Below are 144179 nucleotides of genomic sequence, written 5' to 3'. Positions count from 1 at the left end.
CATTAAAGCGAATTTGATGCGTTTTGAACTGTTTCAGTCCGGTTCAGGTGCAATTTCAAGTAAAAAAAATCTGTATCCTGGAACTGTTTGACCGTGGATGCCAATGATGAGGTTGTCTACTCTACATCAGTGATATGATGATGGAATGACTTTAGGTTCTCCCGAAGTTCTGTCATGTCCTGCTTATGGTGTGCCTACAGGTGTTTTCTATGTCCCTCCCGTTAGGCAATACATCAAAATTTCCTTAAGAATCTTACCATTGGCAGGCTCACCTTTTTCCAGTATAAGAACAAAAGATGATCAGGACAGCCGCAATCCAATCCAACGTAACTTTATTGTAAAAAAATGGAAACAGGCACTACAAGTCACAGCAATGGAACCTAGGACAGCTGACGCGTTTCACACTAACTTCAGTGTTTACTCATAGCTGATTCCTGTATATGATTGGTTAAACTTCCCCAATCAGGCATTGCTCGGAGTCCACTTGTTCAGTTGGTGGTGAAGAAGATGCCTTAGAAGCAGAGGATCCGGTCGCCATCTTAGGAGAGTGCATGGTAAGGGTGATCTGATAGAGCTGCTGATCTTCCAAGATGTGAAAGAGTGAGGCAGATTGGGTGTCTGGAATTCCCGGTGAGTGCTCAGTACCATTTCATAGAGTGTGGAAGTGATGTAGATCATATTGTTTGGCAGTGTCTTAGGATCGGTTCTAAGGCCCCATACACACGGGAGGATTTATCCGTGGATACGGTCCAGCGGACCGTTTCCACGGATAAATCCTCTCGAGGATTTCCGCGGATTTCTATGCGATGGAGTGTACACACCATCGCATTGAAATCCGCGCCGAAATCCTCTGGCGATGACGTGTCGCGCCGTCGCCGCGATTATGACGCGGCGACGTGCGCGACGCTGTCATATAAGGAATTCCACGCATGCGTCGAATCATTACGACGCATGCGGGGGATCCCTTCGGTACGGATGGATTCGGTGAGTCTATACAGACCAGCGGATCCATCCGTTGGGATGGATTCCAGCGGATAGATTTGTTTAGCATGTCAGCGAATATTCGATCTGCTGGAATCCATCCCAGGGGAGAAATATCCGCGGAAACAGATCCGCTGGAGTGTACACACCATAGGATCTATCCGCTGAAACCCATTTGCTGGGATTTTTCAGCGGATGGATTCTATCGTGTGTATGGGGCCTGAGGCTCACATTACACACATCCGCTCCTGGCCATGAACAAGCCACGCCCTCCATATAAAAACTTTTTTAAGCACATTTTGCCCAAGCAGCAAAATCTGTTTCACCAAAATCACTCACCAAATGTTCATGTTTAGTTGTTACTTTAAGTTTCCCACATCAAATCTTTACAGTCCCAGCTACACTGAGGTCTCACAGGGCTTATGTCTTATTTAGCCAAAAAATAAAAGTTTGGCAACAGCACATAGCACACTTATCCCCCGTACACACGATTGGATTTTCCATCAGAAAAACCTTGGATGTTTTTTGCGACGGAATTCCGCTGAAGCTTAGGTCACACAAAAGTTCTCGGAACGTTCGACCATTAAGAACGCAGTGACGTACAACACTACGACGAGCCGAGAAAATTAAAAATGCTTCTGAGCATGCTTCTGAGAATGCGTCAAATTGTTTCAGAGCATTTGCGCGTCAGAAATGCTACAGACGATCAGATTTTCCGATAGGAATTTTCTCCGTCGGAAAATTTGAGAACCAGCTCTCAATCTTTTGCTGGCAGAAATTCCGCCAGCAAAAGTCCGATGGAGCATACACACGGTCAGAATTTCCATTCAAAAGCTCACATCGAACTTTTGCTGTCAGAATTTCCGATCATGTGTACTGGGTATAAGCCCCACCCCCATCTGATACAGTCCAATTTTTCAAACTAAAAAGCTTCAGTTACTTTTATAAATATTTTCAGTCTATAACATTTCTTCATACATATCCCCAAAAAGTAATACTTGGTTCCATGATCTTTAAAAGGGAGTGGTGCCAGGAGGTGGGTGTGGTTAAGACAAGAGGCGGTGAAATGGGTAGGGGTGCAGACAAGTGTGACCTAGGGGTGGGGAGTGAGTTACTGCACCTATTCTTTGAGAAAAATAAAATCCATATATATATAATGATTTGGATAGAAAATAATACAATTTTATGGGTGTTGTTTCATTGTAAACATACAATTCCTCAGCGTTTTATTTAACATACTAAATAAGTACAATCCTGATAATCTCGGACCGGAGGGTCTGCTGAGTGATGGCATGGAGCTTGCAAAATAAGAAACCTGTCATAACATACAATCCTATTTGTTATGATTATCACCATGTTTATTTTTTATTAAACTTGTCTACAACCTGTTTATTGTTAGCATACAATTTTTACATTCAATATATGCTTTAAATGTGACAACAACAAAAAAGTTATATTTTAAAGAGCAATTTCAGGTAGAATTAAAACCAATGAGGGAGCTACTAATGCTCTCCAGCAGACACTATAGTCCAGTGTTAATGTTGTCAACTAAAACGACTAAAACATTTTAGTCAACTAAATGAAAATTATTTTAGTTGACTAAAATACGACTAAAACTAAAATAGCATTTTAGTCAAAAGACTAAAATGGGACACATAGCTAGATTCATATAGAGCGCCGCAACTTTAAGGCGGCGTAGCGTATCGTATTTACGCTACGCCGCCTTAAGTCAGAGAGGCAAGTACTGTATTCACAAAGTACTTGCCTCCTAACTTACGGCGGCGTAGCGTAAATGCGGCCGGCGTAAGCGCGCCTAATTCAAATGAGGATGGGGGGCGTGTTTTATGTTAATGGGGGGTGACCTGACGTGATTGACGTTTTTTACGATCGGCGCATGCGCCGTCCGTGTACATTTCCCAGTGTGCATTGCGCCTAAGTACGCCGGAAGGACGTATTGGTTTCGACGTGAACGTAAATTACGTCCAGCCCTATTCACGGACGACTTACGCAAATGACGTAAAATTTTCAAATTTCGACGCGGGAACGATGGCCATACTTAACATTGACTAGTCCAGCTATTTGATGGAATAACTTTACGCCTGAAAATGCCTTACGTAAACAGCGTATCTTTACTGCGATGGGCGCACGTACGTTCGTGAATAGGCGTATCTAGTCATTTACATATTCTACGCCAAACTCAACGGAAGCGCCACCTAGCGGCCAGCCTAAATATTGCACCCTAAGATACGACGGCGCAAGCCGTCGTATCTTAGATAGGTTTAAGTGTATCTCAGTTTGAGAATACACTTAAACTTAGGACGGCGCAGATTCCGAGTTAGGTCGGTGTATCTACTGATACGCCGGCCTAACTCTCTCTGAATCTAGCTATAAAACTGAAATGGCATTTTAGTCAAAAGACTAAGGCCTCGTACATACGATAGGATAGCCAGAGGACAACGGTCTGAAGGACTGTTTTCATCGGTCCAAACCGATCGTGTGTGGGCCCCATACAGTAGGTTAGTTAACCTTCGGTTAAAAAAATAGGAACTTGCTTTAAAATGTAACCGATGGACGCCTAACCGATAGGTCAAAACCGATCGTTAGTATGCAAAAGCATCGGTTAAAAACCCGTGCATGCTCAGAATCAAGTCGACGCATTGTTGGAAGCATTGAGCTTCGTTTTTTTCAGCATGTCGTTGTGTTTTACGTCACTGCGTTCTGACATGATCAGTTATTTAACCTATGGTCAGTCAGCTTCATCGGTTAACCTAAGACAACGGTCCTTCAAACCATTGTCCTCTGGCTATCCTATCGTGTGTACGAGGCCTAAGACTAAAACTAAAGTAAAATTTGACTTCAAAATGAACACTGGTCTGTAGTGCATGTTCATACCTCAATACCATAAATAATAACATATGAGATTTTTCACTCCAGCTGTATGTGAGTTTGGAAACTGTAGAGAAATGTTCACTAATGCATTACAATTTAAATACACCCGTTAGATTTTATATCGTAGTAAATAAAAACATATTTTTTTTATACTATTCTATGTAGTGTCAAAACTTTTTTATTATTTTCTTCCCATAATTTTTATTGTTTTCTGTATAATTTGTACAAACAAGAGGTTATAATACAGAATGTGTCAAATAACGCTTATATTGGAAGAATATGTGCGTTGATGCGTTTGTGTCAGTCCTCTGGCAACCAATCGCAATCACTGCCTGATCTGATACAGTAAACTGATTTTAAGTCTAGCTGATATTTATTGTATGTCTCAGAGCAAGTGGAGAGGGGGGGGGGGCTTCCAAGAAAATTTTTGCCCAGGGTCCAGTCAACATTAACCACTTCCCGCCCGGCCTATAGCCGATTTACGTCCGGGAAGTGGCTATGAAATCCTGACAGAACGTCCTGCAGGATTTCATGCCGCGCGCGCCCGTGGGGGCGCGCATCGCGGCGATCGTTGTTGCAGGGTGTCAGTCTGACACCCTGCATCTCCGATCTCGGTAAAGAGCCTCCGACGAAGACTCTTTACCACGTGATCAGCCGTGTCCAACCACGGCTGATCACGATGTAAACAGGAAGAGCCGTTGATGGCTCTTCCTCACTCGCGTCTGACAGACGCGAGTAGAGGAGAGCCGATCGGCGGCTCTCCTGACAGGGGGGGTTCGCGCTGATTATTTATCAGCACAGCCCCCCCCTCAGCCCCCCCTCAGATCGCCACACTGGACCACCAGGGATGCCCACCCCGGACCACCAGGATGGGCAAAAAAAAAAAAAAGCCTGCAAAAAAAAAAAAAAAAAGAATTCAAAAAAAGAAAAAAGATGCCAATCAGTGCCCACAAATGGGCACTGACTGGCAACCTGGCAAAATCAGTGCTGCCCCACAGTGTCCATCAGTGCCACCCCACAGTGTCCATCAGTGCCACCCCACAGTGCCCATCCATGCCCAGTGCCCACCTATCAGTGCCCATCTGTGCCACCCATAAGTATCCATCAGTGCCACCCATAAGTGCCGCCCATGAGTGCCCATCTGTGCCGCCTATGAGTGCCCAGTGCCGCCCATGAGTGCCCATCAGTGCCGCCTATGTGTGCCCATCAGTGCCACCTATGTGTGCCCATCAGTGCCGCCTATGAGTGCCCATCAGTGTCGCATACCAGCGCCGCCAATCAGTGCCACCTCATCTGTGCCCATCAGTACTACCTCATCGATGTCCATCAGTGCCATCTCATCGGTGCCCATTAGTGCCGCCATATCAGTGCCCGTAATTGAAAGAGAAAACTTATTTACAAAAAAATTAACAGAAAAAAATAAAAACGTAATTTTTTTTCCAAATTTTCAGTCTTTTTTTAGTTGTTGCGCAAAAGGTGATCAAATACCACCAAAAGAAAGATCTATTTGTGGGGAAAAAAGGACGTCATTTTTGTTTGGGTACAGTGTAGCACGACCGCACAATTGCCATTCAAAGTGCGACAGTGCTGAAAGCTGAAAATTGGCTTGGGCGGGAAGCTGCGTAAGTGCCTGGTATGGAAGTGGTTAAAGACGGCCCTGAGGCCCCGTACACACGACAGAGTTTCTCGGCAGAATTCAGCGAGAAACTCGGTCAGAGCCGGATTCTGCCGAGAAACTCTGTCGTGTGTACACTTTCGGCCCGATGGAGCCGCCGAGGAACTCGTCGAGAAAATAGAGAACATGTTCTCTATTTTCTCGTTGTTCTATGGGAGAACTCGGCCCGCCGAGCTCCTCGGCGGCTTCAGGGCTGAACTCGCCGAGGAACTCGATGTGTTTGGCACGTCGAGTTCCTCGGCCGTGTGTACGGGCCCTGACTGTGTCACATATGTAGGTGTGTGCAGCGTGGTGCTGATGCAATAATTCACACAGACGGGTGCAATAAAGAACTTGTATTGAAGTATGTATTTTTTTAATTTATTTTTTCCTCAGGCACAGGTTTCGTTACACAGGTCCTTTAGAGAATTCTGATTCTAGTATTCTAGATGCTATAACACATAACACATAAACACATAGGCCCGGATTGAGAAACATTTTCGTATCTTTCGGCGGGCGTAGCGTATCTCAGATACACTACGCTGCCGTAACTTAGGGCGCAAGTTCCGTATTCAGAAAGAACTTGCGCCCTAAGTTACGGCGGCGTAGTGTATATGTTCAGGAGCAAGCCCGCCTAATTCAAATGTGAATGATGTGGGCGTGTTTTATTTAAATTACTTGTAACCCCACGTAATTGACGTTTCTTACGAACGGCGCATGCGCCGTCCGTGAACGTTTCCAAGTGCGCATGCTCCAAATTACGCAGCAAACTGTCAATGCTTTCGACGTGAACGTAACTTACGTACAGCCCTATTCGCGAACGACTTACGCAAACAACGTAAAATACGACGCTGTTCGTACTTTTCTGACGTCCATACCTAACATGACTTACCCCTGCTTTATGAGGGGTAACTTTACGCCGGAAAAAGCCTTACGTAAACGATGTAAAAAAATGCGCCGGGCGGACGTAAGTTTCTGAATCTGCGTATCTACCTAATTTACATATTCTACGCGTAAATATACGGAAGCGCCACCTAGCGTCCAGCGTAAATATGCAACTAAGATACGACGGCGTAAGAGGCTTACGCCAGTCGGATCTTAGCAAAATTCCGGCGTATCTTGTTTTCTGAATACAGAAAAAAGATACGCCGGCGCATCCTAGAAGTTACGCGGCGTATCAATAGATACGTCAGCGTAACTTCTTTCTGAATCCGGGCCATAATATATAAATTTATCCCCCTCCCCCTTTTTTTTTTCTCTCTTTCTCCTTTCTCTCCTTTATCCCATGCCTCTTCAGTGTCTTCTACCTCTCTAGTTAGGGAAATAGAACATGGGGAGCTAAATCTCTAGATAAGTCAACTATAGGAGGAGTAGACCATATAGTAAATCAATGGTATGAGCCCTTTTTTTTATATAGGGAGTATATTGAGACTGTTTATGTTTGTCTATGTATTTGTATGTATGAATATTTAAAGTATTTATATACTAAGGGCTAGATTCAGGTACAGCGGCGTACCTTTTAGCCGGCGTAGCGCATCTCATATGCGCTACGCCAACGTAAATCAGGGAGCCCAGAACAGTATTCTGATAGATACCGCGCCGTACATTGCGCCGGCGTAGTGTAATTAGGCCGGCGTAAGCCCGCCTAATTCAAAATAGGCAGGAAGGGGGCGTGCCTCATTTAAATTAGCCGTGACCCCATGTAAATGAATGTCCGTTCTTACGGCGCATGCATGCTCAGAATCACGTCGCAAATACTCCCTAAGAAACGTTGGCTCAATGCTTTCAACGTGAACGTAACCTACGCACAGTCCCATTCACGTACCACTTACGTAAACGACGTAAAATTTGACGGCTGTTCCGACGTCCATACCTTAACATTGGCAGCGCCTCATATAGCAGGGATAACTTAACGCCGGACGTAAGCCTTACGTAAACGGCGTAGCGGGCGCAAGTACGTTCGTGAATCGGCATATCTAGGTCATTTACATATTCTATGCGTAAATCTACGGAAGCGCCCCTAGCAGCCAGCGTAAATATGCACCCTAGATACGACGGCGTACTAACACTTACGTCGGTCGGAGGAAGCTGAAATTCAGGCGTATCTAGCTCCCAGAATAGCATGCATAGATACGACGGCGCATCTTCTAACTTACGCAGCGTATCAATAGATACGCCGACGTAAAGGCTACGTGAATCTAGCCCTATTTGTATGAAATGTACTGTAATGGAAAAGATTAATAAAGAAAATTTTAAACTGAAGTATGCAGAAACAGTTCACAAAAGAAACCTGGTGCACTGACGGTTTTTAGCATAATGCATGGAGCGATAGTCAGCTGGACAGACAGCGCCTGTAAAGGCGACAGAATGTGTCCTGGCCGTCTTGAGCTCAATCGGGTAGATGTCCAGAGGAGTGTCAGACCCTACGCTTTCGCTCCTTATCAGGAGCCTTTGCTTTCTGCTAACACTGGGCCATATTCTTAAATAATTTACGCAGGCGTATCAGCAGATACGCCGACGTAAGTCTGATCCTATGTTTAAGTGTATTCTCAAAATGAGATACACTTAAACATGCCTAAGATACGACGGCCTGCGCCGTTGTATCTTAGGCTGCAATATTTACGCTGACCGCTAGGTGGCGGTCATCGTAGAATATGCAAATGACTAGTCACGCCGATTCTCTAACCTACGCTTGCCCGCCGTAGTGTTTTAACGTTGTTTCCGTAAGCGATACGCGGCGTAAATATAAAGATGCCCTCTAGGTGGCGTACTCAATGTTAAGTATGGCCGTCGATCCCGACGTCATTTAGCGCAATGCACGTCGGGTAATTTACCCGACGGAGCATGCGCATTACGATCGGCACGGGAGCGTGCCTAATTTAAATGATCCACGCCCCCTACCAGGATCATTTGAATTAGGAGGGCTTGCGCGGGTGGACTTTACGCGACGCCGCCGCAAGTTTACAGGTAAGTGGTTTGGGAATCAGGCACTTGCCACTTAAACTTGCGGCGGCGTAACGTAAAGGACATACGTTCCACCGCCTCAGATCTATAAGAATATGCCCCACTGTGTCTCTACACTGCCCACTCATGAAATGCGTGCCAAATCCAGGGTCTTAAATAGGCTCTGCCTGACCCAAGATGGCTGCCAGAGACACGGTGGCAGCATCCAATAGAATAGCTTCCCCAGTCACCCAGAAAACCATAGAGAAACCCTGTGACCCTTGACTTCCGCTCCAACAGCAGTGCCACTGTGGAGAGCGCCACCTGCAGTGGACAAAATAGACTGCACCTGTCTACACACTGGCTTCCAATTGAAGTGGGTGTCAAAACTCACATTACGCAGGCACAGTCCACTATTATCACTATTGATATACCGTATTTATCGGGGTATAGCGCGCTCCCGCGTATAGCGCGCACCCCTAAAGTTGCCCAAATTCCTGTGGAAAAAAGATGTTTTGTACTTACAGTTTTGGTGTCTTGCGCGGCGGCCTCGTCGGGTCCGGCGTCCGTCTGCGGCTTCGGGTGTCCTCTTCGTCGGGTCCGGCGTCCTTCTGCGGCATCCTCGCGTCCTTCCCGCTCGTTTCCCGCGCCGAGTTTGAATACTGCGCCGACATATACCGAGCGCAGTACACTCGTGTATCGTCGGGCAGGCTCGCCAACTCTCGCGCTGACGTCCTGTACGCTCAGGACGTCAGTGCGAGAGGCGCCGAGACTGCCCGAAGATACACGAGTGTACTGCGCTCGGTATATGCCGGCGCAGTATTCAAATTTGTGGCGGGAAAGCGGGTATCGGCGTTTACCGCGCACCCACGATTTTGCCCTGATTTTCAGGGCAAAATAGTGCGCGGTATACGCCGATAAATACGGTACCTGCCCGTGTTATGTGGTCATCCTTTGAGTGCATGTAGAGAGCAAGTGGCTGAAAAGAGACTCCAAGGGCCCAGCAACACTGAGATGCAACAAAGGATAAAAAAAGGTTGACACAATTATTTCATTTAAAATAAATACCAATTGTTTATAATACACAATGCTTTAGGCAATTAAATGTCATTCAGTTAGGGTTTGAGATATGTGAGGGAGATAGACCATCAATCCAATTGCTGTTTGATTTTACTGTATTTAGCCACATGCACTTTACAACATAAACACGCGATGGAGCATTATTATTGTCCCATGTCTCCACTCTGCGCCATCAATACTTTGACCTGAGGGCCTAAATGTGATGGAAGCTACTGACCTTGTAATAACTGCTGACATATCGATCAATGATGTATGCTTTTCCCTTTGATGGACTGCGCCCTGAGGAAGTGTCACCAGCATCCCTTGACATGACATTCTGCGGGTATTCTTCCACATATGGCTGACCGGGAAATTGTTCTGTTTTCCCTGGAGAGGTGAACATGACACAAGCTGTAGGTATCTGGCATGCAATCAGTCAATTGCTTTCCACTTAGCCTGTGTGCTAGTAGGGGCCAGCGGATTACTGCGCTTGATTGCTTGGTTCCAGCAGCAGACTTTGCCTAGGCCTGCAGAGTACTGAGAAAAAATACCGTCAACTCATCTATTCATCTATGACCACACTCCTCTGGCACAGTGGCATATCCTAAAATATTTGATTTACTGTATATATATATATATATATATATAGAGAGAGAGAGAATATATATATGTACAATTTACTTTATTCATCTATGACCACACTCCTCTGGCATATCCTAAAATATTTTATTTACTGTATATATATATAGATAGATAGATATATAGATATATAGATAGATAGATAGATAGATAGATAGATAGATAGATAGATAGATAGATACATAGAGTATATGGGCCAGATCCACGAAGCGTGGCGCTTCTATCTGTCCGGCGTAGCGTATCTCTGATACACTACGCCGCCGTAACTTACAGCTTTTTTTTGGTATCCTGAAAGAATTTGCGCCGTAAGTTATGGCGGCGTAGTGTAACTTTGACGGCGCAAGGGCACGCAATTCAAATGTATGTGATGGGAGCGTGTTTTATGTTAATACGTCTTGACCCAACGTAAATGCCGTTTTTTTTTAAATGCGCATGCGCCGTCCGTGGGGGTATCCCAGTGCGCATGCTCGAAATTAACCCGCAACAAGCCAATGCTTACGACGTGAACGTCATTCTACGCAAAGCCCTATTCGCGAACGACTTACGCAAACGACGTAAAATTTTCAAATTTCGACGCGGGAACGATGTCCATACTTAACATAGGATACGCCTCATATAGCAGGGGTAACTATACGCCGAAAAAAGCCTTACTGAAACTACGTAAAAAAATGTGCCGGCCGCACGTACCTTTGTGGATTCGTGTATCTTGCTAATTTGCATACTCGACGCGGAAATCGACGGAAACGCCACCTAGCAGCCAGCGTAAAAATGCACCTTAGATCCGACGGCGTACTAAGACGTACGCCAGTCGGATCTAGCCCAGCTTCAGGCGTATCTTGTTTTGTGGATACAAAACAAAGATACACCGGAGCAAAATAGAAGTTATGCGGCGTATCAATAGATACACCAGCGTAACTTCTTTGAGGATCTGGCCCCAAATATATATAATTTTTATTAATTTTTTTTATAAATAAAAATATAAATAGCTCCTTACAATTACAGTGGATGAAGTTTGTAGTTTCTGTGTGGCAAATTATGACCACTGACAGGTGAAGAAGTGAAGAACATTGACGATCTCTAGACAAAGTCGACAGGATATATTAGGCAGCAAGTGAACCAGTGGCGGCTGGTGCTCCAAATTATATATATATATTTTTTGGGGGGGGGGGGGGGCACAAACAAATGAAAAAAAAAAAACATAAATTACAGCCTCACTGTGCCCATCAAACGCAGACACTGTGCCTATCAATTACAGCCTCACTGTGCCCATCAAACGCAGCCACTGTGCCCATCAAACGCAGCCACTATGCCCATCAATTGCCGCCACTGTGCCCATCAAACACAGCCACTGTGCCCATCAATTGTCGCCACTGTGCCATCAAACGCAGCCACTGTGCCCAATAAATGTCACCAGTTTGCCCCCTCAAATGCCGCCAGTTTGCCCCCTCAATTGCAGCCAGTTTGCCCCCCCCCCACCCGGCACGTACCTTTCTCTGGTCAGTCGTCCTCCTCCACGCTCCCTCGACATCATCTCATCGCCTGTCGCTTCAGCCAATCAAGTGACCGGTAACCAGACCCGGTGCACCTGACTGGCTGAGAGGCGGTCAGTGTTAGGGAAGCGATTTCCTAACACGACACCGTTTAACCAGGGAACGTACTGCCTGTGCGCCCTCTGTTTAACCATTTGGAAGCCGATTAGAGCCCACAGGCTCTAATCGGGAAGCCCATTAGAGCATCTGGCTCTAATCAGGCACTTCCAAAACACATCCGCCACCGCTGTTATTCAGATGGCCGGCGCTTAACAGGGGGCCTGACACCAGAATAGCGGCGAGCCAGCGACAATACACAGATTCATGCAATGCATGAATCTATGTATTGTTGATTGATTGGCATGGGCGTCCGCTCCATAGGGCAAGGGGGGGGGCAATTGCCCCCCCCTCGTACCGAGAAGGTGTTGAAGAGTGAAAACACCCCTCCGCAACTGAAGCAGTGACAGCGCAGCGGTGACAGGCAGGTTAGAACAGGGAGAGAGAGGCGAGCTGCTGCCCGTGGCGTTGCAAGGGGGGGCGGGGGGTAGTCTGGTGCGGAGTGACCAACCATCCCCTTCTCTCGTGGCTGCGGGCTGTCTGAGCAGTCCCAGGCCGGATGTCACACAGGCACAGAGAACAGTGTTTGTGTACACAGGGGGAGGGAACCTGCTGTGCTGATCTGAGGTACTGAATGGGATGGGGGAGGGGGGTCCGTCTGTGCTGAATGGGGGTCCACCTGTGCTGAAGGGGGTCTGTGCTGAATGGAGGGCTCTGTGCAGAATGGAAGGGTCTATGCTAAAGGGGGGGTCCATTTGTGCTGAATAGAGGGGTCTGTGCAGAATGGGGAGGTCCATCTGTGCTGAAGAAGGGTCCACATGTACTGAAGGGGGTCTGTACATTCTCTAGGCTATATTTATATGGGCATTGAGTGAAGCTGAATTATCTCAATAGCTATTTCACACTGCCAGCTGGCCGCGTTATTGGTAAAGTCGCCGCTTTACCATCGTTTTAGGTGTGCTATTTGGCTGCTAGCAGGGAGCTTTTAACCCCCAATAGTGTTTGAAGAAAGGGTTAAATGCGACTGTGTATAGTCGCTGCCAATGCGCCCCCCCCTGAAAAAAAAATTAGCGGACGCCCATGTTGATGGGTGCAGGAGAGAGGGGGCGGCACTCCTGCGCCCACTATGGACGCACTGCCACTGAAGTGAACATGTTGTCTCTGAAGGAGCTCTCTTGGGATGTTCCCAGTCTGCAGTGGTCAGGACCTATCAAAAAAGGTCCAAGGAACAAAAAACGGTGAATAATATGTTTGTTATTTGTCTGGAGGAGACCATTTAACGCCTAAATCCAATATACTTTCCTCTTCCCACGATTTTTAAATATAATTGCACACAAGTCTATATAATTGGCACAATTCTGAGTTATGTTATTTGGTATTTTCTTTCAAAATGTTTATTTGGTTTTTAAAAGACATGACAGAGAAAATAAGATAAACAATGTAATTCAACATTAAATTACACAATGCGTATTAGTAACAAAATGTTGAGGGCTATCAGCCCACGCACAAAAACGTAGATAGCTTGTCTGTGAGCCTATCCACCCAAATAATTTTATTTGGTATTTTATGTTAATTTTTTTTTTTTGTATATGAATTAGCGCCGCAGATTTTTTTATACACATAGAACATAAGATTGTCTGAACAGAATTTTAAATCCCATGGCAGAGAAGAAAGATTGTCCATTGGTATTCTAATTACATTTGCAGCTCTTTGCCTTGAGTTCAGCTTAGCTGGCTACTGGATGTTTCAAATAAATGCAGCATTACTTCAACATGCAATACAAAAACTTCACACTAAAGTAAAATCTGCAACTAACATTATTATTCCAGCAGATGGCAGCAGAGTACATGTAACACATTTTACAATACAGAAAAAACTTTGTTTGCGAGCATAATTTGTTCCATAATTTGTTCCATTTTGTTTATAAAAGAGAAGAGAGGTGCCTCGAAGTGTAGCAATACGTTGTTAAATGTTGAACCTTCATTAAATGTAACCATATTGCTACACTTAGGCTGCATTCACACCTGAGCGTAGGGCGTTCGGTCGTTTTTTTTGGGCGTTTTTTTTCGCGCGTATTCATGCTTATTTGCTCGTTTGCATACAGCGTCGTGCGACGTTTTTGTACTTCGGCGTTTCTTATTTTAGCCAATAGGAAAAATTATCATCTTTTCATCACTTGTTGCTATGTTGGTAGATTTTTTTTAATCTTCTGCATGGGCGACAAGTTCTATTGATTAAAGCGACGAAACGCCCATAGCAAACGCCCGTTGTCGCGCGATACGCTCAATACGCGCGTTTTCCATTACTTTCTATGGGGAAAAAAAACGCTCAAACGCCGCTGTCGCGCGGTTCGCGCGACAAAAAAAGGTCCGGGACTTGTTTGAGCTTCGCGCGACAGGCGTTTGGGCGTTCAGGCGTTCAGGTGTGAACAGTCACCATAGGGAATAATGTTAATTCTCCCCTCTGGCGTTTGTGAGCAGTGCGCTTCAGGCGTAAAAACGCCTAGGTGTGAATGGGGCCTTAGAGGCTCCTCTCTTCTTTTTTATAATCAGTAGCCCCCCACTACTCTGGCAAGCTCATCACAGCTGACAAGGCTTAGCTGGATAATCAGTCAGTGTCAGTTCTGTGAGGGAGTAGGACGCTTCCCGACGAGTCTGCTCTCTCCAGGGACCAGACAGATAGCCAGCTAGACACCGCAGACAGGCAGGCTCCTACAATCTTTGCTGCATGAATCAACTTGCAGCCCATAGGACCGGCTCCTTCCTTCCTCTCTTCAGGTAAGACCCTGTCTTTCAGGGCCATCTTTCCACCCCCAGGAATCGCTAGTGACCGTCCTTTTCAGGACAGCCACTCCAGCGATCCAAATTGCGGCTGTTTACCTTCTCTTAGAGCCGCATGCACCCCAATCAGTCACCCATAATCACCCAGGCCACCCGCCGCGCATAGCAGCGCTTTTTTCTGGCGATCTGCGGCTTTTTCCCGCATCCGCGCCAGACCAGGCCTTATTCGCAGCCGCCGCAATTAGGAAAGACCGCGGCTTCAGCCGCGGCCTAGCGGTGCGCCGCAAAAAGGAGCACTGACAGCCTCGAAATTTTCCTGGAATTGTCAGGGATCATCCCCCTATCCCTGGAGGATCCCATCCTCCCCTGGATTAACAACCAGCTCATACCCACCAAGCCAAACAGCCCCCAAACCTGAGGCCTGTGGCCCGATCGGCGGCCATCTTGGTACTCCTCAGCTACAGTGACACCCTTCCCCCCATTCCAAACAGTACTTGATCCAGGGTTTCGTCCGATCGCCTTTCAGGGATCAGGAAGGAATTTTTTTCCCTGCGGCAGCAAATTGGCTTAGCACTGCCAGGGTTTTTTGCCTTCCTCTGGACCAAGGCCAAGCGAGAGGATTCAGCGAATCTTCCCTCTATTGCAATTAATCCCCCCCCCCCCCCCGGTGACTGGCAACAATGGTTAAACTGCGATACTCTGCAGAAACGATTTGGGGTCTGAGACAATTCGCAACAGTATTACCAGCCGTCACCAAAAAGGCCTTAAAAATAGACCAACTTTTGAGATTCGATCAACGATCGACCATCAAAAATTTCAACCATTTAACCCAGCTCAAGCACATATCATGTGCTTTGATCAACACAAGATCGGCAGTAAAACACCGATCAGAAATCCACGATTTCTTACTACAAAACGATCTAGACTGCCTCTTTATCACAGAAAGCTGGCTTTCAGACGACTGCAACACCATTCTTGGAGAATTGGTGCCAGAAAATTATCGAATTATAACGGAAAACAGAATAGGGCAAAGAGGAGGAGGCCTGGCGGTGATCCATAAGTTTCATATTGCAATCACTAAGCCAGCCCTTCAAAATCCTCTTCCATTTATGGAAACCCTTACTCTTCAACTTCAAACTAACCCCCAGGAGACTGTTCACATTCTCCTCTGCTATAGGCCACCTGGGCCAAAATCGCAGCTTCTACCATCATTAACGGAGTTCATATCCACTTATACCCTTAACAGCAAACATCTTTTGCTGCTCGGGGACTTCAATCTGTGGGCCAACTCCTCACAGGATCCCATTGCGGATGCCTGCATCGATCACCTGGAAGGATTAGGACTACAGCAACTTATATGCGGTCCCACGCATGCTTCAGGTCACACACTCGACCTAATTTTCAGACAAAATCTGAAAATAAACATTTTGGGAAATGAACCTTTGCCATGGACAGACCACCATGCAATTAGTTTCATAATTTCCAAAATTCCACCAGTTATAAAAGCACCCAAGCCGGTGACAATACACTGGGCTAGATCTCAGAAGAAGCTCCATTCAGAACTCTTCAAATCTACCTTGGGAAACCGAATCGAAACTATTCATCCTCAGTTAACAGCCTCAGATACACTGGATGCCATAAATGCAGCTCTGCTACAATCAGCCGACTTAGTAGCACCAAAACGCGAAGTCCGCATCCGGAAAAAAAAGTCCGGCTGGTTCAACAACCAGCTGTCCCTACTGAAGCAAGAGCGCAGAAGGGCGGAAGCCGCCTGGAAAAGAAGCCCTTCAGAAGATCACCTCATCATCTACAAGGCAATAACAACACAATATCATAAAGAAATCTTCAAAGCAAAGAAACATCATTTTTCTATGGCGATTAACAGCGCCATGAACCGCCCCCGAGAACTATTCAAGATGGTCACCCAGACCATGAATCCGGGATGTCTTGAAGTCCCCAATTCAGACACCCAAGAGTTCTGTAATGAACTATCGGATTTCTTCATCGACAAAATCGAAAGAATCCGGGTAAGTATTCTGCAAAATAATACCCCCCTCACCCCCCTCTTCAATCAACTACAAAACACCAACAGAAACCTTCTACAATCAACTAAGTTCACTCTGGAACCCATCTCCATCGATACCACCAAAAATATCATTGGTGCGTTGCGGAACAGCACAGCACCCAATGACATCATTCCCACCAAGCTGCTGAAGGAATGCGCCGACATTCTGGCGCCTCCCATCACACAGCTTATAAATCAGTCATTTAAGGAAGGCATAGTGCCATCCCTGCTGAAAGAGGGCACAATCCAGCCCATCCTGAAAAAACCTAACTTGGATCCCAAGGACCCAACTCACCGCCGCCCCATAACAGGCCTAAATATTCTCTCCAAGATAATGGAGAAAATAGTGGTACAACAGCTGCAACAGCATCTGGATACCCACAATCTACTCGATCCATTTCAATCAGGTTTCCGTCCCGGACACGGGACAGAAACGGCCTTACTCAAAATATGGGACGATGCCCTCGAGGCCGCAGACGAGGGAGAATCCTGTCTCCTGGTTCTGCTGGACCTAAGCGCAGCCTTTGACACAGTAGACCACAAAATGTTACTGATGCGACTGGCCGAGGTAGCCAGAATCGCAGAAGGTGATTTACCATGGTTTTCCTCCTTTCTTGAAAACCGATCACAAACAGTGAAACTGGGATCTTTCACGTCGGAAAAACGCACGGTGCCATGTGGAGTCCCCCAAGGATCCCCCCTGTCACCGGTACTGTTCAACATCTATCTTCGCCCTCTCTTTGATATTATCAGTAGCCAAGAACTACTTTATCACTCTTATGCAGACGATACGCAATTGTATTTTCGCATCTGCAACAAAAAGGATCATCATCTCAGTTTAGAGAAATGTCTCTCTTCGATAGAAAATTGGATGACTAAGAGTTATCTTAAACTCAACAGTTCCAAAACAGAACTTCTTATGTTTCACGCCAGCCGCAAGAGTCAACTGGCAACAACCTGGACACCGCCGCCCATTCTGGGCCAAAGCATCACCCCTAGCTCCAAAGTCAAAAGTCTAGGAGTCATTTTTGACACCTTCATGACAATGGACGCACAAATAGGGTCAGTAGTCAGCGGATCGCACCATTTGTTGCGCCTACTACGCAGACTTATTCCATTTATCCCCAAAGAAGATGTAGCAGTCGTGGTGGGAACAATCGTGAATTCCAGACTGGACTATGCTAACGCCCTGTACCTCGGACTCCCAAAGTACCAAATCGCTCGTCTACAAGTCGTACAGAATACGGCCGCCAGACTGGTGACTGGGAAAAGGACATGGGAATCAATCTCACCTTCGCTGAGAACCCTTCACTGGTTGCCAGTAAAAGACAGAATTGCATTTAAAGCACTCTGCCTGACACATAAGTGCATCCATGGGAAGGCTCCGCAATATCTTTGCGACAAGATAGAACCTCACAATTCTAATCGCGTTCTGCGATCCAGCGACCAAAATCTGGTCAAGGTGCCAAAAACCAAATACAAGTCCAAAGGAGAAAGAAGGTTTGCTTTTCAAGGTCCGAGACTATGGAACGCTTTACCAACCAGCGTTCGGTTGGAGGAAAACCACCTGACTTTCAGAAGACAGATTAAAACTCTGCTCTTTTGATGTCATGAGACACGAAACATCAAGCGCCCAGAGGCGATTCAGTTCGCATGTGCCGCGCTATATAAGTTTTTCATTCATTCATTCATTCAGTAGTGACATGACGCTACTCTTATATCAAGACATCGCTTGTATATCAAGGCAAAATGTATTAAAACATTTTGCTTGTCTTGAAAAACGCTCTCAAACCAAGTTACTCTCAAACCAAGGTTTTAGTGTATATTGGTTTCAGAATTTGTAATGAAAAATGTCTATATATTATACAGAAATTAGAATTTTCCTAATTTATAACAAAAATTTGCGCTACTGTGTCCATTTTCGTTCACTGTTGGTGGATCCCTTGTGTTTTTTCATGTGTACTTCAACCTCTGAGAGCCTTGCTAGAGCAGGTAGAGGATTCTAGGTCCATCCTAGAAAATATAAAGGAATGCAAATTCAATCATCAACATCAGAAGACTTTTTTATTTTTTTAAACCTGAACTGAAAAAGTATTGGTACAATGTGACTGCTAACTGTAGTATATGTGTAGTTCAAGTATAACTAAAGGCAAACTTTTTTTCAGTTTTGGATAGTTTATTGCTGTCTTTTTGTCCTTGTTAGGGAGATTTTCCCGCTCGATTTTGTCCTGTTTAGGTCTGGTTCACACTTGTACGCCATGCACTCCGACCTTGAAAGCACAAGTCACATGAAATGTAAAAAACAATAATTCCCTATTAGAGTCGTCTGAGAGTGACTTGTGTAGGTCCGACTTTGGAAAAGGTTCCTGCACTACTTTAGTCCAACTTGGGTGAGACTTCACCCCATAGAATTGAATGGCAGTCGCATTCAAGTCAGTTCACCATCTTAACTGATCTGACTTGTGGCGTGCAAAATGTTGTCCAAAGTCAAGTGTGTGCAATGTTATCAATGCAAAATAAAAAAAAAAAAAGGCATGGGGTCCCCCCAAAAATCAATACCATGCCCCCCACCCCAAAGCACCCTGTCCCCATGTTGATGGAGACATGGGCCTCTTCCCCACAACCCTGGGCTGTGGTTGTGTGCAGACAGGGGGCGTATCGGAATTTGGAAGCCCACTGGTTTCCACCAGTCCAGGATTCACCCAGACAGTCGGGTTTTAAATCGTGTGTCTGGGTTCCAGGCAGACTAAAACCCGGACATATTATTCAGATCGGACTGTGGCTCCCCAAGTAACCAAGATAGTCACACACAAATCTGTTGCCATCCGGGAGCTGCGAGCAGCTGTCTGGGGGCAGGTTTGGCATTACTGTGGGGCAGGGCAATGATGTCAGCATGAGCAATAATTTGACCACACCCACTGCGCTGTGGCACGCTATGCGCACCACATCACTACTCTCCTTGTTAAAGGGGAGGTTCACCCTAAAAACGACTTTCTAGTATTACCTCCCCTTTAAGGTTTGGCTTTAAGAAAAGGTGGCAACTCTAATCCCCCCCCCCCCCCCCCCCCCCCCCCCATGTGAATGAGTATGGGATATATTGTACCCCTACCCATTCACTCCCAAAAAAACAGTAAAAAAAAAACATGTCTTTTTTGGTTGTAAAACATTGATAAAAGAATAAGGATATTGATATTAAAAAATAAAAAAAATCTCCTTCCTTTATCAACGTTCAACATTCCTCATAATGGTAATTATTATATCATTATTTCATTCATCCACCCATCCTCCAATCAAAGATCGTTTTTCCATCAGTACAAGGGACGCATCACATTGATAATAGGTAATGTCCCTTCTGCCGATTTTATTTATTTATTTGTTTATTTATTTATTAGCTAAAATTAGGCTTTAACCTGGAACAATGGATAGGGATATAAGGCAGATGGAAGACGCTGTTTTTCTTGTTCAATGAGAGATTAGAGTAAACATACAAAGGTAGAATTATTCGAAAGAAGGGGCCAAAAGAGGGTGCACAATGATGCAATACAATGACAGGGACGCAGCCTGTACAAGTAATAGGGTAATCAGAGAGGTACACACATGTAAACTGTTATACCGCATACACACGAGAATTTTTTCAGATGAAAAAGTCTGATGGACTTTTTTCATCGGAAAAAACGATTGTGTGTGGGCCTCGATCTTTTTTCCATCGGTGTAAAAAAATAGAACACGTTTTAAATGTTTCCGAAGAAAAAGAGCCGATAGGAAATTCCGATTGTCTGTGTGAAACTCCTTTGGAGAAAAATCCACGCATGCTCAGAATCAACTCGACGCATGCTCGGAAGCATTGAACTTAATTTTTCTCGGCTTGTAGTAGTGTTTTACGTCACCGCGTTTTGGACGGTCTGAATTTAGTCTGATAGGGGCAGATCCACAGAGATCTGCACCCGCGCAGCGTATCAGAGATACGCTACGCCGTCGTACCTTACCTGGCGGAATTTCGAATCCTCAAAGATTTTGCGCCGTAAGTTACGGTGGCGTAGTGTATCTCTGGCGGCGGAATTCAAATTGGCGATTAGGGGGCGGGTTTCATTTAAATGAAGCGCGTCCCCACGCCGAATGAACTGTGCATGCGTCGTTCCGAAATTTCCCGTCGTGCATTGCTCTAAATGACGTCGCTAGGACGTCATTTTTTTTTAACTTAGACGTGAGTTACGTCCATCCCAATTCACGGACGACTTACGCGGAAAAAAAAAAAGAATTAAAAAAAATTCAAATTAAAAGCGGGAACGACGGCCATACTTAACATGGCAATTCTATCTATACGCCGCAAAATAGCAGCTTTAACTATACGCCGGAAAAAGCCGACTACAGACGACGTAAGAAAATGCGACGGCCGCGCGTACGTTCGTGGATCGACGGAAATAGCTAATTTGCATACCCGACGTGGAAAACGACGAGAACTCCACCCAGTGGGCGCCAAAGTATTGCATCTACGATCCGAAGCCGTACGCCTGTTGGATCGAACCCAGATGCCGTCGTATCTTGGTTTGAGGATTCAAACTAAAGATACGACGCGGGTAATTTGAAAGTACGCCGGCGTATCAGTAGATACGCCGGCGTACTCGCTCTGAGGATCTGGCCCATAGTGTGTAGGCAAGACTGATAAAAGTCAGCTTCATAGGAATTATGACGAAAAATTCCATCGGATTCCATCAGAAATCCGATCGTGTGTACGCGGCAAGAAACAACACGATATGTATACCGTATTTATCGGCGTATACCGCGCACTATTTTGCCCTGAAAATCAGGGCAAAATCGTGGGTGCGCGATATACGCCGATACCCGCTTTCCCGCCACGAGTTTGAATACTGCGCCCGCATATAGCGAGCGCAGTACACTCGTGAATCTTCGGGCAGTCTCGGCGCCTCTCGTACTGACGTCCTGACGTCCTGAGCGTACAGGACGTCAGTGCGAGAGGCGCCCGAGCCTGCCCGAAGATTCACGAGTGTACTGCGCTCGCTATATGCGGGCGCAGTATTCAAAGTCGTGGCGGGAAATGAGCGGGAGGACGCCGCAGAAGGACGCCGGACCCGCCGAAGATGGACACCGGACCCGCCGAAGATGGACACCGGACCCGCCGAAGATGGACGCCCGACCCGCCGAAGACGGACGCCGGACACGCCGAAGAGGACACCCGAAGCCGCAGAAGGACGCCGGACCCGACGAGGCCGCAGATGGACGCCGCGCAAGACACCAAAACTGTAAGTACAAAAAAACAAAAAATCTTTTTTTCCCACAGGATTGGGGGCCACTTTGGGGGTGCGCGGTATACGCCAGAGCGCGTTATACCGCGATAAATACGGTAATTGAAAAAAAGACAGCATGAGTTCCCAACACAAAATGAAAAAAAAAAAAAAGCTTATTCAGTACACCTCAGCAATTCATGCAAAGTTCCTCATGTTTCATCCCTTTATAAACACTGTGGCCTAGATTCACGTAGGGCGGCATAACGTTATGCGGGCGTAGCGTATCTTATTTACACTACGCCGCCGCTACTTAGAGAGGCAAGTGCTATATTCACAAAGCACTTGTGTCCTAAGTTACGGCGGCATATCGTAAATCGGCCGGCGTAAGCGTGCGTAATTCAAAGTAGGCAGGTCGTGGGCGTGTTGTATTTAAATTAAGCGTGACCCCATGTCGATGCATGGCTGAACGAATGGCGCATGTGCGCGCATGCTCAGTATCACGTCGTATTTACGCCCAAAGAAACTCCGGCTCAATGCCTGTGACGTGAACGTAACCTACGCACAGCCCCCTCCACTTACGACTTACGTAAACGACGTAAAAAGATACGCTTGTTCCAACGTCCATACCTTGCATGGGCTGCGCCACCTAGAGACCAGCTTTATCTTTACGCCGGCGTATGTCTTACGTAAACGGCGTAACTAATTGCGACCGGCGTACGTACGTTTGTGAATCGGCGTATCTTGCTCATTTACATATTAGGCGCGGAAATCAACGGAAGCACCACCTAGCGGCCAGCGTAAATATGCACCCCAAGATACGACGGCGTAGGAGACTTACGCCGCACGTATCTTGGCCAAATCTATGCGTAACTGATTCTATGAATCAGGCGCATAGATACAACGGCGGCCATTCGGACTTATGGCGGCGTATCTGGAGATACGCCGTCGTAAGTCTTTGAGGTTCTGGGCCTGTGACTGCAAAATACCTGCTGATCTGACAGAAATCCAGTGAGTCCTAAACGGGTTCACAACAGGGGCTGACTGGCAATTTTTGGCCCAGGGGGCATTAGAACCCAGAGGCCCATGGTGCAGCGACCCCCCCCCCCTCCCGCTCTCCCTCTTCCCTGACTCATCCTGACCTCCATCCCAGGCTGAAGCTCTGCTCCAGGTACTCTCTGCTCACCGGGCAGGTTTGGCTGGATAGCACCTGCTGCACCGACTCCAGGTTCCCAAACTGGTTAGCCAGGGGCTGCAGGGGGAGAGCCGGGGAAGCTTGGTCAGGGATGGCCAGGGAAAGACAGCCTCCAGTGGGGCACTGAGCCGGCCTCTGGTTGGACACAATGTAACTATCCATTCTGGGGACAGCAGTGGGGACTTTTTACTTCTCTTCACCAAGAAGCCTTTAGGCATGTCTGCGGTGGAAGCAGTGTGGCCTTTTTACAGGGCATTAGCGTAGCCAGGGGGGGGGTGGCAATTGCCCCCCGGCCTAGTTCGCCCTTGGTTCACAAGACAGCTGGCCTACAGTCCCAAGCAGGGTTGTCAGCTCTGCCTGCTGGACTACATATATCTGCCAATTCCCCCACCCCACTCCACACGTATACACTGATTTCTTTCCCAGGAAAAGATTGCCTTATCATCCAAGACCATGTCCACACACTGTGGGATTTATAAAAAATGTACATAGCAATTCGTCCAGCAACACTGCACGCATATTCATTCTGTTCGCCAGCCTTTGGGAGAATGGGGCAACTTGCTTACCGGACACTTAAACCCCCTTCCTGCCCAGGCCAATTTTCAGCTTTCAGAGCTGTCGCAATTTGAATGACAATTGCGCGGTTATGCAACACTGTACCCAAATGAAACTTTTATCAATCTTTTTACACAAATAAAGCTTTTTTTTGGTGGTATTTAATTACTACTGGGTTTTTTTATGTTTTGCAAAAAAAAATTTAAAAAGACCAAAAATGTGGAAAAAAATAAAAAAAACAGTTTAATCGTTTCTTATAAAATTTTGAAAACAGGCAATTTTTCTCCTTCACTTATGTGTGCTGATAAGGCAGCACTGATGGGCATTGATAGATAGCACTGGTGGGCACAGATAAGTGTCACTGGTGGGCACTGGTTGGCACATATAGGCGGAACTTTTAGGTGGTACTGATGGGTGGCACCGATGGGCGGCACTGATATGTGGGACTGATCGGCAGCACTGAGAGGTGGCACTGATAATGAGGCACCGATGATGAGGCACTGGTTTGCAGCACTGATGGGCACTGATAGGGGGCACTGCTGGGCATTGATAGGTGGCACTGGTGGGCACTCGTAGGTGGCACTGGTGGGCACCTGTAGGTGACACTGGTGGGCACTGGCAGTTGGCACTGGAGTGCATTGCATAGAAGCAGTGCCTCTTCCTGTTCGGGACCGATGTCCCTCTGTCAGAAGCCGGTGATCGATCTTTTGTTTACACCATTGGCTGACAGCTGATCAAGTGGGAAGGGGCTGGGACCAGCCCCTTACTCCGATCTGTGATCAGCCGAGTCTCATTGACTCAATGATACAGAGTGCGCCGCATGTGCCCACAAGGGGCATGCAGGCAGCTCATGCATGGGAGGACGTCTATTGATGCCCTCCCAGAATCTAAGGCCCGTGCTGTAGTCGTCATTTGGCTATAACGTGGTGGGCAGAAGGAGGTCAAAGTGGTTCTAAAAGCTGAGGGGGCATGAAGATAAAAAACCTTCTGTGTGCAGTCCCCCCCCCCCCCTTCCTTACCTGAGTCCCCTCCGATGTTCATGATTGCCTCAGCTGTATGGGGACTCTCCCTCCTCATTGGCTGAGACAGCAGCAAGAGCCTATTGTGAACCAATGAGGAGAGAGCAGGGGAATGGGGCCAAGCAGCTTCCTCTGGGGGCACTGCTTGAGGGGTAGGTGCCAGGGACGCCGGCAGGGGAAGAAGTGGATCGGGGCTGCTCTGTGTAAAACCACTGCACAGAACAGGTAAGTATGATATGTTTGTTATAAAAAAAACTAAGCTTAAATATCACTTTAAAGTAAAACTTTTCTATTTTAATTTTGGATAGAGTATCCTGTCAGGCCATCTGTGTCCCATTGGGGAGATTTCCCTTCACCTCCTGTCCCATAGACACACAAATAAATGAAATCCTTCCAAAGTGAGGAAATCTCTGGTTGTCACCAGAACTAGTGTCCCCATTGCAAGATTTCTCCTCCGGTCCTGTTCTGGGGACAACCCAACATGTGGGATTTACTTTGACTGTGATAGCAGTAAACAGGACAAATAGGGTGAATCTCCCTAACGGACGCACAGACAGCAATAAAAACTGACAGCTGTTCTAATCTCTCTCCAATATATCCAAAATTCAAAAAAATAAGTTTACCTTTAATTCTACTAGGAATATAAATGACATCCATTTTCTGGCTCTCACTGGCAGATAAAACAAGTGCTGTGTATTATGAATAGTCATTCCAATTCTGATAACACCGGGTATTGTGCTGCAAGTAGATACATTAGCCAGAAGTGTTATAAATAAATAATTTGCATATGATGATTGCATGTGGCAGATAGAAACAATGTTGCAAAACATAAATAGTAAATATAGTCACTGCTCTGCTGATCCATGGAAACTTGGTTCACATCTCTATGGGGAATGTATGCAGGGCCGCTATCAGGAATTTTGGGGCCCCCACAGCTTCAGGCATGGGCCCCCTGGAGCAGAGAACCCGGGGGGGGGGGGGGGTGCTGCCGCCTGAAATTGAGAAGGGGGGGGGGGCCTTTACAAAAAAAAAGAAGAAATGAAGAAAAATATATATGTATAAAACAAATTATAAAAAAAAGGGGGGTAGCCATCTGGGGCCCTTTAATAAAAAGAAAAAAGAAACCTCTGGGCCCTTTAATAAAAAATTAATAAAAAAAATATAAACAAAAAAAATTAAATAAACATTTATATAAAAAAAGGGGGGGTTGCCACATGGGGCTCTGGGGACCTCTGAGCCCTTTAATAAAAAAAATATATATATAAAAAAAAAGGGGGGGTGCCATCCCTGGGGACCTCTGGGCCCTTTATAAAAAAATATATATATATAAATATATATATATATATATAAATATATTTTAATTTTATAAATAAATAAATAAAGGGGTGTTGCCATCCGGGGCCCTGGGGACCCCTATAAAAAAAATTTAAAAGGGGGTTGCCATCTGGGCCCCTGGGGACCTCCGGGCCCCTTACAGGTGTACTGCCTGTACCCCCCTGATGGCGGCCCTGAATGTATGCAAAATCACAAGCATTCCCGACCGCAGAGAAACACCCCGCACTTTTAGCCCATGTACAGAGTGCCATGCATCGGCAGCCATGGCGCTAATCTGCATGTCCTGAATCACATGTTGCCACAGCACAATGCGATTCAGTGCAGTGCAATTTCTAAAAAAGGGTCAGGGACTTTCCCTGTATATCTCGCAGATAGGACAGCCTATTGAAATGAATAGGCTGCTGTGCCTGTGACATTCATGTACATCCACATGAATGGATTGGTAATGGTACTGCCCATCAAATGCGACATGGGGATAAAAGTTTTGGCCACGGAATATGTGCTTCCCATCCAGCTGCCTTTGCAACTTAAGAGGGGGTGGTTTAGGGGGGGCAGTAAAAACGCATCTCAACTGCTTACTTTTACCATCCGCCCCCTCTGAGCGCAAATGTAAATAAGCCTGAGGCTCTATTCACGTTAATGCGTTTTTTGATGTATTTTGCATTTTGAAGAAATGCAGAGAATTTTTTTTAACATGGGTTCCTATGGAACATGTTCACATCAATGCACATCAAACCGCTTCCTTAACAACCGATGGGTCATCAGCTGTCAGCTGACTTCCTGCTGAATGTAAAAAAAAAAAGAACTGCCGGCTTAAAAACAAATTGTGAAAAAAAAAACAGTGTGGGGTCCCCCCCACGGTCCATACCAGGCCCTTGGGTCTAGTATGGATTCGGAGGGGACCCCCCATGCCAAAATTTCAAAAAAATGGTGTGGGGGTCCCCCCAAAATCCATACCCGACCCTTATCCGAGCACGCAGCCCGGCAGGTCATGAAAGGGATGGGACGAACATGCCCCCCCCCTCCTGATATATACCAGGCCACATGCCCTCAACATGGGGGGGTGGGTGCAGGGCCGTCTTAATGGCATCATGGGCCCCTGGGCAAAGTAATGCTCTGGGGACCCTACAATGATAAGGGAGTAGTCGCTCCAGGTGGGAACCCAGATGAATATTCTCCGCTGCAGACAACTCAGGTGCAGGCAATGCATTTAGCAAAGCAGGAACAAAAATTGTCTCTTGACAGCCGCACTCTGAACAAATTGTAGCCTTTATTAAAAGAAGGACAGCACTACAAGTCACAGCAAAATAACACTGACGCGTTTCGCACTGAAACTAGTGCTTAGTCACTAAGCACTAGTTTCAGTGCGAAACGTGTTAGCAGTCGGGTTTTATTTTATTTTGCTGTGACTTGTAGCGCTGTCCTTCTTTTAATAAAGGCTACAATTTGTTCAGAGTGCGGCTGTCAAGAGACAATTTTTGTTACTGCCCCTACAATGATGACAGTGCAGGTAAACAGACATCAAGTAGGTAGGAGGCAGACTGCCTCCCCTGTGTATCTATCACTCTCAGTGCCATCATGGCACTTTTTGGGGCAGCGTGTGCTCAAGGACCAGCTGCTTTGGGGAAAGTGCAGGGGCCCCCCATGCAGCTGGGGCCCCTGGACAGTGCCCAGGTGTGCCCTCTCATTAAGAAAGCCCTGGGTGGGTGCTTTGGGGTGGGGGGGCTCTGCGCCCCCCCACCCCAAAGCACCTTGCCCGGTGGTTGTCGGGGTCTGCGGGCGGGGGCTTATCGGAATCTGGAACCCCCTTTTAATAAGAGGGGCCCCAGATCCCACCCCCCCATGTGAATGAGTATGGGGTACATTGTACCCCTAACCATTCACTCAAAAAAAAAGTAGTGGCATGTTAAAAAATACAGTTTTTGACAAGTCTTTTATTAAAAATATCTTCTTCTTCTCCACTTCTTCCTCCATCTTCTCCCACATCTTTATCCTTCGGTCTTCTCCTTTTTCCCCTGCTTCTTCTTCCACTCTTCTTCTTCTTTCTTCTGTCTTCTTTGTCCGGTGTTCTTCTTTCTCTGCTGCCACTCCCGCCGATGACCCTCCTCCGATGCTGCTTCCCGCTGATCTGTCTGCGCCGATGTCAAGCATTACTTAAAACGGAGTTCCGCCACCCAAAAAAAATATTAAAAGCCAGCAGCTACAAATACTGCAGCTGCTGACTTTTAATATATGGGCACTTACCTGTCCAGTGCGCCCACGGTGTCGGCAGCCAAAGCCGATCTGTGTGTCGGCTCTTGCCTGCTGCCGCTATCCTCGGTAAGGGAATCAGGAACTGAAGCCGCGTGGCTTCACTTCCTGGTTCCCTACTGCGCATGCGCGAGTCGCACTGCGCGTCCTCACTGGTCCCTGCTGTCTTCTGGGACCTGTGTGTCTCCAAGAAGACAGCAGGGTAGGACAGTTTAGGCGCCGGAAGTGGCGTAGATCACTGCGATGATCTATGCCAGGAAGTGGGAGAAACACCTGTATTACACAGGTATCTGCTCCCTCCTCCCCCCTGAAAGGTGCCAAATGTGACCATGGAGGGGGGAGGATTCCAAAAAGTAGAAGTTCCCTTTTTGGGCACGAATATGAAGAAATGAAAGTCATTTATCTCTCATACACATTTCTATCACTGAGTGTGAAAATAAAACGTCATCAAAATTGGGGGCTGAGGGCTCTGATGTGAAATAGGAGGGAACTGAGCACTCTGCTGTGAAATAAGAATTAACTGAGGACCCTGCTGTGAAAAAAAGAAGATGAGCTGAGGACTCTGACGTGAAAAAGGAAGGACGGAGGACTCTGATGTGAAAAGGAAAGGGGAAAAAGGGCCTGAGGACTGATGTGAAATAGGTAGAAACTGAGAACTCTGGTGTGAAAAAGAGAAGAGGAGCTGAGGGCTCTGATGTGAAAGAGGGAGGACTGAGGACTCTGATGTGAAAGAGGGAGGACTGAGGACTCTGATGTGAAAGAGGGAGGACTGAGGGCTCTGATGTGAAAGAGGGAGGGCTGAGGGCTCTGGTGTGAAAGAGGGAGGGCTGAGGGCTCTGATGTGAAAGAGGGAAGATTGGGGGCTCTGATGTGAAAGAGGGAGGACTGAGGGCTCTGATGTGAAAGAGGGGGGACTGAGGGCTCTGATGTGAAAGAGGGAGGACTGAGGGCTCTGATGTGAAAGAGGGAGGACTGAGGGCTCTGATGTAAAAGAGGGGGGACTGAGGGCTCTGATGTGAAAGAGGGAGGACTGAGGGATCTGATGTGAAAGAGGGGGGATTGAGGACTCTGATGTGAAAGAGGGAGGACTGAGGACTCTGATGTGAAAGAGGGAGGATTGAGGACTCTGATGTGAAAGAGGGAGGACTGAGGACTCTGATGTAAAAGAGGGAGGATTGAGGACTCTGATGTGAAAGAGGGAGGACTGAGGGCTCTGATGTGAAAGAGGGAGGATTGAGGACTCTGATGTGAAAGAGGGAGGACTGAGGGCTCTGATGTGAAAGAGGGAGGACTGAGGGCTCTGATGTGAAAGAGGGGGGACTGAGGGCTCTGGTGTGAAAGAGGGGGGACTGAGGACTCTGATGTGAAAGAGGGGGGACTCAGGACTCTGATGTGAAAGAAGGAGGACTGAGGGCTCTGATGTGAAACAGGGAGGACTGAGGACTCTGATGTGAAAGAGGGAGGGCTGAGGGCTCTGGTGTGAAAGAGGGAGGGCTGAGGGCTCTGGTGTGAAAGAGGGAGGGCTGAGGGCTCTGATGTGAAAGAGGGAGGACTGAGGGCTCTGATGTGAAAGAGGGAGGACTGGGGACTCTGATGTGAAAGAGGGAGGACTGAGGGCTCTGATGTGAAAGAGGGAGGGCTGAGGGCTCTGGTGTGAAAGAGGGGGGACTGAGGACTCTGATGTGAAAGAGGGAGGGCTGAGGGCTCTGATGTGAAAGAGGGAAGATTGGGGGCTCTGATGTGAAAGAGGGAGGACTGAGGGCTCTGATGTGAAAGAGGGGGGACTGAGGGCTCTGATGTGAAAGAGGGAGGACTGAGGGCTCTGATGTGAAAGAGGGAGGACTGAGGGCTCTGATGTAAAAGAGGGGGGACTGAGGGCTCTGATGTGAAAGAGGGGGGATTGAGGACTCTGATGTGAAAGAGGGAGGACTGAGGGCTCTGGTGTGAAAGAGGGGGCACTGAGGGCTCTGGTGTGAAAGAGAGAGGACTGAGGGCTCTGATGTGAAAGAGGGAGGACTGAGGACTCTGATGGGAAAAGGAGGGAGAAATGGGGCTGATGACTCTGATGTGAAAATGGGGGGTAAACAACGAAGGGAGAAGGGGGGGGTAAGCGCTCTGATGTGAAAGGGGGGCTGATGACTCTGATGTGAAAATGGGGGGGGGACTGTAGAATCTGATGTGGGGGTAAACAACGAAGGGAGAAGGGGGGGGGGCTAAGGGCTCTGATGTGAAAGGGGGCAATTACTATAATGTATGGGGGGGGGTAATTACTATAATGTGAAGGGGGGCAGGTGGATTGTGGACTCTTACATATAGAGCATATTAGAAGGGTGGGTTCTGATGTGATGGGGACCCCCAATATAGTCCTCTAGATGTAGAATTGCCAAGGCTCCGATGAATGAGGACAGGCTGGGGACAGCTAAGCTCCCTGGAAATGATTTCTCCCCCGGCCGGTATCATTGATCAGTCAATAGCCAATCACTGTGATGGATGTGCTCACCCAGCAGTACCTGTCTGTCCCTGTGTGCTCTGTGCTGCACTTTCCCCAGTGACAGGCGGCATCGTGTACATCATATGAGCAGCTGCAACAACGTGACCGGGGAGGAGGAGGGAGGAGAGCGGAGCATTGTGTCGGCTGCAGTGCAGAACGTCCGCAGAGCAGAGCAGAGCACAGAGCAGACAGACAGGGAGAGGCAGCAGCGCAGGTGAGATCTCTGATGACAGTCAGGTAACTGATCACCTGGGGAGTTCAGGGCTCTCCTATGACATCTGTCACTGATATGATTATTGGGGACTGACCAGTGATATAGGGAGTAGGTGAGGAGGGGTAGGTGGTAGTGTCAGTGGGGGGTAGGTGAACGCCCACATCACACAGGTAACAGGGAGAGGATTGATCACTGATGGTGGAGAAGGTTCTATTCCTCTGATCCTTGTTCCTTCCTATTTCCAGGGCATAAAGGAGCAGATTGGGATTTCTGTCTCTCTGCTGTGATCATGGGACCTCTTCAGGACAGCAAGGTGAGACTTTTTTTTATTAGTATCTATTTTTTTATTTTTTTTTATTCTGTTCATGTAATCCACACCTTTTGCAGATGCTGAGGAACTACAAGTCCCAGCCCTGAGGTTCCTCCCCATCACCCATTGGCTGAGCCTATGTAGTGTGGAGTGAGATGTTTGTGTGGCTTTGCAGTTTATTGCGTCACCCTTTCGCAATTACAGGCTGTGCTGATTTTATCTTTTAACTGTTTGTAGCGTGTGTGTTGGATGTGTGTGTATTGGATATATATGTGTGTGTGTGTGTGTGTGTGTGTGTGTGTATTGGATATATATGTTTGTGTGTGTGTGTATTGGATATATATATATATATATATATATATATATATATATATATATATATATATATATATATATATAATGTATGTGTGTGTGTGTGTGTGTGTGTGTGTGTGTGTGTATTGGATGTGTGTGTATTGGATATATATGTTTGTGTGTGTATTGGATATGGATATATAATATATATATATATATATATATATATATATATATATATATATATATATATATATATATATATATATATATATATAATGTATGTATGTGTGTGTGTGTATTGGATGTGTGTGTATTGGATATATATGTGTGTGTGTGTGTGTGTGTGTGTGTGTGTGTGTATTGGATATATATATGTGTGTGTGTGTGTGTGTGTGTATTGGATATATATGTGTGTGTGTGTGTGTATTGGATATATATGTGTGTGTGTGTGTATTGGATATATGTGTGTGTGTGTGTGTGTGTGTGTGTGTATTGGATATATATATATATATATATATGTGTGTGTGTGTGTATTGGATATATATATGTGTGTGTATTGGATATATATATGTGTGTGTGTATATTGGATATATATGTGTGTGTGTGTGTATTGGATATATGTGTGTGTGTGTGTGTGTGTGTGTGTGTATTGGATATATATATATATATATATATGTGTGTGTGTGTGTATTGGATATATATATGTGTGTGTATTGGATATATATATGTGTGTGTGTATATTGGATATATATGTGTGTGTGTGTGTGTGTGTGTGTATTGGATATATATGTGTTTGGATGTGTGTGTGTATTGGATATATATGTGTGTGTATTGGATGTGTGTGTGTATTGGATGTGTGTGTGTGTGTGTGTGTGTATTGGATGTGTGTGTGTGTGTGTATTGGATGTGTGTGTGTGTGTGTATTGGATAGATGTGTGTGTGTGTGTGTGTGTGTGTGTGTGTGTATATTGGATGTGTGTATGTGTGTGTGTGTGTGTGTGTGTGTATTGGATGTGTGTGTGTGTGTGTATTGGATGTGTGTGTGTATGTGTGTGTGTGTGTGTGTGTGTGTATATTGGATGTGTGTGTGTGTATTGGATGTGTGTGTGTGTGTGTGTGTATTGGATGCGTGTGTGTATTGGATGTGGATGTGTGTGTATGTATTGGATGTGTCTGTCCTGACCGTTCTTCTATTAGAACTGATATTGGGTTTAGAAAATAAAATTTGGATTGGCACTATTGTCTCTGTAATAAACTGGCATCCATTGTCTTTGCGATCAGGAGACGGCGTGTTCTGCCACCTGTGTGTTTTGGGTGTTGGCTTCCAGTCCATTGTTCCAGCTCCGATGAAAGCTTTAGGGCTCACATACACTAGTGTTAGAGCTCTAAGGGCCGGTTCACACTGCTGCATGGTGCAAAATCGCATGCGATTCACACTGTAGTGCAAATGACATGCAATGCGATTTCAGCCATACAGATAGTATGGTTGAAATCGCATTGCGTTCGGACTAAACTCGCACAGGACCCTTTTTTTGGTCCGCACCAGAATCGGAGTTCACACCCATGCGATCCGATAAATGTCCCAACTGACAGTTCGCAGTGCGATACGCGAGCTGAAATGGGGGTGTCATTAACAATGTACTGACACTCCCCAGCAGTTTGCATATGGCAGTGTGAACTGCTGTGCGAGTCGGGAACCTGCAGTGAATTTGCAGGGTTCCTGCATCGCACTAGTGTGAACCCAGCCCGAAGAGCAATCCACAGTGCATCGTTTTTCAGAGGGCAGGTAATAGGCAGCTGGAAGCCAATATGTGCCCCCCCCCCCCCACCTACTTAAACTCCTAAAAGCCTGCACCACCATCAGGGCCAGCCTTAGGTGTTCAGGCGCCCCGTGCGAGATAATCTTGTGGCGCCCCCCCCCCAAGTGGCCCCTGTAAATTAAAGTATAGGCAGGTATTGGGGTGGCATAGGGCAGTCTGGGGTGGTATAGGGCAGGTTGCGGTGGCATAGGGCAGGTTGGGGTGATATAGGGCAGACTGATGTTGCGGGGGGGGGGGCGGGGGACCAGGACGGACCTGGGAAACAGTGCGGCGGCTGGGAGCTGCGAGAGAGGGAGGGGAGCACTCTGGCGCTTGAGCGCCCCCACCTCTGTGGCGCCTGGGTGAACTGCACCCCGTCTAGGATCCGACTTGCATTCTGCGAGCTCTGTGTGCCGCACGGCGCCCCTGTTTCCCATGGCGCCCTGTGCAGCCGCACGGCTCGCACACCCCAAAGGCCGGCCCTGACCACCATGCCGCAACTGCATGCATTTCAGTTGAATGGGTCACATTCGGCGTCTGGCACTGCCTACTGAATGTGACGTAGGGGCAGTAAAAATCCAAGCCCTAGGTGAACACATGTCACGGCGGGAATTATACCCCCATCACTTTCGGCAGGCATGGAACCTATTCAAGTGAATGGGCAGCTGCTAGTGCCCCGCAACCATGGGCTGCAAGGGGTTAAAGCGGGGAGTGAAGAGGCAATAGAACTCTTCCACACCACATTTCAAATGCTCTCTGAAGAGTGATCTGAACACTTGCTTTTCAGAGACCAAAGCAAGCCCTTAGTGTATGGTCACTCAGCTTAAGCGCCGGTTCACAGCAGAACGCGTTGCCGGAAAGGCGTGTTCCATGCGCATTTCCTGAATCGCTCTGAAAAGGTCCTACCTTTGTGATCAGCTGCAGGCGCCGATGTATTTTTTTTTTTTTAAGGGTGCCCCAAACACAGATTGCAAACCATAAGTGTGCACAGACTTTTGCATTAGTGTGTACACCCTGAAGCATAGTAAACTGTTTACTATGCTTCAGTTTGTGAATGAACGCCGTTAATTTTAGAAAAGGAAGGAGCTGGTAAATGACGACATTGACTAGCCCCCCCCCCCCCTCTGCTCTCCATCCTGAAACATCCCTGCAGCAGGGCGGGGGGGCATGGGGGTGAAGCCTGGGCAGTAGGGGGGAGTTGGAAATACAGATTTAATGGGGTGTTCCCAGGCACAACCAACCTCTGAGCATGGACCCCAAATTGCACAGTAGCAGTCAGTTTATACATGAACACTGTGTGATGTTCCTACCGCCCCACCCAGCTGTCCAATCGTGGAAGTCTTCTGTTCCAGGGAACTTGCCATCTGACCTAGGCACCCCAGGGCATGGACAACCTACCTCATGAGTGGAGTACCCTGGGTCTCCTTGGCAGGAACCACATTAGGAAGAGATGACATTGGGATGCAAAAGCCTCCTACCCATCATCAAACCTAATGGTGGTGATGCACATTTTGATAAGTGGCCAATCAGTTTCTCCCAATAGGATTAATTGATCTATAGTCGTCATTAGAATGATACGCCACACGCAGGGAATGGATTTTGGTTGATGGTTATCGATCAAGTCTCTGGGCCGGATTCAGAAAGATGAGCGCATCTTTCTTCCGGCGTAACGTATCTCCGATACGTTACGCCGCTGTAACTTTGGGCGCACGTTCTGTATTCAGAAAGAACTTGCGCCCTTAGTTACGGCGGCGTAACGTATGTGTTGTGGCGCAAGCCCGCCTAATTCAAATGGGGATGTTGGGGGCGTGTTTTATTCAAATTTTACTTGACCCCGCGTTTTTGAAGTTTTTTTTTTTTGAACGGCGCATGCGCCGTCCGTAAAATATCCCAGTGTGCATTGCTCCAAATTACGCCGCAAGGACTTATTGGATTCGTCGTGAACGTAAATGACGTAAAGCCGTTTTTGCGAACGACTTGCGCAAACGACGTAAAAAAATTCAAAACTCGGCGCGGGAACGACGGCCATACTTAACATTGGCTACGCCTCATATAGCAGGGGTAACTATACGCCGAAAAAAGCCTAACGTAAATTACGTAAAAGAAATGCGCCGGCGGGACGTACGTTTCTGAATTGGCATATCGAGCTCATTTGCATATTCCTCGCGTAAATATACGGAAGCGCCACCTAGTGGCCAGCGTGATTATGCAGCCTAAGATACGACGGTGTAAGACACTTGCACCAGTCGGATCCTAGGGATATCTATGCGTAACTGATTCTCTGAATCAGGCGCATAGATACGACCGCCCGCACTCAGAGATACGCCGTCGTATCTCGTTTCTGAATCCGGCCCTCTGTGTCCAGGCGTGCGCTCTCCCGAGCCGCTGTCCACCAATGCGCTCTCCCGAGCCGGTGTCCAGGCGTGCGCTCTCCCGAGCCGGTGTCCAGGCGTGCGCTCTCCCGAGCCGGTGTCCAGGCGTGCGCTCTCCCGAGCCGGTGTCCAGGCGTGCGCTCTCCCGAGCCGGTGTCCAGGCGTGCGCTCTCCCGAGCCGGTGTCCAGGCGTGCGCTCTCCCGAGCCGGCGTCCAGGCGTGCGCTCTCCCGAGCCGGCGTCCAGGCGTGCGCTCTCCCGAGCCGGCGGCCAGGCGTGCGCTCTCCCGAGCCGGCGTGCAGGCGTGCGCTCTCCCGAGCCGGCGTCCAGGCGTGCGCTCTCCCGAGCCGGCGTCCAGGCGTGCGCTCTCCCGAGCCGGCGTCCAGGCGTGCGCTCTCCCGAGCCGGCGTCCAGGCGTGCGCTCTCCCGAGCCGGCGTCCAGGCGTGCGCTCTCCCGAGCCGGCGTCCAGGCGTGCGCTCTCCCGAGCCGGCGTCCAGGCGTGCGCTCTCCCGAGCCGGCGTCCAGCCGTGCGCTCTCCCGGCCCGGCGTCCAGCCGTGCGCTCTCCCGGCCCGGCGTCCAGCCGTGCGCTCTCCCGGCCCGGCGTCCAGCCGTGCGCTCTCCCGAGCCGGCGTCCAGCCGTGCGCTCTCCCGAGCCGGCGTCCAGCCGTGCGCTCTCCCGAGCCGGCGTCCAGCCGTGCGCTCTCCCGAGCCGGCGTCCAGCAAAGCGCTCTCCCGAGCCGGCGTCCAGCAAAGCGCTCTCCCGAGCCGGTGTCCAGCAAAGCGCTCTGCCGAGCCGGTGTCCAGCAAAGCGCTCTGCCGAGCCGGTGTCCAGCAATGCGCTCTGCCGAGCCGGTGTCCAGCAATGCGCTCTGCCGAGCCGGTGTCCAGCAATGCGCTCTGCCGAGCCGGTGTCCAGCAATGCGCTCTGCCGAGCCGGTGTCCAGCAATGCGCTCTGCCGAGCCGGTGTCCAGCAATGCGCTCTGCCGAGCCGGTGTCCAGCAATGCGCTCTGCCGAGCCGGTGTCCAGCAATGCGCTCTGCCGAGCCGGTGTCCAGCAATGCGCTCTGCCGAGCCGGTGTCCAGCAATGCGCTCTGCCGAGCCGGTGTCCAGCAGGGCCCGGGCAGCAGATTAAAGTCACGCACGTGCTAGAACCATTCCCTCTGCAAGAAGAGGAGAAGCTGGTAGCACTGCCGGGGGAGGCAGAAGAGGACCGGTGTCTGCAATAAGATAATACAGCCGGACCTCCTGCTCAGCAGGTGCCCGGGCCGCTCTCTTGAGCTGATGGGGTCTGGGCCCAGTACAGGAGGGCTGACTGTACTGCCTTATCAGCGGCCCTGCGTGTATGGCCACCATAGAACTCGTCTAACTATCATCTCATTATTTAAAGACGCTCCGTGTTTCAATCAGATGATTCAGACTTGTTGGCTGCAGATCTGAGGTCAGTACAATGGTGATCTCATTAATACGGTAATCTCCATAGTCCTCAAAACCTATGAGAAGCTTGTGCTGAATGTGCAAAGTGGCAAACGCCCGCCATCATATCTGCCATCGCGGTATCAGGACCGACCTTCTTCTAAATGTGACCCGTCCTACGGAAAACATGAGGGATGACATTGCTGATCTTCTGGAAACCATGTGGCTTCATTATCGAGAATCTCTGACATAGACCGAGGATTTCTATACAGAGACCAAAGCCAGTGGGTGAGCATAGCAACCAGGCGATTGGCATTTTAGGATGGAGATCAGCAGTGGCAGCCCTGTGTGTTTCTTTTTGTTTGCTTTTAGTTTAACCACTTCCATACCGGGCACTTATACACCTTCCCGCCCAGACCAATTTTCAGCTTTCAGCGCTGTTGCACTTTGAATGACAATTGCGCGGTCATGCTACACTGTACCCAAACTAAATTTGTATCATTTTGTACCCACAAATAGAGCTTTATTTTGGTGGTATTTGATCACCTCTGGGATATTTATTTTCTGCATTTTTTTTTTATTTTTTATTTTTTTGTTACTTATTTACAATGTTTTATTAAAAGAAAGTTTTCTCCTTCACTGATGGGCACTGATGGTACTGCACTAACAGGCACTGATGGGCACCGATGAGGTGGCACTAATGTGGTGCCATTGATGGGCACTAATATGCGGCACTGATGGGCGGCACGAATGGGCATAGATGGGCACTATCGTATGTGTTGTACTAATGGATGCCAATCAGTGCCAAACAATGCCTGCCAATCGGTGATGCCCATTGTGGGCACTGATTGGCATCCATTGCGGCACTGATTGGCATCCATTTTTTGTGTCCTTCTCATCCCCGGTGGTCTAAGGTGGCATACCTTTTTTTTATTTTTTTGCATCCCTGGTGGTCCAGTAGGCATCCCTATTGGTCCAGTGGGCATCCTCGGGGGGGCTGTGCTGATAATCGATCAGCACAAACCCCCCCCCTGTCACAGGAGCAGCCAATCGGCTTGCGTCTGTCAGACGCGAGTGAGGAAGAGCCGATTATCGGCTTTTCCTGTTTACATCGTGATCAGCCATGATTGGACACGGCTGATCACGTGGTAAAGAGTCTCCGTGATAGACTCTTTACCTTGATCGGTGTTGCGGGGTGTCATTATGTCATTGGCGGGCTGCAAGTGGTTAAGTAATGGAGGATTTTGAAAATGTGCATGTAATAATACTGAAAGCGGTGTTGTCTTTTTGAATTTTACGAAGCTTGTGTGGTGTGTGTTTTTTTTTTTAAAATAATGAACCTGTAATGAAACCAGAAATTACCATTCCTGAACTAATTCTGAAAATGCTTCCTCTATGGCTGCTTCATTGGCTTCAAAACTTTACTGAGTCTGAACTAGTTTGAGCGAGAGTTCTGACTTTGCTGTGACTTACAGTACTTGATCCAGGTATGGCAGGAGTTGCTCCTATGATTCATTCAGTTTGTGTAAATTTCAACTTGAGCTATTGGGCCCTGTAAACAAACTTTTCCAGCAATTCGATAAGGGTAGCTTGGTAAACAGAACCTTCCTGTTTCCATTTTTGTCAGGAAATATTAAATATTTATTGCCAGTGTTTATTAAATACACAACTAAATAACATCTGGGGAAGAACACTTAAACAAATGTCATTTATTCACAATACTTTAAGCCCGTTGGCCATTTTGAATTTGATAAAATCCTCTTAAGAAGGCAGATACAGCTAAATAAATTTTTAAACGTATTACCAAAGTGTGTGTGTACGTATATGTGAAATGTTATTTATGTATGTGTGTGTATATATATATATATATATATATATATATATATATATATATATATATATATATATATATATATCGTTTGTGTACATAGTCAAAAGTATTGAGATGCCTGCCTTTACACGCACATGAACATTAATGGCATCCCAGTCTTAGTCCGCAGGGTTCAATATTGAGTTGGCCCACCCTTTGCAGCTATAACAGCTTCAACTCTTCTGGGAAGGCTGTGCACAAGGTTTAGGAGTGTGTCTATGGGAATGTTTAACTATTCTTCCAGAAGTGCATTTGTGAGGTCAGGCACTGATGTAGATGAGAAGGTCTGGCTCGCAGTCTCCGCTTTAATTCATCCCAAAGGTGTTCTGTCGGGTTGAGGTCAGGACTCTGTTCAGGCCAGTCAAGTTCCTCCACCCAAACTTGCTCCTCCATGTATTTATGGACCTTGTTTTGTGCACTGGTGAGCAGTCATGTTGGAACAGGAATGAGCCATCACCAAACTGTTCCCACAAAGTTGGGAGCATTCAATTGTCCAAACTTTCTTGGTATGCTGATGCCTTAAGAGTTCCCTTCACTGGAACTAAGGGGCCAAGCCCAACCCCTGGAAACATCCCCCCCACCCTAATTATCCCTCCACCAAATGATTTGGAGGTGTGGTCCAATACTTTTGTCAATATTTTGTCCTCCGAATATCCACATCGATTTCCCCCCCCCTCCTCTCAGTACAGAGACACCCCCCCCCCAGGTAGTACAGACTCTCCCAGCGTGTGTCCCACGAGTGCGGGCTCCTCCTCTGTGGGTGTAAACAGAGGAGGGCCGCCGCCGGGTGTACCAAGATGGCCGCGGCTCCGGAGCTAGGCCGAAGCCGCGGCCTTTCCTAGCGTTATGGCCGCGGCTCCGGAGGTAGGATCACAGTGTGTTCCGGTCCGAAGGGGGTGACCCGTTCGGAATCACGGATCAACTGTGATCCGTTGCACCCCTACTGCACAGAGTCCTGACCTCAACCCAATGGAAAACTTTTGGGATGAATTCGAGCGGAAACTGCGATCCAGGCCTTCTCATTCAACATCAGTGCCTGACCTCACAAATGTGCTTATGGAAGAATGGTCAAAAATTCCCATAGACACACTCCTAAACCTTGTGGACGGCCTTTCCAGAAGAGTTGAAACTGTACCCTATACTTTTGACACTATCGTGTGTGTGTATACATTTTTTGTGTGTGTGTGTGTGTGTGTGTGTGTGTGTGTGTGTGTTTTTTTTTCTCCCATAAATTCTAGCTTTGTGTGCCTGTCTAATATTGGTCTGACATGTCCCCCCTGTGTATGGTGAAGGCTGTGCTCGGTGCTTCAATTACTGAGCCCAGTGTGTTCATTGACGCAATCAATAAATCATGGAAAGTGCGACAGAATGGTGTTACTCAATAAGCAGCTGTAGTCCCACACAGAATCTTTCCTGTACACTGTTGGCATCTCCTCCACACAGACTGGGACCTCAGATGTTAGTCTGACAGCTTGGCCTTCATCCCGTTTGGGTGGCCACTGATGAGGTAACACAGTAGCTGGGACTGCATAGTGCACTCTGCATAGGCGGTATACACTGCTATTAAATGTCGTGGGTTTTTTTTTTGGGGGGGGGGGATTCTGACTTGGAAGTGTTCAGTCATAATCAATGTGTGTGTTTGATTTTTTTTTTTTTATGGGGTGGCCTCACTGTTCAACATGGAGTCGGATAGAAGCGAGCTAAATTTTTGCAGATAAAGTAGATTTGCAGTTTATTCGATATGTGTTTTTTTTTCCTTCCTTCTGGATGTTAACCACTTCCATACCGGGCACTTACGCACCTTCCCGCCCAGGCCAATTTTCAGCTTTCAGCACTGTCGCACTTTGAATGACAATTGCGCGGTCGTGCTACACTGTACCCAAACAATTTTTTTTATCATTTTGTTCCCACAAATGGAGCTTTCTTTTGGTGGTATTTGATCATCTCTGCGGTTTTTATTTTTTGCGCTATAAACAAAAGAAGAGCGACAATTTTAAAAAAAAACACTATTTTTTCCTTTTTTATTTAATAAATCTCACAATTTTTTTAAAAATAATATATATATTTTTTTCCTCAGTTTAGGCCGATACGTATTCTTCTACATATTTTTGGTAACAAAAAAAACGCAATAATCATATATTGATTGGCTTGCGCAAAAGTTATAGCGTCTACAAAATAGGTGATAGATTTATGGCATTTTTATTTTATTAATTTTTTTTACTAGTATTGGCGGCAATTTGCAATTTTTTTACTGTCACCGTGACATTGCGGCGAACACATAGGGGTTAACCACTAGGGGGCGTTGAAGGGGTTAATATGTGTCCCTAAGATGTGTTATAACTGTAGGGGGGAGGGGACTCTCAAGGGGAGGAGACCGATGTGTGTTCCTCTGTACTGGGAACACACATTGGTCTCCTCACCGCTGACAGGAGGTGGATCTGTGTGTCTACACACACAGATCCACACTCCTGCCGTGATTACCGAACAATCGCGGGCACCCGGCGGCAATCGCAGGCACCCGCGCCGGGTCACGAGCGTCGCCGCACGCGCCCTAGATCGCTGGGAATGCAGAACGTCATATGACGTCCACCCGGATCGAGAAGGGGTTCCTGCCGCCGTCATTTTACAATGACGCGGTAGGGATGTGGTTAAATTTTCTTAAAAAAAGTTTTAAAAATCCTGGGAAAGAAGACTTTATACTTGCCTATCCCACCCAGGGGAAAAAAATACAAATCCTTTTGATAAGTAAAATGGCTCCTCTTTATGTGTACTGTATATTCAGTGTGTTTAACTGTTTGCCAGGATTTCAGCTTTAAAGTGGTTGTAAACCCTTATATACCCAATAAAGTGACTGGCCTCGGGTGATACAGAGATTAAGGAAATTCACCTACGTGCGTTCCGCTTTAAGTGTTGGTGACCCCCTGACATGCCACATTTGGCTTTTCTTTTTTTTGGGGGGGGGATCAGGTATCCTGTTTCTACAGGCTCCTGCTTCCTCCCCTGGCACCGTGGCACCGGAAGAAAGATCACCTAAAATGCAATCTTCTAGGACATGTCACAGGTCCCAGAAGATTGCCTGGCCAATCACATTGCGCAGAGCGGCTCGTGCGTGCCCGGTTGTGAAGCCACAGCCGGGCACCCACAGTTGGAATGCCTGCGCCACGCAGAGGGGGGCTTTGTGCGCCCGCATCGCTGGACCATGGGCCAGGTGAGTGTCTGATTAGTAAAAGTCAGCAGCTACGCTTTTTTTGCTGCTGACTTTTAAAATCGGGGGAACTCTGTTTAAAGCCCCTTTTCACACCTGTGCGACTTCCCCGCGATCTTGCCACGATTCGCGGATGTGATTTTTGCCGCGATTTCAGGGAATGCCTGTGTAATTGGCATCAAAATCAGACCAAAGTAGTGCAGGGACTACTTTTGAAGTCGGAACGATTCGAAGTCGTACAAATATGAATGGTTGTCATTGGAGCTCACGGGCAACGACTTGTCATGATACTTTGCCGTCCCAAATCGTGGGATGAGTTGTACAAGTGTGAAAGGGGCCTTGATGAGCTACAGGAAACAGGGATCTGATGTCACACGCTGCACAGCAGGCAGCTGAGGGCAATTTGAGAACTCCCACCAAACATACACATTCTCATAGGGAAACGTGCACAGCTGGGGCTGTAAGTAACATGCTGACTGCTGAAGGAGGGGGGTAGAGGGGGGTGCCGCCTCCAGGGTTTGTCTGGTCTTGTCATGAACTGTCAGAAGTAACTCATGCAGATGGCAGAGGAATAAAAGAGCAGACCGCAATCCTAATGGGTGCTTTGGATAGGGGCAAGTACGCACTATAGAGGGATATGCTTTATTCATTTTTCATTTCAGAGGTTTACAAACACTTTAACCACTTCCCGACGGCCGTACGACTATTGACGGCCACAGGGTGGTTCTACTTCTCTGAGGCGCCGTCAATTGACGTCCGCCCCTTTCCGCGTTCCGAGCGCGCAGCGGGGAACTGCTGTGCTGGCCGTGTCCCTTGGACACAGCCAATCACAGATCGCCGTGAACAGCCAATCGGAGTGGCCGTTTGCAAGGCGATCTGTGCGGCCAATGAGAGATGATCTCATATGTTTACATATGAGATCCATTTCTCATTTCCGGCTCTCGCAGACAGCGGTGCTGTCAGGGTAGAGAGGAGACGGATCTGTGTCTCTTGTACATAGAGACACAGATCGGTCACCCCCATCCAGTCACCCCCCTTCCTCCACAGTTAGAACACTATATAGGACACACATTTAACCCCTTCCTCACCCCCTAGTGTTAACCCCTTCCCTGCCAGTCACATTTTATACAGTAATCAGTGCATTTTTATAGCACTGATTGCAGTATAAATGTGAATGGCGCCAAAAATGTGTCAAGAGTGTCCGATGTGTCCGCCATAATGTCGCAGTCGCAATAAAAATCGCAGATCGCCGCCATTACTAGTAAAAAAAAATAATAATAATTCTGTCCCTTATTTTGTAGGCGCTATAACTTTTGCGCAAACCAGTCGCTTATTGCGATATTTAAAAAAAAAAAAAAAAATGTAGAATACGTATCGGCCTAGACTGAGGATAAAAAAAAAAAAAAAAAAATTGAGCTATTTTATTATAGCAACAAGTAAATTATTATTTTTTTTTTTTTCAAAATTGTCGCTCTATTTTTGTTTATAGCGCAAAAAATAAAAACCGCAGGGGTGATCAAATACCACCAAAAGAAAGCTCTATTGGTGGGGAAAAAAGGACGTCAATTTTGTTTGGGAGCCACGTCGCACGACCGCGCAATTGTCAGTTAAAGCGACGCAGTGCCGAATCGCAAAAAGTCGTCTGGGCAGGAAGGGGGTTTAAGTGCCCAGTAAGGAAGTGGTTAAAGGAGATTTATGGGATGTTAAAATAATAAGCACCTCTGACACTGGGTCACCAGAGGGCAGAAATAAGTGTACTGCTTCCTGTGATCCATAACAAAAGTATGGCCAAAAGAACTTTGGTCACACTTCTCTTTTAAGCAAAGCATTTTTTCTGTGAAGTGGCCACTTTTAGCAGATACGCGGTGTAACATTTCACATATGAGAGGTTGCTGGTGGCGGTGTGTATTTTGTAAAGTGTTGTACTTGGTTTCCTTGGATCGCATTCCTTTTCACATTCCCAGTACATCCTCCTTCTCTCTAAGGACAGTAAGGAACAGCAAACTGAGCCAAGGCTGGAAAAGTCTCCCTGCTAATAGGAAAGCTTTAAATTTGTAGAACGTATGACTTTAACCTTTTACGATTCCTGGAATTGTCTCCTACACCTTGGTTATTGATGAGCACTTCAATGAGGTCCTGAATAGGAGAAGAATTATGGAGCCACAACCATCTCCCATAGTTGCCATTACTAAACGTGAAATCCAGAAAAAGCTTTTGCGCTAGCAATCGGTTAAAGAGGTGCATTTCTAAATGTTTACACACATGAATGCTCAGACTTGAAGATTTTGAGATCTGGGCTCTGTGGGGCCAAATCATCACTTCCAGGACTCCTTGTTCTTCCTTACACTGAATATGGTTCTTAATAACATTGGATGTATGCTTGGGGGTCATTGTCCTGCTGTAGAATAAAAGTGGGGCCAATCGCACGCCTCTCTGGTATATCCAAAGATGATGTGTCCATCTGGAGTAGTGAGAGGAGCTGTCAGTCCAACCGCTGTGTGAGCCAATTGGGACGCGTTTCGGAAGCTTAACCACACCTCCTACAGAAACTCCTCCCAATTGGCTTACATGGCGGTTGGACTGACCGCTCCTCTCACTACTCCAGTTGGACTCATCGTCTTTGGGCAGAAATCCGAATTCTGAATATACCATCATGGCCACACAGGGCAGACTGATGCTGGTCTCCCTGGACGGAGTCCAGGCTCTTCTTCACCAACTACTACCACACTTCTCCCTCTTTTCTTTTTCTTTTCCTTTTCCCTCTTTTCCTTTTCTTTTCCCTTTTTCTTTTCCCTCCTTTTCCTTTTTCTTTTCCCTCCTTTTCCTTTTTCTTTTCCCTCCTTTTCCTTTTCCTTTTTCTTTTCCCTCCTTTTCCCTCCTTTTCCCTCCTTTTCCTTTCTTTTCCCTCCTTTTCCTTTCTTTTCCCTCCTTTTCCTTTCTTTTTCTTTTCCTTTTCTTTTCCTTCTTTTCTTTCCCTTTCCCTTCCCTCTTTTCTTTTCCCTTCCCTCTTTTTTCTTTTCTTTTCCCTTCCCTCTTTTCTTTTCTTTTCCCTTCCCTCTTTTCTTTTCCCTTCCCTCTTTTCTTTTCTTTTCCCTCTTTTCTTTTCCCTTCCCTCTTTTCTTTTCTTTTCCCTTCCCTCTTTTCTTTTCTTTTCCCTTCCCTCTTTTCTTTTCTTTTCCCTTCCCTCTTTTCTTTTCCTTTCCCTTCCCTATTTTCTTTTCCTTTCCTTTCCCTTCCCTCTTTTCTTTTCCTTTCCTTTCCCTTCCCTCTTTTCTTTTCCCTTCCCTCTTTTCTTTTCCTTTCCCTTCCCTCTTTTCTTTTCCTTTCCTTTCCCTTCCCTCTTTTCTTTTCCTTTCCTTTCCCTTCCCTCTTTTCTTTTCCCTTCCCTCTTTTCTTTTCCTTTCCCTTCCCTCTTTTCTTTTCCTTTCCTTTCCCTTCCCTCTTTTCTTTTCCTTTCCCTCTTTTCTTTTCCTTTCCCTTCCCTCTTTTTCTTTTCCCTTCCCTCTTTTCTTTTCCTTTTCCCTTCCCTCTTTTCTTTTCCTTTTCCCTTCCCTCTTTTCTTTTCCTTTTCCCTTCCCTCTTTTCTTTTCTTTTCCCTTCCCTCTTTTCTTTTCTTTTCCCTTCCCTCTTTTCTTTTCTTTTCCCTTCCCTCTTTTCTTTTCTTTTCCCTTCCCTCTTTTCTTTTCCTTTCCTTTCCCTTCCCTCTTTTCTTTTCCTTTCCTTTCCCTTCCCTCTTTTCTTTTCCTTTCCTTTCCCTTCCCTCTTTTCTTTTCCTTTCCTTTCCCTTCCCTCTTTTCTTTTCCTTTCCTTTCCCTTCCCTCTTTTCTTTTCCTTTCCCTTCCCTCTTTTCTTTTCCTTTCCCTTCCCTCTTTTCTTTTCCTTTCCCTTCCCTCTTTTCTTTTCCTTTCCCTCTTTTCTAAAGTGAAACAATACCCTTTTTCACTTCTAGGGTGTAGTGGGGGGTCAGGGACTGTAGTGGGGGTGTCAAGAGCTGTAGTTGAGGTCTCGGGGGCTGTAGTGGGGGTGTCAGGGGCACACTGGAACAGGGTGGGGTATGCTCTCGGAGCATCAGCTGCTTCTACTGCGGCTGCAAAATGTCCGTACAGTACTTGTAAGGCACTTTACATACACTCGCAGGTATGTCCTTACTCGCGAGTGTATGTAAAGTGAGTGTACTTAAAGCGGGGTACGCCTGTACTTGGTATAATTGGTTTAATCATACATCTGATTCTACAAAATCCCTGACTTTTGTGCAAGTCACACCAAATATTGATTTGTTATAAGTTTTTCTTCTGTTCGCTCACTTTGCATTTTGTAAATTGATAAAAATATGCAAATAAAATGTATATCTTGAAAGCCTTCATATATTACATAGATAAAGAAAATATAGAGCGATCACTTGCAAACACCGTTAAAGTCCCACACATCTCCGCGCTTTTGGGGTTTCTATACAACATCTTATATTACACCATTTCTTCACACTTGCCTAAAATGTTTGCACAGTATTGTATTTGTGTGTAATAAAAAAAATAAATATATATATATATATATATATATATATATATATCTCACACATACTGTATTGCAGGGCCATTAGGAAAAAAAATATGTATTTTTTTTACTTTGCCTTTCCTTCTACCTTAAGCAAGCACTACTTTGTTTTTCCATCTTCCCCTGTCCGAAAATCCCCAGGAGACGATGAATATAGATGTTTCCTAACAGGCAAAGGCTGTCTTCACACAGCAAATTGTCACTCCCCCATCCCCACAACACTTCCCATACTGTACTCTTTACAAACCTACAGTATATAGAGGCCTGCCTTTTTGCTAAGGTGAGATGTACTGAAGCTTCTGCATTTGAACGAAGACCGCTATCTACCTATCGAGTGTGTTGGAGTTTAGGGCACATGGGGTGCACTTGGTAAGATGTTGGGATCAAAAAGAGTATGCCAAAGTAGTTGTAAACCCTGTCACTGTGCTCAGCTGCTTAACCACTTAAGCCCCGGACCATTTGTCTGGTTAAAGACCAGGCTACTTTTTGCGATTCGGCACTGCGTCGCTTTAACTGACAATTGCACGGTCGTGCGTTGTGGCTCCCAAACAAAATGTATTGATCGGTTATAGCGTCTACAAAATAGGGGGTAGTTTTATGGCATTTTTATTAATCATTTCTTTTTTTTTTTTTTACTAGTAATGGCGGCGATCAGTGATATATTTATTTATTTTTCTATTGTGACTGCGACATTATGGCGGACACATCGGACACATTTTTGGGACCATTGTAATTTTTACAGCGATCAGTGCTATAAAAATGCACTGCTTACTGTGAAAATGACACTGGCAGTGAAGGGGTTAAGTGTGCCCTAGAGAGGGTTTCTAACTGTAGGGGGGATGGGCTGTGTGTGACAAGATAGTGATCACTGCTTCCGGATACATGAAGCTGTGATTACTGTCATTGTTACTAGGCAGAGCGGGGAGATGCTTGTTTCTATCAGCATCTCCCTGTTCTTCCTTACCGCGAGAAGATCGTGGGTATCCCCATGGTGATCGAGTCCGCAGGACCCATGGTCGGGCTCGCGCGCGTCCACAATGCCGCTTCCTTAAAGGGGACGTACCGGTACATCCTTTTGCCCAGGAATGCCATTCTGTCGACGACGTATAAGTGCGTGCGGTGGTCGGCAAGCAGTTAGTGTTTGTTGGAAGGCAGTGCACGAGTGTTGTCATCATCCAATAATAAGTGCCTGAAAAAGGAATTTCGTAGTAGGATTATCGGCTATTCATTTAATGAAAGCTCCACAGGTTCACTTGCACAGAAGGCAGAGGCAATGTGTATGTTGAAACATCACTGCCTCTCCCTGGCCACTTTGGTGGGTCAATACCTGCTCCCTTGCCACATGTGGTGGTTACTCCTGATATCCTGTAGTGTACAAGCTAGTGGGAGGAACCATTGTTTGCTGCAGGTGAGCAGGTATTTTGCACAGCAAGAAGTATGGAATACCAGTTGTGCCCAGTGAAGAACTGAATTACCAGCATTAATTCCCATGATTTGAGCAGCTTATCCTGCAGCTGAACAAATCAAGGGGAGAGGCGATGGAAAGGTGAATGTGCTGCTGCTGGGGATGGGAGCTTTAAACTAAATCTGGTTCTTTACTCTGCATGGCATGACGACGTGGCAGCTAGGCTTTTCAGAAGGAGAGGCCAGCAGCGGCACCCTACTTTTGTCTCCCAGCACAATTTCATTAACGACTTGGCATGATGTCTCTTTAATTTGCATGTTATTCATATGTAAATTTATTGACGGTGCTAAAATTACATTCGGAAGGCTCTAGGCGTGACAAATCAATGATTTGTTTTCTGTGGGCACCAAAATTAATTAAAGTAAGACTGGTTTTGTTTGTAATCATCTTAATTAAATTTCCATGGATGTAGGTCATTTGTCAAGTCCTAATTGAAATACATTGTGACATACTTCTCATATGGCTATCACAGTAGTTGTGGTCGTGTGCTTGTAGCCCTGGGGTCTTGTAGTTACCATTGCTGATACCGAAAACTGGGTCTTGTTTGAATCGGTTTCTACAAACTATAACATTCAAACCTTTTAACACGGGCTCTGCTGGGTATTCCTACATCCTGCGATAGGAAAGGGATACAATTTTTTTGGACAAAGTATGTAAACAAAAGACACCTCCTGCCATGCGCCCCCCCCCCCCCCCCCCCCCAAAAAAAAACAAATTTCATGGGAAATAAATATCCAAAAAAGCGTTTTGACTTCTTTTTTATTTTTGTAATTTTTTTTTTCTTTGTATTCATATGTATTTCTAAGCCACCCCCCCCCCCCACACTTTTTGCTTCTCGGCTCTGCCCCTCGGTCTTCCTGGCAGCAGCACAAGGCTAGGTGGGTGCACTGTGATGTAAGGGAGGGTGGGGGATTCTTGACTTCTGATGGTGGGGTGGCTCTTGGTATCTGATATAAGGAGGGTGGCAATGCTCTGGACATCTACTATTATAGATACAACCTTGCCTTTTTAGATTTATTTAATTTCAAATGAACGCCCTTCGTGTTTAGACCAGCCCACAATGAATACTAACTGACTGCACCGCCTCAGGTTGTAGAATAAAAACCAATAAATTAAGCCATGTCACAGCAAAAATCAGAAAGACACAGCTGACGCGTTTCACGCTGTCATACAGTGCTTAATCACAGCTATGATTAAGCACTGTATGACAGTGTGAAACGCGTCAGCTGTGTCTTTCTGATTTTTGCTGTGACATGTCAGTTTTGTGACTTATTTTATTAAAAAGAAATGCTTTTTTGGAGTGCGGCTGTCCTCATCTTCAACAAATTTTGCATGCTATTGCATTGCCAGCACCCAGGGTTTTTGGATTTGGTGAGAGATTTATTTTGGTCTATCGGAGCGGTCACCCTTCTCCCCAATAAATTAAGCCACCCTTCTGCTATTGGATAGTCCCAGGATGCAGAGAATTATTTGTCTAGATGCAGCTAAGCTGAAGACACTATGGGGTTGTTTTACTAAAGGCAAATGTACTGTACACCAGTTGTGGCCGCTGAAGAACAGGGAGAGCTGTGTGTAAACACAGCTTCCCCGTTCTTCACTGTGGCGCCGTGATCGATCGTGTGTTCCCTTTTATAGGGAAACACAATCGATGACGTCACACCTACAGCCACACCCCCCTACAGTTAGAAACAGACATGAGGTCACACATAACCCATTCAGCGCCCCCTTGTGGTTAACTCCCAAACCGCAATTGTCATTTTCACAGTAAACAATGCATTTTTAATTTATTTTTTTTGCTGTGAAAATGACAATCGTCCCAAAAATGTGTCAAAATTGTCCGAAGTGTCCGCCATAATGTCGCAGTCACGAAAAAAATCGCTGATCGCCGCCATTAGTAGTAAAAAAAATATATATAAAAATGCAATAAAACTATCCCCCTATTTTGTAAATGTTATAAATTTTGCGCAAACCAACCGATAAACGTTTTTTTTTTTTTTTTTTTACCAGAAATAGGTAGAATACGTATCGGCCTAAACTGAGGAAGAAAAATTTTTTTTTAGATATTTTTGGGGGATATTTATTATAGCAAAAAGTAAAAAATATTGCATTTTTTTCAAAATTGTCGCTCTATTTTTAAGCTATGACTAAGCACTGTATGACAGTGTGAAACGTGTCAGCTGTGTTTTTCTGATTTCTGCTGTGACATGTCAGTTTTGTGACCTATTTTATTAAAAAGGAACGCTTTTTTTGGAGTGCGGCTGTCCTAGTCTTCTTCATCCATTTTTGCATGTCGCTCTATTTTTGTTTATAGCGCAAAAAATAAAAACCGTAGAGGTGATCAAATAGCACCAAAATAAAGCTCTGTGGGGAAAAAAAGGACGCCAATTTTGTTTGGGAGCCACATCGCACTACCGCGCGATTGTCAGTTAAAGCGACGCAGTGCCGAATCGCAAAAAGGGGCCTGGTCCTTGAGCTGCCTAAAGGTCCAGGTCTTAAGTGGTTAATATTTGCTATTGTCTTCCTGATTCTCCTCCCAGCCAATCGGGAAGTGGGTCCTGAGATCCAATTTGGCCAGAAAGTCTTGGGACTCCTGGCCAATCAAGTCTCAGGACCCACTTCCTATTCAGGAGGAGAAGCAGTTCAGTGTCACGGCAAGCCGCAGAAGGTGGAGGGGAAGCTTCCAGGAGCCCTACCCCGGATCCCCAGCACCACCTCCTAAGGTAAGGACATGGATGGCGTCATGTGCAGGGGCAGCCTCCAAGAGCCCGCACCACCTCTGATTCCCACGCAGGGGGATCAGCAGGTGGTGCAAGTGAGGGGGGCAGGTTTGTTTTCGCCCACCCTCCAAGATATTGAGCACCAGTCGCCACTGCTGTATGCTTAGTAAATGAGGTAAAGCTTCACTTTGCAAAGAATACCCAATCATATGCAAGGAAAAAAAAATGCATTTTTACTTGCACATGATTGGATGATAAAAATCTTCAGTTTTCCCTCTTTTACTAGGATCTAGAGCAACTGCACTTTCAGCGCACAGTATATTTGCCTCAAGGCTGGGTTCACACACTGGCCCAGATTCAAGAAGCACTTGCGCCCGCGCAACCATAGTTGCGCGGCGCAAGTGCTTACTTGCTCCGGTGTAACGAGTGCTCCTGATTCAGGAACCTCGTTACACCGAATGCAGCCTAGGATGTGACAAACATAAGCCTCCTTATGCCTTCACATCCCAGGCTGCATTCTTGCGTTGGCCGCTAGGGGGCGCGGCCTTTGTGATCGGCGTGTAGTATGCAAATTGCATACTACCACCGATTCACAAAAGTTGCGCGGGCCCTGCGTACGCAAGGTACGGAGTTTCCGTACGGCGCCTTTAGCATAAGGTTGCTCCTGCTAATAGCAGGCGCAGCCAATGCTAAAGTATAGCTGCGCCTCCCGCTCGCGACGTTCAAATTTCACGTCGTTTACGTAGGTGAACCGTGAATGGAGCTGGACGCCATTCACGTTCACTTACAAGCAAATGACGTCCTTGCGACGTCATTTGCCGCAATGCACGTCGGGAAAGTTTCCCGACGGAGCATGCGCTGTTCGCTCGGCGCGGGAGCGCGCCTAATTTAAATGATTCCCGCCCCCGGCGGGATCATTTACATTAGGCAGCCTTGCGCCCGGCTGCTTAGCATATTGCCCGCGCAATTTACGGAGCAACTGCTCCGTGAATCGCGGGCAAAGCACAATATTTGCGTGGGCGCAGATAAAAAAATTTGCTCTTTGCCCACGCAAATATTGCGCGATTCTACCTGAATCTGGGCCACTGTACGGAGCGGCTCATGGCAGGGGTACAGTGCAGTCAGTTAATAATCATTGTGGACTGGTCTAAACATGAAGGTAGGTCATTTGAAAGTAGTATTTTAGTGTCTGTAAGCAAAATAAATGAGTTCCTCACTGTATATTTTTGGTGTTGAGCATTACACTAAATATATGGCAAATATTGTCATTAAGACCTAAGTAGTTCACAGTACCCAGATCCAAACTTGAAAAAAGGATGAGTACATAAAAATATATATATATATATATATATATATATATATATATATATATATATATATATATATATATATATATATATATATATATATAATATACAGTGAGGAAAATAAGTATTTGAACACCCTGCTATTTTGCAAGTTCTCCCACTTGGAAATCATGGAGGGGTCTGAAATTGTCATCGTAGGTGCATGTCCACTGTGAGAGACATAATCTAAAAAAAAAATTCCAGAAATCACAATTTATGATTTTTTAACTATTTATTTGTATGATACAGCTGCAAATAAGTATTTGAACACCTGTCTATCAGCTAGAATTCTGACCCTCAAAGACCTGTTAGTCTGCCTTTAAAATGTCCACCTCCACTCCATTTATTATCCTAAATTAGATGCACCTGTTTGAGGTCATTAGCTGCATAAAGACACCTGTCCACCCCATACAATCAGTAAGAATCCAACTACTAACATGGCCAAGACCAAAGAGCTGTCCAAAGACACTAGAGACAAAATTGTACACCTCCACAAGGCTGGAAAGGGCTACGGGGAAATTGCCAAGCAGCTTGGTGAAAAAAGGTCCACTGTTGGAGCAATCATTAGAAAATGGAAGAAGCTAAACATGACTGTCAATCTCCCTCGGACTGGGGCTCCATGCAAAATCTAACCTCGTGGGGTCTCAATGATCCTAAGAAAGGTGAGAAATCAGCCCAGGACTACACGGGAGGAGCTGGTCAATGACCTGAAAAGAGCTGGGACCACCGTTTCCAAGGTTACTGTTGGTAATACACTAAGACGTCATGGTTTGAAATCATGCATGGCACGGAAGGTTCCCCTGCTTAAACCAGCACATGTCAAGGCCCGTCTTAAGTTTGCCAATGACCATTTGGATGATCCAGAGGAGTCATGGGAGAAAGTCATGTGGTCAGATGAGACCAAAATAGAACTTTTTGGTCATAATTCCACTAACCGTGTTTGGAGGAAGAAGAATGATGAGTACCATCCCAAGAACACCATCCCTACTGTGAAGCATGGGGGTGGTAGCATCATGCTTTGGGGGTGTTTTTCTGCACATGGGACAGGGCGACTGCACTGTATTAAGGAGAGGATGACCGGGGCCATGTATTGCAAGATTTTGGGCAACAACCTCCTTCCCTCAGTTAGAGCCTTGAAGATGGGTCGAGGCTGGGTCTTCCAACATGACAATGACCCATAGCACACAGCCAGGATAACCAAGGAGTGGCTCTGTAAGAAGCATATCAAGGTTCTGGCGTGGCCTAGCCAGTCTCCAGACCTAAACCCAATAGAGAATCTTTGGAGGGAGCTCAAACTCCGTGTTTCTCAGCGACAGCCCAGAAACCTGACTGATCTAGAGAAGATCTGTGTGGAGGAGTGGGCCAAAAATCCCTCCTCCAGTGTGTGCAAACCTGGTGAAAAACTACAAGAAACGTTTGACCTCTGTAATTGCAAACAAAGGCTACTGTACCAAATATTAACATTGATTTTCTCAGGTGTTCAAATACTTATTTTCCTCACTGTATATGTATATATATATATATATATATATATATATATATATATATATAATATATATATATATATATATATATATAATTTTTCCAAAAGAAAACCAAAAAACACACACACAAACGTACCTGAGCAGAAGCTGTTGCTCCTTATGGTCCTGGCAGAGCAGCTGGAGGTAAGATTGATATTATAATAAAGATATCTCGCGCCAAATTTAACAATTGATATTCTAAACTAATAATGGAAGCTGCTCCTCAAAAATAGTCAGTGACAGAAATATTTGTGAGGGTGGAGGCGCTAAACAACCTATTAATAAAACCTTAATTAATAGTATAACCTAATGCTATAAATCAACAAAACCACCAGCCTACCTATTCAATAAATTGTCAGCTTTGAACCCGAATACCTCTGGAGTAAATTAATGTGATCGGGGATAATAATACCCAACTATACAAATAATAAACTTGTGCTGAATGATAATACAATATTATCTCCTTAAATAATATTAGTAGTAACAATGCATAATAAATAACTATAAATGCAATATAATGCTGTGCAAAATGATTCCTTGTGAATACGGTGCTTCATACAAAGTACAGTACATCAAAAATCAATCTGTCCATCCTATGAGTGAAAATCCCTAAAATTCCCTGTGGCTTTTTGGATTTAATTTGAATTTAAAAGCAGGTTATTGTGTGTTCTCCTTTTTTTTTATTTTTATTTTTTTTACTGTTTGCCTAGTTCGATTCAATGTGATCTTTTGTTTGCTGTTTTCAGAGTCGGGCTTAACACAAACAGTGGATATTACTCTGCCTAATCCTTTGAACCCCTGGGAACTGTGTGCATCTATTTTCACCTTGGGGTGTGTGTTTATATAGATTTAGAACTGGCAGGCCGATCCACTCAACAGTTTCTTTAGAAGTTTGGGCAATGCCCCGTCCCAAAATCTGCAGTGGAGTTTGCTAAACACCTTGCGGTGTATATAAATTGGCCTAGAGAATATTTTTCCCCATTTAGGTGATGTGTGTGTGTGTGTGTGTGCTGGGTTTTATTTTTTATTTTTTTCAATGGCTCTGGCACCAGGCGACCTACCATTTGTGCAGACAGTACATCTGTTCAGGGGCTCTCTAGGTTTTAGGGGCCCATTTACAGGACCTGTGGATTTGGTTGCTGCTGGAACACCATCTGCTATAATGTGGACACTGTTAACTTTCTTGGGCAGGTGAGAAACGAGATTCACTTTTCATTAAGTCCTTAATTTAACGGGGCCCAAAATTTGCAAAGGGGTCTTTGCTGACTATGGCTGTTACTGGCCATCAGGGATAAGCCGAACATCCCCCCCCCCCGTTCGGTTCTTCGGTTCGCACCAGAACCTTCAAATTCAAAAGTGCTCATTTTAAAGCCTAATATGCAAGTTATTGTTGGAAAACGTCTTTGAGAACCCGGGTCTTGCCCCAGGGAACATGTATCAATGGAAAAAAAAGTTTTAAAAACTTAGTTTTTTCTGGAGCAGTGATTTTAATGATGCTTAAAGTGAAAAAATAAATAAATTCCTTTAAATATTGTTCCTTGCTGGTTGTCTATAGTAGTGGTACGTGTTTAGAACTGTCCCTGCACAAAATGAGATTACTGTAAGCTTTAATGTAATGTCTGGTCCCTGCAATATGGATGAAAATCACTGAGAAAAATAGCATGGGTTTCTTTAGGTGCAAACTACAGAGCACAAGTGCAGTACACACCAAGTAACTTTAGGAGCAAACTACAGAGCACAAGTGCAGTACTGGTACACACCAAGTCGCTTTAGGTGCAAACTACAGAGCACACGGGCAATACACCACGTGAGAATACTGCAGCTAGCACAATCAACGCATCGTTTTGCTAATCGAGTTTCTTGTGAAGCCGCCGAGGATCTCGGCGAGCCAAGTTTCCTCATTGAGTAACGAGGAAATAGAGAACATGTTCTCTATTTGGCCCGACGAGATCCTCGTCGGTTTCCTCGGCCGAAAGTGTACACATGACCGGGTTTCTCGGCAGAATACGGCTCCGATCGAGTTTCTGGCTGAATTCTGCCGAGAAACTTGGTCGTGTTTACGGGGCCATAGACAGTAAATTAGGATAGGAAGAACTGATCTAGCTAAACTATACAGTGTATAAATATATGTACAACACCTGGGATGTATATATATCCTTTACACACTGTTCCTTTAACTAAACTGACTAGCCTGCCTGCTCTATCTATCAAAAAAAGTCTGTCTCTCTCTCTCTCTCTCTCTCTCTCTCTCTCTCTCTCTCTCTCTCTCTCTCTCTCTCTCTCTCTCTCTGCCGCCCTGCAGGCAGCCTTTTATAGTGTGGGGGCGTGGACTAAAGCCCTGAGCCATAATTGGCCAAAGCCACCCTGACTTTGGCCAATTATGGCTCTCCGTTTTTTGCGCGCTGTGATTGGCCAAGCATGCGGGTCATAGTGCATGCTTGGCCAATCATCAGCGCGCAATGCCGCAGTGAATTATGGGCCTTGGCGCGAACGACCCGTTTTGTTGGTATTTCGAGGTGACTCAGAAATATCGGTTAATCACCTTTTGCCTTTTGGACTTGGAGTCTTCAAAGACCTTCGGCCTGGTGAGTCTGTGTTAAACGATATGTTGATATTCAGTCCTAAATTCTGGTTTTAAGGCTTGTACAACAGGTCAACCATACAGGTAACCATCAAGGGGAAAGGCTGTCTCAGGTGGTCTCCAGGCAGGAGGGCCAGTCCAGCTTCTACAGGCACCATATGTGGATGAACAGATGGATATTGAATTTCCATTGGTTGGTTTGGTTTGGTTTCCATCAATTTACACATTGCTCATTGCCTTAAATACGCTTAAATATACTTTTATGTTTACCTGTTAAATCTTCCAGGTATAACCGTGATGCTTTCTAACAAATAAGTACAATTACCAAGCTAATAAACTAGGCCTGTGTGCTTACGGCACCTCTCGTGTTACTGGAACCCTACAATAGCCTCATATTGTCATAGTCTATAAATATGCTCCCATACCTCCAGTGTCGCATTACCATAGAAACAAGCACAGAACGTAGAAACGAGCATAGATTCTGAAAATGCCCTCTGTTCCGATTACTCTACCCGTTCTATTATGCCTGACTCCCTGCAATGTGCGACTGTAAACTGTTTTTCTCTATTCTTTTCTATAAACAGAAAATGCAAGAAAAGGAGATTGCCCGGAGTCGTATCCCGCGCCTGGTTCTGCGTCCATACTTACCAAAGCAGAAAGTGTCCCCATCTTCTGAATCCCCATTTTCAGAGGAGGACAGCAAAGACTTTAACCTTACCTCCAGCCGCTCTGCCAGGACCATAAGTAGCAACAGCTTCTGCTCAGGTACGTTTGTGTTTTTTGGTTTTCTTTGTGTATATATATGTATATATGTATATGTGTATATGTGTAAAAAACCTTTTATGTACTCATCCTTTTTTCAAGTTTGGATCTGTGTACTGTGAACTACTTTGGCCTTAAGGAGAATATTTGCCAGCACACCATGGAACGACGTAAATAGCGTCCAAATGGATGATTTATTGGATGATCACAACCCAAGGAGAGTGCAACGTTTCGGAGCCACGCAGGACCCATTCCAAGGGGAACTCTGATGTAAAGAGTTCTCTGAGAAGGGGTCCTGCGTGGCTCCGAAACGTTGCACTCTCCTTGTGTTGTGATCATGCAATAAATCATCCGTTTGGACGCTATTTACGTTGTTCCATGGTGTGCTGGCAAATATTCTCCTTGTGACTTGTACCAGTATCCAGCTGGTTGTTGCTACAGCACCCAAATCCAAGAGCTCATCCAGGAATGTGTGCGATGGGAATATGAAGTATGACTACCTAGGCCTTAAGCACACAGGATGTTTCTTTAACCCTCCTAGAAGCCAGCAACGTTTTTGCAGAAAACAAAATTTTAAAAGCGTCTAAAGCTTTCCGGAGCCTTTGCAGGCATCAAGCTCTTGGGCATTAATTCATTTCATTTATTTAAATGTTATTCTGGCCTTTGAAATGAATTAATGCTCAAGCATTTTAGGTGCAATTTTTAGTGGCGGTGGCAGCCTGTGCATTGTGGGCGCACAGGCCCCTCCCTTTGCATGTGTCCGACCCCTTTCAGGACGCCGGACACGTGAATTACAATTGCGGGGATAGGCAGGGGTGTGTATTTTGAAGCACCTGATTAGAGCCAGAGGCTCAAAATAGGGTGGGCTCGGGGCACAGAGTGCGCCCTGATCCTACCCAGTTGTGTGACACTAGCAAATTAATATTCGCTATTCTGACACATTCTCCTCCCGGCCAATTAGGAAGCCCCTATTGGCTAGGGAGTCTTATGACTTCCTGGCCAATCGTGTCTCGGGACACACTTCTGGGTTCCAATCGGCTGTAAGGAGAAAGCATTTGTCCTCACTGGAGCGTTCCCTGCCTTCGTGTCTCCCCTAGGTAAGGTGATCGGCACTGGCTTCTGTGTCCGCCCATGGGATGATCGCATTGGGTTTGCTCGCCTCCCATGGGATGATCGCATTGGGTTTGCTCGCCACTGGATGTGCCAGTGTCTGGGGGGGGGGGGTGCTGTGAGGTGATCGCCAATAGCTGTGTTTGTGTCTCCCGGGGGGGGGGGGGTTTGTTGATTGTACCACCCCCCCACCCCCCCCACAAAATAGTAGGTACCAGCCGCCACTGTTAAGTAGCGTCAAGCATTTTTTCTGACCAAACTGTACTGCTCCTGGACACACTGGCATTGACACATAGGCTAACATGCAGGGGAGTTCAGAGGCAGGGGGGAAAAAAAGCCAGACGCCCCCTAGGAGCAGCTGTAAAAATGTCCTGTGTGTGAGGCCTAATGCTAACCACGCAACATGAGCTAAAGCTAGTATACCTTAGTTATGTATAAACTATCACAGCCAGATTCTTTCGGCTTTTTATGATGGGCCCTTCAGCCTCTTGACACATGGTTCCATACCACGCTACCTCTCTCATGGCCCACTGCATTTGGCCGAGAAGGTGTTGAGTTTGCACACAGAGAGCCTACTGGGGTTAATGGAAAGCTCTTGGCTAGCTGAGAATCTAGCTTCTGAAGCTTGCCAACGTTTAAAGAGACCTGTGCTCATCGTCCTTGCAATCTTCTCACAAAACACTCAACTTTAGTAGGATGTTGTAATCGGAATTGTGACAGCCAGCAGTGACCTCTTCAGAACTGACAGCAGAGAAATTGCATGACTTTCCCAGCTAAGTGTTGGCTTAGTGAAAATCTTTTTGGCATGTGCCCAGCAGTAAGTAAATAGGATTCAGCATTGTAAGGAAACCTATAATACAGCTCTGTATGGTTAGGCATGCTCTTCATACATCGAAAATGTAAACACGGAATTGGCAGATCTCTTTAAGGCCCTTTATTGTACATTCTACTATGGCATCCCTAGAATGTCCGGATGAGGGAGACATCATCATCCAGCATTTTCGTTTTAATCAAAGACTTGATAAGTAGCGACGTAAGCATGAGTTCTCGGTCTTGTGCCTCATAGACACTAGATGTTATAGCTGCTTCTAGGGGTTGTCTCCTAGAATGTTGGCCTATGTGTCCATGCACACAATTGGGTAGATTCAGGTACGTTGGCGTAACTTTGCGGCGGCGTAGCTTAAGGAATTTAAGCTACGCCGCCGTAAGTTAGCGAGGCAAGTACATGATTCACAATGTACTTGCCTGCTAAGTTACGTCGGCGTAGCCTAAATCGGTGGGCGCAAGGGCACCTAATTCAAATGTGTTTGAGGGGGGCGTGTTATATGTTAATGGCGCTTGACCTCATGTTTTTTACGTTTTTTCTTTACTGCGCATGCGCCGAGCGCCTACATTTCCCAGTGTGCATTGCGGCTAAGTACGCCGCACGGGCCTATTGATTTCGACGTGGACGTAAACGATGTAAATCCCGATTCACGGACAACTTGCGCAAACAACGTCAAAAATTCGAATTTCGACGTGGGAACGGCGGCCATACTTGACATTACTATTCCAATAGGGCCTAGCTCTAACTTTACGCGGCCTATCTCTTACATAAACGGCGTAAAAGTACTGCGTTGGCCGGGCGTACGTTCGTGAATCGGCGTATCTACTCATTTACATATTCTACGCCGACCGCAATGGAAGCGCCACCTAGCGGCCATTCAAAATATTGCAATCTAAGATAGGACGGCGCAAGCCGTCGTATCTTAGATATGTTTAAGCGTATCTCTGTTTGAGCATACGCTTAAACATAAGTCGGCGTAGATTCTGAGTTAGGTCGACTTATCTACTGATAAGCCGGCCTAACTCTTACTGAATCTACCTAAAAGGCTTTTGGCAGTGTTTAGTGGCAGGAGCTTTTAGACGCAGGGAAAAAGACTGCCAGTGCATTCAGGAGCAGTAGAGTTTGGGCAGAAAAACGTTTGCAGCTACTAACTGCTTCTAAAAAGCAGTTAAACATTAAAGGCGTTGTAAAGTAAAACATTTTTTCACCTTAATGCAATCTATGCATTAAGGTGAAAAAACATCTGATGCTGCCGCCGCCCCCCCCCCCCCCCCCCCGAGCCCCCATTATACTTACCTGACCCCTCGAAAGTCCCGCGTTCGGTCCCGAGATCCTCTTCGCCGTTCAGCCTGGCCGCTGATTGACTAGAGCAGATGGATTGAGAGCAGCGCAGCCATTGGCTGGCGCTGCTGTCAATCACATCCAGTGACGCGGCACGCCGAGGGGCGGAGCCGAGTGATACAGTGTGCATGGAGCCTAAAAAACATCTCTCACAATGCTGTGGAAAAAGACATCCTACAGTGCAAATTGGCCTTTTCTCAGTGTTTGCATATGGCCAGGTACGCCCTTTGCCTCCAGTGTGACCGTAAAGGCCTTCTGACCAAAGTAATAACCGTTTCATAGATATGAGCCTATTCAAGTATTTGACCCCAATGTTTGCCTTGGCTCTTGGCTACAAAGGCCCTGAGCTCTGTGCCGTGGGATGGGAAAGGGATCATGCACATTAGTCCTATATTAAAAAAGAGCTCTAAATGGGTAGTGGTGGATTTGGCTGGTGGGTTTCAATGTTCGTTATGGCACCCTGGGGTGACTGCTCTTAATCTTCAGTGTCTTTGCTTTTAAGGACCACCACATGTCTACAAAAATAATAATTGATGCTAACCTTTTGGAACTAATAAGCACAAGCCGACAGAGCGAACTAGTCAAATGAATTAATTAGCGATGGAATAGTGGATTCTTCATCTTCCTTACTGTGCCAAGGGAAATGTTATGCAAGCTTGAAATGACTCAACCCTTTTACCAGATTCTTGGAACAAGACACACATATTAGGACCGCGCTAAAACCCACTTCTAATGTAAATAATTACTTTCTGTAGCATTTCAACAAGCTCCAGTCTGTAAGCACTGTCAGCATGTATCTTGTACAGCCACCTCCTGCTAGTAGCCTGGGAGGGTGTGCGTGTTTACCATCTGACACTCGATCCTCCTCTTTGCCTTCATCCATGTGTCTGGATAGCGGCCACCAGGCTCCGATGTCAGCAGTGGAAACATTCTGCCAACGCATCTGGCTGTACACTCAGCAGCTACAGGGACTGGATCACAGGAAACTCCCAAGATACATTATGTTCAAAACTACTAGTCTGGGTGGAAAAAAAAGGAAATGGGCTGAAGTTTGCTACATTCCTTTAAATGTGTTGCTGCATTTTTAGCGTATTTATATTTCAACAGGAGCTGTATAGGAAAAAATAACCCAGTCTAAAGGAAATCTCTGCTACAGTTTACAATAACAGAGTTAAAAAGTCACACAAAAAAATATAATTGGTTAACAATTCTGGCTCTTTTAATGTGTGGATTATGTGCTCTAAACTGGACACCCAAAAAAAGTGCTTTTATTTAAAATTTTGCATAAGAGCCCATTCACACAGGCACAACTTTTGGATCCGACTTCAAGTCGCCCCTAGACGCCTCAAGTCGCGCTGCATGAGAAAATCAATGGAAGTGAATGGAACCGTCTTAATGCACACTACTGCAGTCGCTCCGACTTCAGAAAAGGTTCCTGTACTACATGTGTGGAATAAAATAGAATGGAATACTGTTATTAAAGGTAAGTTTATTATATATGGGCATACCTGTTCTGCAGTGGTTTCTGGGCTGCTTTCAAACTGATCCGCAGGTGCAGAGAAGTGCACCTCTGGGTTACCTGCAATGAGCCATAAACTTCTATTACCTGTGAGTTTGGTGTGCTGAGAGTAGAGTGGGCTCTATAGAGCCGAGTGGGGTGCCATCCACCCACTCCACTCATTGTGGCCCACGAACGGTTACCAAGTCACTTATGTGGCCCTTGCTCTTCAAAAGGTTGGGCACCCCTGCTGTACTACTTCAATCAGACTTCTAGGTGACTTGTAGGCAACTTGTACCCATTGATTTCAATGGAAGTCGTCTCAGAAGTCGGATCATCACTGTCTTAATAGAAGCAACAATACAGGAAGAGAACATACATTTCTCAGGCAAACCCTTCCCTCCCCCCTCCCTCCCACAGAGCTGATTGTTGTTTGGCCACTGGAAAGCCTCTTGGCCTGGAGGCAACTTGAAGTTGCCTCATGTCGCGCTGTGATTCATACTCAAGTCGTGTCCAAGTTGCCTCCCAAAGTCGTGCTGGAAGTCGTGTTGCCCCTGTGTGAATGGAGTCTAAAGAGGGAAATGGCTAGACTCTCATTTTTACTACAAGGGTTAGGGCCGTTAGGTGTGTTTTTTAATATCTCTCAGTAGTCCTTAAAGGAGTTGTAAAGGGGAAAAAAAAATGTCACACTTAATGCAATCTATGCATTAAGGTGAAAAAACATCTGATGATGCCGGCCCCCCGAGCCCCCGTTTTACTTGCCTGACCTGTCGAAAGGTCCCGCGCTCGGTCCCGAGATCCTCTTCGCCGCTCAGCCTGGCCGCTGATTGGTTAGAGCGAATGGATTGAGAGCAGCGCAGCCATTGGCTGGCGCTGCTGTCAATCACATCCAGTGACGCGGTGTGCCGAGGGGTGGGGCCAAGTGATACTCTCTCGCATGAATGTGGTGAGTTCTTGCGGGAAGGACCAGAGACAGCCGCCGAGGGACCCCAGAAGACATGGATCGGGGCCACTCTGTGCAAAACGAACTGCACAGTGGAGGTAAGTATAACATGTTTGTTATTTTAAAGGAAAAAAAAAACATTTTCCTTTTTAGTAACCCTTTTTAGTAACCCTTTAATTTGGGTGGACTTTTTTCTCTTTGGAACCAAAACACTCTATTACTCTTTGCACCAAAAATGCCAAATTCGGAGTAATATATAGATCTCTATGAAAGAAATCTACTATTTAGTTACTATATGTATTATACTGCATTAAAATGTAAACCCGACCACTAAATTTGAGTTTGTTCATTTGTAATGCAGGTGTGAAGAAAAAGTATTGGTGAGAAAAATCAGTTGTGGATTTAGGCATTTTTTGCATGTCAATCCTTCATGGTCCATGTAACTTGGTACATAGCAAGGATGTTTCCTTTTGCCTACATATCTATACCAAGGTGTCCGCCATTCTCATTTTAGAAGGTCGGAAAGATATGGGTGTGTTGTTGATGGGCCAAAGGGTTGTGTCACTGTCATTTGTTTGATATCTACTTTTGAGACTCTTCTAAAATCATTCATTCAGAATTCATTAACAGGTGCCCTTTAACTGCATTTGACCTTCCAATGATTTATGACTGACTTGCTTCAGTTGGGTTTTGCTTTTCCATAGACTTGTATAGGAGTGTAAAATCTATCTGACGCTTAAACACAAGCCATATGTGTTGCTGTTGGAGCTTTATATTTACAAAAAGGGTTTATTGACATGAAATCCAATAATCATAATAAAAAGGAGACATAAGCGGTAAAATTATACAGGTTTCTAGTGTAGCATCCCATGGAACAAAGAGAAAAGGAGGAAGTTCAAAATTAGCTTTCCAAAGGTATCCTAGGAGTTATAGACTGTCTGTAAACAAAAACATTTATATATAGAACCTAGCATAATGGAACATAACTTTTTGTGGTCAAGAGTCTCTCTATCAAAGTGGATGCAACAGAAGATTATAAGTATAGCCAATCCCGACCAGGGCAATACCTGACGGCCTGATTGACATATAGATTTAATGCATTAAGCATAACGGGTAGAAGTGAATAAAAAAAAAAGAGAAAGGAAGAGTCCATGGGGTGTGCGCAGGGGGGAGTGTTAAATGGAGAGAAGCGTACTGTTAAACTGAGAAGGCTGGGTATATGTGATCCATGGTTGCCAAACGAGAGGATGGCCGTCCGCTTCTCATTCCCCATGAAGCTAACAGTGGGGCCCCATACACACGAGAGGATCCATCCGCTGAAAAATCTCAGCGGATCGGTTTCAGCGGATAGATCCCCTGGTGTGTACGTTCCAGCGGATATTTATCTGCGGATATTTCCGATTTCCAGCAGATAAAAATTTGTTAGCATGCTAACAAATCTATCCGCTGGAATCGGCTCCAGCGGATCGATCCTGTGGTCTGTACAGACTCACCGAATCGATCCGTCCTAACCCGTCCCTCTCGCATGCGTCGTAATGATTCGACGCATGCGTGAATTTCCTTATATGACAGCGTCGCGCACGTCGCCGCGTCATTATAGCGGCGACGGCGCGACACGTCACCGCGGTTGAATTCCGCGCAAATTTGGATCCGATGGTGAGTACATGCCAACGGATCCAAATCCGCCAGAGGATTTATCTGCGGATACGGTCCGGAGGACCGTATCCGCGGATCAATCCCATCGTGTGTACCAGGCCTGGGGGTTTTCCATGCCCTCGCAATGGTTAGTTTAGTTGCAGTAAAGAGATGCTGGGTCAATTGTCATTCCGGACATAGCAGTTCAACAATTGGTTTGCCAAGAAGGGCTTCATAAGTGTCCCTTTTAAGGTTAACATGAAATAAATTCCGAAGAAGGGTATAGACTCTGACCCATAACCTGCACGCCCTCGGGCATGACCACCAAATATATGCAATAGAACCTTCTTGTAAACATCCCCGAAAACAGAGAGGAGAGTAAGTTAGGTTAAAGCAGGACAATCTAACCAGTGTATAATACCAACTATACAACACCTTGATATGCATTTGCCAGTATAAGTACATTTCTCATACACTTGTAAATCGCTATAGTCATAATTTGCCAATCCTCCGGCTCTAACTGCTTCCCTAGTTATTTTTTTCCATTGAAGGTGGTAAGGCCTCTAAGGGGGATTTTTTGCAGAAATTATAGATGAGTACAGCAATGATATCAGGCCCGGGAAATGGGTTGGGTTCTGCAAAGGCTCTCGAAAGGGGTCGGGGTATATGGGGGTAGGGTGGGATTTAATGAGTTGTTGAAGAAAATGCCTAAGTTGAAGGCAGCTATAATATTCTTGTAAGGGAATATTATGGGAAGAACGTAGGGGGTCAAATGTCAATATCCTAGTAGGGGTGAACATGGAGTGAAAATCCGTGAATCTGTTCGCAGTCCACCATGAAAATGTTGTCTGGGTTTTCACAACCTGGTTGAAATAATGGGTAATGAAGAATTCATAGAAGGGGGGGGGTAATCAAACCCACAGAATATTTTAAGGGTGTCCCACAATCCTAGAGAGTGGGCTAAATATGCCCCTATTGCGGGTGGGTGATGAATGGGAGAGAACCAAGGTAGAGAAGATGGGTATGGGAGCCAAATCGACAAGATTGTGGCCCGTAACGGCAGCTGATGTGTTTCATGAAGGTGGGATAATGGTGCTATTTTTGCTGCAGTATAGTAAACCTGTAAGTTGGGGACCTAAAGGCCACCAGTGATCCTTTGAATGTACAAGACCTGTTTACTATTTCGAGAACGAGTGGCTCCCCATATAAACTGCAAAAGCTTACGTTGATGTATACATAAAATATGTGAAGGGACTAAAACCAGCAATTTCGGGAGATAAAACATACGAGTTGCAGTTATTATACCAAACCCGCACAATGGTAAGTGAGACCAGGAGGACAGCATATCGGACAAGCCTGTGAGCAAGGGTGGAAAATTGGCATGCTACAATCCCCCATATGTTGAGGTAAGATGAATTCCCTGATAGGGCAAGGAGGACAGCCAATGAAATGGGAAGGCTGCTTTCAAATCTGTTGCTATTGAAAGAGAGGTTGGATTTGGGAAGGCTTGACATGAAGGCCCGAGAGGGATGCAAAAGTTTTTAGAAGAGATAGTAGGTTGGGCAAAGAAATTCTGCGAGAAATTTGAAGTCAACAAAATATCGTCTGCGAATAAGGATTTTTTACCACAACATCAATACCTCTTATATCTGGATGAGAACGAACAGCCTCTGCCAATGGTTCCAGAGCCGGAACAAAAAGTGGTGAGAGTGTGCGACCTTGACAGGTGCCCCTCTCAATATTAAAAACTGATAACTCCGAGACATAATACAAAATTTTAGCCCGAGGGAAAATGTATAGCATTGTCATCCATTGCCGAAAAGAGGCCCCAAAACCATAATGGCGAAGTATGGACATGAGGTAAGGCCATGACAAAGTCTCAAATGCCTTTTATTCACATCAAGAGATAAAAGCATTGATTCTAATGAGCGGCTGTGGGCTATAAGCGGTTGGCCAGAATTTTGGTCAAGATTTTCATATCTATATTGAGAAGAGAAATGGTCCTGAAATTGGCCCAAGAGGGAGTGATCATGGTCAGGTTTAGGAAGCATCACTATGTTGGCAGTCAATAAGTCAAATGTTAAGGTCTGGCCATTCTTAACCACTTGAGACCCCGGCCATTGACAAATGACAGCCACAAGGTAGCTCTACAATGCCGGGAGGCCGTTATATGACGTCCCCGGGCCTCCCGGCCGCTAGGGGGCGCGTGCATGCCCGTCGCGTCACTCAGGTGCCGATGCGCGTGCCTGGCGGCCTTCAATGTCTGCCAGGTACCCGCAATCGGCAGTTAGAGTCAGGGACGTGGATCTCTGTGTGTAAACAGAGAATCCAGGTCTTGGTGGGGAAAGGCGACCGATGGTGTGTCCCATGTACATAGGAACACCGATCGGTCGCCTCCCCCACAGTAAGAATCACTCCCAGGGAACACATTTAACCTCTTGATCGCCCCCTAGTGTTAACCCCTTCCCTGCCAGTCACATTTCTACAGTAACAGTGCATATTTATAGCACTGTTCGCTGTATAAACGTGGTCCCAAAAATGTGTCTGATGTGTCCGCCGTAATATCGCAGTCCTGACAAAAAGCCCAGATCGCCGCCATTACTAGTAAAAAAAATAAAATATTGTGTTTGGGGTGTTTTTTATTTATTTATTTTTTTAATTGACGGTCTTTTTATGTTTATAGTGCAAAAAGTAAAAACCACAGAGGTGATCAAATACCACCAAAAGAAAGCTCTATTTGTGGGGAAAAAAGGACGTCAATTTTGTTTGGGAGCCACGTCGCACGACCGCGCAATTGTCATTCAAAGTGTGACAGCGCTGAAAGCTGAAATTTCGCCTGGGCAGGAAGGGGGTATATGTGCCCAGTAAGCAAGTGGTTAACAGAATTATACATAGTTGTCAGATGTGGGGCTATTGCGTCAGCTAGCTTCCTATAATAAAGCGCCAAAAAGCCGTTCGGACCAAGTCGCTTGACCACTTTCAGGTCTTTATTACATTGGAGGACTTCCGAGACTTGAATATCCCGGGCCATATGAGCCTCAGCCAATGTGGGGTGCAAAATACAATTCAAAAAGAGATCGTGTCCTGACTACACGCCTGAGTATGGGCCGAGCACAGCTTGGTAAGGTGATAACGAAATTCCTCCTATACCCGCAGTGAGTACATTATTTTGGATACGCAATGTGATGGGAGTAAACGTACAAAGCATATTGGCCAGCTGTTGGAGAGTTTTACTCACTTGATGAAACTTTACATCAAAACTGTATGTGAAGGGAAATCCTAATATTTTTTTTTTATGTTTATTGGGATAATAAAAAGTAATCGCCAACAGATTTTGTAAACTTCAATTCAAACATTGCAAAATGTATCCTATTGCATACATAGGATCAGATGCGCGTTGCACAAGAAGGTGATGGCAAAAACGGGAAAGCACATTTTAAAGTCTGAGGCCTTCATCTTTTTTTCTCTATGCATGTAATCCATTAGGGTTGTTCTAAAGACCGACACCAATCATTTTTTGCTTAACGTTCTTCATGGCTTTTGTCACTGGGTATGGTCCATTTGCATAAATGCTGTGTACTAAAAGAACCTTTTTTCATTTAAGAGCTATGAAGTGTGCAAACTAGGCTATTCCTTGGAACATTCTGTTCGTATGCCATATTCATACCAACAATACATGAGGTGGTAACAGCAATGTTTTCTATAGGGGGGGATATGGAATGAACAAACCCTCTTTTCTCCATCCCTTCTCTTTTTTTTTTTGTATTGGACATCCTGTATTTCTTTTATTTTCAGATGACACCGGTTGCCCCAGCAGTCAGTCGGTGTCCCCGGTGAAGACTCCATCTGATGCTGGTATGAGCCCCATGGGATTCTGTACAGGAAGTGAGGATGATTACAGCCACAAGCGAGTCAGCACTGGCATATATACTGATGGCAGTATTCAGCCTACGAGGTACAAGAAGGAGCCAAAGAGTGGACTAGTGAAGACTGGTAAGATTTTGTATTATCTGTATCTTATCTGTGACCTCCATTATGTTGTTAGTACTCCATCAATAGTTTTATATTTCTTCATAGCATTCTATTTTGTTCTACAGTACAGGTTAGATTTACATACATTTGAATTGCCAAAAAAGAATTTTTTTTTCTGTGTTATTAAGAACCTTCAAAAGTGTTTAACTGTGCCTCCAAATCAGAATTTTTTTTTTTGCCTGGAATCGCTCCTGAATATAAGTGTACTTCCTGGAATGTGAGGGTACCTAAGCACTTGTATAGCCACTACCTCATAGTGTTGCTGTATTCTAGTCTTACCAGATTTGGGGTGATATTTGGTGATGTCACTACTATATCGCTATCTGTACTTGCTGGAGTTTCCAACATGAAAAGGAAAAGCCAAGCCTCTACCAAGATGGCTGCCTCCAACATGATACACAGTGCAGAACAAGGCATGGTTGGTTAGTAATGGTGGACGATTAGATGCAAAGACTAGTCTTTTGTCCTATGCCTATCTTTTTTTTTTTGGGGGGCACAACTTCCAAAGTTCAGTTCTTTAGGTTCTCAAGCTTATGACCAAGATCTTTTAGGCAGATGCTGTAGGCTGGTCAAGAGCTGTCATATGGGAAGGAATGCATTTTTTCTTACTACAGTACTGCAATGCCTGAAAGGTAGTGTGTGTGTGTGTGTGTGTGTGTGTGTTTGTTTTGGCATCCTTCAATGTATCCCTTTTTATAATCTATGATGGTCTAACAATGCATTCTGAACATAAACACATCAGAGAGCCCTGTCACCAAAGTGTTATCTGTTCAGCTTGTGTACGGTTTTTGTTCAAGGCTTTCAAAATTCAAGTTGGTTCCATGTGCATGGTTTTCCCCCCTTCTTTTTTTTTTTTTTTTTTGTCCTATGTTTCTGACCTTCCTGATTCTACTTTTAAACAAGTCATTAGTGGTTTGAATTGGACTTCATATAGATCCACCCATAGATTTGTGTGGGTAGCCAGAAACCACAGCTAGCATGCTCTCCTCTGAAGCTGACTGCTTCCAACCACTGGAAAATCCTCTGAACCGCCAAGCCTGGAAAATTCAAATTTGGCGCCTACAAGAAACTTTGGAAACATCTGATGTAACCATTAATGCGTAACTGAAAGACATCTGATGGCCAATGATCAAGGTTTTTAATTTTTTTTTTAATGCAGTTAGTGTTATCGAGCCAAACACAAAATTCATTTAAAAAATGCCCACAAAACCCCAACCCCTTTTTTTTTTTTTTTTCTTAAGAATTTAGTGCAATTTGAATTATTAATTATGAGGACCCCAACCAGTAATAAAAGATAATCCTTTACAGGAAATATATGTGATAAATTACAAAGTCCTATCAATATAATTTTTTTTATTTTTTTTTTTCATTTTTTCAGTCATATTTAGCAGGGTTCACTGTAATTTTAGGCAGCAAATTCAACCTCTCATCACACAATTGTGTATTGTGCATCTTCCCTTGTATAGGAAGGTAATGTTTCAGAGGGTTAAAAAGATGGTGCTGGAACCAAAGAATACACCAACCTAAATATTCACAAGCTCACATCTGGACTATTCGGAAGTGGATAATGGCAACTTTAGGGATGTTATTAAAAGAAAGTAGAGTTGGTCAATTCAAACTGAGCATATGGTAAAAAAAAAAAAAAAAAAACCCTAACATCGGTTATATTCAGTGAAAACTATATGTCAAAATCATCAATAGTCCGACTCATGTGGACAACTGTATGCAACTCTCAGCATTTCCTGTAAAAGTTGTGCTTTGTCCGGCTCCTTTTACTAAATATACAGGCTTGGAAGGATCGGGAGCATAATCAAGGTCAATTATACAAGAAAATTTCAGACCTGCCTATAAAATTTGGCTACACCTCCTTCTTTGTAAAAAAAAAAAAAAAAAGGTCATCTTCACTATGTTTTATTTTTATAATTTTGTTTAATCTAAATTGCCCAGGCTTGTGGCAGATTAACGTCTAACTCGAGAGTATAGTTGGTCAACCACTTTGTATACTGCAGTCGTAATTATTTTGTGATAACAGGTCTACTTTATAGAACATTTTCAGCTAAGGCTTGCAGAGGAGGTACAATTTTTATATAAGAACTGATCTTTCTTGCAAGTTGGTAGTAATTACCGTATTTATCGGGGTATAGCGCGCACCCCTAAAGTTGCCCCAAATTCCTGTGGAAAAAAGTTTTTTTGTACTTAGTTTTGGTGTCTTGTGCGGCATTCATCGGCAGGCTCGTCGGGTCCGGCGTCCGTCTGCGGCTTCGGGGTGTCCTTTTCGTTGGGTCCGGCGTCCTTCTGCGGCGTCCTCCCCCCTCCTTTTCCAGCGCCGAGTTTGAATACTGCGCAGACATATACAGAGCGCAGTACACTCGTGTATTGTCGGCAATGCTCGGCTACTCTTGCGCTGATGTCCTGTACGTCCAGGACGTCAGCGCGGGAGGGGCCGAGACTGCCCGACAATACACAGTGTACTGCGCTCGGTATAAGTCGGCGCAGTATTCAAACTCGGCGCGGGTATCGGCGTATACCACGCACCCACGATTTTGCCCTGATTTTCAGGGCAAAAAAGTGTGCGGTATACGCCGATAAATACGGTACTTGCCTCCTCTTTGCTCCGTTTTCCTGCACTCTGTGTTCTATTCCCCCCCCCCCCGCAGAAAAACCCCATGCCGCCATTTTAAAAAAAAAATGTTGGCTGCATTTGCTCCTTATCTTGCACATGTGTGATAACCTATTAGACTTATCTTCTGCAAAACAATACCCCCCCCCCAATATTTTGGGGGAACCTCATGCAATGTCATATGGCGCTTGTGGACTTTGATACACAAATGTCATGTGCCTGATCTTGTGCTTGCACCATATATTACACCCAAGCTATTTTTACCCAGAGATCTTGCAATGTCTCAGTTTAGAACTAATTTCAATTCAATGTAAACTATTTTTTTTTTTTCCCTTTTTTTTTATTTTTTTTATTTTTTATACGACTTAAAGCGGAGTTCCGGCCACAATTTCACTTTTTAAATATAAATACCCCTGTAATACACAAGCTTAATGTATTCTAGTAAAGTTAGTCTGTAAACTAAGGTCCGTTTTGTTAGGTTGTTACAGAATTTAGACACTTTAGAAAATAGAAATTGACTGGGGCCATCTTAAGTGTGGGCATCATGAAGCCAGATTGTATGACTTCCTGGATTTCAGCCTTGCAGATCTCGCACATGCTCAGTGCTGCACAAGCAGTGTCAGATCAGGTTTCAGCACCTGTGCTGTCCAAGTCACATGATTCTTTGAGACTGGGGAGTGCACAGACTCCTGGAAAGTTACACCCACTACATTCCCAGGAGTCTGTGCGGTGTAGTTTAGGAAGCATTAAGCACCTAGGTGCAGGATGTGGGAAGATTAACTATTCTGCCTAGCAACAACACTTTGAAGGCATCTAAAAAAAAAAAAAAAACATTCGTAAAGGACTAATGACATTTTTTTTAAATTACTGATGTAATGTTATATTTATGGGTGGAACTCCACTTTAAAGATGTTTATAAATCGGCATTCATAGTTGAATGCCCCTGGGATTTTTTAGCTTGGGGGGTGGGGCACTTTAAGAAATGTGCAGTGGTTGGATGTATTTTGGGTTCTTTTGCAAAAGAAGCTGGTCTGGGTGGGACCACCAGTAGGCAGTATATTATCCATTTCTTTTTTAGTTTTGTGAGAAATTTAAAATGCAACATTCATGCCAATGTTCCCTCCTGAAAATACTGAACATGAGTAACGCCTTCATGACCAGTCCAGTATTAGTCCACCACATACATGGTTATTTGATTCTGTATGCAGGGTTGCTGTAATAACCATTTGTAAGTACACACGATCATGCTGCTCTGTTCAGCTGAGTTCCTGTCAGTTTCTATAGCAACTGCAGCTCCGTTTTGCCGAACAGAATGCTAACAGGATTGAATTTGAATAGGGAACGTTGTTACACCTGTGCAAATTCCAACACTTCAGTCAGCAATGATAAGCCAGCGTGTCATGTCTGTCGATTTAATTGTTTTACTTCTTAAAGCAATCCGGTCGGTAAAATAGGATCACATATTTGTAACCTTGATTTAGTTCACAATTAAACTCCTTTTTTTTTATTTTATTTGATACATGGTGGTGGACAAAATAAAAGAAACGCATCGAGTACATCTGTCATGGAATTGCCAAACAAGAATTTACATGGCAACATACAGGGGCGTTGCTAGGTGGCAAAAAGACCAGGGGCTTCCAAGGCCAGCAACGGAGGGTGTGTGTGTGTGTGTGGCGCAGGCTTTTTTTTTTGGGCTGGGCGGTGGGGTTGTGTGGCAGGAGGTAGGGTCACTTGCTGGTTGCTGCCTGGCTTACCAGTGCCCATCAAAGCTGATCACTAAACTCACCTGCCTGACACACTGACCATTACACTATCCTACCTGACATGCATACACTGACCTACTTACCTGACATGCATGCACTGACCTACCTGACCAGAAGACAGACTTTGTGTCCTGCAGCAGCTCAGCTGTGGTGTGCAGCACGCCCAATGCCCATCATCACAGCAGGCAGCCAGAAGAGGAGAGCCGAGCGACGAGCAGGGATGTGGTACGGCGGCCACATTGTAATTCCTGCCTTCTGGAGCCTGCAGCTCATATGGTGGATGTCACACGTCCCGACAGGTGTCTTTTGCTGTGCTCTTTATTACCCAGCCGGGTAAAAACAATAAAACTTGGTGAAGAGTAGAGATGGGAGAAGTAATGAAGATGGCAGATCCAAATGTCCGCAATAGTGAAACAGTCCTGCTCCCACGTGTAATGTCTTTCACCACTCCAGCCTAAGTGGGTATAGTGCACCTGGACAGGCCTCTCTCACCAGCCTGGCAGCCAGAATGTCACTCAAACCTTAGGAGAAAGTCTCTGCCACAGACCCTCCTGGTAAATGAACAGCGGAGATAATCTTACTTGGCACCTGGATCTCCTTCAGGTAGTTTTGAATTCGGGTATTGACTGACGGGCAGCCAACATCCAGCCTTTCAGTGTCCGGTTCCCCTGGTCCCCAATGGATAGTCGGGCCCCTATCAGAGCACCAGCTTCTCTTGGTACTCCTCAGGCAGACTCTGCACTGTACGGCCTCCTCCAACTGGACGGAAGACCCAGGACCTTCTTAAGTGGGACCAAGTCGTTTGCTGAGTCCCCAAGCGATAGATCAATTGCTCCGGGCCAACGTGGTCCCGAAGCCAGGATCCTTGCATTGCATGCGCGTCCCCGGCCCGGAAGGCCATTTGCCGGGGGGGCGTGAAGTAGTTACCCTAAAGGTGGGCGCCACACGAGGAGAGACCCAGGAAGATGGTGTCTGCCTCATAAATACTCTCTCCCAGCATGCACAGCGAGGCCAAACCCTGCGGATGGGCTGCTGGGCAAGAGCACCCAATCCTTGACTCCACTGCTGCCACCTGCCGACCTGGGGTGACTCTGACCATTGGTCAGAGTTAACAAACTCTCTGACCCCCTCTAAATTTAACATTGCACCGGTACTGGAAAGTGACCAGGTGCTACACTAGGAAGAAGGCTCCTTACATTGATGGTCATTGGGAAGACTCCCCCCTTTGCTGATGGCTAAAAATATCATCCTTGTCGGTGGTAGCTCACCTAAGAGGCAGAAGCCGCTCATTGCTCAAGGAACCCTAGAAATCTCTGGAGGAACCCTAGGGTTCCACAGAACCCTGGTTGAGAAAAGCTGCTCTACACTAATCCAATTTCTTCTGCTTTTCTCCTTCAGTCTGTTAGAACAATCTTTTTTCCTAAAATTATGACCACTTTCAGCAGCTAGCCACATATATTTAATAGTAACCCTTGTACTCACTTGCTGTGTAGCGCAGCTCCACAAACCCCCTTGTGTCCTTGTTACATCTTCGTTCATCGCTGCTCCCCTTAACCTATTGTTAACAGTAGTTAGTCACATTCAACTAGACTTTCTCCCTAATATTGAAGATGTTTTGTAGATTCTCTAAGCCACTTTTCCAGTTCCTATAGGTCTCGGGACCATACTCCAGGATTCACGTCCACACAGGTAGCAGGGATACCTTAACCAAGTCCTAATGCAATGTGTAGATGTTGATTGTCCAAGAACAGGATGGGAGAACATATTGATTTTATAATGTTCACACCTGACATGCTGTTCTTGGCCACCCATCTACATATGCCATAGTGATTGGATTAAAGTGCCTGTGCTACCTGTGTGGCTATATACCGATATTCCGGGATATATTTCAAACTCGCAATGGAAGTGGCTTCAAGAAGCTATGAAACATCAGAATTCCATACCAATTTCAGTTGAATGTGACCAACTACTACTACCTATACCAGTGAGGGCGAACCTTGGCACCCCAGATGTTTTGGAACTACATTTCCCATGATGCTCATGTACTCTGCAGTGTAGTGTAGCATCATGGGAAATGTAGTTCCAAAACATCTGGAGTGCCAAGGTTCGCCATCACTGACCTATACCTTGTCCTGGATAAATGAGCACCTTTTACAGATAAATCGCCGAATATTTTTAATATGTGGATAATTTTTAATTTTCAATTGCGTGGCTTTGCATGTATTGGAGCCTCCTGAGAAATGCAGTTCATCGGCTGAAGGCTTTGTCACCAAGCTGAGATCTAGTGTCACCACTATTGCACTCCCCCAGGCTGAAGTGATTTAAATATGGGGTGTGCTTCAAAAGGAGCATTGGAAGCCAAAATCGAATTTATTTTTAATTGATAAATGTAAAAACATTTTCTCAAGGATATAACCTGGAGGATATTGTTGACTTGTGTGGAGATCCGCTTTAACAACTGAGGTTAACTGTTTTTCTGAATGGCAGGTGAGAAAATAAACCTATAACTGGCTAGTTGCTATGGGTAACATCAGTGTTTACCTTTTTTGTTTCTCTAGAATCTAGAGCTCAGTACGTTTTTATAGAAGACAGAGTATGTGTTGTGCTGCGTAACTAATGAAAACACTGTCTTGTATGGAAAATCGCTCTCTGCAGCAGTTTTAGTTATTTGTCATAGTGTTGGAAATATTTTGTTTTAGAAACGTCTCTTGTTCAAACAAGTCACACAGAGATGAATGTTACCGTTCTGTAACAATGTTCTCCATTCACCCTCTTCTAACACAACATTGTGATGGCCTCGGCAAATTCCTGCTCCTTTCAATATCGGCTTTTCCCGTCCTGCACAGAAGAGGCCAGATTAGTATTGGGGAAGCCATGTTCAGTATGTACACTCACATTGCAGTAACCAAAAGAAACAAGATTGTATTTTACAGGGAGCTGTTTTACAGCACAGCCAGCCAGGTGGGGGGGGGGGGGCTACTCGCCCTGCACATGCGGGGGTACCTCTACTCTCCTCTTGTGTTCATGTTCATCAATGCCTGGGACCTGGCAGGGCTGCAGTCATGTGAAAGTCAACATTAAGGTGGAACCCTAGGTTAGAGATGAGCCATGCATTGTGTGGATTTGTACAGTGTACCGGGTTCCCCTGTGAGCATACTATTCTATATCACTACACACCTTACTCGTATGTTGCATTTAGGAAGGACATTGCTGAGCCCATGTCCTCTCCACAATGCCATCTTATCTCTGCCATCTCACTCCCAGTAACAAAAATGGGGTTCCGCTGAGCAAAAGCATGGACCTCATGCCTCCACTTGACTCCTTCGCTGTCCTGTACCATGCAGCAGTATGTGAGTTTTCCGTACTGCGGGTTTGGTCCCAGATTCTGACCCCCCCTCGCTACCAAAAGACCCGTCACATATGCCTGGCACCACGCTTGGTTGAACGGCTGTCATACTTTCCCACCAGTTTTTGCTTACCCCGGGAAACTACTCTCCTGCTCCAACTCTTCTGGTGAGTTGGCTTTCATCCTGTTTTTCTGATATGCCACATATGTTTCAGCATGCACCCCTGTCAATGACTTTAGACCAGGCATTTGAACAGTTCAAAGATCTTTACTGAATGCTTCTGAAACACTACAGGTCATAATGCAGACTCAGTCATCACTAAGCTATGGCTGCACAGGCATACCTTTTTTAAAGGTGCAAGTCCATAACTGGCAGAGTCCATTGTTGTAGAATCCCCTTGGGGTGGAAGACAGACGTGACTCTGTGCTACATCTTTCCTTGTGATCAAGACTTTCTTTCTTCTCACGCGATTCCGCTCTTTCCCTGAGTCCAGCCTTCCACCTTATTTAGAAGTAGAACAGGGTGGAGGGCCAAACCCAAAAAGTCCCAAAGCCTAACCCTTTCCTAGACGGGGCTGCTTAGTCTCACTCACTGGTAGCACACTTCCCTGCCCATATGCTCTCTACAACACATTTACGCTGGTGTGCCATGTGTAGGGCGGTGTGAAGAGTTATTCCAGTCACTGCACTGCTTACTTTTGACTTTTTTTGCTTTTTATCTTCACTGATGTATAAGCTACATTTCAGCATGTTTTGCATTGCATAAAAATGGAGGCATGCTAGACATGTGTAATTCATTTAGTTCCGAATTTTGTTTTAACGAATTTTGACAAATTTGGTTAATTCCGAAGTTTCCGAATTTTTCAATTTCCGAATTCTTGGAAATTCGGAAATTTGGATTTTCCAAAATTTGGAATTGCAAAATTAGAAAATCTAAAATTCGAAAATGGGAAATTTGGAAAGTTGAATTACGAATTTTCGAATTCTGAATTCCGAATTTCCAAAAAAAGCAACAATTTTTTTTTTATAAAAATGAGAAAACAACATTTTTTTCGGCACTGCACATGTCTAAGGTATGCTGCATTTTTTTACAGCACAATGCACCTCAACGATCTAGCATGAACTGTTTACATAGAAAACTATTTTCTGTGTTCCCTTCCATTTTGCCTGTATTAACCTATGCAGCTCCACAGACTGCAATACATATATATGCAGTGGCAGAGTGGGTGATCTACAGTATAACACCCAGCCACCACATATATGCATTTCTGTCTTGTTCTGGGATATGCTTCACTGACACCCAACCAGGGCTGCTGTAAGAAATCATGGGATCCCAGTACAGCCTACATGGCAGCCCCCCCCCCCCCCCCCAATATATCAAGACCATATTTTCACAAAAAATACACTAAAATCATTATTAATCGACAGAAATGTAACAGAAACCTGTGTGAATAAGCCCTTTTTTATTTGTTTTTTTACATTAAAAAAAATTATATTCAAGGGGGCACACAGGGGGGACCAGAAGCAGGCAGAACAGGGAGGGGAATCAGTGTCAGGGGAGCAATTACAGGAATGATGCCCTGTGTCGTTGTATCTCCCTGCAGCAGCTGAAAGCCGGCAGGAGGGGGGAGAAATTGGCTTTCAGCTGCTGCAGAGAGCTGCACAGGACATCCTACTGCCCCTCCACCAAACCACACTAATTCCTCCTGCTGTTTGGGCCCCCCTACAGGAGGACTGGTGGTTCCCCCCCCCCCCCCCGTATCGGCAGCCCTGACCCTAGCACTGTGACCGAACAGATGCCAACAGCTCATAGTCACCTAGTTACAATTGGGAGCCAGTTTACAGTCCTTCTTCCCCCCCCCTTTTTTTTTTTTGTGTTGTCTATGTTCTAGTGTAACGCTATTGCTACTGATCCTCCAATAAATATTGGTATTTAGATGACCAACAGCTACCTTGGGAATGTTTTAAGGAGACTTGCATGGCAACAAGATTCCAGGCACAGTCAACCTAAGATGTGTTTTCTTTTCTCAGGGTGTAAACTAGATAGACACCAGTCACTTGGTGAACTGAAAAGCAGAACTGGTCTACTGTACTTAAAAAAAAAAATTGGAGGAGGGGGGTAAATGGTGGCTCGGGATATCCCACAACATTGATGGTTTTAAGCTCTTCATAATCTCACCTCTGACAAAATCTTTGGACCTTCTGAACATGGATTAGGCTGGTAATTGAGACTCGTGTTATTTCAGTCTTTATGTTCCAAGGCAGGACAAACTGGTTGAGTGAGAAGTAAACATAGAAAACCATCGCCACATCTCTCTTGTTGGGAACAAGCTTGTTTCCTGTAGGCCAGACACGCTTTACACCCCAGCAGTCAGGATCTCTATATTATTATTATTATTATTATTATTATTATTATATTTTTTTTTCTTCGCAAAGGCCTGGGGAAAGACTAATCCTCCATAATGACATCCTCACAGGGCAGAAGCCCATGAGGGAGCAGAAAGAAATGGAGGTGTCCCAAATATTTACAGTTTCCCATCATGCATCACCAGCTGCCCCAAACCTGCAGATTGGTTAGGTCATTAAACAAAGGATAATTGTACAAATGGAAATAAAAACCTGAGAGAGGCTCTAACCTTCTACCATTTTTTCTGAAGCTAAAATCTGTTAAATGCAGTAGGGTTTTAAATATTGTACCTTTGATGCTGGTAGAAGTATATGGAGGGGTTCCCCTTTTTCTCCCCTTCCATACTCTTCCTTATCCTACCTTACCCTTCCCTACCCTCCCCAATCCTCCCTCCTTTTTCTTCCCTTCCTTCTTCCCTTTTTCCTCCCCTGCTTTTTATAATATACATCTTTCTCCCTGTGTGAATCACTCTTAAGATTATGGGTTAATGTGGCTTCCTGGGACAACCACTAGTTGGACCCTAGGGAGTCAAGAATATATCTCATTAGCTTCACTCTTATTTTATTTTTTATTTTTCTATTTCTTTACCATTCCATGAATGGTCAAACGACTGAAGAGGGGAAAGATACGGTATAAAGGGGACATTGAGTTTTTCCTTGATTATTCTCATGTCATATGGTTATATTAATGGGCTTTCCCGTTACCTGCATTTTTTGTTGAGTCTCTTTTTTTTTATCTATAGGTTTTATGTTTACGATTATTTGTATAAGCAATATAATCTGACAGAGCTCGATTGTTATTTCTGTCTTTGTCACTTGTGCCTTATACAACTTTGTTTATTTTCAATAAAAAAATATTGAAATATAAATATTGTACCTTACAGGCTGTTTTCTCTGCTGATTATTCTGGTTTCTGCTGATTCTATTGTCTGAAAGCTTTGATTTTGTTTTGGGATTTAATATGTATGTGTGTGTGTATATATATATATATATATATATATATATTAAAAAAAAAAAAACATGCATTAGTCTTCTTCTACATTCTCTCTCTAAAAAAAAAAAAAAAAAATGAACTATGGCCTCCCAATAAACAGGCTGCAGCACCAAGTATAATGCCGCGTACACACGATCATTTTTCGGCATGAAAAAAACGATGTTTTTAAAAACGTAATTTAAAATGATTGTGTGTGGGCTACACATCATTTTTCAGTTTCCGAAAAACGAGAAAAAAAAAATTCGAACATGCTGCATTTTTTAACGTCGTTTTAAAAAATGACCTTTTTCCGGGTTGTAAAAAATGATCGTGTGTGGGCTAAAACGACGTTTTAAACCCGCGCATGCTCAGAAGCAAGTTATGAGACGGGAGCGCTCGTTCAGGTAAAACTACCGTTCATAATGGAGTAAGCACATTCATCACGCAGTAACAGACAGAAAAGTGCGAATCGTCTTTTACTAACACGGAATCGGCTAAAGCAGCCCAAAGGCGAATAGAACTTCCCCTTTAGAGTGCGGTCGCACGTGTTGTACATCACCGCACTTTGTTCATCATTTTTTTAAAACGATGGTGTGTGGGCAACGTCGTTTTTTAATGAAGTTGCAAAAACTTCGTTTTTTGGACATGCTGAAAAACAACGTTTTTTTTTTTTTATTGCCGAAAAATGATCGTGTGTACGCAGCATGATTCTCATCTGCACTGAGTTTTCTCTCAGTTGCCCTGCAAAGTTCCACAAATACCTGTTTATCCTGCTTGTGATGCTGCACCATCCCTGAATTTGGAGAATGGTTGCCACTCTTATGTAGGCTGTGCCTGCTTTCACTACAGTGGAATGGTAAGATAAGAGGGCATGGCTGTTGGCATTGTCACTGCTGATTCGCAAACTTGTGTTTTTGTCAATCAGGACCTGGTCATACCTTTTCCTTTTCCTATCCATTGCTTTCTGGATTGACAGCACTGCCACTATTACTGAAACCCTCCTACTGTGAGCTGCAGTGTTTGGGAGGGGAAGCATGTGAGACACAAATGAAGGAGGATTTAGCTCAGTCAGGGAAGGTAAAGGGAATGTTTTTGTTTGTTTCTATGAGGCTTGTGCATAACCTGGTAACTGAATTTTACTTGTTTAGATCGTCACATAGGAGTCTTTTAGTTGTACTATATTTTTAAATTCAGTTGACAATCGCTTGAAAAATATAAAAAAGCAATTGGACAAGTTTTTCCAATCTGCCTGTCATGAGATTAGTAGGGGCCTGCCATTGCTGGGTTCCTTCTGAAAACACATACTTGTGATTCCTACTGCTGGAGTTTTTGGATCGGCGCACCAGCCAGGTAACTCGTATTTTTAGAAAGAAGCAAACAATGGCTGGTTCCTGAAATACTCATCACAAGTTTCCTTTCCTTAAGATGATTTTGTGTCTGCCTCTAAGAGGAAAGGGGAGTCTGCAGTCAGATATAAGCAAACAACAAAAGCCAAGGAAGGGTGTGACCACCAAAATAGATTTTACTTTTCATGTACAACAATTGAAGGCCTTTTACTGGAAAACTTCTTGTTTTTTTTATTCATGGTTTTTATATAAAACTGTTAACTAGGATGATATTTTAAGGTTATTCATGAGTAAGGCTTTAAAGGTCAATTCTAATGCCGCGTACACACCATCACTTTATGTGATGAAAAAAAACGACGTTTTTAAAAACGTCACTTTAAATGACCGTGTGTGGGGGAAAACGTCGTTTTATGTCTTGTGAAAAACGATAAAAAAAAATTGAAGCATGCTTCAATTTTATGTGTCGTTTTTCAAATTGTCGTCTTTTACTTCACAGAAATTGACCGTGTGTAGCAGAAAACGACGTTTAAAATGACGTTTTTACACCCGCGCATGCCCAGAAGCTAGTTATGAAGCGAGCTTCAATGGAAAAATGTGGTGGAACGTAACCTCGCTTTGCTAGAACATTGTGAGAAAACGATGGTGTGTAGGCAACTTCGTCTTTGAAAATTGAAGTTTCAAAAACGGCGTTTTTTACTTCACAGAAAATGTCGTTTTTTTTCATCACATAAAGTGATGGTGTGTACGCGGCATAAAGGTGACCAAAGGGTCACTGTTTGCAGTTTTGGTGTGTGTTTGTGTGTTTTTTTTTTTTTTTTACTGCCCTGCTGTAGACATGTGCAGAACAAAAACATTTTTGTTTTTAATTTCATTTCTGATAGATTTGTTATGTTACTAATTTTGTTTCGTTATGGAACTAGTTTAGTTTCAGAATTTGTTTTATTTTCGTTAAAGTGGTTGAAAACCCACTATTTTGACTTTTACCTACAGGTAAGCCTATAATAAGGCTTACCTGTAGGTAAGGAGAATATCTCCTAAACCTGCACGGTTTAGGAGATATTCCCCCCGCAATGCGGGCGGCGCATGCGCAGGGGGGAATCCACGGCTGAAGGACCGGCATCCGCCGGACCCTGCCGCTTTTAAATCTCCCGCGCGCACGCGCGGGAGTGACGTCATCGCCGCTCCAGCCAATCACAGCGCTGGAGCGGCGATACCCGGAAGACACGCCGGAGCAAGATGACATCCTGCTCGGCGTGGACCAGGTAAGTGGTACACACCTCGTTCCGAGGTAAGTATTTCATAATAGGCTAGTATGCGGTGCATACTAGCCTATTATGCCTTTTGCATTGCAGGTTTGGGGGGAAAAAAAAAAAGTTTATGCGGTTTACAACCGCTTTAACATTTTGTTTCATATATTAATTCCAACTTTTCTGACCCATTTAGAACTTGATCGAATAACAATCGACTGATTAGAATTCTGTGTGAAGAAATAGCTGGTTGTTAAGCAGCGGGTTGGGAAGCCGGCTGCCTGAGTCCTTAACAACCATGAGTCCTCTATCAGCGGCTTCCCCACTGATGGATGAATATAAAGATATAAAAAAATGCCGACAAAAAACAAAAAAAAATGTTAAACATTGACGTAGTGTCCCCCCAGTCCATACCAGGCTCGTTGACAGATGAGGACGCTGCTTAACAACCAGCTATTTCTTCACACCGAATTTGAATCGGTCAATCGTATTTCGACCGGTCTGAAAAGTTGGAATTTGTTTTTTTTTTTTGTTCAACGGATGTATCGTAACCAAAAATTTGTTTGAATTTGTATTCGGACCGAAACCAATTGCACGTGTCTACCCTGCTGCCTAATATTTCCATTGTCATGGAAATGTTGGTTGTGCTTTTGTGGACACACCTAGGCATCTGTGCCATGCTGTCTGTACTAATTCCATCTCTGTATTGTGGATCAGTGTATAGTCATGGCCATAGTCCTTGTGTCATCATTCCATATCACCCCTCTTCTCCACTAACCTAACCCTTTCTGTTCTTTTGTATGTGTCTTTGTTTTTTCTAGGCCCACAATCCTTCAAGATGCGAGGTGAGTTCCCATTTCGGTCAAAAAACAGACCAGCTTATACAGATCTTTTCATACTGCCATTTTAATCCTTACTTGAGTATGTTCCCTTTTATGAGTTGCCCCAACCTTTTAAAGCTAAGAGAGATCTATGTAATAATTAAACATTCATCATGGGAGATGCTGTCAACTGACTGAGGGCTGTATTAGTTTGTGCTTGTAATGTGCTGCTGAGCTTACCTGGACTGGCCATTTTCGTTTTGTTTTATGTACACGGCCACAGCATGCATGGAGCATAAATAGCCGCCATCAGGCTATCACAGGTTCAGCCTCTTGTTGCAATGAATGGCTGTATACTACGATGGGTTGCACCAATCCTTGCATAAACTGAACAGACATTCTGCATTTAAGGGTTGTGTATGTGTGATTTTACTCAAGCGCCCATGTAAACCCTCCTATAGCAGCTTGCAACACAGTAAAGTGATCTGTAAAGTAGTTATAAACACTTACATAAAGTGTGACTAACCTCAGGTCATTAGGGGAAATCGTCCTGCATAACTTGTATCTGTTTATCTGTAGCCCTCTCTCCGCGACATCAGTTCTAGGTCCAGAATTTGCACAGCATTTCTCGGCTTCAGAGGGCAGGGATGTCACATCACACACTGCTCAGCAGAGAACTGAGTGTAATCTGAGACCTGAGTGGAAGGAATGGACACACACCCACTTTAAAGAGTCTCATAGGGAAACATGCACAACTGAAGCTGTCGATCATCTGCTGTGTGTATGGGGGGGTCTCCTGGGATTGCCTGATGTTGGCATAAACTGGCAGAAAAGACAATCGAAGGACATGCTTTTGCACGTTTTTCATTTCAGAGGTTTATAATTGCTTTAAAGCGGTTGTAAACCATATAAAACATTTTTTTTTTCAAACCTGCAAGGCAAAAGGCATAATCAGCTAGTATGCACCGCATACTAGCTGATTATGAAATACTTACCTCGGAACGAGGTGAAGAACACTTACCTGGTCCACGCCGAGCAAGATGTCATCTTGCTCCGGCGTGTCTTCCGGGTATCGCCGCTCCAGCGCTGTGATTGGCTGGAGCGGCGATGACGTCACTCCCGCGCGGGGGAGATTTAAAATCGTCAAGGGTCGGCGGCTGCCGGTCCTTTCGCCATGGATTCCCTCCTGCGCATGCGCCGCTGCAATCAGCGGCGCATTGCGAGGGGAATATCTCCTAAACTGTACAGGTTTAGGAGATTATTCTTTATACCTACAGGTAAGCCTTATTATAGGCTTACCTGTAGGTAAAAGTCAAAAAGTGGGTTTACAACCACTTTAAAGTGGTTTTAAACCCTCAATGTTTTCTTTTAATAAAAATAAACATGTCTATACCTGCCTGCTCTGTGCCCCCTGGCATTCCGATTTTTCCATGGGGGCACCTGTACAGGGTTCGCTCTGTTGTCACTAGATTTGAATGACAGAGTCTGGAGCCACTGCGATCGTGGCCATAAAATGCATTAAGGTGAAAAAACGTGAGTCTTTACAACCACTTTTAAGTATAGATCAGTGGCTCATAATATTGAAGCCAGAGGATCAGCCTGACAGCCAGGCCTACAGATTTCTTGTAATGGTGGAGTGGGGATAGTTTTTCACCAGATTCAGATTTAATTGTATTTTCAGAGAACGCAGCTTGGCCGAATCGGCCAAGATGATTACTTCATTGTTTCTTTATGAAATGGCTTCTTTTCATTACTGCAGCCATTATCTGTTAACCTCTGCTCAGCAGACAGCCCATAATATAAATTGTTACCTTTCAGCTGAACAGCTGCGGCACACTGCCTGTTCTCTGATAGGCTCGAGCTTTCCTTTTTGCTCTCTGTTGTCATGGAGCTGACTTCATTTGCTTACTTGACCTGCGAGCAAAAAGGATGCACTAACGTCTGTCTCCATGACAACACCCGGCTAGGATCTGCGCTCTGCCGACAGGGAGAGAATTGATATGCGGCACATCTCTGCAAACAGGCGGATTCCGCCTCCAATGTACTTCTATGTCACAAACCCTGAAGGGGACAATTAAACGAGGGGGGGGGGGGGGACCGACCGATGTACGTCTTCTGTTTTCTGCTGTTGGTGACGACTGAAAAAACATGCTACGCCTCTTCTGAAATAAAACAAGTCTTCCTGCCTGTTCAGCCTTCTATAGAACAAGGGTCTCAAAACTTTCTAAACAAAAGGCCAGATACTTCAGATGTGATGGCGAGGAGGTGATGTCATGATCTCTTAAGCTTTCAAAGTAGTTATTGTTCAATGAGTGTAATTCGATGCAAACAAATATAACCTTTGCATATATAAAATTACAGGAAGCATTATCAAAATAGAAGTTTGAGGCAATATGGCTGACTATAAAAACCTATTATAACCGGAATCTATGTTGCCCCCCACCCAGTGCTGATCCTATTAAAGTTGAGAAGTGGTGGGGCTGCCCCGAAAATGGCATGTCACATTAAAGTTGAGAAGCGGGAGAGGGCGGGTGTTCAGCTGTCGAAAATGCCACCTTGCATTACAGTGAGAAGCAGGGGGTGTTGACGACTTAGCTCTTCTCCCATGCAGCCAGCGAGTTGAGAAGTGGGGTGAGGGGCCGAAAAGGACTTCTCACCAGGCGGGGCCTCTAGTAATTTGGGGGGCCCTCCGCAGCTTTGCGGGGCCCTAAGCAGCTTGCATAGTGAGCCTATAGGGCGGATCGGCCCTGCCCCCACCCCCCAAGAAAATAAATATTTAAATTCAAAAGTACAGGACACCGCCAAAGTATTCATAGATCCTGGGTTATAGGCTTGTATAATCAGATGATTGGACACTGGCAAACTTTTGTGCCCACTGGACACCTCCCATATAACCCTACCCCACTCCATGAGTCCTTCAATTAAGTGGGGGTAGTCCTTCAATTAATAACAGGTGGATATCCAATCTTCTGCAGATGTAACGTTCAACTGCAAGGCTCTTACAGTAACTCTATGAAGCTGGTACAGTTCTGTTTACCTAGTTGTTGCCCATCCTTCTCATTCATTGCTTTTGACTCGTTCCAGGGTCTAAGAATACTTTGCCTGTGTCTATACTGTATGATTAGGAGAAGAAGAATTTAGACTTCTGGAATCAGGGCACGGGCCACCCTTCCTTCTATCTTTGGTTAATCTGCGTTACTTGCTATAAAATGTAGGCCTTGTGTGGGGTAGAGTTGAGCCTTGTACACGCTACTAGTTTCTTTTGGTCAGCCCAGTGGGTTAAACCAAAAAAACCTGACAGAGCCACTGTACTAACAATCCAATATTGGTACAGTGATCTCCCCTGCTAAGTTATTGTGTTCTGACAGCCCCCCTCCTGCCAAAATGCTCCTGATCAGGAGCCGGTCGCCAGACTTTTTACGATCGTGACCTTTCGGTGTCGGACGGTTTCTATTGAACCAATCAATGCTGCCCAACATTCAGTTTGTGTGTGTGTGTGTGTGTGTGTGTGTGTGTACTAGCCTTTATAGAGATGCACCCTCCCAAAAGCTTTACCAGTGTTCAATTATCTGATGGTACAAGCCTATAATCCCATAGTGCATGACTACTTTGCATGTGTCCATGTGCAAGTTAAAATTCCTCCTTTTTTTTTTTTTTGTTTTTTTTTATTAGCACAGGCTCTAATCAATAAGTGCTTTGCATTTTCTCAATAAATGCAAAGTGTTACTGGAGTGGATGAGGTGGAGAGGTGGGATGGTGACGTCCAATCAGGCAAAACATCCTCGGAATGGTGCCTGTGCTAATCAGTGTAAAGCTATACCATACCAGGAATTGATCATTAAGTGACAATAGGAGGGGGTCCCAGTTTTGATCTAAGCCACATTGGCCCAGATTCAAGAAGCAATTGCGCCTGCGTAACCATAGTTACGCAGCGCAATTGCTTACTTGCCCCGGCGTAACGAGTTCTCCTGATTCAGAGAGCTCGTTGCGCCGACTGCAGCCTAAGATATGTGTGGCATAAGGCTCTTATGCCCTCATATCTTAGGCTGCATTCTTACGTTGGCCGCTAGGTGGCGTTCCCGTTGTGGTCAGCGTATAGTATGCAAATTGCATACTAACGCCGATTCACAACGTTACGCGAGCCCTGCGTGCGCAGTTTACGTCGTTTGCGTACGTCGGGTTTCGCGTAAGGCTGCACATGCTAAAAGCAGGGGCAGCCAATGCTAAGGATACCCGTCGTTCCCGCGTCACGAGGTTTGAAATTTACGTAGTTTGCGTAAGTGAATCGTGAATGACGCTGGACGCCATTCACATTCACTTTGAAGCAAATGACGTCCTTGCGTCAGGAAAGTTTCCCGACGGAGCATGCGATCTACGCTCGGCGCGGGAACGCGCCTAATTTAAATGATTCCCGCCCCTACGGGATCATTTACATTAGGCGCCCTTACGCAGGGCATTTTTAAAGAGCGCCCACGCAAATTACGTGGCTACTGCTTCATGAATGAAGCGTAGCGCAAATAATTTGCGTAGGCGCAGGGGAAAAAGGGTACACTGCGCCTCCGTAAGGAGCGCGCAGCTGTACCTGAATCTACCCCATTGAGTTTAAAATTGGCCGCTAAATTCACGCACTGGGAATAAATGTTTTGGCCAGCAATTGCACCCGGGGGTTGATGGGGACAAAAGTTGGTTTTGCATAGGGGCCCCTATGTGGCTTTGTACCGTTGTCCGGGCGGGGAGTTTGGGTTTGGGCTGGGCTATCTGGTGCCCTTGTTGGACAAAGTCTTATGCCCTGTGCAAACAATCGGACCTTTGTCCGACCAAATTCACATCAGAATTCCGACGGAATTCCATCGGCGTAAAATAGAACATGTTCTTTATGTAAACTCCAATGGAATTCATCGGAATCTCCGATGGAATTAATCCGATGGGGCATACACACGGTCAGAATTTCCGATGAAAAAAGTCGAACTTTTTCCATCGGCAATTCCGATCGTGTGTACGGGACTTTAGTGTTAAACAGATTTTGGGTTTGCAATTTATGCGCTGACGTTGTTTATAAGCTGTATAGTTTATATTTGGCAGCAGATTCTGGGAACACTGACAGCTGTTGATTCGACGATCTGAATAGATCTTTCTCCTGTTTTCTCTCGTTGAAATGTCTTTCTACTGCGGAGCACAGTGGCAATGGCTGCAAGATGGCAAAATACGCACATATGTGGTTATTTGCAGACAAAATATTAAATAAACTATTTAATTTATTATTCCAAATTTTACTTTCGCCAGTCATTTTCCAGCAAATACATTTCAACAATAATTCCTTATTTTGTATACTAAATGTGACATTTAGAAAATGTATTCATACCAGGTTTCTTTCTGGGTGAAACTAATAATTTTATGCTTTTTTTATTTGCACGGGTTTTTGGCAGTTAAAATGTTTATCTCTGTATTTTTGGATGTAGGAAGTGAAGCAGATTTCAGCTCGTCAAGTAGTACTGGCAGTATATCCGCACCAGAGGTCCATATGAGCAATGCATCTGGAGGAAAGAAAAACTCGTTTTCACGCAAGTAAGAATTCATTCTTATGTGTGCAGTTTTACAGAACGTAATATAAAAAAGTCACCTGCAGTTACACAGTAGCCAAAAAACGTACACTCCAATTTACAACTGTCAGAACAATAAAAATGAATTCTAATTGGCTGCTATGGTTTACTAAACCTTGCAATTTTATAAAATAAATACATATTTTATTTTGATTGACTTAAAAGGTCAATCTGCACTCCATTTAAAGATTGAGTGGAATTCCAAACAGTTCAGAACACAGATATGATACATCTAAGGGCTCATTTAGACAGATAATCTATCCTCCATGGAGAGCTGCTGGTAGATGCATGTACATCCACCTTGGAGTTGCAGGCAGCCCATAGAAGTGGATGCACATGCAGCCCTGGCACAGACACAATGGCATGTCAGAGTTTGACAAGTGGGTGGGAGTGGGCTCACAGAGCCTCTTCATTCCACCTTAAAAGCCCAGTAAATATTAGACATGTGCATTCTTTTTTGTCCGAATGCATTTTCGTCCTTATTTCGGGCATTTTTGTTATCAGTTTAACAAGTGAAAACGAACGTGCAGAATCCAAAATCTGAAAGATCTGACTTGAAAAAAATGCTTTGTTTTCGTTGCTACAACAGTTCGATATAGATAGATTTGACATGACGCTGAAAATGGCGATCTGCGTCTATCGAACCTGCGGTCGAATGTGCATAACCTAAACTTTATTAGTCCAAGATTATTCTACATAGAGAGGAAAGATTCTACATTATAGAGACAGTGTTGGGGTAGTCCATTCGACATGAAAGACGAAGATTCGACGAAGCAGCGAAAAACATACAGACGTCGAATCTGTCATTGAAGGCTTATGGTATCTGTCGAAAGTTCTAAGAAGATTCGACAAGCAGCTAAACTGCAATCATACATTTCCGGTCAAATGCTCGGCCCACAGGCTATAGAAGAATTTGAATGTTGGTTGACTAGTAATAATAATTTATAAATATAATTATTACTAGTGTTATACAACATTAGAATTGTTCTATAGCTTGTAGGCGGAACATTCGACCGGAAATGTAGGATTGCGGCGTCGTACAGTTTAGCTGCTTCGTCGAATCTGAGGCCGCGTACACGCGATCGGTTTAACCAATGAGAACGGTCTGATGGACCGTTTTCATCGATCCAAACCGATCGTGTGTGGGCGCCATCGGTTATTTATCCATTGGTTACAAAAAAACAAACTTGTTTTAAATTTAACCGATGGATTCCTAACCGATAGTTAGTAGGCACAACCATCGGTTAAAAATCCACGCATGCTCAGAATCAAGTCGACGCATGCTTGGAAGCATTGAACTTCGTTTTTTTCAGCACGTCGTTGTGTTTTACGTCACAGCGTTCTAACACGATCGTTTTTTTAACCGATGGTGTGTAGGCACGACTGACCATCAGTCAGCTTCATCGGTTAACCGATGAAAACAGTCCATCAGACCATTCTCATCAGATGGACAGATCGTGTGTACAGGGCTTTAGAACATTCGACAGACACCATAAGCCTTTAATGACAGATTTGACCTTTAATTAATCCGGATTTTCGGACGAATGCATTTTTTAACAAAATAAATAAAAACGAATTTCGAGAGTAACTAAATACATTTTATTTTCTGTACGAAAACAACATTTTTAAACAAAATATTTCAGTGTGTCTAGTAAATATTTTGTTGATTCTAAATAATTTCATATTTTTTACCTTTTTAATGATGGTGATCTTCAATAGCTGGGCTTGAAATTCCAAAGGGTTAACAAGTCCCATTCAGTTGAAAAAGACAGGCTAAGAAATTGGCAACCCTGTAATAAATGTAAGGGGTCAAAGTTCTCCAATTTGACTTTATGCAAACCTTAGTCACAATACATAGAGCATAATACATGCGTTTGTTGCTCTTTATTGCCATTGAAATTTGATTTTTAAATCGGTCAATAAACAACCAACGCTATCCAGCAAACCTTGCAACAGCCTGAGATCTACATAGTGTGTTAGTCTTTTGGATGGGCCTCGTATCCATCCCTTTTTTTTTTTTTAATGTTCCTAAATTTGAGGAAAGTGGGACATAATGCATGGAGGTAGGTCCATGCTCTGAATCTGGGAACACTTGTGTTTCACTTTCAGAGGTTCGTGTTTTATGGTCTTTTTTATAAATTAAGAATATGGGCAAATAAATAAATTTGGCAACTGAGGCAGCCAAATACTGAAGATTATCATAAGAGCAGAAATTGGAGTCCTGCAGGTATTTTGTATTACCATGTCGGTTTAGAAATTAGGGCCCGGATTCACGAAGAAAAGCGCATCTTTGTGCGGGCGTAACGTATCCTATTTACGTTACGCCTCCGCAACTTTGACAGGCAAGTGCAGTATTCACAAACCAAAGTTGCGGCGGCGTAGCGTAAATAGGCCGGCGTAAGCCCGCCTAATTCAAATGTGGAAGATGTGGGCGTGTGTTATGTAAATTTATTGTGACCCCACGTAAATGACACTTTTTACGAACGGCGAATGCGCCATCCGTGAAAGTATCCCAGTGCGCATGCTCCAAATTAAGCCGCAAGAAGCCAATACTTTCGACTTGAACGTAAATTACGCACAGCCCTATTCGCGAACGACTTGCGCAAACGACGGAAAATTTGACGCTGGCCCGACGTCCATACTTAACATTGGTACACCTCATCTACGCCTCATATAGCAGGGGTAACTTTACGCCGGAAAAAGTCTAACGTAAACGGCGTATCTGTAATGCGACGGCCAGGCGTACGTTCGTGAATTGGCGTATCTAGCTGATTTACATATTTCTAGGCGTAAATCAGCGTACACGCCGTCAGCGGCCAGCGTAAATATGCAGTTAAGATACGACGGCGTAGGAGACTTACGCTGGTCGTATCTTATACAAATTCTGGCGTATCTGATTCTTTGAATCAGGCGCCAAGATACGACGCCTCAGACTCAGAGATACGACGGCGTATCTCCTACGTGAATCCGGGCCTAAGAGTACACTGGACTTAAGGTGTATTGGCAGTGTTTGGCAGGTTTATTTCTTTTTGCATTGCCAAAAGAGACTTGGTCTCATTTTGCTTAGGGTTGGGGACCGTTGTTATGAGATTTCCAAAGCTGCAGAGTGAATTACTTTTGTATGTATGAAATGTTCTCTGAAATGGCCTTTTCCTCTCTCCTGTTTTGGAAGACCGCCCTACCGCACAGAAACTCAGAAACGGGGCTCAAGGAACACAGCTGAGAGGTGACTGCATGTGTACCTCCATCATATCCATGTACATCATTGTGTGTGGACCTTGTGCTGTTCTGGTACCCATTCAAACATATGTGATCCTCTTCACTCAACTTTTTTATTTTATTTTTTATTTTGGCAGCTTGATATGTGCTCTGAGTGCAGGTCTGGGACGTAACCACATTACAAGGGGCCCCATAGCAAATGTTTAATTGGGGCCTCCTAGTGACAACGTCAGTTTGGACGATTGTGTAATTCTAGCTTCAGATATGACTAACTCAAGGACACAGCAGGAGAACTGTTAGCACAGTTGGCACACTGCTAGGTACTAGAGCTGTGGATAGATTTTACCAGAGAAGAGCAGCAGCATGGGAATTCACCTTTACCCTCATTTCTACAGCTAGCACACATTTCAAAACTGATATTGGAGTATGAAATCTTATGCCCCGTACACGATCAGAAATTCCGACAGCAAAAGTCCGATGTGAGCTTTTGAACGAAAATTCTGACCGTGTGTATGCTCCATCGGACTTTTGCTGTCGGAATTTCCGCCAACAAAAGATTGAGAGCTGGTTCTCAAATTTTCAGACAAAAAAAATTTGCCTGTAGCAATTCCGACGAGCAAAATGCCGATGCATGCTCAGAAACAATTCAACGCATGCTCGGAAGAACTGAACTTAATTTTCTCGGCTGATCCTTTTCAGCTGAAGCCAGCCCTTCTGGAATGGAGTCATCAGGCAACCTCCCTAGTGGGTTTTCCTTCCCACTGTGTGGTATACACTATGGCTATAGTTAGGCCATTGGTGCAGCTATAATACTAAACAGGGGGGGGGGGGACACAAAAGTTGGCTCCCAATCATATTACTGCTGTTAGAGACCATCACAGTAGTCGCATGATGGGACATAAAAGCCATCTTAAAGAGCTGCCAGGAGGCAACGTTAAGGGGTTAAAGAACATCTTGTAAAAGAACACACTCTCTATACTTGCCTTTACACCAGCCATTGTGTTGAAATGCTGCTGCTTTATTTCCAGGGCTTTTTTTCTCAGAGAATAGGTGCAGGAACTCTGACCTTTACCCTTTGTTTCTGCTCCCTACCCACCCCTGAGCACCGTTCCTTGGTTCCACCTCCTACCAACCTCCCAGTACCGCCCCTTTTAGAGAATACACAACCAAGTATCAATTTTGCTGCCAAGTCATTTGCACTGAATTTGGTAATGGTAACAAGACAGACAGTAAAATAGATCCCCTGCAGTGAGCAACAACAGACCCACCCCAACAACAGTAGACACCCACAGCAATGATAAACCTCATCCCAGCAAAAATAGATCCCCCCACACAACAATAGACGACCCGCTGCAAAAAAAATACCACCCAAGCAACAATAGACCCCCAGCAGCAAAAACAGATTTCCCAGCAGACTGCATCAATAGGCCCGCCAGGAGCCAGCAACAATAGAACTCTCCTTCACCAGTAGATCCCTCCCAGCAAAAATTGACCCCCCCCCCCAGAAACATAAGACCTCCCTCCTCTAGCAACAATAGACCTCCACACAAAAATAAACCTCCAGCAGCAAGCATCAATAGACTCTCCAGCACACCCCAGCAAGCCTTGCCATTACATTTATTGCTGAAGGTGCCGGAACTGTGTTCCCCCACGTTCTCGCTGAAAAAAAGCCCTGTTTATTTCTCATTGGTCACAGCAGATATTTCACCTTCAGGTGAGTTGTACCTGTTACACGCCACACATGGTGGTTCCTCCTGTCATCCTATAGTGAGGGAAAGAGACGGTGGGAGGAACCATGGTGTGTTTTGGAGGAGCAGGTATTTTTACACACTCAGAATGTAGAATACCTGCTATGGCCGGGGGAGAACCAAAGAGGCAGATTTCTACACAGTGAGGGAGATTAACTAAAACGTGTGCACTCTAACTTCTAACTTTTAGCTTTTTTCGTTAAAGTGGATATAAACCTGATTCATGAAATTTGACCTAGGCACGTATATCTGTAGTGTTTACTTATCATCCTCCTAAGTCCTGAGTATTTCTGCTGTTTCATCTCCGGAGAACTCGTTACAAGTTATCATGCTGATAACAGAAGAACCGAGCATTAGAAAGCCATGGGACTCAGGGCTTTGAAGAGGGATAAGAAAACACTACAGATATATGTGCCCAGCTTACATTTCATGAATCTGATTTACATCCATTTTTTAAAGCATCACTTTAAATCAGAAATGTAATTGTGTATTCTATAGAGTTGAGCGAACCCGAACTGTAAAGTTCGGGTTCGGTACGAACTTTGGGTTTTTCCCGAACCCGGACCCGAATAATTGGAAAAAATTTGGGTCCGGGTTCAGAGTTTGGGGAAAAAAAAAGCGCGGAGGTCCCCACAAATTCAATAACCAGACCCTTTAGGTGCCCCCCAAAGCACCTTGTCCCCATGTTGATGGGGACAAGGGTCTCATCCCCACAACCCTTGCCCGGTGGTTGTGGGGGGTATGCGGGCGGGAGGCTTATCAGAATCTGGAAGACCCCTTTAACAAAGGGGACCCCCAGATCCTGACCCCCCCCTGTGTGAAATGGTAATGGGGTACACTGTACCCCTACCATTTCACAAAGGAAATTCTTGTAAAAAAAAAACACACACCGTAAAGAGTCTGGTTATTGAATTTGCGGGGACCTCCGCGCATTTTTCTTTCTAAAAGTCTGTGTCCCATTGACTACAATGGGGTTCGGAGTTCGGGTTCCCGAGCCTGAACTTTTTTTTTAAAGTTCGGGTTCGGACCCGAACCCGAACATCCAGGTGTCCGCTCAACTCTAGTATTCTATAAAATGTAAAAGAAGACTGTATAATGTCACTCACTATCTACTAATTGCTTTATTTGATGACTAGCAGTTCTGCTGTGATACAATACTTTAATTTAGCCTTATAGATATCTATTAGGACACTTCAATTAATACATACTCCATGTTCATTTATTATGGCCAGATGGCATGGATACAGTTTGTAGTTGGAAAATTAATTTTGCATGTGATCATTTTAATTTTGGCATTCATCTTAACCAATTTAATTGGACATTTTATTTTCCTTTTGTGGTTGTTTCAGAACTCGCTGTAGATGTTTACCATATATACATACTTCCCAGTGTATCAAGAACACAATTTGGCAAACTTCAAATACTATAACATAGCCTGTCCACCATAATTAATAAGCTATGGCCTTCGCAATCCTAGCAGGTCCTAAAAATAATTGGAACGCTGAGAAGTATTAAAATATATGTTTTATGTTTGAATATTATCTCGAGAATTGTAAAGTGTCAGTAAATGTATATTTTGTCTATGTACAATAAGCTACTAATATCCCAATATCTATATTTCCTTAAGGTCTCTTGTATTAAACTGTACTTTGTTAGATAATAAAAAACTTAAGTTGAACTCAAGGCAAATGGCCCAGTGCACACGCGCGCGCACACACACATGTATATGTATATATAATCTCCATTATCTCTCACAAAAGTAAGTACATCCCTCACATTTTTGTAAATGTTTTTTTTATTATATCTCTTCATGGGACAACACTGAAGAAATGACACGTTGCTACAATGTAAGGTAGGGAGTGCACAGCTTGTATGACAGTGTAAATTTGCTGTCTCCTCAAAATGTCTAAACTGCTGGCAAAAAAAGTGAGTACACCCCTAAGTGAAAATGTCCAAATTGGGCCCAAAGTGTCAATATTTTGTGTGGCCGCCATTCATTTTCCACACTGCCTTAACCCTCTTGGGCATGGAGTTCACCAGAGCTTCACAGGTTGCCACTGGAGTCCTCTTCCACTAGATCTGTAATGTCGTCATGGAGGAGTGGATGTTAGAAGCCTTTCGCTACTCCACCTTCCGTTTGAGGATGCCTCACAGATGCTTAGGTCTGGAGACCTTCTTGGGCCAGTCCATCACCTTTACCCTCAGCTTCTTTAGAAAGGCAGTGATCGTCTTGGAGGTGTGTTTGGGGTCGTTATCATGTTGGAATACTGCCCTGCTGTCGAGTCTCTGAAGGGAGGGATCATGCTCTGCTTCAGTATGTCACAGTACATGTTGGCATTCATGGTTTCCTCAATGAACTGTAACTCCCCAGTGCCGGTAGCACTCATGCAGCCCCAGACCATGACACTCCCACCACCACTGCTTGACTGTAGGCAAGACACCCTTGTCTTTGTACTCCTCACCTGATTGCCGTCACACACACTTGACACCATCTGAACCAAATAAGTTTATCTTGGTCTTATCAGACCACAGGACATGGTTCCAGTATTCTTTGTCCTTAGTCTGCTTGTCTTCAGCAAACTTTTTGTGGGCTTTCTTGTGCATTATCTTTAGAATAGGCTTCCTTCTGGGACAGCCATGCAGACAAATTTGATGCAGTGTGCGGCATATGGTCTGAGCACTGACAGGCTGACCTCCCATCCCTTCAAACCTCTGCAGCAATGCTGGCAGCACTCATATGTCTATTTCCCAAAGACAACCTCTGGATATGACGCTGAGCATGTGTACTCCACTCCTTTCATCGACCATGGCAAGGCCTGTCCTGTTAAACCACTCTATGGTCTTGGCCACCGTGCTGCAGCTCAGTTTCAGGGTCTTCGCAATCTTCTTATAGCCTAGGCCATCTTTATGTAGAGCAACAATTTTTTTAGATCCTCAGAGTTCTTTGCCATTAACACCTGAGACCTTGTAACACTAACGAGTCACATGACACCGGGGAGGGAAAATGGCTAGTTGGGCCCAATTTGGACATATTTACTTATGGGTGTACTCACTTTTGTTGCCAGCGGTTTAAACATTAATGACTGTGTGAGTTATTTTGAGGGGACAGAAAATTTACACTGTTGTACAAGCTGTACACTCACTACTTTACATTGTAGCAAAGTGTCATTTCTTTAGTGTTGTCACATGAAAAGATATATTATAAAATATTTACAAAAATGTGAGGGGTGAACTCGCGTGTGTGTGTGTGTGTGTGTGTGTGTGTGTGTGTGTGTGTATTTCTAATTCTGACTGAGCCTTATGATTTTAATCATCCCTGCCAGGAATGCTTAACCACAGCCAGGCCCCAGACCCCTCTGGAGACTACACAGTTCATCAATTGGCTTGGTTGAGGATCTTCCCCTGGCCTGTGATTGGACAATGAGGGAGCAGCAGGTCATCACTGGGCCTTCTGCACCTGAAAGCACGTTCATAGATTCAGACTGACAAGTGCTTTACAAAGCAATAGAGCCCTGACCTGACCCAATCAAAGTCATGCCTCTACCACCACTAGTATTACACAGCAGAGGTTTAAGGAAGGCTGATATTGGTGCCGTGTCTGGTGGTACATAAGCTGGTTATATATATATATAGTGAAAATGGTGTTCGTATATCTTCCTGGGGTTCAGCGATAGAAATAATTTTCTTCCCACCATCTGCAGTTGTATTAGGTGACCATCCTCTCATGGTTATGGTAGAGCTGTACAACACTGGCTGATCTCTCTCAGGGAATGTAGCAATTGGCTGTGTTTTGTAATTTTTGCAGTTGACCACAGTTTTTTGTCCGAGATCAGACTAATGCCAGAAGTGTCTGGCTGCTTCCTCCTCCATGTCCATGCTTCACTAGTGGCCCAAAACTAAGATGGGAAGCCCCACTGAAGCACAGCAGTAAAGTGAATTGTTCAGTCTTCAAGCTGGTCATGATCTACATCTCTGAACTGCGGCCCGGGAGCCGGATGTGGCCTTTTGTCAGCCTTTATATGGCTCTGGGGGGGGTGGCTCCCTCTGATACTAGACACTATTCTGCCCACTGATACTAGGCACTCTTCCTCCCACTGATACCAACAGTGAAGCACAAGTCCTACCACTTCATACCAATGATGGGGCGCTATTTCTCCCACTGATGCCAAAGATGGGGCAATCTTTCTCCTACTGACCACAGGCACTATGTGCGTTTTTTAATAAAAAAAAATTCTCCCACTGATGACCAAGGCTTAGACTTTACTCCTACTGATGCAGGGACATTTTCTTCCCCCACTGGACACAATCTACCCCCACCACACTGGCATTTTGTTACGAAAGTTTGGAGATCCCTGATCTACACTATAGAGCTCAGGTACATGCATTCAACATTCTTTCTGTTGCAAATTTACCAGGTTTGAAGAGAGTACGGGTTCATAGGTTGACCTTCACACTGCACAATTTATTTTTATTTATTTTTTCTAAAGGAAATTGTACAGTCAGATAATGGCTTGTATGGTCAACTTTTATAGGGATTTAAACATGAGGGGGAAAAAATAATTTCCTTTTTCTCACCTAACTTATTTATATTCCTCTAGTCACTCATTACAGTATTCTGAAATTTACAGGACTTGTACTTAAACAAATCCCTGTAAAAGACCAGGCTCCATACTCCCCTTTTACAATGGCTCATGTGTTGAAACACTGATGCTTGGCTTCTCCTTGGCCACAGCAGGTCTTTACCTGAAGGGTTAAAGTAAGTTCAGGTTCTTTTTAACTAAGACTGCCATCGTTGGAGTTACTGGGCTGGATTCAGATACATTGGCGTATCTGTCCGCCCGGCGTAACGTACCTGAGATACGTTACGCCGCTCTAACTTTGGGCGCGAGTTCTTTATTCAGAAAGAACTTGCGCCCTTAGTTACGGCAAGGTGCCGTATCTGTTGCGGCGTAAGGCCACGTAATTCAAATGGGGATGTAGGGGGCGTGTTTTATTCAAATTTGTATTGACCCCGCGTTTTTCACGTTTTATTTGAACGGCGCATGCGCCGTCCGTAAAATATCCCAGTGTGCATTGCTCTAAATGACGTCGCAAGGACGTCATTGCTTTCGACGTGAACATAAATTACGTCCAGACGTATTCGCAAACAACGTAAAATTTCAAAACTCTGCGCGGGAACGACGGCCATACTTAACATTAGCTGCCCCTCATATAGCAGGGGTAACTATACGCCGGAAAAAGCCGAACGCAAACGACGTAAAAAAAATCACCGGGCGTTTGTTCGTTTCTGAATCGGCGTAAATGCTCATTTGCATAATCCTTGCGTAAAAATACGGAAGCGCCACCTAGCGGCCAGCCTGAAATTGCAGCCTAAGATCCGACGGTGTAAGACACTTACACCTGGCGGATCTTAGGGATATCTATGCGTAACTGATTCTCTGAATCAGTCGCATAGATACGACCGGCCGAACTCAGAGATACAACGGCGTATCAGGAGATACGCCGTCGTATCTCTTTCTGAATCCGGCCCACTGTATGTAGGATATTTCCTCTTTACTCACTATGAGAACTAAAGCTCATGAGAAACACCTAAAATATTTACACACATAGCTAAATATTAACAACTGTTCCTGCTTGTCCTTCCTAATGTGCCCGTATTTCATGGACACTGTCCAATAAACTGTAAAAATATTCACAGAGCAATGTTTATCTTGCCTCTGCAGTGCTATCAGTACTTTATACATGCCTAATACAAACATGAAAGGGAAGACTCATGTTCTTATGAAATGACCGTTGTGTTTGCATTCAAAGTGATATTTATTATGTAGGCTTCTCTTGAGCCAAATTTTTCACACCACACTCTACTGAATTTTGAGACTAACTGGGCATAAACCTGGGTGCAGACCAGTGCTAAATAAATGACATACCTGGATTTAAAAAGTAAATTTTACTAAAAATATACAGTACTTAACATGCTCATTTTAAGTATCTCGGACACTTTAGCCATGGCCACATAAGGTCAAATAATGGAAGGATTATCTATGATGCAAAAAGGTAGGAGTATCTAGTAATGAGTTGGCTTCACTATGGCTTTGTGGGATGGAGAAGCGGAAAGTACTGAGGGGAATTCTTGCAACTGAAGTATTTGAGAGATATAATAAGCAGATACGTGATCATATTCACTGGTTCCATTAGTTTGGTGGGCTAGACCTTTTAAAGAATACCTGATAAATCAAGTAGGATAATCTCTGAACATAAGCATTATCATACATTATCATTTTCTTATTTAATTTGCTTTTAGATTTACCTTCAACTGTGTAGTGCAATGGCCTTTTAGGTTTGACCTCATATTTATAGTATATGGTTTTGGTCAATCTAAAGGGGAAATTGTATAAGAACATTGTATACTGTATGGCCAGCCATAGTCTCCTTGGGGTGTATGCTTATCTGTTCAGCTTGTCTATTGATTGCTCAGTATTCCCTATACATAGGGAAACTCCATACTGTATGTCCATTGTGACTAATTCTCTTGGCTGTAAGCCTAGCCCTGCCCCATCTACCTCTTCTGCGTTAAAGCTTATCTCTAGGCAGATATAAAAGTAACACATTAATGCAGCTCTGTAATCAATAGTACATTTTTTAACTGCATGCAGTGTACGTATCTGAATTTTACCTGCTTGCAGTCCCTGTGCTGCAGTGTAATGCCTCGTACACATGACCAGTTTTCCCGTTGGGAAAACTGCCATGACAGCTTTTGGTCGGGCAAGCTGTCCATGTGTATGCTCCATGGCAGTTTTCCCGGCAGGAAAAATTAGAACATATGTTTTTTTTTTTTTTCCTGCCACGATTCCTGGCGGTCTTTTTCCCAGCAGTTTTCCTATGGGAAACACTGCGGTGGAGCATACACATGGCCGGGTTGCCCAGCCAAATCTCTCATGCCAGTTTTCCTGCCAGAATAACCGGCCATGTGTAGGAGGGGAAAAAGCTGCTGAGCCGGTTCTCTGCTTTCCCCTCGGGTTTCCCGCCGGTAAAAAGTCCCCTGGGAAATCCGTACGCGTGTACGGGCATAAGAGGAAGAACCAGTCAGGTGCTGAAAAGAAGCATGTTGATATTAAGGGAAAGCCAAGCAAAGAAATAAATTCCTCAATGTGCTTATCCTTTCACTGTCCATTGATAGGCTGGGTGGGGTCCAGGATGACCTGGGCTCAGATAAAGTGAGGATGAATGATGGCGGACATCAGGCTGAAGACCTCTAGCTGCAGAAAAAAGTACTTGGGTGGTATGCTCTACATTGCAGGCAAATATTTCAGAAAACATTGGTTTTTGTTATTACCTTTTTTTAAAGGGCTATTAATTATTATTTTTTTTGCTGGCGTTCTGCTTTAACTATTTGCCTCTCACTATAAAGGGGGTGGCTTAACCTAATAATGGGCAATGCAGAAGGTAGAAGGGCTAAGCTCTCAACCATTAAAAACAACTCTTCTATTATGTCATTGGGTGTTCAGCATCCTATATAGTAAGTGTGTGTGTTTTTTTTTTTTTTTATGGTTTTAAAAGGTAACTTCACTTTCTCAGGGGGGAAAATGGCAAATAAAAATGGCATATACAATTGTAATCTGAAGTCATATTGGATTTAAAGGGTATTACAAATTGCATTTCCTTTTCAATCTGAAGCTCTGTAATTTTCTGTAAAATGCAATATGGCTACCTGGAGGTGTTCTGTGCACAGAATGCCCCCCAGAAACGTAATTTCCTGCTTGTGTGATTGGCTCACTGATTTTCTCAGAAGTCTGCACTAAGATACAAGCCAGATATCTGGCACCCCCTGCAACAAAATAAAACATTTTGGTGATATACTCCTAGTAGGAAATGCTATCTAAAAGGATGCAGACCATGACATTTTCCTCATTCGAGCCTTGCAAGTGCAGTGGCTGATTTGATATTTTTGAAGCCACTCCCATTAGACTCGCTCTGTATATGGACACAGACAAACACACATGGATGGTAGGAATTTGCAACAAGGTTTGGTAATCCTTGTAATGTACATAGATCACCCAGAGGGGAATGTTTTTTTCTCAACAAAAGTGAAGTTACTTTTTAAATATGCCATCAGTCTTGAATTATGTGGATATTCTAAAACTAAAGATGCTTTCCTCTCCCTAGATGTCTCCAAAGTCCATCTCTAAAATGATTGTGTGAGCTGGAATCTGAAGCCCCAGTGTTCATTTTCAAATATTTGTGTATTTCAGCCGAGTGTCCCATGGGCGAGGTCACAACAGTTCATCTGGAAAGCCTGCACAGAGTCCGCCTGCCACTCGAGAGAAGGATCTGTTTGCAGTGCTCTGTAGGAATCAGTTGAGTCCAATTAATGTTCATGATGCATATGGGATCTCCTCTCCTAGTAGCAGTAACTCTGGGTCCTTCAAGGGCAGCGACACCAGCCCTACACTCAGGTGTTGTACTCCATTCTGTACCTTCACCAGCTCATCTTTAATCTTTATATCTTCATAAGGCCATGTAGCTCATTTCTTTATGCATTCATTTATTCTAAAGGGAAGGGATTGGGACGAGCACTTCGTCCGGGCTTGCTTTTGATTGGCTTATGCTACCCATACATGTGAAGACTTTTCACTGAGCTAGAGAAATCGATACATTCCCCCCAGAGGCGTATCTAGTGAAAATAGCGCCTATGGCAAGCACTGAAACTGCGCCCCTGTCGAAACATTTGAAACCCTTCTTTCAGATAACCTTAACAAAAAGAAAACAGCTAACAAAACTAGTTATATTTATCATCCCTTGTGATACCTTGGGTAGTGACATATCCTCTTTATGGAGAAATCTGGGGTTGAACCCCTGATCCCTGCTCTGCCCTCCACGGCCAGGTAAATGCAGAACCAATACTGGAAGTGATGAAATCTTTATCACTGAAGGCCTCAGTTTTCACAGAGGAGAGGGAGAAACTGATGTTCCTCCTTCTTCTTTGTGCGCTGCCAACCCGACCAGATGAAATGGGAGAGCCTTGGAGAACAGGGGAGGGCTGTGGCTGAACGTAGCAGGGATAGCACTGCCATTGTCCATTAGCAAAGGTGCTGAAAAGGAGATCCTGCCTATGCTCGGGAGGAGGGAAGAAGAGATCCTCAGACCCTGGTAAGTGCCTTGCTGCCCAGCCACTCAACAGCGCCCCCTTCATATGGCGCACATGGCACTTGCCATGGCTGCCATACCCTAGATACGCCACTGATTCCTCCATCTGCTCTAAACAATGTGGATGCATGATTGTCCCGCTGCTGGTTGTTGTGTTCTGGTAGCTGGCACCCACTGCTGTCAAATTACTTGAACCATTACTGCAGCTGATTACGTTTTTTTTTCACCTGTTTCCTTCAATTTCTCAATCGACTGGTGTTGGTGGGACAACCCATGGTTCATGTTTTGACAGATTCACTGGAATTGGCCAAAATGCCAGCTGTGTACATCCATCTTTGTTTTCAGGGTCCCTCAAGGGGAGTACTGGCCAGCTAATAATAATTTAGGGCTCTTTCACACGGAGCGGATCCGTATTGATCCGCTCCGTTAGCCCGTTTGGCTCAGCGGGGATTCCTCCGTTAATCCCCGCTGAGCTGTCGGCGGACAGGGCGGTCCCCGCACACTGTGCAGAGACCACCCTGTCTTTCCTCCGCTCTCCCCTATGGGGAATCGGATGAATACGGACCGTGTCCCTGTATTCATCCGATCCGTTCCGCCAGATGGAAGAAAAATAGGGTTTTCTTCCGTCTGAAAAAGCGGAACTTTGCGGACGTTAGCGGATGCATCATCCGCTAACGTCTGCAATCCCATAGGGATACATTACAAGTCCGTAAACGGACTTGTAATAAACGGTCCGTTCGTCCGCCCGTGTGAAAGGGCCCTAATACTTTCAATGTTTTAGGACATCCATGGTTGGCAGCACAGAAGCGCTTCAACTATGATGGTTGAAACCAGTCCCCAACTTGGGGGCTCAGCTTCAGATAAGCGCTTCGATGTAGTAAGCGCTCTGAGAGTGTTTCTGTCCCACAAAGCAAACAATCATTATTGCAGAGAAGAGAAACCGCTGTGGCACCACAAAGGAAAATATACTATGGGTAGGGTGGTGACTGCAGTCAAATTACAACTGAAGTCACAGATATGCAGTCATGTAGGTCTTGTACAGACCACTTTTCATTTTCCTAGTTTTGCCTCCCTTTAAGGCCTTCGAACAGACGAGGGGACAGTCCGCTGAAAACGGTCCGCCAGGCCGTTTTCAGCGGACATGTCCCCTCGGAGATTTCTGTCTGATTGTACACACCATCAGACAAAAATCCCCGCGTACACGATACGCGGGGACGTGGTTGCGCTGTCGCCGCGACGATGACGCGGCTACGTGCGCGGCCCTGGAAGTTCAAAGCTTCCACGCATGCGTCGAATCACTTCGACGCATTCGAGTGATGGCGGCCGATCGGACATGTATGGTGAGTCTGTGTAGACGACCGAACATGTCCGACGGACAGGCTTCCAGCGGACATGTTTCTTAGCATGCTAAGAAACATTTGTCCGCTCGAAAACGGTCGGCTGGACAAATGTCCACTGGAAACCTGTCCGGTCGGCCGTACACACGACCGAACATGTCTGCTGAAACTGGTCAGCGGACCAGTTTCAGCAGACATGTTCGGTCGTCTGTACGAGGCCTTATAGTTCTGCAGGGTGTCTAAATTGACTATGCAGTTCAACAGGCACCAGGATTAGACTAGGTGCTTCCTGGCATCTTCACTTGGTAACAGAGCTGGTATGAAGAATCCCCTCTCTTCACCTGCTATACAAGTCTGTGTGAGGATGCTTGTGCCAAGGGGTGTGGCTGCTACTTGGCTCTGCCAGCACAGAACACTGAGGTGGAATTACAGGAAGCAGCATTTTCACTAAGACAAATTGTAGGGTATTTCCAAGCAAAAATCTTTCAAAAATTACATGTAGAGGGGATTAGGACTATAAAAAAGTTAAAAAAAAAAATTACTTAAATTGGGCTTCAGTTGGCTTGTGGCAGCCACAGCATGGGTTTCCTGTTTCTTTATTGGTCTAATCCGCATGGTAACTCCCTGACTATTATGGGAAAACAGATGGAACATACCCTTAATACTCTAAATAAATAAGAAACAACAGACAACTTGTTGGATGATAAAGGCCGCGAGTGTTTATTATTGGTTTCAAAGGTAAATAGTTAAATAAATAAATAATTTAAATATTTACATAAATAAATAACCTTAAAATAAGCCTTAAAGCTAACCTAGCCACTACGGCCCAGGCTGCCAATAAAAAATTACCCAGCTTACGTAAAGACCATGGCACCAGCTGATACACATATTTAATATTATAACACATACTCATGTAACATAAATAAAAGCTAGTCCCCCTTTGATAAACAAAGGTGACCCTACCACATATAACAAACACTGCGACAAAGTTATATGAGAGAAAAAAGGGGGGGGGGGGTGGGGAAAAAACACCACAGCTCCTAAGTCTTCTGAGGCGAATGAGCCTGAGCTGGACGGAACCCTGTTTAAATAGCCCAGAACCAGGATGGTTCTGGCCAGTTCAAACCGGATTTTCCCGGGCTTTCTACCCCAGCTGCAGAGGTCATCTGTCGGGCAATGAGCCCGCCAAAATTCCCCTGCAGTAAGAGGTCAACTGCAGGGCAAAAGAGCCCGCCAATTCTCCTGAGGGAAAACTGCTCCCTCAGGGAAATTGGACCCATAAGGATCCATCGTTTTCCCATGAGGAAAAGGGAGGGAAAAAGCTGCCTTCCCCCTTTTCCTATCATTCTAATTAAAGTGACCTATTGGGTAAGGTTCCTTCACAGTTAGACATTTACAATTTGCCCCTACCATGGCTGGTTACTGAGGGGACAGCTGGAAATGACCCATAAGATATTGTTGCCCAAACCAATTGTCTTCTCATGTTAATCATTTCTTCACATTACAAATCAAAGCCATCATTTTCATTGTTTACATTCACTTTAGCTCTGTTATTCAGTGCTCAAGAAGCTACTAGGCTTAAAGTATTTCCAAACTATACTACAGTAGGTGAACCCGATTTTGTGTCAATCTCGCTCTCTTTCTCGGCGAGATTGAGCACCTACGAGCCCCATCGCGGGAGCCAGCGCCGAGCTGGCTTGCCGCGATGGAGACAGAGCCGTCATAGAAGCGACGGGAGATCTGACTTGGATTCCCGCCAATTCTACACGTGTGCGGCGTTTGTTATGAATCCTGAGGGGGAAGTCCCCGCCGGATTTTAAATAAAAATCCGGCATGGGTTCCCCCTCAGGAGCATACCGGGCCCTTAGGTCTGTTATGGGTTGTAAGGAGAGCCCCCCCTACGCCGAAAAAAACGGCGTAGGGGGTCCCCCTACAATCCATACCAGACCCGTATCCAAAGCACGCTACCCGGCCAGCCAGGAAGGGAGTGGGGACGAGCGAGCGCCCCCCCCCCTCCTGAGCCGTACCAGGCTGCATGCCCTCAACATGGGGGGGTTGGGTGCTCTGGGGCAGGGGGGCGCACTGGCGGCCCCCCCACCTCAGAGCACCCTGTCCCCATGTTGATGAGGACAGGGCCCCTTCCCGACAACCCTGGCCGTTGGTTGTCGGGGTATGCGGGCGGGAGGCTTATCGGAATCTGGGAGCCCCCTTTAATAAGGGGGCCCCCAGATACCGGCCCCCCACCCTAAGTGAATGAGTATGGGGTACATCGTACCCCTACCCATTCACCTGCAAGAAAAGTGGTAAAAACACAAATAAACCACACAGTGTATTAAAATATTTTATTAGTCTGCTCCGGAGGCCGCCCCCTGTCTTCTTTATTAGCTCTTTTACCAGGGGGGGCTTCTTCTTTGACGTCTTCGGGTGGGTGGGGGCCGCCATCTGGTTCTCTTCCACCGCCGGGGGGGGGTGGCTTTTAAAAAAGCCCCCACCCCCCCGGCGGGTTTCCTCCGGCGTCTTCGGCGGGGCTCTTCTTCTTCCGCTATCCCGACGGGTCTTCTCCGCTATCCGGGGGGTCTTCTCAACTCTCCGGGGTTCTCCTTCTGTCTTCGCCGCTCTCCGTTGTTGACTCGTCGCACCCCGGTTCTTCGTCTCGCAGTCCGGTCCCTTCTTCCGTGCTGTACGTCTTCTTCTCCTTCCGTGCTGTGATGAGTTCTTCTTCCGCGCTGTGACGTCATGTTCTTCACGTCTCTCCTTCTCCCGATGTTGACACGTCGCCTTTCCTCTCTGCAATGACGGGTGCGCGGGTGCATCGGACCTATATAGGGTATACCCACGTGGGTAGGTATCACATGGGTAGGTACAGAGCATGATGGGACTGTGAGGCCTATATAGGTCCGATGCAAGGTGCGCATCCGTCATTTCAGCGAGAAGGACCGGCGTGTCAACATCGGGAGAAGAAGAGAAGTGAAGAACATGACGTCACAGCACGGAAGAAGAACTCATCACAGCACGGAAGGAGAAGACGTACAGCACGGAAGAAGGGACCGGACTGCGAGACGAAGAACCGGGGTGCGACGAGTCAACAGCGGAGAGCGGCGAATATAGAAGGAGACCCCCCGGATAGCGGAGAAGACCCGTCGGGATAGCGGAAGAAGAAGAGCCCCGCCGAAGACGCCGGAGGAAACCCGCCGGGGGGGTGGGGGCTTTTTTAAAAGCCACCCCCCCCCCGGCGGTGGAAGAGAACCAGACGGCGGCCCCCACCCACCCGAAGACGTCAAAGAAGAAGCCCCCCCTGGTAAAAGAGCTAATAAAGAAGACAGGGGGCGGCCTCCGGAGCAGACTAATAAAATATTTTAATACACTGTGTGGTTTATTTGTGTTTTTACCACTTTTCTTGCAGGTGAATGGGTAGGGGTACGATGTACCCCATACTCATTCACTTAGGGTGGGGGGCCGGTATCTGGGGGCCCCCTTATTAAAGGGGGCTCCCAGATTCCGATAAGCCTCCCGCCCGCATACCCCGACAACCAACGGCCAGGGTTGTCGGGAAGGGGCCCTGTCCTCATCAACATGGGGACAGGGTGCTCTGAGGTGGGGGGGCTGCCAGTGCGCCCCCCTGCCCCAGAGCACCCAACCCCCCCATGTTGAGGGCATGCAGCCTGGTACGGCTCAGGAGGGGGGGGGGCGCTCGCTCGTCCCCACTCCCTTCCTGGCTGGCCGGGTAGCGTGCTTTGGATACGGGTCTGGTATGGCTTGTAGGGGGACCCCCTACGCCGTTTTTTCGGCGTAGGGGGGGCTCTCCTTACAACCCATAACAGACCTAAGGGCCCGGTATGCTCCTGAGGGGGGACCCATGCCGGATTTTTATTTAAAATACGGCAGGGACTTCCCCCTCAGGATTCATAACAAACGGCGCACACATGTAGAATTGGCGGGAATCCAAGTCGGATCTCCCGTCGCTTCTATGACGCGCTTGCTGGGATGTGCTGTCACTATTCCAGTGAGTGCGAGGTGTCGGCGAGATCTCGGCACCATGTCGCCGAGTATCAGCGCGACGCTGTCGTGCTAAAAGCACAATATCACAAACACCTACTGTATTTTTTTTTTTTAAAACCTTTCACCTCAAAGGTCAGAAGTAATAGTGTAAGGTATATAAGGGGCCCTGTGGCATTACGTTACACCCCTGAGTTACCCAACAATATTGCGTAAGTAACACCCAGCAAAAACAGACACAACAGAAGTGTGTCCCATGATGCTAGTCATTATATATAGATGACCTTTTAAGAAGTTTCTTAGGTAATCTCCTTAAAGGAGCGATGTTTCTAGTCTGTAGATAACAAGATTTGGAGGGGAAAGCCAATTTGGATGGGGGAGCTGATTTAGTCAATCATTTAAAGGAGTAAACTTTGTTGGTGTCATAATACAGAGAGAAGAGCGGCGAATCAAAGACCTTGTTTTCTTGTCTACAGGCGAACCATGAGATATACATCTTGTGGAGATAATCACGGCATCAAACCACCCTCTCCTGAACAGTATTTGACTCCGCTACAGCAGAAAGAAGTCTCAATACGTCACCTGAAGGCAAAACTGAAGGAATCCCAGAACTCGCTGCAAGAAAGGTACGATGTCTTTTCTGTGTGTGTGTGTGTGTATAATATATATATATATATATATATATATAGTTTGTGTGTGTGTAGCGCCTGGTTACTTTTTATAACCGGTACTATCTAAATTTGGAGGGGAATCGGAGAGTTAGGTGACTCTGACCATTGTTAATTAGTCCAAATTGGTTCTCTGTTTCAGTTTGACTGTGCTGTGGGCTTATTCTGTCAAGCTGGGGTGTTTTTCCGGTGCGGTAGGTGGCAGCAGTGGGGTCAAGGTTTTTTAGTGCCTCTTTTCAGCAGCCAATCGTGGGGGCTTGGGCCTCGCTGGGCATGCTGGGAGGGGGTACATATGAGGCAGACAGCATTTTAGCGGGTCTTCTTCCTGTGTGGAACCCACCTTTTAGGGTGGCCACACCACAGCGCTCGGTGTTATGGCCGATCTGGCCAGAGCGGGCGTGCTAAGCGGTGTTCCTGGTTTCGGGCCTAAGTTGGTCCGGAACATTCGAGCAGGACGGGGACTCAGTAGTCGACTGGGTTCCCACTTTGAAGATCCCAAGCAAGTGTAGCTGTTCGGTGGGGAGTCCATCTGAGGGGCGCCAATGAGAGGCTGGCGGCCCAATAGGATTCTGACAAACCATCGGGGATCGAGGTGACCGGACACTGAAGGATCTACTCCTCTTTCAGTCGGTACCTGTGGTGACATTAAAACGAGGATTCGGGTGTAACTCTACCTAAGAGGGTTATCCTCGCATTTGAAATTAAAAAGGTCTGTGGCAGAGACCATTGAAACAATTCCATTTCTCCAGGTCTGTGGCAGAGACCATCGAAACATACAATCTCGTCAGGTCCTCCACCCCCGAAACCGACATGCTTTTGATGTGAAAATCCTGAGATTTTAGCTGCCCTGCCTCTGCACTGCCTCCTGGCGTAATGGCCATCTGTAAGCCTGGGGGCCCCATAATCTTCTATTGCCCGGGGGCCCCATGAGTTGTCAGTCCACCCCTGTTTGCAGCTTTGCCAGAAAATGGACGTGAAAGTTCAATTGCTCAGATAGTCATAGAGGCTATCTCATTCCTCCTAGATGGAGGATATCCAGCAACATCTTTTCATCCCCAGCCTGAATGTTTCTGGCCCACCACTTTCATTTGATTTCATCTCTTTCAATCATGGAGACTTACACTTTTAAATGTTGGCATTAAATAGGCAGTCTGTAGAAAAATATAGTCTAGTTGATATTCCAATCGCACACTTTCCTGGAGAGAGACGGCTCATAGATGATAAATGGGTGCTGAAGCGATTACCAGCTGGGCACTGGAACAATCAACCACATGAACATATTCGCCAGCACACCATGGATCGTATATGACGTCCAAAAGTTTTAATGCAAAGAAAGCATCACAAGAAATACAACGTTTCGAGGCCACCCAGGACCTCTTCGTCAGGCAAGTGATAAAATAAGTCAGTGCAACACCATTAAATATATAAAAACAATCAAATCATCCCCCCCCCCTCCCTCCTCTCCATGACGTCATACAGCGCCAGCACTCAGCCAAGACAAAAACGAGTGTGTCAAATAACTCACCTAGGGGATATCCATAATGTCCATACTAGCAAATGCTACACCACCTGTCCGTGTAAATAACGTGATAGCGGTTAAGGCATAATTCGCATTACAGCGCTGTAATACACCATATTTAATGGTGTTGCAGTGACTTATTTTATCACTTGCCTGACGAAGAGGTCCCGTGTGGCCTCGAAACGTTGTATTTCTTGTGATGCTTTCTTTGCATTTAAAACTTTTGGATGTCCTATACGATCCAAAATATAGTCTGTCTATGAATGCCCATGCTTCCAGACAAATCCTATCACCTAAGGCATTTTGACATTTGAGAAATTCCTCCCAAGAAGCAACCCACTGTTTGCTTCAGGGCTGAGAGCTTGGGAGGAAGATATTGAGGCAGAGGTGTGCTCTGATGTTTTCAGCAATCTGTGTACAGAGAAAGGGGGTGGGGTCGGTCAGGGCTCCGTCTTTAAATGGACACACGGAGCTGTGACTTGGGTGACCCCATAGCAAGCTGCTTGCTGTGGGGGCACTCGACAGGAGGGAGGGGCCAAGAGCACCGACAAGGGACCCAAGAAGAGGAGGGTCCAGGCTGCTCTCTGCAAATCCACTGCAACAAGGTAAGTATGATGTTTATTTCTATAGGGGGGAAAAAAACAAGACTTTGCAATCACTTTAAGTCCTATTTTTTTTTTTAGGTCAATATGTGGATTGTAATGGAATGCATTGCTGAAATGAATGGGCTATGTCCACGGCATCACCATAATCCAAAAACCTAGGGAGTCATTTACTAAAGCTGGAGAGTGCAAACTCTGGTGCAGCTCTGCATGGAAACCAATCGGCTTTCAGGTTTTATTGTCAAAGTTTAATTGAACAAACTAAAATTAGAAGCTGATTGGCTATCGTGCACAGCTGCACTGGATTTTGAGTTCACCAGCTTTAGTAAATATCCCCCATAGTGTTTTCTGGTTGAATTCTTCAACTTTGTCACAAACTAGAAAATATAAATCCAATATAATTAATGGTGTACTTTTTTTATTATGATCATTCAAGCTACAACCCCTCTAAATGACTCCTGCTTATTGATCCAGGGCTTCAAACTTGAGAATTGGCCATTCAACCAAATCCTTCATCTATATTCTACCTTAATTGCTTCCTTCTCTGTGTTGCAACATTTGTTGCCTTATTGTGTGTGAGCTTTCTTGGATGTCTGTGTGCAATCTTCTGACTTAGATTAGGCAACAATTAAAAGGCCTAGAATATGTTAAACTGCACTTTTCTACTATTCTGATGTATAGCCTCAACTAAGGGAGTTGCATGCCCTTAATGGGCTACCAGATTGGCAATGTTGTTCTATATTTAAAGGGTAAGTTCATATTTGGAAACATTTTAGTGTCCACGCGTTTTTAGGATGTAACATGGTACCAGTGCTCCCTCCCCCCCCATGACCGCAATACAGGGAGAAGTTTCCTGTACTAGCTGTCACTGTTTGAAAGCAGCATGGCCATGTGGGACTCCGTGGGCCAGATTCAGATACCTGAGCGTATCTGTCCGGCCTGCGCAACGTATCTCCGATACGTTACACCGCTCTAACTTTGGGCGCAAGTTCTTTATTCAGAAAGAACTTGCGCCCTTAGTTACGGCTGCGTAACGTATGTGTTGCGGCGTAAGGCCGCATAATTCAAATGGGGATGTTGGGGGCGTGTATTATTCAAATCTAACTTGACCCCGCGTTTTTGACGTATTATTTGAACGGCGCATGTGCCGTCCGTAAAATATCCCAGTGTGCATTGCTCTAAATGACACCGCTTTCGACGTGAATGTAAATTACATCCAGCCGTATTCGCGAACGACTTACGCAAACGATGTAAAATTTCAAAACTCGGCGCGGGAACAACGGCCATACTTAACATTAGCTACCCCTCATATAGCAGGGGTAACTATACGCCGGAAAAAGCCAAACGCAAACGACGTAAAAAAAAAAAGCGCCGGGCGGTCATTCGTTTCTGAATCTGCGTAAATCCTCATTTGCGTATTCCTCGCATAAAAATACGAAAGCGCCACCTAGCGGCCAGCCTGGAATTGCAGCCTAAGATCCGACGGTGTAAGACACTTACACCTGTCGGATCTTAGGGATATCTATGCGTAAATGATTCTCTGAATCAGACGCATAAATACGACCGGCGGCACTCAGACATACGACGGCGTATCAGGAGATATGCCGTCGTATCTCTTTCTGAATCCGGCCCATTGTGTCTAAATGGACTACAACCCCCAACATCCTTGTCAGCTTGTAGTTCTCAATGAACTATCATGGCACTGTGGTAGTTCATGGAGCCTTCCTGTCAAGGAGTATCGGCTTGCCCGTACGGCATGCACGGGCAAGCAGATACACTGACCGTGTGCAGGAGGTCTACTGATCACTGATGCAATGCTTTCCAGGCTCCTGCAACAAAACATAATGAATGCACTTTTTTTTTTTTTTTTTTTTTACCTGCAAATAAATGTGCATTTTTTTTTTTTTATGTGAACTTATCCTTTAATGCCTAACCATAGTCATATCTGTGAATTTCATATATCTGTGATTTTAGTATAGATGTATTTTTTATTTATTTTTATGTATGCCGTGCCTTTTCTTATTTATTGTGTACTCAAAATGGCCCTCACTCTTGTTCACCTTTACTGGAACTGAAATTGCAATTTGAGGTTCCATCTGCTGGTGTAGTCTGGTATTGCCCCTGCTCCAGTCTTATGAGTGTCTTAATGTATTGAATCAGGAAAACTAGACCTTGGCCAATCCAAGGGTCTTTGTAATTTGTAGTATAATAAACATTATTTTGACATTACAGGGAAGCGGAAATAGAAGACCTGAAATCTCAGCTGGCTCGTATGAGGGAAGACTGGATTGAAGAGGAATGCCATCGTGTTGAGGCGCAGCTCGCCCTGAAAGAAGCTCGAAAGGAGATCAAACAGCTAAAGCAGTTCATTGAAACTATGAAAAACAGTTTGGCTGAGAAAGACAAAGGAATTCAGAAATACTTCATAGACATAAATATTCAAAACAGGAAATTGGAGACCCTTTTGCGTACTATGGAGTTGGCTCAAGATGAAGAATTTCGAGATGAACCGTGTTTGGATTCTTTTTGTAACTCTCCAGGAGCTTCTCTGACTGAAAGTGCAATTTATGATAAGATGTCAGAAGGACTTCTAATGGAGGACCAAGCAACTGAGGAGATGGCAGACTGTGATCTCCTTTTGAATGATGATCTGGCAAACCGAGATGACCTTTATGATGAGGTCTTGATGGAAACCAGAAGTGATCTTGGTAGCTTGGCAAATCTGAATTCTACCAAATTGCAATCCACAGCATGTTTTGATAAAGAAATTGAGACAATTCATTCCAAGTGGGCCCAGGGTTCACAAAGAATGGAACAGGCAATCCAAACTGATGTTGTTCCTTACAGCCTTGACCTTGAAAAGTTCATCCTCAAGATGTATAAGGCCCATAATGACCATCCTATTAATACATCATCTTCCATTATGTGTGGTCTCCATGCCAAGTGTTCTGGCTCCACAAATCTCATTGACTTGACCCCTGATGATCCAAACGTTGCTATCCTTTTATCCCCTGACTCTCTGGGTAAGGATACTCTTTCAGTCTCAAACCGTGCCATGAAAGAACTTGATTTTGGAGGACCTTTGCCAGAGTTGCCAAGCAGAGATATGCAACACATGTGCGTAGCTAAAAGACACTGGAGTGACCATTTTTTGACCGACCTATTTGTGGTCGCTGTGCCCATTATTCCTACAATTCTATGGGCATTAAGTGCACAAAGAGGATATCCAGACCCTGTGTATAACATTGGCACTATGATGCGCGGCTGTTGTTTGATGGCTTTGCATACCCTTAGGAAAACATCCTACAGTCCTTATATTTAAACCCAACTTTTTTTCTTTCTAGAATTTCAATCCTCTAGAATGTTAATAGGACCCTGTCCTTTCCTATATGCTTAAAGGGGAATCTGTATATTACCTTCTAATTGGTTTTAATCTTCTCTTGTAATCTAATCAACCCATGTGGTTCCTAGGATATGGATATAATCCCAGCACTTTGTCAATTGAGTGTAGCTCTTGATCACTTTGTTTGCTTCCTGGGCATCATGCAATTAACACAAAGTCTAAAACAAAATTGAGCAAATACAACTCGCATTGACTTCATGCTGGAATTAAATTACTAACAAAGGATACCAGTTTTAACTATGGTAGCAGTAAGGATGAGAAATTTGATGTTTTACAACCACTATCAATAATGATTGTTTAAAGTGATTGTTCAGAATTAATTCCCCATGGATTGACACCTTTCCCTTGGCTTTTTTTTTTTTTTGTAGCTTGCTGGATTACTGCTAGATTATGAAGTTTATGGAAATTTGTTATTTCCCCTTTAATGCATTTTGCTTGCATAGAGCACTTATCAAATTGAATAAATTCAATTTGTCATATTTGTACCTATTTTTATTTTTTGCACTTTATCACTTCTCACTTTCAGCTTCTTTTACAGAAGCAAAATTAATTGAAAATAATAAATTTGATGGCTTTTCTTCTCACCTAACAAATATTGCACTAAATGTACTAAAGAACAAAAGTTTTTGAATGTTATAAATGCACTTCTAAATTCTACAATTCTTTATATTGCAGCCTTGCTGCTTAAATTGAGGTTTATTAGCTATGCTTAATGTGTGATTTTTTCCTTTTTTTTTTACCCCTTCCTGTCCTGCACTGGGAACATTCACTGATCTCTAAGCACTCTTCTTTAAAGGGATTGTCCACCCAGCTGTTAGATTTAAGTGGTCGTCGTACTGATGACTTTTGGCATTTCGGTTTATGGATATATGGTGGTATGTTGAATCCCCCACTGTCTGCTTGTTTCTACGGGGCTCCAGTGCCAAGATTTTTGTTTTGCCAACCTGACACTGCCATGAGGGCCTCTGACTCTTGCTACTGAATTTTTTTGTTTAATTATTATTATTTTTTTACCATCCACAATGCAGCTGAATAAGTCATGCCTTTTTTTTTTTTATGATGTCACAAGGACTGCTTGCTCCTCAAGTCGACAAGAGATAAAATTAGGAAACGGGGCATTAAACCTATTTTCTATCCCATGGCTGGAAAAATAGTGTGTGTGTGATTGGTCTTTCAATATTATTATTATTATTATTTTTTTTTTTATCCTGCCGATTGTTGTCCCTTTTAACTGATTTTCTTTACTGGTTTGTGACTGTTTGGTTTTTATTTTTGGTGTGTGTGTGTGTGTGTGTGTGTGTGTGTGTGTGTGTTTTTTTGTTTTTTTTTTGGCCGATACAACCAGTCAAAAACTCTAAGAAGTGCTGGAAATTGCACTAAATAATACTTGTCAAGGGACAACTTGAAACCGTTTCAAGAGACAACTCAGATCTGTAGCTGGATGGAGACTCTCTTGAATGTAATCTACTTTGTTGTTGTATTTGTATACAATGTTGAAGTTTCCATAACGTCCTGAATATTCCTAGCACAGTTGCCTCATTTCATAGAGCCCCACATTCTGCTGTAGGTATGCTTGGCTATCTGTGAAGTAAATATTGTTACCTATGGTAATGTAATGTTCTATTAGTACCTGCATTGTGTCAGAGCATGTTCGTACCCAGAGATGTGCCTGTATATCCAAGAGGTTATTGCAAAGTGTTTACAGTGTAACGTAGCATGGTGAGATGTATTTATAAACCTTAATGTGTACAGTAAATATATATAAAAAGATCAGTTTCCTTATTTATTATGTACCTTTGTGTTGCTTTATGCAAACACATGTTGATTGTCCAATGTCTGTATGTACAGATTCAATAAACTGACCTTATCTACTTATTGTGGTTTACGTGGCTTTTTCACTCTCCTGGATGGAGTTGTCACAATTTTTTAACTTCTATTCTATTTATGTAAAGTAGCTACTCTCAGCAATTAAGCAGTCTAGTAAAAAAAATGGCAATATCTGCACATTAACTCTTTAATTGATGGCAAAACTAGGCAGAAGACATATATCTGGTAGGACCAGGAAAAGCTGCAACCTGTGTTTTTTTTTGCCAGGTATAGCCCTTACTACTCCCAGCATGCCTCAGTTTGGTGGAAAAGCATAGACACAGACAGGGTGGTCCCTCAATGAACCCCAATAAAATATTTTTTCATTCACTGAAGTGCACAGAAATTCCAAAGTAGTCTAAGGCATGGGTCAAATTTCAAACTAATTTTCTTTCGAAAATCTTATCCAAGCCTTTTCGTTCGTATTTTGCATCATTAGTTGGCTGCAGCAACAGCTGATTTTCATGCGGGCATTGAATTTTAATAATCGGACATGTTGAAAATTTTTTGAAAACAAAAATTTCTCTTATCGTCCATGGACGGACACAGCTCCTTAAATCTTGACAAGTGGGTTATGTTCCCTGTTTACAGGAGAGGACTAGGCAGAAACATGTTAAATAGTTAAATACATGTTACATTAACAGAGTTGAACAGCCCCGCCCAGGGGGCGGTCCCTCCAGACATAACCCTCCTCACTGCAGCTTGCAGCCTCAGTTTCGTTCTGCCTAGCAAAGGAGAAGGACGTATGGCTCCCTTTGGGCCCAGCGCCCTGAGGAGAAATTTTATTTTATTTTACTTTACTTTTTCTTGAAGAATCTTCTTTCAACTGTTGGCTGAGAGACAGGCTGGATATTATAGATCCTTGTAGTCTACTCAGTCCGACCAGCAAGCGTGGGCACACCTTTGCAAAGAGGCTTGGTCTGCCACGCCATACCTCATGACTCCTGAGGTGGCCGGTGAGCTTTGCTCCGAGGTCCACATATGACTGAGCTGTGGTGTTGCCTCAATCACAGTGGACCGGGCCGACAGCTACCTCCATTGCGGTTGTAGGTCTGTCAGGAATGCGTCAGCGAGTCCTCGCTCGGACGGGTAAGTACAGTCCCTCCTGCTTCGGTGGGTTGGTACAGCTGGGCATTCCTGGGGTTCGGGGGTCCCTTCCCCTTACTTCCCTGCTCCTTTCCCTTGCTGCATTGCTAACATTGCCGCTGTCAGGGGGGAGGGGGCCTTCCTGAGGGGACTGTGTTATCTGGCCTGTGTTTTTTCTTTTTTGTATTGGGCTTTCCTGTGAGGTAAAAAGCCCTGTGATGAGCACAGATGTTTATGATTATACTTCAGCAGACGCTGACTGATTGGTGACACCTGTAATGGTTTTGCTTTTTATGCTGTATCTGTGTCTTATCCTTAAATAAAACAGCCCTATGAGGCTTTTCCTGTTTAAACACAGGTCCCTGCAAAAGTTACCTCACGGTTCTTTTCCTCACAGGCAGCGCTGTGCAGTCTCCTCCTGAGGGAGTCCCCTGGTTACCCCTGGTCAGCGCAGCAAGTGGGTGAGAGGCCCTGAATAGGGCTCTAGGAGCTTTTGTCTATTTGTATGGACAGGTGTGCATATTATAATACACACTATATGTAAATATTGGAGTCAGTATCTGGGTCCTTCCCCACATGCTGGTGGTGGCAGCAGGTGTTAGCACCTGTGATTCCCACAGAGTTTTTATTGTTAGTCCTGGACACAGTTTGTGCCAGGGTGGGGGTGGACTGCGGGCGGGCGGTAAAAGAGTGCCCCCTTCCCCCGTTATCCCCTGGGGAATGCTCTGTTATGGAGCCATGGACTAGGTACCTAGTTAAAAAAAAAAAAAAAAAAGGCAGAATAAGGCATTTATGGGTGCGCTTTTTACTGCTGCAAGGGACTCTCCTAAGCTGCATAGTGCAGCTGGGTTTCCGCTGAGGGCTCGGTCTTTTTTGGATCACACAAATCAGACCGCTGTGTAGGTTTTTTCCTTCTGTGCCCTTCTTTGATAATTTCTGAGATGCGGAATGAGAAAAGCCACTGAGGGCTTTTGTAGTCCCTCACCGCCGGGCGGGAACCCCTACTTGTATGGATCTGACTGATAGAAGATCCGAAGTACTGACCCGTTCCATGTTTACCATGCTGGGGTCTGGCTTGCGGCCTATTGTGGCCACTACACTGGGGTCTCAGTGGTCGCTGGCGCTATTTTTTGGGAGATTTTTCAATTACATTGAAAACTCCCATTGGCGCCCATTTTGTCGTAGCCACGCTATGGCGCAGCTTACATTGTGCTGGCCTTTTTCCTGTGGCCGCGTTCTGAACGCTCGGCGGCCATCTTGGAGTAGTCCTGACCCCTAGTGCTGTATACAACTCACAGAGTGAGCATTTTGCACCAGACAGTGGAGGAGCACCGACTCTCTCCTGAGGTTATTAGCCTAGCGGACCAGCTGGTCCAGGGCCTCATATAGGTCTGTGATGCTTCATTGAATGCTGCGCCCTTGTTATCCAGGGCGTCTGTTTCAGAATGGTTTTATGCACACGGTGGTGTAGTGCTTAACTCCATTACTTGGCAGCAAAAGAGTCATTGGTTCGAATCTGCACACTGACGCCAATCTGCACACTGACGCCAATCTGCCTGGAGCTTGCATTGTCGCTCCCTGTGTCTGTGTGGGTTTCCTCCGGGTACTCCGGTTTCCTCCAAAGACATGTGTGCATACTCCTACATAATATACATACACACTATGTGTGTGTATTATTTAGGGGCAACCCTCCCAGGCCGTCAAAGGCCCAGCTGGGGGACTAATCTGTCCCTGGGTGCATAAGCCGATCACGCCGGCACCCAAATCCTGCCAATGTATATAGCCTTCCCTCCCTGTCTCTAGGTGGGAGGGGCGGCTTGCAGGTTCACAATTCAGTGAAACCTCCCTGCTCTCCGACTAGTGGGTCTGCGAGGTGGTCTCTTCGGAGTACTAGATAGGGTTTCCTCCTATCCACAGAACAAAGTTCTGTCCTTGTGTCTTCCCCTCCCGGCACGTCGGTCTGCCTTGGGCAGTGTGGGATTTGCTAAGCTGCAAGGTAATTTTACCTTTCCTGCAGGACGAGAGTTTTGGGGTTTTCTATGGGCCTCAGGCCCTAAATACCTTTGTGAACGTCGGGTAGTTCCGCATGGAATCCATTTGTTCGGTGGTAGCTGCGCTTCATCCGGGGGATGTCCTGACGTCCTCGGACATCAGGGACGCATACATGCATGTCCCGTTTTGCACATGTCACAGTGTTTTTTTCTGTGCTTCGTGATGAGAGAAGGGTCTCTGTCAGCCTGTGGCCCTCCCTTTTGATCTGGCGTCAGCACCATGGGTTTTCAGCTAGGAGCTCGCACTTATTTGAATTTTGTTGGGACAGCGAGGCTTTGCCTCATTGGCTACTTTGACGACTTTCTTCTGAGAGCAGCTTCTGTCTCCGACCTAGTGGATGGGTTATTCCCATTCAGACCCTCCGAAGATTCGGGTGGATGTTAAACGTTTAGGCCAGAAAGTGTAGCTCAGTGGCAGCAAGCCTGCCCTACATGTGTGCGACCCAGGGTTCAAATTATGGGCATGCTAGGTTCCGACTCAGCGTTGGAGTATCTAGTGTTGATCCAGACTCAGTGGCAAAGGTCCTTCTTCCCCTGGAGAAATTGCAGACTCTTCAGTCTGCGGAGAAGGTATTGGCATCACGCAATCGGTCTTCTCTCCGGGCGCCTGCTGGTTCAGGGTCTGTGGGTAGCCTCCTTCAAGGTGGTACTGTATGCCCAGTTCCACACCCTGGTTTTCCAGTGGAACTACTGTCCAGGTGGTAAAAATCTCTTGTCTCTGAAATCATTAGATTCCTGTGCGCCACCTAGTCAGAGTCTCTCTGAGTTGGTGACAGAGATTCCCGGCTCTTCGGTCCGGGAAGTTGTTCCTTCCTTCCAGTGATCGGTGTTTACGACGAATGCCAGCTCACGGGTTGTGAACCTGGAGGTTCACAAAACTGGGGGGTCCAGTCGGCCCTGAGTCGCTGGACTTGCGTGGACCTATGACCACACCTCCTTGAATGTGTCTGGTCTCGGTAGCTACCCAGGGTCGGGCCTGGCTAGTGCCTGGTGGAAGACCGCCTGGGAATACCAGGTGCTGTCTACTGTTCATTGTCCTACTATTTTAGGCGATCAGGCTATGCTTCTCCTTGTGGTCGACCAATCTGGTTTCAGCCGGACAACGCCACGGCCGTGGCTTCAGTCTACCATCAGGTATGCCGGCAGGCAGACTACTGGAGTCGCCAGATGCTGGACCAGGGCGACTGGTCTTTGTGCTTGGGGTGTTTCGGCTCCCTTGCAGGAGGTGAGCCTCACATGGCATGGATCTCCTGGCAGCTTGTCTCCGCCGCAAGGGTGTCAGTTAGTGGCCAGGTCTAGTGATCTTGTACAGACGCGTCAGTCGCGCTGGTGGCCCTGTGTTGTCTGTATCGGTGATTTTTTGCCATTCCTCCATGGTAGTTGCTTCCTCGGCCGCTCCACAGAGTGGATGCTGAGGAGATCCCGATGATTCTAATCGCTCCAGATTAATCTCGGCGTCCTTGGTACGCTGATATCGGGCGCCTGGTAGCGGAGGCACCCTGGCGATTGCCAGGGCAGGAGGTTCCTGTCTCAAGGTCCCATACTTCCTCCTGTTGTACAGTCACTGACTTGCTTAACATGGTTATTGGAAGCCAGACTTTAGGTGACCAGGGTCTGTCTGACTCGGTCATCTCAACAGGGCACCGTAGTCTTCTTCCGGAGGATCTACCGTCGCACCTCTCTTGGTGCGAAGGGATGGAGTGACGTCCACGGGCGTACTTTCAATGTCCAGGGTCCTGCTGTTTTTAAAGCTTGGATTGGATCTAAAAATTGCTTAAAGCACCATTTGGGGGCAGATTTCAGCCTTGGCTGTGTTCTTTTAGTGGCCTTTTTGCGGCCTGTTCCCTGGTGGGTCCCCTTTTTTTGTGTGCAAGGGGTTTGTCATATACTTTCCCCTCTTGGCCCATCTCTTCCCCCATGAGTTTTGACTCTGGTGCTCTCGGTTCTTCAGGAACCTTCCTTTTGGAAACATCAGAGAGATTTTCTCTTGACACTATCTCAGAAGGTGGCCCCTTTAGTGGCCTTTACCTCTGTTAGAGGGGTTTCTGAGTTGGCGGTCTTGTCTTGCAAGCCGCCATGCTTGATCCCCCATAAGGATTAGGTGATGGTGCGCCCGCGACCTTCCCTTCTTCCGAAGGAGGTTTCGGCCTTTCATACTTTAGGCGTGGTACGCGCTTTGCGGGTATACCAGCCTACTACGGCTCCATTTCGGAGCTTCTGACTCTCTTTTGTGTCGGTGTCTGGTCCACAAAAGGGCCTGGCGGTCTCGTCGACCACCATTTCTCGGTGGATCTGGCAGGCCGTCATACAGGCCTATGCTCCTAAGGGCGGGCCCCCCTTTCCGGTCACGGCACTTTCGACCAGGGCAATTGGTGCTTCCGGGGTTTTTTTTTTTTTTTCCCGACATCATGCGTCGGTCTCACAGGTGTGCGAGGCGGCGATTTGCTCGTCCGTTCACGCTTTTTCCCGAATTTACATGGTTGCTGTGAGTGCATCTTATGATGTTTTTTTCAGCCGCTAGTTTTTGCCGGCGGCTGTTTAAAGTTGCACCTCCTCCGTTGAGGAGCTCTGCTTGTTTTGGGGTGAAGTTAAAATTGTTTTTACTGATATATTTCCCACCCCTCGTTTTTTGACACTGCTTGGGGACGTCCCACTTGTCAAGATTTAAGGAGCTGTGTCCGTCCATGGACGATAAGAGAAAATAGGATTTTTTGTACTCACCGTAAAATCCTTTTCTCTGAAGTCCATGGACGGACACAGCTCCCACCCCTCCTTTTTAGGTTTGTACTGCTTGTTACGAACTGAGGCTGCAAGCTGCAGTGAGGAGGGTTATGTCTGGAGGGACCGCCCCCTGGGCGGGGCTGTTCAACTCTGTTAATGTAACATGTATTTAACATGTTTCTGCCTAGTCCTCTCCTGTAAACAGGGAACATAACCCACTTGTCAAGATTTAAGGAGCTGTGTCCGTCCATGGACTTCAGAGAAAAGGATTTTACGGTGAGTACAAAAAATCCTATTTTTCTAATCTATGATGGGAGAAATGTGCTAGAAAAGATTCCCAGACACAAATTTTCTGTAGGAACTTGAGGTGAAATTGAAGGTTTGGTTGGTCGAATTTTCTAAATCAATGGTGGCACACCACAAGATCACAAAATGCTCAAATTTTCTGATTTTTAAAAGAAAATTATTTCGAAAATTCGACCATGTATGGCCAGCCTAACTAAGGGTGTGCACAACCATATCAAAATAAGCCCAACAACAAAAAAACCTCAGAAGAATAAAAATCAGAAGCAGGGACTGCCTGCAGTGCAAAAAGCTGCATTAAGATGTCAGATAAGGCCTGTTCTTGGGCCGCTCACAGCGCTGATAAGACTGGGAACCCCTCTGTGCATCTGTTGGGGTCTTTCGCAGAGTTTCCTCACAGGAACGCAGTCTGCTATCGCATCCATGATGAATGCAGTTGGAGTCGCAAAAGGATCAGCTCACATCTTTCCAGACTGGTGGTTTCCGTTTTATTTTTAGGCATATATTGTTTTTTGTCTCTCCCCTCTCCCATCCCTTCCTTCATTTAACTTGCCTGTTAGGTCTCCTTTAACCACTTGATCACTGGGCACGTAAACCCACTTGATAACCAGACCAATTTTCAGCTTTCGGGGCTCTCACAATTTAAATGAAAATTTCATACAACATTGTACCCAAATGAAATTTTCGTCCTTTTTTTCCACACAAATAGTGCTTTCTTTTGGTGGTATTAAATCACCGTTGGGTTTTTGATTTTTTGCGCTATAAGACAAAAAAGACTGAAAATTCCTTAAAAAATATGAATTTTTCTTTGTTTCTGTTATAAAATTTTGCAAATTTCGTATTTTTTTCTTCATTCTTTTGCATAAATGTGAAAGATGAGGTTACGCCGAGTAAATAGATACCCAACATGTCACCCTTCAAAATTGCACACGCTCGTGGAATGGCGCCAAACATTCGCTACTTAAAAATTCCCATAGGCGACGTTGCAGGGTATTGCAGAGTATTGTGGGGTATTGCAGAGTAGTGTGGGGTATTGCAGCGTATTGCACAGTATGGGGCAGGGATGGCTGAGCAGGGATGGATGGCTGGCTGGATCTGTGATTGCATTTGTCACAGATCCAGCCCACAGCACTCGTGCTGCATCCGCTCTCTCCCCCCCCCTCTCCTCTCACACTGTACCGTTCAGTACAGAGAGGGGAGGGAGGAACCGGCATCATCACATGACGCCGGTTTGTTTACAAGTTATCGCTCCATCATTGGACGGAACGATCACGTGGTAAACCGCCGCTATCAGTGGACCCGGCGGTCACGGACATTCCCGTGTGCGCGCCCCAGAGGGACGTCCTCCCAGAATTAAGCAACCGCCTTGTAGACATATATCGTCTATAGGGCGGTTAGTAACTGGTTAAAAAAAAAAAAGTGTGCTTGTGGTCTTACTTTGATGCTCCCTTTAAGTCCGGTCAGTTTGATGGGGCAGGTGCCTTTTTATCCTGACAGGCTTGCAGTTGTTGTTTGTTTCCCCCGAAATCAGCGGGGGGGGGGGGGGGGCTACAGGTTGTTTTTTTTGTATATCACTCGACATCACTGCAGCCATCTTGGATTCTGAAAAAAGGGCCAGATTTGCCCCTTTCTTCCATAATCAATTCACAATGGTGGTTTATGGGATTAGCCCACCCACCTGAGCCTATTTAAGTTCAGATTCAAGGTTAGCTGCCAGAGTCTGCTAAGCTGTGCCCTGTTAGGGTTAACTGACGCTGCTCTGTGGTAGGTACCTTTTTGTTTTTGGTGATAAAAAAAAAAATACATTTATGTTTAAAAAAAAAAAGTGACAAAAACTCCATAGTTCTTTTTTTTTTTTTTTCTTCTTCCTTACTAAATTTCCACAGCTGATCCTTCTGCCTAACTCCGTAATTAGTCATTTATCTTGCAACAAAGATCCTCGCACTTCTATTAGGTATGTAACCAACTATATGCAAGTATATAAAAAAAAAAGTGTGCTCACTGGTCTAACGTGAGTTCCTTACATCGTGGCCCTGCCCACTCCAAGAGGTCCAGAAAATCTTCAAGACACCGTGATGACGACAGCTCAGACCGCAGGTCTCATTCTTCATACCACCGGTCCCAGGTCCCATTCTTCACGTCATAGATCAGAAAGGTCAAGATCCTTTCCCCTCTCCTAGGACCTATACAAAGAAGAAATGCTGGACAGGTGGGGCTACACCCAGGGGGTCAAGTCCTGGGGGAAAAAGTGTGGGAACTCCCACCCAAGATCCCCTCCCCCACCAAAAAAAAAATTATACGCTCATCGAGGAAGTGACGGAATACACGCACACCACCCAATTAATCCATATACAGGAGGCGGCCAGTAACAAAGGATTACTAAGGTTCGCCTGACAGTGACTCGAGCTGGGCATCGCTGCTTAGTGAAGGATTGGTTGGGCGGCTCGGCTGTTCTAGTCCTGCAAAGGGAACTGCGTTCCTGCTGTGAAAAAAGTGCAGGAACTCCGTTCCCGCAGGACTTGAGCCCTGGCTACACCGCTACCAGACAGTGGTCTGTAAGGACTGTTTTATGGACTAAGCGTCCGGCCGTGAGCTAGAGAAACAGCACGCTGAAGATCTGCTCAAGCGAACAATGAAGGACTCTTTCTGTGAGCTTGTGACTTTGGTCCCCGCTCAACCAGTTCAGCAGATATCCCAGGTTCAAGAAACAGAGCTTAATCTCCCTGGTCCTTCAGCAGTCAGTACATCTCTGCCACCGTCAGGCCGACCAGCTAGATTCACCATCTGAAGATTCCAGACCTCCCAACCGTCCCGGATTTCGCTGGACTGTCCCGCGATTCAGGGTAATTCCCGCGGTCCCACGATCAGTGCTAGAGTGCTCAACAAATTTGATCCGCGGAACCCCCCCCTCGCTCAACAACTCTGATCCATGGACCCCCCCCCACTCAACAACTTCATTGGGAGGTATGCTCATTTGTCCCTCATTCTGAAGTTGAAGTTGAAAAGTTGGGAGGTATGGTCACGGAGCTTCGGACTGGGACGCGAACGCGCCGTGACGGCTGGGCTCTTAAAGGGGACTTATATATACGTCCCTGTGCCCAGCCGTGCCATTCTGTATATCGTCGTGCGGCGGTCCTTTAAAGCGGGAGTTCACCCGGAAAAAATGTTTTAACATGAGATTGATGCTCATTTTGTCAAAGGGAATCGGCTAGTTTTTTAAAATCGAAGCAGTACTTACCGTTTTAGAGAGCGATCTTCTCCGCCGCTTCCGGATATGGTCTTCGGGACTGGGCGTTCCTATTTGATTGACAGGCTTCCGACAGGCTTCCGACGGTCGCATACATCGCGTCACGAGTAGCCGAAAGAAACCGAAAGTCGGTGCGGCTCTATACGGCGCCTGCGCACCGACGTTCGGCTACTTTTGGAAAATCGTGACGCGATGTCGATAGCCGGATATGACGTGGGGTAACGTGACCAGGTACCACCACCGACGTACGTTTCGTAAATTGCGTCTTCAGGGGGCGTACCTGGTCACTGGTGGTCACATGTTTTATAAGCTGGAAGCCCAATTGATTGGTGAGGGAATGTTTGAGCAGCCGCAGTGTCAGTTTACATATGAACAAGTGAACAAGTCAACTCTGAAGCCTCGTACACGCGGTCGGTTTACTCGGCAAGAACCAGCAAGAAAACTGCTGGCAGAGATTTCTTGCCGAGTATACCGAGCGTGTGTATGAGGCTTTCAGGTTTCTCGACAAGAAAACTGCCTAAAATCTTGATAAGAAAAATAGAGAATGTGCTCTCTATTTTCTCGTCGTGATTCTCCGCAGTGTTTTCCTGCCGAGAAAAGCAGAGAGTGTGTATACCTACCCGTCGCCGTGGAAACCCACGCATGCTCGAAATGACTTTGACGCATGCACCGTAGCTTCCTAGGCATAGGTAGGGTGCAGCAAGATGCCGGCAACGGCATCGAATGTGACGAGCGCATGTTCGTCGTACGCGATGACATCACCATGTTCTTGCCTTCCAAAAGAACCGCGGTTCTTTTGAAAGGAGTGTCTGTACACTCGGGCGGCAAGAGATTCTTGCCAAGAATCTTGTCAGGAAAAACAAAAAAAAATTCCTGATGAGATTCTGGCAACACTCAACGGTTGCAGTGCCATCTAGTGGCCTTTTAAAAGTATACATTTAAAAACATAGAATGCTGCATATATTTGGCTACAATAGACTGTGATAATCTATATTGCCCACCATATCAGTATACAGCCAATGGATATTAACCCTATCTCAAAGTGCTAAATGGGCAGTAGAGCTGATTCCGCTCATAATGATGCCGGGTCCCCACCGTCCCTGGGGCATGCAGAAAAAGCACAGGCTAGAACATATTATTTATTTGAAACAGACTCCAACCAAATGGATGGGCCCAACTATTTCACCTAGGCATTTCATCCATTTGGTTGGAGTCTGTTTCAAATAAATAATATGTTCTAGCCCGTGCTTTTTCTGCATGCCCCAGGGACGGTGGAGCAGACACGAACATGCCATCCACCCGCTCCGTTCATTATGGCCCACGACCGGTTACCAAGTCGCTTAAGTGGCCCCTGCTATACTGCTTGGACCTTAGACCAATGTTTCTCAATTATTTTTTTTTTGGTCAATGCACACCGCTTAAGGGCTGATACACGTCCTTATACGTCGACAGAATGGCACGGCTGGGCAAATGGGCGTATATATATGTGCTCCCTTTAATTACCCCCGTGTGGTTGCGCTCGTGCCACCGCCGCCACGCTCGCGACCCTGTCGCAAGCTCCGTGACCGTGCCCGCAGGACCCTCGGACTCGATGTCCTGCGATCGGGTCACAGAGCTGAAGAACGGGGAGATGTCAGTGTAAACACAACATCTCCCCATTCTTCCTAGTGACATGTCACTGATCGTCTGTTCCCTCTCATCAGGAACAGCAATCAGTGATGTGTCACTCGTAGCCACGCCCCCTAACAGTTAGAATCACTCCCTAGGACACACAACAGGTTAACCCCTTTACTGCCAGTGTCATTTTTACAGTAATCAGTGCATTTTATGGCACTGATCGCTGTAAAAATTACAATGGTGTCGAAAGTGTCCAATGTGTCCACCATAATGTCGCAGCCATGATAAAAATCACTGATCGCCGCCATTACTAGTAAAAAAAAAATATTAATAAAAATGCCATAAAACTATCCCCTTTGTAGACGCTATAACTTTTGTGCAAACGCTTATTGCGATTTTTTTTTTTTTTTTTACCAAAAATATGTAGAATAATGCGTATCGGCCTAAACTGAGGAAAAAAACATTGGGCCATATTCTCAGTGAAGTTACGATGGAGTATCTCAGGATACTCCATCGTAACTCCCTTTTTTGGCCCGTGTATCTATGCGACTGATTCTTAGAATCATTTTCGCATAGATACACTTAAGATCCGCCATCTGTAAGTCACTTACACTGGCGGATCTTAAATGTAATGACGCCGGCCGCCGCTAGATGGCATTTACGTGAAGGACTCATTTGCGTATGCAAATGATCCTTCTACGCCGATTCCCGAACGAGTTTGCGTCGCGTAACCGTCGCTAACGTCGTTTGCGTAAGTGGAAATTTAGTCCTGCTATATGAGGAGTAAATTTCCGCAAGTCCCACGTAGGCCATGTTACGGATGGCGTCGGGTCCGCGTCGTGTTTTTTCGTCGGGTACGTCGTTTCCGTAAGTCGTTCTTGAATACGACTTTACGTCAATGACGCACACGTCAGCGTCATTGACGTTTTCCGCCGAGAACTGGAGCATGCGCACTGGGCTTTTTGAAGCTCGGCACATGCGCAGTTCATTAGAATCGGGGGCGCGCTTAATTTGAATACAAGCCGCCCCCTTGGAGATCCGCCAGGGCATTTACACTCCGCCGTCCCAACTTATGGAGCAAGTGTTTGGGGAATACAACACTTGCTCCTGTAAGTTGGGACAGCGGAGTGTAAGTGCCTTAAGCGCAGCCCGCGGATTTTTAGAGAGAATATGGGCCATTGTTTTTTTTTTTTGGGGGGGGATATTTATTATAGCAAAAAGTTAAAAATATTGAATTTTTTTCAAAATTGTCGCTTTATTTTTCTTTATAGCGCAAAAAATGAAAACCGCAAAGGTAATCAAATACCACCAAAAGAAAGTTCTATTTGTGGGAAAAAAAGGACGTAAATTTTGTCTGGGAGCCACATCGTACGACCGCGCAATTGTCAGTTAAAGCGGCGCAGTGCCGAATCGTAAAAGGTGGCCTGGTCGTTGGACAACCAAATGGTCCGGGTCTGAAGTCGTTAAAATTATGCAAAATCTCGAGGCACCACATTCTAAAATGTGAAAAACGAAGCCAATAGTTTTATATAAAACAGCAACATTCACACACATGGGTTACCCAATGTTACAGGTGATGTATTTTTCCAAAGCAAATACACCTTTGCACATTGGTACTGACTAGTACTCCGATGTTTCTCGTCTCCCTCAGTTTTCCTCCATCTCTCAGCTAATGGGACCCCAGTGCTGACAGAGGCAGGCAGGGGAGGCCTAAACAAGGATGCTGTGCAGGTATGCAGCGCCCTCTTTTTTTTATCTGATGACATAGTTGGTTGTTGTAAAGTGGTTGTAAAGCTTAAAAACTTTTTACCTTAAAGGGGTTGTAAACCTTTGTGTTTTTTCACCTCAATGTATCCTATGCATTAAGGTGAAAAAACACCTTGCAGTGCCTGGGCCCCCCCCCCCCCCCGTTACTTACCTGAACCCTGAATTTTCGTGAGCGCGTCTGCCCCCGTCGCTCTCTCCACGGCTTCCCGGCTCTTGATTGGATAGATTGACTGCAGCACAGCCATTGGCTCCCGCTGCTGTCAATGAAATTCAATGACGCCTGCGTCGGGGGGGGGAGGGCGGGGCAGAGTCATAAATTCAGCGGCTATGGACGCCGAATAAATGACTCGGGAGCGCGCCCGCAAGGTAACCCCCTCGGAGAGAGTTTCCCAGAGGGAGTTATCTAATGCGGGGAGGAGCCGCCGAGGGACCCTAGAACAGGAGGATCGGGGCCACTCTGTGCAAAACAAAATGCACAGTGGAGGTAAGTATGACATGTATGTTATTTAAAAAAAAAAAAAACACGAACCTTTATGCCTGGTTCACACCTATGCGAATTGAGTGCGGCTTAACCCGCATCCAATTCGCAGGACATTTCAAAATACATTGTTTTCAATGAGGCTGGTTCACATATGTGCGATGCATTCGCACTGCGCATTGCCTCCAAACCGTGTGCGGTTTTTATGTCTTGCGGTGCGGCTCAGGTGCGAATTCAGTCCCATTATCTTCTATGGGTATGCATCTAATTCGCACATGTGTTCATTTCTCTTCAGGAATTTCTCTCATTCAGCTCAATACACTTCTCCCCCACTCTCCTCTCACCTGGAACTTCTCCCAGGTCTCCTAATTCGCATCTAAAAACGTTGCTAATCTGCTGAACACTTCTCTTACCTCTCTGCAGAGATAAGAGAGCTGAAATTCGCACCGCACTAGTGCGATTCTGGCCTTAGGCCTGGTTCACACCTATGCGAATTGAGTGCGGCTTAATTCGCAGGACATTTCAAAATACATTGTTTTCAATGAGGCTGGTTCACATATGTGCGATGCATTCGCACTGCGCATTGCCTCCAAACCGTGTGCGGTTTTTATGTCTTGCGGTGCGGCTCAGGTGCGAATTCAGTCCCATTATCTTCTATGGGTACGCAGCTGAATTCGCAGATGTGTTCAGTTCTCTTCAGGAATTTCTCTCATTCAGCTCAATACACTTCTCCCCCACTCTCCTCTCACCCGGAACTTCTCCTAGGTCTCCAAATTCGCATCTATAACGGTTACTAATCTGCTGAACACTTCTCTTATCTCGCTGCAGAGATAATAGAGCTGAAATTTGCACCGCACTAGTGCGATTCTGGCCTTAGTGTCACTTTAATGCATTCCTTGCATTAAGGTAAAACATTTTTAGGTTTCAGAATCCCCCCTCACCCCCCCCCTCATAGTTGCCAACATTTGAAAAAAAATTCCAGGGACACTTTGCAGCACAGCTATTAATTACCACACTCACTTCCCCGAAGCTCCACCCACTCTGCATAATCTTCGCCTACTTATCAGATTATAGGGTCTACTCAATAAAGAGAGAATTACAGGAAATTGAAACGGGAATGGGTGTTAGGAAGGTGACAGGGAGGATGGAGATGACAGGGGTGGGTGGCAGGGAGGTGACAGGGAGGATGGAGATGACAGGGGTGGGTGGCAGGGAGGTGACAGGGAGGGTGGAGATGACAGGGGTGGGTGGTAGGGAGGAGACAGGGAGGATGGAGGTGACAGGGGAGGGTGGTAGGGAGGTGACAGGGAGGGTGGAGATGACAGGGGTGGGTGGTAGGGAGGAGAGAGGGAGGATGGAGATGACAGGGGTGGGTGGTAGGGAGGTGACAGGGAGGATGGAGGTGACAGGGGAGGGTGGTAGGGAGATGACAGGGAGGATGGAGATGACAGGGGTGGGTGTTAGGAAGGTGACAGGGAGGATGGAGGTGACAGGGGAGGGTGGTAGGGAGGTGACAGGGAGGATGGAGATGACAGGGGTGGGTGGCAGGGAGGTGACAGGGAGGATGGAGATGATAGGGGTGGGTGGCAGGGAGGTGACAGGGAGGATGGAGATGACAGGGGTGGGTGGCAGGGAGGTGACAGGGAGGATGGAGATGACAGGGGTGGGTGGCAGGGAGGTGACAGGGAGGATGGAGATGACAGGGGTGGGTGGCAGGGAGGTGACAGGGAGGATGGAGATGATAGGGGTGGGTGGCAGGGAGGTGACAGGGAGGATGGAGATGACAGGGGTGGGTGGCAGGGAGGTGACAGGGAGGATGGAGATGACAGGGGTGGGTGGTAGGGAGGTGACTGGGAGGATGGAGATGACAGGGGTGGGTGGCAGGGAGGTGACAGGGAGGATGGAGATGACAGGGGTGGGTGGTAGGAGGGTGACAGGGAGGATGGAGATGACGGGTGGGTGGCAGGGAGGTGACAGGGAGGATGGAGATGACAGGGGTGGGTGGCAGGGAGGTGACAGGGAGGATGGAGATGACAGGGGAGGGTAGTAGGGAGGAAACAAGGAGGATGGAGATGACAGGGGTGGGTGGTAGGAAGGTGACAGGGAGGATGGAGATGACAGGGGTGGGTGGTAGGGAGGTGACGGGGAGGATGGAGATGACAGGGGTGGGTGGTAGGAAGGTGACAGGGAGGATGGAGATGACAGAGGAGGGTAGTAGGGAGGAGACAAGGAGGATGGAGATGACAGGGGTGGGTGGTAGGAAGGTGACAGGGAGGATGGAGATGACAGGGGTGGGTGGTAGGAAGGTGACGGGGAGGATGGAGATGACAGGGGTGGGTGGTAGGGAGGTGACGGGGAGGATGGAGATGACAGGGGTGGGTGGTAGGGAGGTAACAGGGAGGATGGAGATGACAGGGGTGGGTGGTAGGGAGGTGACGGGGAGGATGGAGATGACAGGGGTGGGTGGTAGGGAGGTGACAGGGAGGATGGAGATGACAGGGGTGGGTGGTAGGGAGGTGACATGGAGGATGGAGATGACACGGGTGGGTGGCAGGGAGGTGACAGGGAGGATGGAGATGACAGGGGTGGGTGGTAGGGAGGTAACAGGGAGGATGGAGATGACAGGGGTGGGTGGTAGGGAGGTGACGGGGAGGATGGAGATGACAGGGGTGGGTGGTAGGGAGGTGACGGGGAGGATGGAGATGACAGGGGTGGGTGGTAGGGAGGTGACAGGGAGGATGGAGATGACAGGGGTGGGTGGTAGGGAGGTGACAGGGAGGATGGAGATGACAGGGGTGGGTGGTAGGGAGGCGACATGGAGGATGGAGATGACACGGGTGGGTGGCAGGGAGGTGACAGGAAGGATGGAGATGACAGGGGTGGGTGGTAGGAGGGTGACAGGAAGGATGGAGATGACAGGGAGGTGACAGGAAGGATGGAGATGATAGGAATGATGGAGATGACAGGGGTGGGTGGGCGGTAGGAAGTGACAGGGAGGTGATACAATGTATGACAGGCCTTGGAGGTGGGATGGTGGAATGCCAGGAACAGGGGGATGACGAGGAGCATGATGATGACAGGAGTGTGGTGTGAGGTCAGCAGGGATGTTCAGGGCACCCTCGATCAGGCAGTGACGTCACAGGATGTCGGGCAGCGCCGCGGACTGTCATCACAGTGAGTACCTCTCTGATGATCGATGTTCTGGCAGGTGACAGGTCTGTGACAGCAGTCCGGTCCATCCAGGAGGAGAGAAGGTCAAGGAGCTGCTCAGCGGCGGCGGCAGTCATCCACGCTCTGCACAGCACATGGTAGGAGATCCGCAGAGCTGGAGAAGGGGAGCCTGGGAGGAGCCGGGGGAGGGGGAGCACATGGATCCACCCACTGACTGGATGCTCGAGGTTGTGACAAGCTCACTGCGCCTCCTCTCCGTCCAGAGGACTGCGCAGCGGTAACGACTACCGCACCTGCCTTCCCCACTAGCCGGGACAAGTCCCGGCAGGCTAAATTAGCCGGGACTAGGTCCCAAATAACGGGACTGTCCCGTTAAAAACGGGACAGTTGGCAAGTATGCCCCCCCTCATTTTACTTCCCTGAGCCCTCATTCGATCCAGCGCCATACATGCCTTCTACTCTTCTCTCCCCTCAATTCCGGGTCTCTCTGGCTTTTCTGTGCCATTGGCTTCCAGTGATGAGGGAGCGGGGGCAGGGCCGCATCCTGCTGTCCTTGTGAATGGATGCAGCAGTGGGGCTCAGGTTCCCTCATGGGAAGCGGCTTCCTATGGGGGCTCTGGACAGAGAAGAGGGGCCAGAAGCGCAGACAGGGACCCAAAAAGAAGAGGTTCACCAGCGCTTTGTGCAATTTCGTCGCACAGAGCAAGTACGTATAGAGATGTTTATTATTAAATAAATAAAAAACCTTCACAATTACTTTAATGCCGCGTACACACGACCGTTTTTCATGACAAGAAAACTGACATTTTTTTAGATTGGTCCTGAAAACCGGTTGTGTTTATGCTCCATAGCAGTTTTCTCAACGAGAAAACTTCCTGCAAAAAAATTAGAACCTGCTCTATTTTTTTTCGTCGTCTTTCCCATCGTTCTTTTTCTCGTCACAAAAACCGCTCGTGTGTATGCTTTCCTGAGGGGAAAAAAAAGCGCATGCTCAGAAATGAGCAAAAGCGTCCCAAAGGGTGGCGCCATTTTTCATGAACATGTGTATGCAAGGCAGGCTTGAGACGAATCGCATCGAGAAAAACGTTGTTTTTTTCCAGGCCAGGGAAATCGGGCGTGTGTACACGGCATAAAACTTTAGAACCACTTTAAGGAAAATCTTAGTTCAGGACCCCATGTAGTCACACCATATATGCTAGCCAGGATGGAGAAGTCCCTTCTAATAAAGAAAGGTGATCTGGGAAATAAGTTAAGCCCAACAAAAATATTTCTGATGCTTCCGTGTGAAAGGAGTAAAAGCTCAGCCCTGGCTATTTTTTTACTTTTATTCCTACAATCAGTGGTGTATTTAGGTTTTGTGCTGCCCTAGGCCTGACTAAACTCATGCACCCCTAATTTAAATATGACCCACCCCTTCTTGTCAAGGCCATACCCCTTGCTGTTTAAGACCCACCCTGAAATTTTTAAGTTCTGAGGGCCGGGGGTGGGGTGGGTGGGTAATAAATATCCCTAATTTGCATAGATTTCCTCTCACTTCCTGTTTGGCTATGGGGCAGCAAGTGAAAGTAAATCTCTGCAATGGGACAGGGATGGTAAAAAATAAACTGACAGCGGCTATAACCCTCCCTTACTCTATCCAAAATAAAAAATAAAAAAGTGTTGCTTATAATTCCACTTTAACCACTTGCTTACTGGGCACATAAACCCCCTTCGTTCCCAGGAGAAATTTCAGCTTCCGGCACTGCGTCGCTTTAACTGACATTTGCGCGGTCGTGCGTTTTTTCCCCACAAATAGAGCTTTATTTTGGTGGTATTTGATCACCTCTGCGGTTTTTATTTTTGCGCTATAAACAAAAAAAGAGCGACAATTTTTAAAAATATATATATTTTTTACTTGTTGCTATAATAAATATGCCAATTTTTTTTTTTTTTTATATTTTTTTTCTCAGTTAAGGCCGATACGTATTTTCCAACGTATTTTTGTAAAAAAAAAAAATCGCAATAAGCTATAAAAGTTATAGCGCCTACAAAATGGGGAACAGAATTATGATTTTTTTTTTTTTTTTTACTAGTAATGGCGGCGATCTGCGATTTTTATTGGGACTGCGATATTGCGGCGGACGTATCGGACACTTTTGACACAAATTTGGGACCATTCACATTTATACAGCGATCAGTGCTATAAAAATGCACTAAGTACTGTATAAATGTGACTGGCAGTGAAGGGGTTAACACTAGGGGTGAGGAAGGGGTTAAATGTGTATCCTGGGTGTGTTCTAACTGTGTGGGGGGAGGGAGGTGATTGGGGGAGGTAGCCGATGCTGTGTCCCTATGTACAAGGGACACAGATCGGTCTCCTCTCCTCTGACAGCACATGTTTACACACAGAGCTCCACGACCTGCTGTGTTCCCGATGATCGCGTGTACCCGGCGGACATCGCGGCCGCCAGGTACACGCATCGGCTCTTCAGCGATGCACCGGGACAGTGTTTACCCGCTGCGCGCCCCCCAGAGGCGCGCGCGGGTAATGCACTTTAAAAGACGTCCAAAGACGTCCACTTGGCACCTGAGAGCCGCGCTGTTGACGTCTTTTGTCAATAGCGCGGGTCTCAAGTGGTTAAGCCCAAATTTCTGATAATTTTATGGAGAGGACTAAGAAGATATAACAATGCCAAGGGTGAAGCGGAAAACATATATCACAGTGAGGAAGGTTTGTGTTCCAGGATGATAGGACAGTCAAATTAGAAGCAGCCCCCCACAGTTGCGGAATGTCAGCCGCCTGCATACCGGAAGCAGTGCGACTGCTTTATGGGGGCACTAGACTAAGTTGCCTCTTAGCCCAGTCTGCCCCATAAGACTGGCTCTACACTAACAGTGTAGCGCAAGCCAGCGGGGACTCTTCGTGCTGCCCCCCTGCAAAGTGCTGCCCTAGGCCTGGGCCTTGTTGGCCTAGGCCAGTATACAGCGTTGCCTACAGCACTACTGAATATAGAAAAAATATTTCTGGCTGTAATCCTCTCTGGTAAAAGTTGAATGACAAAGAGACCGAGGACATGCTGTACAAGATATAGACAAAAGTAGATAACCTAAGAAGCAAAATGTTATTGGTTGTAGTATTGGATTTTTTTTTTAAATGAAAATGCATTAAGGTAAAAACCTTTTAATAGTTCCCGCCCCCCTCCCCCTCCCCCTTAATACTCAACTGAGCCCCGATTTCGATCCAGATCTATACACGTCTGCAGCAGCTCTTCTCTCCTCTGCCCGCTCTCATAGGTCTGGCTTAGAGCATTGGGAGCCATTGGCTCCAGCTGCTGTCAGTCAAAAACTGTGAGCATAACAGGGCCTAGTCCCACTGTCATTGTGTCATTGTCAATTAAGCTTTTCATATCGATGTAACAGCCAAACCAGCTATAGTGAATTTTTTTGGGTGTTGATGTGTTTAACCACTTAACGCCCGCCGCTCGACTATTTACGTCCGCAAAATGGCACGGACAGGCAGATGGGCGTATATATACGTCCTTGCCCGTGCGGCGGGCGGATTCCCTCGGGGAGCGATCCGGGACGACGGCGCGGCTATTCGTTTATAGACGCTCCGTCGCGATCGCTCCCCGGAGCTGAAGAACGGGGAGAGCCGTATGTAAACACGGCTTCCCCGTGCTTCACTGTGGCGGCGCATCGATCGTGTCATCGCCTTTATAGGGGAGAGACAATCGATGACATCAGACCTACAGCCACACCTACTGTTGTAAACACACACTAGGTGAACACTAACTCCTACAGCTCCACCTGTGGTTAACTCCCAAACTGCAACTGTCATTTTCACAATAAATCATTTTCACAATTTAAATGCATTTTTTGCTGTGAAAATGACAATGGTCCCAAAAATGTGTCAAAATTGTCCGAAGTGTCCGCCATAATGTCGCAGTCACGAAAAAAATCGCTGATCACCGCCATTAGTAGTAAAAAAAAAATAATTAATAAAAATGCAATAACAATAATCCCTATTTTGTAAACACTATAAATTTTGCGCAAACCAATCGATAAACGCTTATTGCGATTTTTTTTTACCAAAAATAGGTAGAAGAATACGTATCGGCCTAAACTGAGGAAATTTTTTTTTTTAAATATGTTTTTGGGGGATATTTATTATAGCAAAAAGTAAAAAATATTGCATTTTTTTCAAAATTGTTGCTCTATTTTTGTTTATAGCGCAAAAAATAAAAACCGCAGAGGTGATCAAATACCACCAAAATAAAGCTCTATTTGTGGGGGAAAAAGGGACGCCAATTTTGTTTGGGAACCACGTCACACGACCGCGCAATTGTCTGTTAAAGCGACGCAGTGCCGAATCGCTAAACCTGGCCTGGGCATTTAGCTGCCTAAAGGTCCGGGGCTTAAGTGGTTAAACACATTTTAGAGTGTTGCTTTCTCTGAGAGTCACAATTCTTTTCACTGTGTCATTTAATAGTCACCAAGTGCAGAAGTTTTTTACACAATCGACAAAGACAGTGAGGCTCCGGATCGAGCACGCACAAGTGCCCCATAGCAGGCAAGGGGAGGAGCGCAGACGGGGGGGACCTAAGAAGAGGAGGATCAGGGCTACTCTGTGCAAAACCATTACACAGAGCAGATAAGTATTACATGTTTATTATTTTAATGGAAAAAAAAATGAAGGCTTTACAGTCACTTTTAAAATTGAGAATTTTACAATTATATTGGAGACTAGAGAAATGCTTAATACTAAAGTATAGATTGTGAGGCAGAAAAACTCTTCTTCTGAATAGAGCAGATCCTCTAGCCCTGGATAACAGCAAAGAATTCCCGATATATTTTGTGAGGGGAATGTGTAGGAATATAAAATATTAACCACGTCCATACCAGGCACTTACGCACCTTCCCACCCAAGCCAATTTTCAGCTTTCAGCACTGTCGCACTTTGAATGGCAATTGCGCGGTCATGCTACACTGTACCCAAACAAAATTGGCGTCCTTTTTTCCCCACAAATAGAGCTTTCTTTTGGTGGTATTTGATCACCTCTGCGATTTTTTTTTTTTTTTTGCGCAATAACTAAAACAATAACTAAAAATGTTGAAAAAAATTACGGTTTTATTTTTTTCTTTTATTTTTTTTGTAAATAAGTACGTTTTCTCTTTCAATTACGGGCACTGATATGGCGGCACTGATGGGCACCGATGAGATGGCACAGATGGACATCAATGAGGTAGTACTGATGGGCACCGATGAGGTGGCAGTGATGGGCACTGATGGGCACTCATGGGCGGCACTGATGGGCACTCATGGGCGGCACTGGGCACTCATGGGCGGCACTTATGGGTGGCACTGATGGGTACTTATGGGTGGCACAGATGGGCACTGATAGGTGGGCACTGGGCATGGATGGGCACTGTGGGGTGGCACTGATGGACACTGTGGGGCGGCACTGATGTATCCATGTTGCCAGTCAGTGCCCATTTGTGGGCACTGATTGGCATCTTTTTTTTTTTTCACTGACTTTTTTTATTTATTTTTTGCCCCCTTTTTTTTTTGCCCTTCCCTGGTGGTCCAGTGTGGGCTTCCGTGGTGGTCCAGTGTGGCGATCCGAGGGGGGGCTGCGCTGATAAACAGCGCAAACCCCCCCTGTCAGGAGAGCCGCCAATCGGCTCTCCTCTACTCGCGTCTGTCAGACACGAGTGAGGATCCATCAAGTGAGGAGCCATCAACGGCTCTTCCTGTTTACATCATGATCAGCCGTGATTGGACACGGCTGATCACGTGGTAAAGAGCCTCCGCCGGAGGCTCTTTACCGAGATCGGAGATGCAGGGTGTCAGACTGACACCCCGCATCACCGATCGCCGCGCGCGGCATTAAATCCTGCAGGACGTCCATAGACGTCCAGTCAGGATTTCAGAACCACTTCCCGGACGTCAATCTCCTATTGACCGGGCGGGAAGTGGTTAAAAAATGTATATAGAATTCCCTGAGAACTTGATGTCTTTTCCTAGTTAAGGGGAATGTTTCATTACAGGATTTAATCATATATCCTGTACTTGGGGTGAAGCTAGAAGACCCCTGATGTCTCCATTGAGAGGACATTGTCACTACTGTCACATAAGGGGCTTGTCAGTACATACATATATACATGTTATTACATAAACACCTATTACACATCCCTACACACACCAGAAGTGGAAGAAGTAGCCATAGAGCCCCTTCCAGCCTTGCAAATGTGGCCTGTGCATCCAAGTGGTAATGACCCCCCCCCCCCCCTCCCGGGCCATGAAAGGATTTAAGGAAGCAATTCAAATGTAAATATAACAGATTTTTATTGTGTGTTTATGAAATTATAATTATGGATCTATACACATTTTTTTTTAATTTTCCAACTATATATACTCTGAATTAACCAAGAGTCCTTTAGTAAAATCAATTGGCCAGAAGTGGAGATCTAGTGATCCTCTCGCCCATTCGCTGACCCACTTTTGACCAAGAGATTCCAAGCCTGCCCACCACGGCAAGGTAGACTCTTCTAGGGCAGGACCTACACTAAGCTACCCTACTGGATGCTAGTCATCCTTTTTCTAATGTTGGATGTATGTATGTAGTAGGCCTCATCCTATAATCTGTGTGTGCGATCTACTCTCTCCTAATTCGGTTGTCCGTCTGTGTGCATCTAAAGCATGTACCAGTCAGTTTATGTACATCTGGACGTCCTCTGTTAGTTTAGGTCAGTGCAGTGTAAAAATGTGCTTGATATGTTGGTGGTAAACAGCCTGCTAGGCCCGGGGGGAACCAAACCAAGTCCTCCAAAAGCCGCCTCATATGCAAAATTTGCCAGGAGTGTAAATGTAGACATTATGCTTTAAGGTTAATCAATAATATCACATTCTAAATGGAAAGGTAGAACAAGGGAAAGGGGGAGTATGGAAGAGGCAGAGAGGGAGGAAAGTAGGGGGGATGGAAGGTTGTGGGTAAGGAAGTGGTGTGGGGGTCCCCCCAAACCCTCACCCCCTTCTTGCTCCAACCTTCCGTTCTCCCCCATTTCCACCCTCTCTCCCTCTTCCATACTTCCCCCTTTTGTTCTACCTTTCCCTTTAGAGTGTTATATTTTTGATTAACCTTAAAGCTTAATGTCTACAATTACACTCTTGGCAATTTTTGGAAACGAGGCAGCTTTTGGAGGGCTTGTTTTGCTTCCCCTCTGGCCTAGCAGGCTGTTTACCACCAACATCTCAGACACTTTTTTATTTTACAGGTGATTATGTTTGGGCGATGTAGTGTTGAACCTTAAAGCTCCTGCAGAAGCTGCAGAAGGGTAAATAGAGGGCTGATGGGACGACCTTCCGGTTACTGGAGTGGCAGCCGCCACCAGTGTAGGGACCTGTGTTGGTACAGCCGTACCTGGTTCCTGGGAGGGTTCCTTAGACTTTTTGTTGAGTTTAGGTCAGTGCAGTGTAAAAATGTGCTTGATATGTTGGTGGTAAACAGCCTGCTAGGCCCGGGGGGAACCAAACCAAGTCCTCCAAAAGCCGCCTCATATGCAAAATTTGCCAGGAGTGTAAATGTAGACATTATGCTTTAAGGTTAATCAATAATATCATATTTTAAATGGAAAGGTAGAACAAGGGGAAGGGGAGTATGGAAAAGGCAGAGAGGGAGGAAAGTAGGGGGGGTGGAAGGTTGTGGGTAAGGAAGTGGTGTGGGGGTCCCCCCAAACCCTCACCCCCTTCTTGCTCCAACCTTCCGTTCTCCCCCATTTCCACCCTCTCTCCCTCTTCCATACTCCCCCTTTTGTTCTACCTTTCCCTTTAGAGTGTTATATTTTTGATCAACCGTAAAGCTTAATGTCTACATTTACACTCTTGGCAACGTTTGGAAACGAGGCAGCTTTTGGAGGGCTTGTTTTGCTTCCCCTCGGGCCTAGCAGGCTGTTTAACACCAACATCTCAGACACTTTTTTATTTTACAGGTGATTATGTTTGGGCGATGTAGTGTTGAACCTTAAAGCTTCTGCAGAAGCTGCATAAGGGTAAATAGAGGGCTGATGGGACGACCTTCCGGTTACTGGAGTGGCAGCCGCCACCAGTGTAGGGACCTGTGTTGGTACAGCCGTACCTGGTCCCTGGGAGGGTTCCTTAGACTTTTTGTTGAGTCTTCTTCTAGAAACAGTCAATTGTCTTGTTTGTCCAACTAAATTGATAGTTGGTGATTCAGTAGCTGCAGAAAGGGAAATAGAGGGCTGATGGGACGACCCTCCGGTTACTGGAGTGGCAGCCGCCACCAGTGTAGGGACCTGTGTTGGTACAGCCGTACCTGGTCCCTGGGAGGGTTCCTCAGACTTTTTGTTGAGTCTTCTTCTAGAAACAGTCAATTGTCTTGTTTGTCCAACTAAATTGATAGTTGGTGATTCAGAAGCTGCAGAAAGAGAAATAGAGGGCTGATGGGACGACCCTCCGGTTACTGGAGTGGCAGCCGCCACCAGTGTAGGGACCTGTGTTGGTACAGCCGTACCTGGCCCCTGGGAGGGTCCCTCAAACTTTTTGTTGAGTCTTCTAGGAACAGCCAATTGTCTTGTTTGTCCAACTAAATTGATAGTTGGTGATTCAGAAGCTGCTTATGAGAATCTTTTTAGAGATTGATGACGTAGTGGATTCCTGTCATGATGGCTTTAAATGAAGATCCTCTCCCTCATATTCACTAGTCCCTCTGTCCTCTTCCCATGGCGTCCCTCTGTCCCCTTCCCACGTCATCCCTCTAGAATAGTCTAGTTCCAGCCCTGACTGTCACTCATCTTCTCCAGAGATGTCGCATCCAATGCATTCATCCAGTAAAATGCAGCAAACTCCAACAAAAGCACGACGATGGTCAACATGTTGCTGCGGTCACCCCGTGGAAGCTTTTGTAACATAATACACACAATGTAGTGCAGGGCGAGCCACAATGCCAGTACCTGGAGAATTTGTGGAGCCTCCAGAGTATGGTACACACCATGTTCCAGAAAGGTTATACCAAGTGTTTTCAGTCCATATGCCATTAAATATGAGAACATAAATAGCGGCACAAGTAGGGTAAAAACTTTATAAACGAGGGACTCAACCAGCATGTGTAGTCCCTGAATGAAGTATGCGATATAGAAATGGAACATCCATCCTATAATCAGGCTGAGTTCTGGTCCCACTTCTTCAGCCATCAGTGGCAAATAATCAAATATAATAATTTCCTCTCCTGTGAAATAGTAGTTTATGAGTTGAACTATGTGCAGGCAGGAAAAAGTATATACAGAGAGGAAAAACAATTGTCCAGATGCGCTTTTACACAGCATTCGGAACGTGGTCCAGAGGAATAGAATGCAGACCACTATAATCGGTAGATAAGTGGCCCATTGGTAAAGTTCTACTGGCGGGTTCTGTTGAGACAGTCTTGCTATTTTCGCCAGTAACTCCTCTCTCGCCTGTCTCGCCTGTATCTCGTCTATCCTCAGTCTTTCAAACATTTCCTCAATTTCTATTTTCCTTCTCTCCATCATATCGGCCCTCCTTCTCATGTAGAGGGCTGAAAGCCAGTCATCCGGGGGTTCCATGTTTGAAAATATTCCTGAGAGTGTCAGGAATAGAAGAAGGTATCGAATCACCATCCTGCAAAACAGAGAGAAGAGAACATTGTTATTATTGGTGCTTTATACCCCGGAAAATGAAACAATCGCTACATAACAATTGTGTGATTACCACATCTATGAATTGGTAAGCTGCAATATAATAAATGTTAGATTTTTTATATATATATATAATACACTAGAGCTGCACGATTATTCATTAAAAAATCGAGATCGTCATTCAACCCCCCTCACAATCTTAATACAGCATTTCCCCGGTTCATGTTAAACAAGTGCAGAGCCATTCTCTTCTCAGAGCTGTCGAAAGAAAAAACTCAGCTGGCAAATGTTTATCGACAGTGATTAAGAGCCCTTTCACACCGAGCCGCCCAGAGCGTCGGCGGTAAAACGCTGCTACTTTTAGCGCCGCTTTACCGTCGGATTTGCTACAGCGGCATTTTGACGGTGGTACAGCGGCGCTGCCCATTGATTTCAATGGGCAGGAGCGCATTAGGTGAGTTCACCGCTCCTAATGCGCTTCAAAGAAGCTGCTGGCAGGACTTTTTCTGACGCCCTGCCAGCGCACCGCTCCAGTGTGAAAGCCCTCGGGCTTTCACACTGGAGTGAATGGAGCAGCTGTTTTAGGGTGCTTTGCAGGCGCTATTTTTAACACTATAGTGCCTGCAAAACGCCCCCAGTGTGAAAGGGGTCTTGTGCCACGTACACACGATCGGATTTTCCATTGGAAAAACCTTGGATGGAATTCCGCTCAAGCTTGGCTTGCATACACACGGTCACACAAAAGTTCTCAGAATTTCCGATCATCAAAAACGCGGTGACGTACAACACTACGACAAGCTGAGAAAATGAAGTTAAAGCGGTGGTTCACCCTTATTAACATCTTTTTAGCATAAAATGAGGCATAGTAGCGCGAGCTACAGTATGCCTGTCTTTATTTTTTTAGTCCCGTACTCACAGTGTAATCGTAGAGACAAGATTCCGACTCCCCGCGGGGAATGGGCGTTCCTATGGAGAGGGAAGGTGATTGACGGCCGGCTCTGGCACGTCACGCTCCCCGAAGACAGCCGGAACAGGTCTCGGCTCTTCATGGCGCTATACGGCGCCTGCGCACAGACTATGCGCAGGCGCCGTGAAGCGCCAAGTCCTATTTCGGGTATTTCCGGAGAAGCGTGACGTGCCATAGCCGGCCGTCAATCATGCTCCCTCTCCATAGGAACGCCCATTCCCCGAGGGGGGTCGGAATCTTGTCTCTACGATTACACTGTGAGTACCGGACTAAAAAAATAAAGACAGGCATACTGTAGCTCGCGCTACTATGCCTCATAAAAAAAAAAAAAAAAGTTTATTAATAGGGTGAACCCCCGCTTTAAATGCTTCCGAGCATGTGTCGAATTGTTTCCGAGCATGCGTCAGAATTTTGCGTGTCAGAATTGCTACAGACGATCGGATTTTCCAATTCTCCCAATCTTTTGTTAGCAGAAATTCCGATCTGAATTTCCGTCCAAAAGCTCACATCAGACTTTTTTTGTCGGAATTTCTGATCGTGTGTCTGGGGCATAAGAGAAACATAAAAGAGATTAAAAGCAATGAACTTTTATAACACTTGTAGCTTACAAGTTAAATTCTGTATTTTTTGCTAGAAAATTACTTAGAACCCAAACATTACATATATATTTTTAGTGGAGACCCTAGAGCAGGGGTGTCAAACTCAATTTCATTGTGGGACGCATCAGCATTATGATTGCCCTCAAAAGGGCCGGCTGTATCTGTAAGACTAGATGTCCAGCCCATCCCCTCCCCTCCCCTTTTATATTAGATGTCAAGAGCCACCCCACCATCAGAAGTTGAGTCCCCCACTCTCCCTTACATCATAGTGCACCCCCCTTTCCTTATGCTGCTGCTGGGAAAAATCTGCATGCATTACTTGAAAGCAGAAAGTAAGGGTCTGGAGTAGGACCAGAGGAGGGCAGCAGGAGAGGTGCGAGGGCCACATGAAATGGCCTGA

At 45.7% G+C, this 144179-nt stretch overlaps 1 protein-coding gene across 7 annotated transcripts; it reads left to right on the top strand.

The window, feature by feature from the left end:
• Positions 1-30740: 30740 nt before the first annotated feature.
• SYBU (syntabulin) lies at positions 30741-115541 on the top strand. Of its 7 annotated transcripts, none has more exons than XM_040354865.1 (10): positions 30742-30898; positions 31144-31211; positions 56935-57115; positions 68261-68458; positions 83020-83043; positions 88479-88584; positions 91792-91845; positions 101836-101940; positions 108540-108689; positions 113085-115541. In XM_040354865.1, the coding sequence occupies exons 2-10, from the start codon at positions 31188-31190 to the stop codon at positions 114172-114174; spliced, it is 1932 nt and encodes a 643-aa protein (XP_040210799.1). In that variant the 5' UTR covers positions 30742-30898; positions 31144-31187; the 3' UTR covers positions 114175-115541. The 7 variants fall into 7 exon arrangements, with proteins under 7 accessions (XP_040210796.1, XP_040210799.1, XP_040210794.1 ...); XM_040354860.1 differs by having other exon boundaries at positions 101836-102039; XM_040354861.1 differs by lacking the exon at positions 30742-30898 and adding an exon at positions 31049-31068 and having other exon boundaries at positions 101836-102039.
• Positions 115542-144179: the final 28638 nt, after the last annotated feature.

This window comes from Rana temporaria, chromosome 5 (genome assembly GCF_905171775.1).
Source record: "Rana temporaria chromosome 5, aRanTem1.1, whole genome shotgun sequence".
In the NCBI taxonomy this organism is placed as follows: domain Eukaryota; kingdom Metazoa; phylum Chordata; class Amphibia; order Anura; family Ranidae; genus Rana; species Rana temporaria.
Note: the sequence above shows the minus strand (reverse complement) of the source record. Positions and strands in the feature narration are given on the sequence as shown.

Coding starts and splice junctions, on each gene's coding strand:
- SYBU (XM_040354860.1), top strand. CDS start 31,188: ATGGGACCTCTTCAGGACAGCAAG. Junction 83,044..88,478: donor ACAATCCTTCAAGATGCGAG/GTGAGTTCCCAT, acceptor TTTTGGATGTAG/GAAGTGAAGCAGATTTCAGC. Junction 108,690..113,084: donor CAGAACTCGCTGCAAGAAAG/GTACGATGTCTT, acceptor TTGACATTACAG/GGAAGCGGAAATAGAAGACC.